Below are 144,179 nucleotides of genomic sequence, written 5' to 3'. Positions count from 1 at the left end.
GTCCTAGACCAGATTCTGACTTTTAGACAACACCAACCAAGGGTAACTGGAGTTTAATTGGTGACTTGTCTGAGTTGATTTGTCTTTTAGGGATGACAGTGAAGACTCAAAATCTTAGGATGATTCTGGGGTCTGATAGCAGGGATTTTAGTCTTCCCAAGAAGGGTTGTAAAGCCTGGAGAAAACATCAGAATTAGAACAGCCTTCTCTGACAAACATGTCATTGCCAGCACGGTTGTCATTAGCTTTATAGCAAGAATAGAAAGACACAGAACGTCAACTGGATTTGTACAAATGTGTTTTAAGTTTATACCTTCTAGTCCAGGTGCAGTGGCTCAAGCCTGTAGTCCTAACTACTCAGGAGGAGGAGATTGGGAGGATCAGGGTTCAAGGCCAGCCCAGGTGAAAGGTTCTCAAGATCCCATCTTGATAGATCAAAGCTGTGTGTGGTGGTGCATGCCTAACATCCCAGCTAGACAGGAAGCATAAATAGGAGGACCATGCACCAGGCCAGCCCAAGCATAAAGTGAGACCCTATCTCAAAAATAACCAAAGCAAAACATGACTAGGGATGTGCCTCAAGTGGTAGAACACCTGCCCAGCAAGGGCAAGGTTCTAAGTTCAACCCCCCAGTGCTGCCCCCACCCTCCCCAAAATTTATGTTGTCTAAAATGTAAAACCCTTTGTTAGCAAATTTTATAGATCAAAATTGATCATTCTGTGTGCTGACTCATGGGTAGTAGTATTTGGGAAACCCATAAATTTATCAGTCTGCATTAGTCAAGAATTTAGAGGTTTCTTTTTCTTGTAGCAAAATTTCTATTTTCAACAGGAGGTTTCAACTTGCCTAGGCTAGCCTTTGAAAATTGGGAGGAAAAAAAAAGGAATAAATAATTGGTTCAACACTTTCCCCTCCATCTAGTTCTTTTCTAAAATAGAAGTTTTACTGAGAAATAATTTACATATAATGAAATTCTCCTTTTAAAGATTACAACTCAGTGATGTTTAAAATATCCAGTGTGTTCTGCAACCATTAGCACTATTTAATTTCAGAACATTTTTGTTACCCAAAAAAAGAAACTTTACATCCATTAGTAGTCACTCCCTCCCTCTACCCCATGGTAATCATTAACTTACTTCCTGTCCTATGGATTTGCCCATTAGAGACATTTCATATAAATGGAATCATACAACGTGTGCCCTTTTGTTGCTGGCTTCTTTCATTTTGTAAAATATTTTTAAGACTTTTATTCATGGTGGGCTGAGGCTTGGTTCAAGTGGTAGAGTGCCTACCTAGCAAGCACAAGCCCTGACTTCAAAGTTCTGGGGTTTGAAGTCAGGACCTACACCCTGAGCCACCCCACTAGTCCTTTTTCGTGAAGGGTTTTTTTTGAGATACAGTCTCATGAACTATTTCCGCAGGCTGGCTTTGAACTATAATCTTCCTGATCTCTGCCTCCTGAGTAGCTAGGATTACAGGCGTGAGCCACCAAAAAAAAGAGTTTTAAGTTTAATTCATGTTGTAGCTTATATCAGTATTTCATTCCTTTTTATTGCTGAATAATATTACATTGTGTGGATCTACCATATTTCGTTTTCCAGTCACCAACTAAAGGACATTTGAGTTCTTTTCAATTTTGGGTTATTACGAGTCATGCAATGAACATGCATTTATACATTTTTGAATACATATATGCTCTCAATTCTTTAACAAAATAAACTATATCTGTACTGCTTGAGCCACACCTCCAGTCCTTCCACTTGGAAGTCTGAGGTAGGAGGATTGAGAGTTTGAGGCCACCTTGGGCTACACAAACAGACCTAGCTAAAAACAAAACAAAAATCAAATAACAAAAACAACAACAAAAATACAAAACAAACACAGGCCCAATACCAACCCTCATAGAGGGATCAATCCAAAAGAAGTCAGTGAGTAACTGAGGCCTGGGGGCATGGCCCAAGTGGGCAAGCACAAGGGCCTGAGTTCCAATCCCAGTACTGAATAAGCGAGAACAGAGGAACCATAACAATCCTGTGCCTTTGAGAATCACTGGTGGAAATTCAGAAGCAGCCTAGATAATGAAATCACATGTCTCGGACACGTGGATGACTGAAAAAAAGCGTGTTTCAGAACAGTGTGGTTCCACTTATGTGAGGCTGTGCCTGCTGACAAATGTGTGCATTTACATAGAGAAATATCTGGAAGATATCCATTCTTTATGGTGAAGGGATGCTAGCTATGTTTTTCACTTTCTTCAATTGTTCACCGTGAGCATGCACCATATTTTAAGAGCTGGCAAGATAGTTTTAGTATATTGACCCTATACGTGATTCTTTCCAGCGAGGCAGTGACCATGTCAAGGGCCTTTCTCCCCAAAAGATACTCAACCTAAAGAAAAACGGATGTGGTGGTTCATGCCTGTAATCTCAGCTACTAGGGAGGAATGGTGAGGCGAACCTGTAATCCCAGTCACACAGGAGGACTGGGGTCTAGGATTACCTGGACAAAAAATGCAAGATCCTATCTGAAAAATAATTAAAGGAAAAAAAGATCAAGGGTGTGGTTCAAGTGGCAGAGTGCCTGCCTAGCAAGCATGAGGCTTTGAGTTCAAACTCCAGCACCACCAAAAAGAAGTGTCAGTAAGCTCAGTGACTAAGGAACATTGGGAGGTACTTGGCACACTAGAAAGAAGGTGCTTTGATCAAAGCTAGATAATATCGTAGGCAAAACTGGCCCCCAAAGAGTTAACATATCCCTTTAAAATACTTCCCCACCAAAATAATCCATCTACACTCAAAGGTGACAGTGTTGAGAAATGGAAGTCTCTTGGCTTTGCACGTATTATGGTGAGATGTATATAAAAGGTAATATACCAAGGCTGGTGGAGTGGCTCAAGAGGTACAGCACCTGCATAGCAAAGTGTGAGGCCCTTAGTTGAAAAAAAAAACAAAAACAAAAGTAATAATGAGAAGGCAGGAGAAGTGTCATTGTAAAGCATTTGACTCCCATGAAGAAAACTTATTACTCTCAGAGATGAAAAAATACTATGATGGCAAGGCTGTTGCATATCCTTGCCACAAACACATTTCTGGCAAAGAAACAAAGATTGGTAATCGGACTATCAAACCTATTTCAAGAGGGAATGGATTTAGGACTAGATTTAGTTTCCTTTCCCTGATCCCAAGCCTTTCTTTTTTCTTTTTGGTGGGCACTGAAGTTTGAACTCAGGGCTTCACACTTGCCGGACAGATGCTCTACCACTTGAGCCACCACACCAGCCCTTGTTTGTGTTGGGTTTTTTTCAAAATAGGGTTTCTTGAACTATTTGCTTGATCTGGCCTTGAACCGTGATCCTCCTGATCTCTGCCTCCTGAATAACTAGGATTACAGGTGTGAGCCCCTGGCGATCCTAAACCTTTCTGCATGCCAGCAACTATCAGGCAGGAATTCCATGATATTGAAAGTAATGAATACATGCTTTGCATGTCTTACATATACTTACTTAGGAGTCCCTGTGTGTAGAGATGCCAGTGGGCATCTGCCGAAGGGAATTTTGTCTTAAATAAATTTCCCTGAAACTATATATATTCAGTTAAATTATATATTCTTCTAAAACATGATTGAGAATTTTTAGACCCTTCTTTAATTCTATTTCAAGCTGCAGCAGTGTTAAATTGTTTAGCTTGGATAAATCTCCATATTGCCAGATTTGATCAGCTCAATGAGAAAGAGAGAGAGAGAGAGAGAGAACATTGGCATACTCCACAGGGGGGCAATAAGAGTTAATATGATAATATTGATAATCCTTTTTTAGCAAAAAGGAAAAAATGCTATGCTGTGGATATGCTGATTGCATATTGATAACTAAAAGGCAAAATACAGTCCCACAAATAAAAAGCATGTGTAAACTTGAATATTTTCAACATTTCATATTTATAGATGGATCCTAGCTCTGTGCCTTGCCAAGGAAGGTAAAAGCAGAAAAGAAAAGCAAAACAACTTCAACTTTAGAAAGACCCAAGTCCCTAGTGTCAGAATAATGGTAACAGGGACAAGCTCTCTGTATTGCTCCAATTTGTTCAGCCTTAGCCATTAGTCAATCACTAACTTCTGGATCTCTCTCCTTTTTTTTTTTTTTTTCCAGGAATGTCCACAGGCCAATTCAGTATAAAAGCTACATTGCAGAAGCACATATTTTGGAAAGGAATTAAAGATGGAAAGCTTGTGGAGACAAGTCAAGCTGCTCTCTGCCTTCTCTTTTGCACAGAGATTCCTGTGGGCCACTAATTTTTATTAGTTGCAAAATCTAAAGTCATTATTTTAAGGTTCTAGTACCAGCTGTAGAATCTTTTAGAAATGTGAGCATTTTCTCCAGGGACCAGCTAAGTCCCTATTTATAACCCTAACTCGTGGTTGAATGTAATCTGGAATTTCTGCAATAATAATGGCTTACTCTTTAGAATTTCTTTTTCAGTTATGACAGATTTGCTATCCAAGCTCTAACAAGCAGTACAAATTGTCCAGTAAGTCTCAAAGCGATTTCTCAGAGTAGAAAGTCAAACCTGCTCCCCCTTGTATGCCTCACCACAGAATGGATGAAACTCTCTAGGAGTGTGTGACAGAAAAAGAATTTGATATTATAATTTTATATTTCAGAGGAAACATTTTATGTAATAAAACTGGAGAAAGTAAAGCCTTGGAAATAAGAGCAAAAAGATCTAGAAGCACTAGTATGTAAAGGAAGGGAGGGTTAAAAAGAGTTGGTCATTTAGCTGGGAGCTTAAGAAAATTTTCTTGGTTGAAAAGGTGACAGAGGAACGAGGAGGATCGTGCAGTACCCAGTGTTCCTTTCCAGTTTCCTCCCCCATCCCAGACCTGTCTAGTTCATGAGCAATCTGTGATTTTGGATAGCTTAGTCTGTGGCTTGATTAGCTTGATGAAAGGCCCGGCTAAGTTGAAATATTTGGCACTGCCTTTCAGAACCAAAAAAGATAAACATCATCCTTGCCAAGTGGCAACTCCAAAAGTTTTGTTTGATTGGGGGGAGAAAGAGAGAGAGAGAGAAAGAGAGAGAGAGAGAGAGAGGAGAGAGAGAGAGAGGAAGGAGGAGGAGGAGGAGGAGCAGGAGGAGGAGGAGGAGGAGGAAGAGGAGCAGGAAGAGGTGGAGGAGGAGGAGGAGGAGGAAGTGGAGGAGCAGGAAGAGGAGGAGGAGGAGGAGGGAGAAAGGAAGGGGAGTGAGCAAGCATTTTGAAGGAGAGTAAATTAAAAATAATTTCTTGACTTTTTAAAGTTTGTAAAGAAACAGGATCACAAGTGATAAATCATCATAAAGGCTGGAATTATCAAATGGTAATTAAGCACACACGTTTTTACATTCATAGTCATTTGCTTCACAAGAATTACACTGAACTCCTAGAGAATTACTCTGAAATGGAGAGCAAACAGGAACATTCCACCTGCATCCCACAGAGCAAAACTTATTTAAGACATAAGTAGAGCCACTTCTAGAAGGGACGCTACCCCTATCTTTTGGGTTTCTCTTTTTCAGGCAGTGGGGTGGAGCTGGGTCTCACAGTATGCTGCTAAGTTTGTCTGGGCTGACTTATCTAGGTCAAAATGCTCAAAGTCATTCTCCATTTGCTATCCTTCCTACAATGCTTCCTTAAAAGTCATCAGAAGGTGGGTAAAATTGCTTAACATGCTGAAAACTCTAATTCAGAATAATTATCAGAAAGACTCAAGTGAATTAGTTAGAGTCTGATTTATAAAGTTCTTTGAGATTTACAAGTTTGTACTTTCAAGTTCTCCTGGAATAAGAGCTGATTCTCACAAATTTCCAAAGAGAGTTCCTTTTGGACCTGTTTTAACAAACAGATAAAAATCATTTTTAATTAGCTCATCATCCATATGCAAATAAATGCTGTTAGAGAATTTCAAGAGTGCTTGAAAGAACTTCCTAAGGAAGGCTAATAGTTCCTTCTGGATTTTTTTGCATTAATAATTTATTTAGCAAACATGTTCTTCAGAAGAAGTACAAAGGTCATGATCTTGCCATGCTAGAATTATCCCAACTTCTTAGAGACTATGTTTATTTAGTGTAGATCTTCCTGATAGCTTCATTACTTTTATCACACAAGAAAGGTGATTATGCCATGTATTTAAACTTTCTGGAAAAAAGTCCAGACAGTGGTTCCTTATGGTTCAGTTTTAGCTATTTCTAGATATTTATTTTAACATTAAACAGGATTCTGGAGAGCGTGAGTTTGTGTTGATGTTCCTATAATGCATATTTATTTGTCTCTTTTTCCTCTTAATCATCATGTGGGGAGATGGTGTACACAAGGTAAGAATCCAAAACATTATTTGCAAATAATAACAAGAACAGGCTATAGCCTACTAATGGTGAAGGGTGAAGCAGGAATGTCCGGCAAAGTCCCAGACGGGCTCAGCAACCCAGAGAGCGCTAGTGTGAGGGATGTCATCAGCCACTCAGTGCAGCAGAATCATGACAATGGCTGACAAATACACTTATAGAAGCTGTGATGATCCCATTATTAACTTATAGAGGATGAATGGGGGGGGAAACAGAAAAGCAAAAAGGAAGTGACCTAAAGATGAAATGCGTGGGAAATACCTTGGTCAGGATTCCAAGAGGGAATATTCAACTGAGGTCTGCATTGCAGCCTAGAAGAGACAATGAGTCAGGGCAAGAGGGTGAGAACCTTCCAGAGCTTCAAGTCTTCATTTTCTAGAGGAAGATATTGGATCTCAGGGAGGTGGAATTACAAGTCACAGAGTAGCAGAAGTGGATCATTATATCCCCTGTCTCTCATCATCTCTGTTGTGGACATCCTGCTCATTCTTCAAGGTGTAAACCAAAAGTTCCCCTTCCTACCCCATCTTAGCTTTTCCTAACTAAAATTGATCTCTTTCACCTCTGATCTTCCACAGTGTCATATAACACTTTCTACTTATATTTTGTTGTTTATACATGTATATCTTGACTCTTACAGTCCTAACAGGGTGCTAGATAGGTGACCACAATAATCTTTTGTTTTGCGAATATATGAATGATTTCCAAGACCTTTTTAAATGGATATTTTCCTTATTAGCCCTGTCCAGATTTAAAAGAGAATCAGTTTTGTTTTGTTTTCCCTGGTTTAATACCTTCCCTGTCCCAGGAAACCTCTCAGCAAACACTTGCTTGAACTGGAACAGACAGGAAGTCACCCTGGAGGGAACCAGCAATCAGCAGGATGGCTGGAAGGAAGGGCAATCTGCATACTGCCCCCTGCTGGAGGGGGAAAAAGAAAATGTAAGATGTACCTTGGCCTCATCTTTTTTCTTCCTTTCAATAAAGGACATTCTTATGATTTTCTTCTACTTGTTTTATTTCTCTCTGTTCCTATGAATCCAGGAAGTAGATTATTTAAGATTTGCCCTCAGAGCTCCATGCTATGACTTAGATGAAAAAAAAATTCTAGGGCCCTTTGTTGAACCAGAGGTCAAATGACCTCAGCCTTTCTTTTTTTTTCTTCTCATTTGAGTGACTAGTCAGCTGGTCATGGGTGCAATTCAACTTGGTTACTGTGATGTTGCTAGTTGCCCCAGAACCAGACAAACTAGTCAGATGTTGTGTAGCTAATCCATCATTTCAAAGTAAGAAAGCATGAATTTAAAACTTTTGCTACTATTATTAATGCTAAAAGAGAAATTGTTATGAAATCATGTAAAAGAGAAAGGATGGTGTATTCCTAAAGAAGGAATTAACAGCTCAGAGCAAGATGTTTTCTCCTGTCAGTGAGCTCCTGTGAATTTAGAAACCCTGAGGAACGAGTCACTGATAACTTCCCAACTGATAACATATTGTTAATCTGTCCTGTCTTCTCCTGGCAAATCAGAGGAGAGGGACTGGAAGCAAAAAAATAATGTTCCCCACTCAGAATATCTGCAGAAATGAGAGGTAGAATTGTGAGGCAACTAAAGCCAAACCAAATGAATCTAATTGCAGGAAATAGGAACGTGTGTTTTAGTTGCTGCAAAGCCTTGGAATGCCAATGACCACATCCTGGAGGACAGGAACTGGATCTTATTGTCCAGGAGTTCTCTGTACTGCCAGCAGCATAGATAGGCACTTAGTAACGTTTGCTGCATTACACATCTGAGGCAAGCTTGGTATAGAAAATGCAACAGTGTGCCTATGTTATGTTTCTTAGTCAGCATTCTGAGTCTCTGCCAGTCTTTTCTGTTCTCTGCACTTCACAAGTTGGTGACAGGAAAGCAGATGCCCTCACTCTTTTGTACTATCTGTTCTAAGCCTTGGTTTCACAGGAACTTTTTTCCTTCTTTTTTTTTTTTTTTGATTGAAGAAGTGATGAGTTTTCTGGTAAATGGTACATTTCCCAACAGTCTGTAAATATGGTATATCAAAAGATCTTCATGGCCTTACTTCTCATACCTAGAGACTATTATTGGTTAGAATTTGATCCCACAGGTCAATGTTTGTGGTGGCATATGCCTGTAATCTCAGCACTTTGGAAGCTGAGGTCATGAGTTTCAGACCAGTGTGGGATACACAGTGATACCCTGTCTCAAATGAATGAGTAAAAAAATTAAAATAAAGTTTTCTTAACCAGAAAAGCAATATATTTTATCATAAAAAGGAAAAAAAATCTATAGTAGAGAACTGTATGTATGGAGTGAAGACAATAAGCTTGAACCCATTGCCATCCTGTTGTCAGTCCATTTACCGGATGTCACCATCTTGACCTTGAGAGATTCAGACAGATTATATCAATGCCAGTGTTTGAAAACAAAAAAAGTTCTTACTTTCAAAATAATTCTGTCTGCCTTCCAATATTTATTTTATAGTTTTAATAAAACAATGGTCAGTTACTATGAAAAATTTTAAAATTATTATGCCCTGCCCCGTCCTGTGTGTGGTACAGACTGCCAAACGTACACCTTGTATTATTCTTCATACATCCTGGATTCCTGGGAAGAGGGTGTATGGTGTGGGCGTATTTCGTGTGCTTGATATCTATAAATACACTCAGAGGCTGCTCAAAGCTGCTCGATGTTATTTCAGCACACTCACTATTCCCGGTTTCCACATACACCCGCATCCTTGCAAAAAAGGAGTAAAACCCAATTTTATTTCAGCTATGATGGCCACGATTCTAGGTAAATTGCTCCAAGTGTAGGTAACAATTTTCAGGAGCTCTTTGCCCCAAAGGTGCACTATTGCTTTGTAGCCTTTCAGCAGCCATGGGCAGGAAACTCCTCTGCATTCTCCTTACCTCCTTTCATGCTGACTTCTGAGATGCTGCTGACTGCTGCTTCTTGCAGTTTGAGTCAGGGTTTTCTCCCAGCCCATGACTCTAATTCCATTTTTTGCCTGAAGCTTTTCTCTCTTCTTTTTCCAGGAACCACACCCACAAGTCCTCCACCCATTGCTGCACAGAGGGCTCATAAAGCTTCAGCCCATGGAGACCTGCCCTTTCTCACCTCTCTGGTCTCACCTCTGGTTTTCCTCACGTACAACATGAGTTCTCCAGAGCCAGTTATGGAGTCACTTAATACCTTGTTAGGCTTCAGTTCCTCATCTAAACCATGGGGATTCTTCCCATTCCCCCCTTCGGTCCCCTCCCCACAACTATGTTTCTCAGGCTGGTCTTGAACTCCTGGGCTTATGTGATCCACCCACCTCATCTTCGCTAGTAGTTAGGATTACAGGTACACTATGCCTGACTAAGAGTACCTACATTGCAGAGATTCTTTTGCTTTTCTTTCTTTTTTCTTTTTTCTTTTTTGGTGGTACTAGGGTTTGAACTCAGGGCTTTGCACTTGGTAGGCAGTTGCTCTACCACTTGAGTCATACCTCCAGCCCTTTCTGTTCTGATTATTTTGGCAATTGGGTTTCACCTTTGCCCAGGCCAGCCTGGACCACCACCCTCCTATTTTACACTTTCCACCATTGCTTGGTTGACAGGTATGTGCCACCATGCTCAGCTTTTTTTTTTTTTCTGTTGAGATGGGGTCTTGCAAATTTTTTTGGCCCCAGCTGGTCTGGAACTATCAACCTCCTGATTCAGCCTCCCTCGTAGCTTGGGATGATAGGTGCACACTACTGTGCTCAGCTCATCACAGACTTTTAATAAAGAGTGCACTGGATTGCTGCAGTAACAACAAACTTTAAATCATGACTCTCAGCCTGAGCTCAGGCTCTTGTGACCTCCCTTTTCCTGTTGGTTTTGGGTTTGGACATCTGGTCTGCTTTGGACAGTGCCAAACTCAAGATTTGGAACCCAGCCTCCACCTGAAGAAGCCTGATTTATTTAGCCTGTTGCATTCTGAGGCACCTTTCCCAGGCATTTGGGACTAACCAGCCCAGGTGACTTGCCGAATGACTGCAAATACATGAATGATTCCAGGTACCACTATACGGAGCAGAGGTGAACTGTTCCAGCCCAAATTGTCATTAAATTGAGGGTTTGTTTGTTAACTGACAACAAAGACAAATATGTTTTTATATGGTACATGGGAAGTGTTTAGAAGTGTCCAGAACATGCCATGTCAGTGGTTGTTTATCATTATGCATTGTTAGTTTGAGCCATGCTGTCACCTGGAAACTCCTGAACAGGTTGAGTCTCCTTAGACTTCCCTGCCTTTGCACTGGGCTCAAATTTTCATATCTGCATTCACTGATGCCCTGTCCTCCAAAATACCTAAGTACGTCTGACGCATGGGCGCCAACCAATCAGGTGTATCCCCAAGTCTTTGAGCCATCCTCACCATCACAGGTGATTACAATACCTGATCAGAATTCCCTGCTTCCGCTCTTATGTGGCTCCTCCCCATCTATGGTTTATTCTCAACACAGTAGTCATTTTAAATGAAAAGAAAACATAAGTCAGGTTATATTGCCATGCAGAGAACCAAAACTCTGCAAAGGTTTTCCAGTTCCTTCAGAAAAGAAAGCAAAGCCCTTACAAAGGTCCACCAGTTCTATAAAGATTGAGCCCTCTAACTCTCTGCTGAATCTCTCCCCAGATCCCTGTTGTACCATATTGCCTTTTCCTCTTACTCCTTTAGCTCTGTAGTAGTCACCTTCACAGAAGCAGAACCAGAGGGACACACACACACACCCTTGTAAGGAACTGGTTTATGCAATTGTAGTTGCTGATTCGGCAAGGCGAAAATATACTGGGCAGACTAGCAGAATGGGGATCCTGGAATTTCAAGGCCCAAGTCAAAACTTCAGTCCATAGGCAGCTTCCTGTTCTTTAGGGAAGTCTCAACTTTTCTTTGGAGTCTTCTAACTGATTGAACTAAGGCTCACTCAGGTTGCCTAGAATAGCCTTCACAGCAACACTTACTTGTTTGTTTGAGACAGGTCTCACCATGTTGCCCAGGGAGGTCTTGAACTCCTGGCTTCAATCAATCCTTCTGTCTCAGCCTCCTGAGTAGCTGGGATTATAGATGTGTACTACCATGCCTAGCTACATTCATGTTTATTTGATCAAGGATTACATCCTAGCCAATTTGTATAGGAAATTGACCAGCACTCTTTCTAACATGCTGAATAATTTTTTTATAATTTATTATGTTTATTGTCTGTGTCCTTCACTAAAATATAAGTTTCATGAGCATCGGGGACCTTTATTTTGCTTGCTAGTGTATTTCACAGAAAACATTCAGTAGATGTTTGTTGAATGAAATAGAAGCCTCATATAGGAAGTCTTTCAGATACCCATTTCCCCTGAGTTAGGTGCCACTCTTCTCATTTACTTCTTACAAAATCTACTCACTCCAGTTGATCAGTCTAATCTCAACAGATTAGCAGAGCACCAACAACAAATGAGTGTCTCATGTGTTCCTTTCTTTTCTTTTTTTGGTGAGACTGGGGTTTGAACTCAGGGTTTCACACTTAAAAAGTAGGCACTCTACCACTTGAGTGACATTTCCAGTCCATTTTGCTCTGGTCATTTTGGAGATGGTCTCAATAATTATTTTCCTCGGTTGGCCTCGAACAGCAGTTTTCCCAATCTCAGCCTCTCAAGCAGCTAGAATTACAGGCATGAGCCACCTGAGCCTGGCCACGTTTTCATTTAACTCATCTCTGCTCACATTAGTCTTCTATTTTTTATCACTTCCTTTAGCTTTCTTTTACTTCTTTACTTTGACCCACTGGGAAAAATAAAAGGAAGGATATATTAAAATGTACAGATATAAAGAACTCTTACACAAGATTTAATGTTAAGTGTGTGACATTTTCCCCTCCAGAAAGTCTTTCAATTTGGCATCATGCATACTTTTTTTGCCAGTATTATTAAGCACCCAATATGTCCAACATTGGATAATGTCCTGAGACCACAGAAATGTTATATGTCTTTTATAGTCAAGGTCACTGCCTAAAAGTTGCTTATAGTCAAGTATAGAATTATGAAGTCTTTCCTGGGGAATTGAATGTTGCCTTTATTTGTTGTTGGTTTGACTCACACATTGTTGGTCTAGGTGGTGCTTGTATTTAAACCAATCATCAAGATTGGAGAATTAAGAGTTTCTTAATAAAAAAAAAAATCAGAATTTTTCAGGCTTCCCTGGAAGTATCAGAAGATGTACCACCTAGTCTGTAGTTCAACATGGTACTGGCAACTCAGAGCTGAGTAGCAGCTCTCTCTTGCGGGGCATGAACTCTGCACTTCCAGCTCATCTCCCTCACTACAATTGAGTTCTCTCCCTAAGGTCAAGGTCAGATGCCAGTTGCTATTTATCATCCTACAACTGATTTAATCACTTAGGTTACTTGCTTGGCTTCCTGCAGGCATTTGGTTGTTGGATCCCTAGTCCAGTGGGTTGTATTGATAATGTGTTACTAAAACTCTTCAATTCTGTGGGCTAATTCTGCTACTATGACATAATTCGATGTTCACAATAAGTTTAAGATGTAGGTAGGCCAAGTATTATTAGCTCCATTTTTCACACAAATTAATGAAAAATTAGAGTAGTTAATTTATGGATCCTAAGGGTAGAGGTGGTTCTCTAGAATTCAAATATCCTGAGTAACCATCTTAAGTGTGAAGAGCATTGCAGAAGGACCTCATCCCCTTCTCCACTATCACCAGTATAAGATTGCAGACTGAAGTAGGTCAGAAATTAGAGCGGGATGGGCTACTGGCATGGCTCAAGCAGTAGAGTGCCTGTTTAGCAAGCATGAGGCTCTGAGTTCTAAACCCCAGTGCTGTCAAAAAAAAAAAAAGAGAGAGGGAAATTAGAGAGGATTTCTTATTTATACAAGGTTACATTTGGAATTTTGAATATTACTTAAGGCTGACTTACGGCATTTTAATATTTTCTCTGCTTTCTGGGTTTTGTTTTATTGATACAAGGTCTACCTATTTGTAGCCAAGGCTGACCTCAAATTCTACATCCTTCTACCTGAGCCTTCTGAGTACTGGGATTACAGGCATGTATTACCATGCTCAGCTAGAACTGCAATTGGCCAGAGGCCTTTTTATTATCTGAGAGTCATAGGCTTATTCAACACTTCATCTTAGGATAGGAAAAGATCACACTAATAAACGCATGCATAAAAGAAAAACGGGAGACAAAAAAAATCACATTTTCTATGCAATCAAAAAGTCACATTTCTTCATCTTACCCATTTTACACAGAGATGCTCTCACACACAAACACACTTACACACTTTTCTTTTACATACATAGTCATAATACATATATATTTTATAATTTGATTTTCCCTTTAAACAATGTCCTTTTATAGACATTAAGTATTCTTTTATTTATGTGTTTTTTAAGGCTGGTCAAGTGAAGCAGTGGAGTGATATTAAGTGTCATTGTACTGTATCAATATAATGGTCCACAGGAGCCCACATACTGTACAGTGGCATTATATTTAACCCACCACCTATTGGTCAATTTGGGTTTCCAATTATTGTTATATAAATATGCTATATTAAAAATTCTGAGTCGGACGCCAGTAGCTCACACCTGTAATCCTAGCTATTCAGGAGGCAGAGATCAGGAGGATAGAGTTTCAAAGCCAACCTGGTCTGTGAGACCCTATCTGGAAAAACCCCTTCGTGAAAAAGGGCTGGTGGAATGGCTCAAGGTAAAGGTCTTGAGTTCAAACCGCAGTGCCAAAAAAACCAAAATTCTGGTAGTTCACTTGTGTACATCTATAATTACTTCTCTAGAATAAACTCCTAGAATTATTGTGTCACAGGCCATGTCTATTTTTTATAATGTTTGTTTAATAATTCCTCAATCAATGCCCCTCCTTCTAAAATCCTCTAAGTTGGTAGGGGTGAAGCTCAGTGGTTGAGCACTTGCCTATGATGTTTGAGGTCCTTGTTTGATACCCAGCACAATAATAACAATGATAATAACAACTAAAAAAATCTGAATACCAACTTGTTTAGTCCACTTGAGCTAGATCAATCTCACTAAAGTGATGCTTGAATGTGTTATTCCCTTATTTTAAACCTCAGTGGTTTCTAGATTAGTCAATTTCAAATGACCCAAACTTTGGGGAATGCCTGAGAAAATGTCCAGCCTTAGCTGTGCATCTTCACTTACTACCTTCAACACCAGATATGGCAGACTCATCTTTTCCACCAGGTTCACTGCTTGTTTTTTTTTTTCTTTCTCTACATAAGGATCTTGGTTCCTTTTCTTCTCCATGAATCTAAATTCTCTGTGTCTCCTGAAGTCCAGATCAAATTATATTTCTTCCAGAAAGTGTCGCTGAGATAATCCCACCCCCAAATTATCTTTTCACACATGAATCATAGTCCTCTATAATTTTAGATATATACCTAAAATTTCCCTGGGGTGGGCAAGCTGTTCCTGGCAGGTTATTTTATTTTTTTAAATCTGCCTCCTCAGCAAACACAGTGCTAACTACAGAATTTTGAAAAGGATTATAAAATTCAATGAGGTACTGGAGAAAGTTCTGAATCCAGAATATACTTTGGATGCCATTTAAAAAAAAGTCAAATTCCCATTTGAAATTAAGTGATTGAATTAGATGAGTCTGCAAGTGGCTTTAGCCATACTTTGCTTTTTTGTTTTTTGGCAGCACTGGATTTTGAACTCAGGGCCTCACACTTGTTAGGCAGGTGCCCTACAACTTGAACTACTCTGGTACATTCCCAGCTATACTTTTCTAAAAAGTAACTGGACGCTGGTGGCTCATGCCCATAATCCTAGCTATTCAGGAGGCAGAGATCAGGAGGATCTCTTGGGCAAATAGTTAGAGAGACCATTTCACAAAAATAGGGCTGGTGGAGTGGTTCCAGGTTAAGGCCCCGAGTTCAAGCCTCAGTACCACAAAAAGAAAAAAAAAGAATGTTATTATGATTAGTTATTAATGTGCAATGAAAGACACTTCCACTTAACTCTAAAAATATTTGGTATGAAATTCAGGATAAGAGAAAAATCTCTTAAAGATGATTTAATCACCACAATGACCAAAACAGTTAGTGGTAGTCATGTAACAAGGATTTAAAAAATCACATTAGTGGAGTTTCATTGTATGAAGACATTTTTTATTCATGGCTTATAAGACAGATCCAGTGAATTTTAAAATTATCCTTGACACTAAACATTAAAAAACTTAATTTAAAAATACATAAATTATTTTCATTCCACCCCCCCAAAATATGGTACTTCACTGTTCCAAAAATATTACATTCAAATAAACCATAATTATGAACACATATAACTTCCCACAGTTAGAACTTTAAAAATGGATTGTGCTAAATAAAATGCATGTTGCTACAATATTTAAACATACTTTAAAGTAAATCATTATTACAAATAGACACACAATTACTATGGCTCTCGGAAGGTTTAACCAGGAACTAAAATATTAAAAGAATGTAAATTTTTGCACCTTTTCAGCAACATGCCAGGAACAGATATCCACCATAACTCAGGTCTCCTAACCCCTCATTCAAATTTTCATAGAAAAGTAAGTGGAAAGAAAAGTCATGGAAAGAGGAGGGTAGGGCCAGAAGAAAAAGTATGAAAAAACCAGAGAATCTAGAAATAGTAAGGAAGATTTCTGATAATGTAAAATCCAATTTCAAAACTCCTAATTTTTACTGGGGAAATGGTGGCTTTGCATCTTGTTTCCTAAGATTTAGAACAAGAATAGGATTTCTAAAAGAGTGGGTGTGTTTTGGTGAGAGAGAAGGGGAAGCCATTTGTGGTACTGTATATGGTGGAGAATTCCTACTTCATAGTGCACTATTCAGCCTGATGCATTGCTCAACCGTCTGATGTTCACGATCCTTCCTGAAATTTGCATCGGTTTCAGTCCTGGATGTATTGGCAACTGGTAGTTGAGCTTCCCCTGCCTGGGTTCCCTGCAGCTACAGAAAATTGGCAGTGAGGCTTCCTCAGCATCTGCTAATGGCTGAAGGGACCATACAGCATGGTTCCATTTACCTGAAACTAATGCAGACCCACAGATCCTGACATACTGCCTACACATACCGCACACAGAGAAGTGTTTGAAAGGACATCCACAACGTGGTTAATATGCCTTACCTCTGGAGAGAAGATTGGGAAACAGGCTAATGGAATTCTCATGTCCTGGCTTGAATTTTTACTGAAAGAATGTAATCATGTACCATTTGCCTAATTTTTAAAATGAACAATTAACCAAGCAACACTGGGATGCCAACCTGTAGGGAAATATAAAGCACATACAGAAGGAGTAGTAAAGTAGCTCAGCACAGAATGTTGTGTGACCAGTTTCTTCAGGGGCCACTAGCTTTCTGAGAGTGATAACTTTGTGTCAGGAATCTCTGTCCTGGTTTATGCACATCTTCCTGTGGATATTTTACTGGAATTTCTGGCTACGACTGCAAAGCCTCCAGGCCTGAAACCACACACATCATCTATCTTGTGAGACTTTTTTTTTTTTTTTGGTGGGACTAGGGTTTGAACTCAAGGCTTCACACTTGCTAGGCAGGTGATTTACCCCTGAGTTACTCCACCAGCCCTTTTTTGTGTTGTCTATTTTCAAGATAGGGTCTTGCAAACTATTTGCCTGGGCTGGCTTTGAACCATGATCCTTCTGATCTCTGCCTCCTGAGTAGCTACGATTATAGGCGTCGGCCACCGGTGTCTGGTGATATTTGGCTACTTTATCTTCCTTGACCCGATATCAAGTTATTCATTAAGTCAGGCTTATTCCCACTTTGTTTGACCTTTCCTTTTCATTTATGCCACACTACTTCAAGTTTTTATTATCTCCCACATGAATACTTATAATAGCTTCCTAACTAACCTTCCTTCTAGTTTCTCTTATCTATCATTAATTTTGTACACTCATGTCAGATTAAAGTCTTACAAAAGTGTTTATTTATTCTGATACCTGGACAAACACAGGCATGTATGGGTAAGTACACAACACACACACACACACACACACACACAAGAGGGAGAGAGAAACTTTCCTCCAGTGATTATCTATCTCCTCCATATAAAATCTATTTAAATCTAAAATCTATTCAAGGATCCCTGGAATCAAACCTGAGCACTAACCTCTCAGCTTTATCTTTTAATATTTCATTCTTGGAATCATTTGTCTAAAGTTCCCCTTTACTATTCACTGAATGAATTTTCTTTTTCCACTAAGTACCTTTCTTTTTTTAGATACTCAAGCCATTGTTTATCATATTTGTGAAGACTTTGCTATATTGTATTGTTTCTACTAACTTTACTTGATATGCTGGACTCACTTTTTGTGTCTGCTGTTGAATATTACGTCTTAAAGCCAGAATCCTTTGCCTTAAGCTTATTCCTAAACCCCAACTCCATACCCCTTACTCATCTACTGTAGTGCATTCATCAAATCAGGCATTCAGTAAACACTGCCTGATTGACTGAAATAAGAGAAAAATTCTCTGTGTCTTCCTTATTTCAGTGCAGCATTTTTTTATAGGCTTCCAAAAGAAGAAAAACAAATAGAAGTTCACAGATAGATATAATTAAAATGCACATTGCGTAAGTTTGAGTGGGAATAAGTGTTACAGGAGATAGATGTTTTAGTTAGTGCCGGCTCATTTATTCAACATCATTGGCTGAGGCCTAATAATGTGCCAGGTACTTTTCGAAACCCTGAGGACATAACAGTGACCAAGCAAGACTATCCATACCTTCCTGGAACTTACGTTCCAAAGGAAAGGACAGGCAGTAAGTGAAATAAGTAAAGCATATAGTTTGTCAAGCTTAATAAACCAGAATAGGAGTTTAGAAAGATTAGGTGGTATGTTGCAGGATGGTAGTTACAATTTAAAATAGGGTGTCCAGTATTTTCCCTTCTGGCGTAGAAAAAAAGTCAATATATTGAAGTATAACATAATTAAAATTGGCTTGAATCACTTTGCCTCAGGAATTATGACTAGAAATATTTTTCTCATGATTTAATTTTAGTTGGCTTTTAACAAAGACTTCAAAATGGCAGCTCAGGTTCATACTTAGTTCAAAGAAGAATAGCTCTCATACATATGCAGCCTGGAGTCAATTCTACTTCTTGGATTGGATTATTACCAAGATCTTAACAAGGAAAATGAAGAACTATGGATGCCTGAGGAGTTGACTAACCACTTATTCCATGCATTAAACATGCTTCTCTGAATTCAGAAGCTCACTAGTACCAGATTAAGAACTAGAAAGGATTTCTTGACAAAGGATCCTTACTTGCAAGAATAATTCCAAGACTTGGGCTGAGCTCAAATTTGAGGATTTATGTGGAAAATTCAAGACTTATCTTTTTATATTACCATGTGAACAATTTGAACAAGTAATGTAAACTCCTGGAGGTTTGGTATCAAAAAGTCTAGAGTTTAAGAATATTTTCCATTCCCTACACTCAGCATTGTCCTTTAGCAAAATAAAGCATTCCTTTCAGTGTTGTACAATAGTAACATCCCCTATTAATGAAAGTAACATTTCAACGTCACAATTTCTCATCCACAATTTTGTGATGAAAACAAGAATGGACATTGGAATCATTGTAAGAGTAAAGAGACTAAGTACTTGGGTATGAAGATATTATTTCCCTAAAATAATACCAGTGTGAGGTGCCCCTATGTGCAAAAGCCATTTCGATTAAAGTGCAGTCTATTATCCATTCTTTTAACTGACATCAGAACATTTTTAAGTTTTAATAAGATGGAAGGAGGACATTGGAGATGATGAGGGTCAGAGGTCAGAGATGTATTAATACTCACGGGAGAAGAGAGAGGGGAAAGTGAGGCTGCCAAAGCAAACTTATTTTACACTCTCCTTAGGTCAGTCCCATGAGCAGTCTGCTGTGATAGACAGAAGCTGTGGGGAGAAGTTTTTGGATGTATGCATGCATATGCATAATTTGAGATGAATGGCAACAAGCTAACAATGCTTTGCATAATTTATCAAGAATTTTTCTTTGCTGTTCTCCCCCCAGCACTGCTGACTGTGTACAAAGATGTTTAGTCCTAGCTAATTCTATAACAAGGTTATTACATCACCAGACTACAGAAATAGATACCATATAACTACATACCACCAAAAATAGATTAAGTAAATTTCCTTTTCTTTTCTTAAAAAAGCAGAGAGAAACTGCTTACCTTATATATGTTAGTGTAAAACCTATTTGGGGGTACTTCCTATAGCAATTTAAACAGATTTTTTCAATTAAACTTCACAGCAAACAATTTTCTTTCATTTCTCTGAGAACTTGAGATACAGCATAATGGGCAGGTGCATTGAGCTAGAGGTAAAGCTGGTGGCTTAAGGACTGACAAATAAGGAGGCAAGTATAGGGCAAATTGAACTCAGGACTCCTTCAAATAGTCATTTTCTGTTGTTCCAGAGGAGAAGATTCATATAACCTCATTTGACACCTAAAAAGGTTGTAGCAAAAATCTTAAAGGAGTGACAAATCCACTTGCTAAATAGTAAAGTCTCACGAAAATATTTTGAAGTACTTCATAATATATTTTGTACAGTAAACTGCTTCCAAATCAAAAGTATGAAAGCAAAAATCCCAATTTAAAGTTAGGAAAGCAACTTAATGCCCATTAGGCTCGCTATAGGATAGAAAATATGACTTCTTGTTTTTTTTTAAGAAGGTCTCCATCTTCTTTAGGATGTTCCTTTCTCTTTTCTTTTCTCTCTTCTTTTCTTGACAGGGTCTCAAAATATTGCCCAGGCTGGTTTTGAACTTCTGGGCTCAGTTGATCCTCTTGCCTCAGCTTCCTGAGTCACTGGGAATAGAGGCACATACCACTAGAGCCAGTTTATCTTTCTTTTTTCTTTCTTCCCTCTGTCCCTTCCTTTTTTTTTTTTTTTCTTTTTTGTGAGACAGGGTCTCAAGGATGTAGCTCAGGATGGCCTTGAACTCAAGATGCTCTTGCTTCTTCCTCCTGTGTGCTGGGATTACAGGCATGTACCAACAATGCCCAGCTTTACTTTATATTCTTGAAGGATTGACTCTTTTTATATTTGCTATCTTTACACTGGAAGGAATTTCAAACACATGATCTAACAGTTTAATATTTGTTGGTGAAGTTAAGTCTTTCTTTGTGAGAGCAATTCTCAGGCCCCAGATTCTTGCCATGAGATGTTTGCACCTGCCATGTCTTGTCATTAATTCTATTGCAACATCTGATTTCAACTCAATCTACGTAATTTTTGCCTCTGCTTCCATCAAAGACTTGTTTATCAGTATGGTTTTGTGCTTTTTTTTTTTTTTTTTTGGACTGGGGTCTGAACTCAGAGCTTTGTGCTTACAAAGCAAGCGCTCTACCGCTTGAGCCACACCTCCAGTCCACTTAACTGTGGTTATTTTTTGGAGATAGAGTCGGTAAACTATTTGCCTGGGCTGGCCTCAAGCCATGATCCTGGGGATCTCAGCCTCCCAAGTAGATGGGATTATAGGCTTAAACTACCAGTGCCTGGCTTGGTTGCATTTTCTTTACAAGTGATACACTCTGGTTACTTAAATTAGTTTTAGACTGCGGTTACTAATATATCTAAAGAGTGGTTCTATGTCAACAGTGTAACAAATGGATGTACTTTTACAGTATACCTCTGTCAGGGGTGAAAGACTAATATTAAGAATGATCAAGGGCTTGTATCACAAGCCTGAAGTCTGTGCACGTGGGAGGCAGAGGAATGCAAGTTTGAGGCCAGTCTGGGTTATGGAGGGAGTACCAGGCCAGCCTGAGCTACATAGTGTGATTCTGTTTCAAAAAAAAAAAGCAAGGGCTGGGGATGTAGCTCAGTGGGAGTGCTTGTCTAGCATGTACAAAGCCCTGGGTTTGATTCCAGCCACCCTCCTCCCCCAAGGGCTGAGGGTCTTTAGCTCAGTAGTGGGGGACTGTAGCTCAGTGGTCAAGCACTTTGAGAGCACTTCCTAGTATGGTAGAAGTCCTGGGTAACATCCTCAGCATTATAATCAAAATAAAATAAAAAATAAAGGGAAACCAGCATTTCTTGGTGAACTTGAGTAGCTGATAATCAAAGAAATAACAAGTGGTTTCACTCCAGTGTTGCTGGATTTGTGCTCATCCTATCCAGCATTTTTTTATTTTCCTTGTGAATGCAGAGACAGGGTAAGTGTGGAGGCTGTGCAGTAACTTGGTCCACTTAAAGATGAAAATGTGAACTTTGGCCTCATATACCTTGCTACTGATTTTAGGCAAATCTGCTTTATGTCTAAAAGCTAAGGGTTCCCTCACTGTCTTTTTAGAAAACAACAAAAGCTCACGGTGGATTAATTGACATCCTCAAATTGTTTCAACATCCCTTAAATGAGATGCTAGGTCAAGTCCAAGCCTGATCTAGATTTCAGGGTCTAAGTTGTGGGTTCATTTCTTCCTCATCTGGAAGAACTGGGCTCTGAGGCAGAGATATGGACTAGGGATGTGTTCTGTCAGTGTTCAATGAGGTCTACTTGGTACTTGAGCCACTCTGCCAGCCCCAATTCCTCATTAAGTTAGATGTAACTGATGGTCACTGAAATATGTAGAAATAATAATAGCAACTAACATTTATTAAGTGCTTCCAGTATACACTTAGGTGCTATATGCTTTACATATATTATTTCATTTAACTTTTATAACAATTTTATAAAATAGAAAGTTTTCTTATGGCTCTGAACAAACCCATCACTAATACTAGGGAAATAACTCATACAGGGTATGAGTTTACCCATATATAGTAAATCAGTAATGTCACCAGGAACCTGGCATGGTGGAGTATGCCTGTACTACCAGAACTGGGGAGGCTAAAGTAGGAGGATCAAGAGTTTTGGGCTAGCTTGGGCTACACAGTGAGACCTTGTTTCAAAAAAAAAAAAATAATAATAATGATAACAATAACAATAAAACCACGACACAGAGAAGTTAGCTCATGGTAAGGCATACTAAAGCATTTTTTCTTTTCTGGAACAGCTCATTAGGCTACCATGATAACTTTCCTGCCCCTGTTCCTTTTCCATTTCCTTTGCTGAACCCTCCTCATCTTATTTTCCTCTTCCCTCCCTCCCTTCCTTCCTATCTTTCTGCGTGCCTGCCCTGCCTTTCTTTTTCACTCTACAGCCCAGATTGTTTTCAACCTTTCCATCCTCCTGTCTCAGCCTTCTGAATGCTGGGATTACAGGCCTGTACCTCTACTTCTGGCTTCATTTTAACCTCCAAATTTATGTTCACTACAGCCACACACCTAATTATCTATACCTATCTTCATTTGGATGTTTAACAGGTCTCAGATCTGCCATATCTAAGTCAGAGTTCAAATACGTTCCTCAATCTCAGCAAATGGCAGCTCCATTCTCCCTCAGGTTCAGGTGAAAACCTTCAGGACCATCTCTGACCCTACTTTCTCTGTTTTTGGCAGTACTGGGGTTGGAACTCACAGCCTCACACCTGCTAGGCAGGCGCTGTACTACTAAACTACTCCACCAGTCTGCTACTCCTTCTCTTAACCGAATCCATCAGAAATTCCTGAGTGCTTTATCCTCCAAATAGAATCTGATCACTTCTCTCAATCACTCCAACTCTAGACTAGGTCATCTTTATTTTCCATCTCAGCTAGGCTAATCTCACGTCCCAACTCTGGCCTTCACACTTGCTAGGCAGGCGCTCTACCACCCCAGCCAGTCTGCTGGGTATTTTCTTTCTTATGTTGGGTATTTTCAAAATAGGCTTTCTGCAACTATTTGCTGGGGCTGGCTTTGAACTGCAATTCTCTTGATCTCTGCCTCCTGAGGAGCTAGGATTACAGGTGTGAGCCACTGGTGCCCACTCAGCTTTGCTTGTTGTCATGCAATCTTAGGTATATGGCCCATAAGGCAGTCATTGTTTAAAAACTAACTTATGAACCTATAAATTACCCATAACTGTGAACTCATCACTTAGCCTCCAAAAGGAACATTTTGCCAATCTTTTATCCATGCATCTCCCTCCTTGCTTTCTGTCCTGTTTTAGTGGAGTACTTGAAAACAAATCCCAGCAAAACCATCCTCTTAATGACCACATCACATTGCTCACAACGTTCCAGTTGCTTCTGTTTTAGTAAAGGACAAATTTTCTATCACAACCTAAGGCCTATGTGATCCGTGACTATTCCATCTCCAGACCTAGTTGGTGTCCCTGTCTCAGCTACATTACAGCGCCTCCAATCTCAGTACCAGAACCATGTGGACGACTTGTTCAAACTCAGATCGCTGGCTTCCGGTTCCAGATGTAGTGGGTTTGGAGTAGGACTGTGAATTCCCATTTCTGACAAGTCCCCAGATGTCCCAGCTACCAGCCACACACACCGTTCTTCCCGTCCCTCCACAGAGCAGGCAGGATCCTGCTTAGGAGTCTGCACTGATCTTGTCTTGGCCCCGGGCATTTTCTGCATTACTCAAGGCTCATCTTACTCCATCTTTGTTTAACTGATAGCTTTTGAGGACTTCCCCGACCACTCCTAAAACAGCACCGCGTCTTCCTTACCCTGATTTTTTCTTTTTTTGCATCGTTTCTCTTACCGAGTCTAGATTGGCATTCCACAGGCGCAGGGCCCTGCCTTTCGCTCCCTCATCATGTTCCCAGCGCCCAAACCTGGCCTCACTTGTCCAGGAACGACGATGGAAGGACACCTAGCTTGTAGCTTGGGGCCCCGGACAGGCAAATTCATTTCTTCGCCATTTGGAAAGATCGGTTATGCTTAGCTACTCTCCCCACCTTCCGGGGGCAGAGACGCACATCAAAAGCGAATGCAGGGAACACGCCCGCGAATGCAGCAGTAAGGGCAACCCGAACGCCATTCCCGCGGGGGCCGCAGGGCGCCCTTTCCCTGCACCCCGCCCCGCCCCCTCCATTTCCTAGCTCCCGCGCCCGGGGGACCAGCAGGCGCGCTGCGGGCGGCTCCGGCCCGCGTCTGCGCCCGCCCGCCCCGCTCCGGCCCGCGCGCGCCCGCCCGCCGCCCGCCGCCCGCCGCCCGCCGCCCGCCTCCCGCCTCCACACGCAGCGCAGCGCCCGCCGCGGGACTCGGCCGCCGCGGCAGCAGGAGGAAGGGGAGGCGCCGAGGGAGGCGTCCTCGCCGCCGCGGGAGGCCGCATCGCCGTCCCGTCACGGCGTCGGCGCGGACCGGGGCCGAACCCGGAAGTGGCCGAGCCGCGCGCCCGCCCGCCCGCCAGTCAGTCCGTCGGTCCGTCCGTCCCACCACCACCGCCCCGCACTTGCGAGCGAGCGCGGGAGCCGCGCAGCACACGGAGCGCGCCCGGCCGAGCGGGCCATGGCTGCGGGGGCCGCAGCCGCCGCAGGTGGTGGCGCGCGGTGAGGCGAGCGCGGCGCCCTCTCCGGGGCGGATGGAACGCGGCTCGGCGGCGGGCGGGCAGTGCCGGCGTCCGCGGCTGGAATGGTGCTGGCGGCGGCGGTCGGTGCCTGCGTTCTGAAGCCCGAGAGGAGCCACAATGGAGACGCCGCCGCTGCCTCCCGCGTGAGTGAGCGGGCGGGCGGGAGGCTGTGCCGCGGCGAGGGGCGCGCGCTGCGGCGCGGGTCGCCGGCTGCCCGGTGTCCGTCGGCCGAGGACACCGGGGATGGCGGGAGATGTGGGGCGTGACGAGGCCAGCGCGGGCGGAACTCAGCCTCGCCCGGCGGGTTTCCCCGGCCAGGAGCTTCGGGATGGGGAGGCTCGCCCTGCGCCCAGCTCCCCTCCAAAATGCATGAGCTGCGGTGCCCGGCTCGCCCACCTTGGTTCTCCTAGGCGGACATGGCAGGCACAGGACTTGGCTGGAAAAAAAGGAACGGAAAAGTGCTAGACGCCCGGTGTCCAAAGGCATGGATCTTAGGCTACCGGATTTCTAACAAAATTGATATTTGAGGAGCTTTTACATCACTCTCAATGAGCTGCGGCCGTCCAGGGCATGTGACCTCTTACCTGGCACTGCAGACGATTTTAATCCAAAAATCAGAGCATCTTGTTGCCTTGGTACCTAGGGCAAATTAGTAGTGTATCGACCTGCCAGACACAGGTGTCTTCTTTTTCTTGGTGCCCCAGTACATTCAGGATCACCTGCAACAAAATTACTTTCTAGAAATAGTAACAGCTGAGAAATGGTGTGGAAGATATCATGGCGTTATTCAGTACAAGGTGTTTTTTTTTTTTTTTTTTTTGGAAATATTTTGCTGAGAGTGGATTGACTGTAAACCCCCAGGAGTTTTGAAAAATTCATTTTTGTTCTGCTTTTCTTAGTTTTAACCTTTATGAAGGAACAAGAGCCTTTCGAGTCCGACTTTTCAAACCGCAGATGCCTCATCCTCAACGTCGTTGAACCTTTTCTTTGGGGTTACTCATGGAGTCTTAGCGTTTTTCGGTTACATTTAGCCAACGTCTGTCTCAGCATGGCAGTTGTACCGCACCAGCCTCTTGTGGCTGTTTGGCAGAATTCCAACTAAAATATGGATATTTGGTTTAGGCTGATTTTTTTTTTTTTTAATGAGTCCTCTTAGGAGAACGAATGGGATTCTGGAACTACAATTTCTGAAAGTGCATTACAGAATTTTGAGCTTGAGTGGAACAGGTCATGGGGATCCGAGGAGTAGATGACAAAACTCTTGGGTGGCCCCTCCTGGGCTGACAGAAGCTGCCACTTGATTGCTGTGACTCCGAGGCTCTGTGATCTGGTCTCCAGCAGGCTGGAGAAGGCTCCCGAACCCCTACGAATATGATGGTGAATTGGTGTCTTCAGCAACACGTGATGTTTCTGTCCAGACATTGTGTCTGATAGATAATATGTAGTTATGTTATTTGCAGTAAAGTACCCCCTTTTCTATCAGTTCTCTGAGGTCCCTTTTTACTTTTGGAGCCTCTAGAGTGAACTAAAGGAAACCAGGGGATCTGAGAATGCAAGTAAAAAGAAGGGTGTGGGAAAGCAGGTTCTAGAAGGAGGGAGTACAGACAGAATGATTTCAGTTGAAAAATGAAATAGATGTGTGCATGCTAGTATTGATGAACTGAATCTAGGGCAGGTCAACTAAGTATGATTTTGATGTCCAGCACAATTCTTTGGTACCCAGACTCCCATCATTAGCTGTGGGACAATGAGAAGTTGGATACAAGGGGAAACCTGGAGTGTCAGCGTGGATGAAGGAATTGTTGAAAAGCCTTTCAGTCATGGGTGACCTAAGGGGCTAAGACTTTTTCGTTGTTTCCAATCTTTTAATTAAAAATACAAGTAGGTTTTTATTTTCATTTAGCTATTTCAGAATTAACCTTAATTCCAGAACTTGTTTTGGTGTTACCCTTCTGTAGGTCAGAAGTAGTTTTTCTCCTTCCCACACTCTGGCCTGTTTGCCTCTATTCTCATTAACTTCCTTTCACCCTGGATCAAGGATTCTCCATTTGAGAAATGCAGGTAGTGCCTTTGGGAAGGGTTCACTGTGCCTCACTGCCAGAGGTGGATGGGGATGGAGACTAGAAGGAGTTTCTGAGCGTGCTCAGAATTTGACAAGGTTAGATTTTCATACTGAGCTCTAAGGCAGAGAAAGATGTTTGACCTGGGCTTTAAAAGTGCCTTGGATGATGTGCTTAGAAGCAGGCTCAGAATTGTCTTTGTGCGAGTGTCTGTGTATTAATTCATTCAGTGCGCAAATATTTGAATGCCTGTTGTGCCTGGCACTGCGTGTGGTGCTTTTGTTTGCAGCTTTTTTTAACAGCCAAGTTCACATTGTCCTCTTGTCCTGCCCTGCTCCCCTTTGACCTGTTGGCACACTGTCTTGGGGGATATATATCAGTCATCTGTGTCCGGCTTTCTCTTTCCTTCAGGATGACCTCCTTGACCTCCTTTTGATCTCTTGTGCTTCATCTACTCCACGCCTCCCAAGTTCTACTCATCCCTTTATGGTTCTCATGTTGTCATCAGACTTTATATTTCTGCTTATTGTGATTTGCATCCTTGAGTATATGTGACATTTAGAGTCTGTTGCATTTTGGGGTCTGGGTGATAATAAGACTTTGTGACCTTTGCTTCTGGTCAAATCTGAAAAGTGTGCAACTAAAAATTAAGTGTCAATTAGTAAAGGAATTTCTAGTAAGTTGAGCTATGCAACAGGAAATTAAGCAGATCAGCCCTGACCTCAGGAATGTTTTACACAAAAATACAGCTTTTCTGGGATTTTCATAATTACTAAGTTGAAGGAGGACTGTGTGGTATAGGACTCAGTACATCCCTTTGACCTCCCCCTCACTGAACAGTTTTCTTAGTCCTTGTTTTCTTACTGGTTCTTTTTTCATAAATCAGTTTTTCTACAGGCTTTGCTTTTTTGCTTTTCTTTACACAAGCAAGTAAAACATGCCTCAGACAGCTTTGTCTCTTTTCAGTCAATGATTCCACATCACTGGCAACTCAGAGGTGTTCAAATAGACAACTCGTGGGCCATGCTTAAAGGGACTCAGGGCAGCAGGAAGTTGATTGGGTTAGAGCAGAGGTTTTTGGATTTCATTGATCTGTGTATTTAAAAAAAAGTAAAATCTAACATAGAAGTGTTAAGTTTTTTGTTTTGCCAAGTGAAAAAATTATTGATAAAACAAAAATTATTGAGCTGGGCGTGTTGGCACTTGGGAAGTTGAGGTAAGAGGTCTGGAGTTTAAGGCCAGCCTGGGCTACATAATTGAGACCCTGTCTCAAAAACAAAAAACAAAACAAAACCCCTAAAAATCAACCAATAATTACCAATTATTACCACTTTTTTTTTTAAATGAAAGAAAGGGGATTTTAATACCTCTTCTCAAATATAGGAAAGGACATAGTCCTGACTGAGGAATAGTCTTTAAGTTGAGTAAATTTAGTTCTATGAAAACTTGTTGCCTTAGCCTCATTTTGTCACTGAAACTAAAATTTTATTGAAGCTCTTTGTATTCCATTGGACCAGATGACTTTAATGTTCTGTGTAACATTGAACTGGTGCTGGTGCTGGTGGCTCATGCCTGTAATCCTAACTACCTGGAGGCTGAGATTGGAAGGATTTCAATTTGAGCCTCTGTTTTGTAAGTGTGAAGCCCTGAGGTTGAACCCCAGTCCCCCCTGCCCTCCAAATTACTCTAATATTCATTTGTTTTGTCTTTTATAAAGTACACTGGAGTGAATTCTTGTTTGTGTTTATTAGTTCCAAATGTAAGTTGAGCATTTCTCATATCAGAGGGGAATTTCCCCAGTGATAGGCAAAGGTGTTTAAAATATTTAGGAGCAGTAATGACCTACAGGTAATGGTGAAGGAGACATGAGTGAATGTGGTGAATGTGTGCTGAAGGAAGTGGTCTCTGTTGGGATGATTTGGAGGTGCATTTGGGAGCTTCAAGAATGGGTTCTGGAAATAGGTAGCATTTTTTGCAAGGGGGCAGTACTGGGGTTTAAACTTAGGGCTTTGAACTTGCTAGGTGGGTGCTGTACAGCTTGAGCCAAGCTTCCATTCCTGGAAATAGGTAGCATTTATGTATAATCTTAAAAATATTTGCTGCTGGGAAACCCATCCCTAACCCCCAAAAAGCCCAGACCTCTTGTTTTTGATTCGCATTCTGTGGTGTATGTGAGAGACATTCAAAAGATATTGGTAAGTATATTTTGTGAAAGTGATGATAAATTTACTCATGTGTGGTTATTGTTGATCTGCTAAAGCAGTGTTTATGAAAACCATTGAACTTTCTTATTTTTTTTTAGAATTTTCTTTTTATTAGTGTATATTGATTGTACACAGGAGTTTCATTGTGTATTTTAATCCATGCCGAAGTTCTTACGATTTTTCAAGGTGATGCAGAGAAGGAAAATTGCCTTTTTTTTTTTCCCCTCTGCTATACAGACTGGCCTGGAACTCACTGTGTAGCCCAGGCTGACCCTGACCACCCAATCTTCATGCCCCAGCTGAGACTACAGCTGTGTACCACCACCCACCGTGTCTGGCTCAGTGCTTTTTTATTTAGTCTACTAAGTACCAAATGTATTTACTGTTTATGATCTGGCAGTTCAGTTTTTTTTTTTTTTTTTTTTTTTTTAGATTCATATTTGCTGAGTGCCTGCTATGCCCAGGTTTGGGAGACACCTCCGAAAACAAAGACTTTTTTTTTTTTCTCATGATTGAAACTAATAGTAAACGAATATACCATACGGGAGGTGGTAGAAAGTAGTGAGGAGTGGAGAGCGACAGTCCTGATAGGATGAGAGTGTCTTTGAGGTGGCATTTGAGCAGAGACCAGAAAGGAGGAACAGGTCCAGGTAGAGGGGATAACAAGTGCAAAGGCACTCTTGCATTCTTTGCCCACTGAGACAATCGCTATAGACAGCGGGTCAGCATGCTTTCTGTGTGATATCCTCTACTGGCATTGGCTAAAATATTCCTTGACTGGTTCCTTTCACTGAGGCTGCTGCCTTGAAAAACAAGCCTTTGCTTTCCATGACACCATTTTTTCTTTGGTTCCTCCTTTAGTTTTTAGGTTGCTGAATTATTACTTTAATTCCCTTAATCTTCTTATCAATACTCTTGCATTGTATGTCTCTTATTATTACTGTTTTTCAGCTGAGGAAATAGAGGTTAATTACTTCCTCAAGTTTATAAGTATCAGAAAAACTGGGATTCAGTTTCTCTCTTTGTTTTCTGTGTGACATGTATTACCACTCACAAAGAGTAGCTGTTTCCCTCAGAAGTAGGTGCTAGCCAATTTTTCTTTTCAGTCAACTAATCTATACCATGGATCTGTCTGTATCTCTAAGTGTGCACTACCGTCTGTGCTTCAGTCTGGAATTGTGAGCAGAGTATCTACTCTTAGCTTAGACCTAAAGTCAGTGTCTGTAAAACGGAGCTCATCACCTTTGTTCTCAAGCTGACCTCTTCAGTTAACAATGGGATAACCATTCTATTCCCTGATATCCAAAACATTGAGAATAGTGTTCGACTTCTTTCTTCATCCTCCACATCCCACTGGTCCACAGAATCTGTAGTCATGGTTGCAAGTATCCATTCTGACTGCTACCATTCTCATGAATGCATTTCATCACCGAGTGGATACCGTATTGTTTTCCTGTGGTCTCTTCTTGAACTCCGTGTACTGTCGCCTTACCTATCAGTCCCCCTACTATTTTAACCTTCCAATGACTCAGAGTCATATGAAATGACCTATCAAAATCAATTACCTAATTAGGCAGTCACAGCCTAATTAGGTCATTATTTTGACCTTATGTTATATATTGAAGGTCATTATGTGCTTTAACCCCACTAGGCTAAATTCTGCCTTATTATAAGCCAGGGTTCTCCAGCTTTTTCCTTTTGTTACCATACTCCTGTCTGTAGTTAAAACAACTTAGAGTTCCTCCAAGACCCAGTTGGAGCTCCTTCACAAAAATCTTTCCTGTGTACTCTAATTCATTCCAGCCATTGTTGCATCACTATCCAGTTGATAGTATGTAGCCCTCAACCTTGGATCTGTGTACGGACTTGTGCCATTCCTTGGTGTTCCATTGTGTCTTCCAAGTTAGATAGAAAACTGGAGAAGATCCTGGGTGGGTCTCTCTTACGCCCCTCATCCTGCTTGGTATTAGGTATGCAATCGGCATCGAGGTAGCACTTTTTATTTTTCTGCTTGGAACCATGGTCCTCTTGATCTCTGCCTCCTGAGTAGCTAGGATTGCAGGCATGAGCCACTGGCACCTGGCCTAGGCAGCACTTATATATTGGATTTATTAACTGCTATGGTCATTTTGCATATTGCTAATAACTTCATATTGAAAATTGCATTAAAATCGAAGGCCAGTAAAATCAATAAAAATCTATCTCCATATTCAGTTTATCTCCTGACCTCAATATTTTCTTCTTTGTATTTGCATTCATGTGGTGTTTAATGCTTGTATAGCTTCCTGAGATGGGTAGGTGAGGGGCTAGTGTGTGTTTCACGTTACATTTCACATTAGGAATATTTGTGAAACAGTCTGAAGCCCAGCGCAGCAAGGCTAAGTGACCAGTCCAGGGTCACTTGCTTAGCATTTGGCTAAACGCAGGACTACAACTTAGGTCTTTCTCCTGATTCCAGTCATCTTCTAGTGCCTTTTCATTTCTTTTTTTTTTTGTGGTTTTGGGGTTTTAACTCAGGGCCTACACCTTGAGTTACTCCACCAACTCTTTTTTTGTAATTGGTTTTTTTCAAGGTAGGGTCTTGTGAACTATTTGCTTGGGCTAGCTTTGAACTGCGATCCTCCTGAGTAGCTAGGGTTACAGGCGTGAGCCACTGGTGCCTGGCTTCTAGTGCCTTTTTAATCATTTGCTTGAAAATAGAACCTGCCAGCTGAGTTGCTGGATCTTACTGCTATTCCTCCTCACCAACCAAGTGATGACAATACTAGAAGTGGCAAAAGAAAACTAAAAAGATATGAGTGTTTGAAATGGGTCATCAACCTCCTTGTCTTATTTCAGCAACCCACAGATATCCCACTCTGACAGTGCTTCATTAATTGTTTATAAAACAGTCTCTACAAGACTGATCTTGCATAAGATATGCTTTTACCCTAGTCCCTTTTCGGGTAATAGTCATTGTCAGGGACAAGAAGTGCCTGATTGTGCTCTGTTTGTCATGTAGGTGGGAGGGAAAGAGGGAGAGAGCTGAGCTGAACTGAAGCAGAGCTTTTACAGCTCTATTGTTCTACTGTCAGAGAGTAATTATATTTCAACTTCCATCAACCTCTCCACCTCAGATGCCCCAGCTACTTCCTCCTGCCAGTGCTTCTCCACACTCTTACCATAAAGCCATACAGTCAGTCCCCAGGGAGAAAAGCAAGCTAATACCTCCTCTCTGCCTTCCAGAGGCTCAGGGCTCTGGTTCCTTTTCTTTTTTTTTAATTGCTAATCCATTTTAATAAAATTGATCATTTCTAGTTTTTCTAGATTTCTTTCCTCCCCCCCCCCACCGAAATCAGAGATATACATTTAAAAAACATATATACTACAAGTAACGTATTCAGTGGCATTGTTACGTTATTACCTTGAGTGTTCTGTGACTTGACACAGGATGGGAAGTTCGTATCTCACATGATGCTTCCTGTTCAGTTCTTAGTGTCCGTGTATTGAAGATACAGTCCAAAGAGCTGGGAATCAAACTCAGGGCCTTACCATGCCAAGCACGTGCTCTGCGGCTGGGCTGCATCTCCAACCTAGTTCAAGTTCTCTGTATATGTGGCAGATGTTAACATTTTAAAAAATGCCATATTTGCTTGGTAATCACCATAAATTTGTAGATTACAGTTTTCTTCTGGCTCTGTGTCTAATAAAAGTTATAAATTTCATGTACTTGAAAAATTTCAGAGTGTGTCTTTTTGCTTTTAGGTAATTGCAAAAACTGAAACCACATGCCTACCACAAACCAAAATGTGTGTTCTTTGGGGGAAAACTCTCTACTTTCACAGCCTCTTAGCAGTATGGTGGTTATTTGCTTGGGGTGAAGGATGTGGGAGTGTTCTGTTGGGAAGTGGTTGGATGACATGACAAATACTAATTAAGATATTAGTTATGGTCACATCTCTACTTTGGATGTTCTGGACTTGTCTTTGGGAGCATTATTAATTATAGAACCAGTTTCCAAATGCAAATTGCTTTGGGAAGACAGTAGAGAAAATAGGAGAAATATTGTAAAGTGATGGGAAACTTCAAAGCAGTACAGCATGGATGGTGACTTTGAAAACAACAGCTGCTGACGTGAACTTGGCAGAAATTTGTGAGTAATGGTGGATGACTCATTGCAAGCAGGGAGTCTTGCAGCTTTTGAGGTGAACACAGGCAGAGGGGAGAGGAGAGACGGTAGCCACCGAGGGGCCAAGTATTTATGTGCTGAATTTGAAAATAGCTTTGGTCCCCTGTGAGATTTTGCCTCTGGATCTTCCATAAATTGTAGCATTGTTTCCACCAGAAAACACTAAAAACATAAACAACCCATATTTTCTAAAGTACTGTTCTCAATCTGGGATGATTGCCCCAGGGTGGGAGGTAAGTGGGTGGTGGGGCATATTACATCATCTGTTTTTGTTGTCTTAAATCGTGCATGGCTGCTTTCACCTCTCCCCTGGAGATGCCGTCATTCTGAGATACCTTGTTCTGCAAAAGGGCTGGTTTGACTTCATGTGAGGAGGGCATTGATACATAGCGTGAATTACTTGGGTTCTTCTGAGGGTTACTGTTCTAGAACAAATGAGAGATACCTACAAAAATGATTGCCTGGGTATGAAATCTTGACTGCTTGAGGGCAACAACTCTATTAAGGTGTTTATTTTCTTCCTCTGAGCATTTAGTTATTGTTACTAGTGTGTTCTTAGGCAGAGTGACATAGTCATTTTAGCTGAGAAAACAGCCTTGCCCACAGCCGGGAATTTGTGCAAGTCAGTCATTGAAGGAAGACGTTTTGATTATCTCTTATAAAGCTCAGTGTGCACTGGAATTCAAACCCTTGGAAACTTCAACTCTTTTTAGAGCGTGTTTGGCTGACTGTAGGCCATTGAGCTGCCTGTTATCAAGTAAGACCTTCGTGGAGTGTACAGATGGGGAAAGGCTTCCCTGGTGAACCAACCTTGAGAAAGTATCTCCCTTTGGTATTTTAAAGAAGGCACTTTTCAGAATTGGGAAAGGCTGTTTGCTTCAGAAGGGAAGGAGAGGAAGGGTGCAACTCTGGGCTTGCTGCTGTAACACAAAGGCTGAACTTGTATCTCTCACTGGCCTGCAAGTTCCTAGTACGTGCACACTCTTCCCACTGTAGTTTTAGACACGATTCGTCATTTCCGTTAGTCATTTCTGCGGCTGAATGAGAGACTGCCCAACACAAAACCACATAGGAAGTGGGAAATTAGGGGAAAAGGGCATTAGTGTTGAAAATACCCCTGAGCGGCAGGGGTGCTGTGTTTATAAGTGGCTCTCAGTACAAGGAACACTTAGGAAATTCAGTATTACTTCTTACTTATTCTTTTAAAAATCTTTGAATAAAGTCTTTTCTTTGCAGAGTTTGTGGAGTACATCAAAGAAGCAGAAGCTGAGAATGGCTTTAAGAGAGCACTGATGTGGGCATTGGCTGTTGCTCTGCAGCTGCCTGAGTTAATTCTGTGACGCCAGAATTTTAGCTCCTAACTTCTTAAGCAAATGTGGACTTAGGGACTCTTGAATAACAATATTCTTCTTAAGGCAGAGCTGCTTTTCCTTCTACGGTGAACCTTGAAAACTCTTCTGTGATAGTTTTGCTAGTTCTCAGTATATTATTCTCCCTCCGCTGCGATCTCTTAAGTTATTAAACTAGAGCAGATATAGGTAAATACTGCCTCATGTGTAGGCATTCAGTGATACGTGGCCCGAAAGTTTACCTAGGTTCCATAAACCTTTCCTTGGTTTCCTATTGTTTTCTTTACGAAGGGAATGAGCTGTCTTATGAAGTGTTTCCCTACTCCCCTCCTGCAGATGTGAATATTGTTTTGCTTTCTGACTTCCGGGTTCACCAGCGTCTTCCCTTCTGAAGACACACGGACAGGAAGGCCAGAGTGAGAGTGCACCTCCTGTCCCTCCCGCTTGGAGGCCGAGCCCTGTGCTCTCCATCTGTTAGGCTCTTTAAAAACCCCTCAAGAGGTGGTAAGGTAGAATTGATGTCTGCTTCTAATAGGCAAGTCCTAGAAGAATTGGGGCCTCAACTGGTGGTAATTCCGAGGGTAGAAACAAGCAAAGATAAAATTATTCTTCTTCTTGTTTTTTTTTTTTTGTTCTTGGGTTTTGAACTCAAGGCCTTGTCCTTGGTAGAAAAGCACTCTACAACTTGAAGCACACCTCCAGCCCTTCTTGCTTTAGTTTTTTTTTTTTTTTTTTTTTTTAATATCAGATGGGGTCTGTCTTGATCAATGTCTTCCTACCTATGCCTCTCTTGTACCTGGGATTACAGGTGTGAGCCACTGTGCCCAGCTTAGAGGTTACCTTAATGCTGAATGCCTCAATTTATTGACGTTAAATACCATCCCAGTGATTCACAAATTTTTATCTCCAGCTAGATTTTTCTCTTCAACCCTAGACTCCAGTATTTATCTGATGGTTCGATGTATTCACTTGAATGTCTGTTATCTTAAACCAACATATGTAAAAACTGAGCTCTGGATCTTCCTACACTCCTCAGTGGTTCTACCTGGAGCCTTCCCCGTTTCTGTTAATGGGACCTCAGTTCTTCTTCTTGCTCAGGCCAAAAAACATTAAAGTAATTCTGACTTTCTTTGACATACCACATTCATTCTGTCAACACATCTTGTTGCCTCTTTTTGATAATACCCAGAATTTAGCCACTCTTATCACCTAGTGCTACTTCCCTGCCCTGAGCCACTGTCAACTCACTGCATCACTTGCAGTACCCTACTAATAGTTTCTCCCTTTCATCTTTGACCCATATAGAGCGTCCTCAACCAGCAGCCAAAGTGATCCTTTGAAAAGGTAAGTTGGATTGTGTCACGCCTCTGCAGTGCCTCCTCCCTGTTCCATTCAAGTCCCCATTCCCTTCAAGGTAAAAGCCAACATCCTTTCAGTGTCCTACACAGACTGTACCACCTCTCTCCCTCAGCCCCAGCCCTCTGCGTGCACATGGGTCTCACAGTCCCTGGAACACAGGGACCCTTGCTTTAGCCATTCCTCCTGTGTAGATCTCAAGGCTCAGTTTTGTCTTCTTTGATCACCCCTGTTTAATGGTATGAATTATACCCTTCCAACACCATCATCCACACTTCTTACTCCTCACCCTACTTCTTTATCTCATACAATTTACATTTTCTTTTTGGCGGTACTGGGGTTTGAACTCAGGGCCTTGTGCTTGGTAGGCAGCTGCTCTACCACTTGAGCCATGTCCCTAACCCAGTTTGCTTTAGCTATTTAACTATTTTTCAAATAGGGTCTTGCATTTATGCGGGGGTGGGGAGGAGAAGGCTGGACATCTTATGCATCCCATGTAGCTGGGATAAAAGTCATATGCCTACACTCGGCTTATTGATTGAGATGGGATCTCACTAACTTTCTGCTTGGGCCGGCCTCAAACTGTGATCCTCATGATCTCTGCCTCCTCAGTAGCTGGGATTACAGGTGTGAACCACCACTAGAACTAATGTTTTCTAACTTGCCATTTACTTTACTGACTGCTCATACTTCTTGTCCTCCCCTCCAACTGGACTGCCTGGTGAGGATAGGGATCTTGGTTTTATTCATCTGTGTATTCCAAGTTGTTTAATAGTGCTTGGTATGTGGATGGCACTAACAAAAATTGCTGAACAAATTAATGACAATCCAGTATTTTTTAAAAAGGAATTATTCTGCTGAGCACCAGTGGCTTACACCTGAATCCTAGCTACTCAGGAGGCAGAGATCAGGAGGATTGTGGTTTGAGATAGCCCGAACAACAAAAATCTAGGCCCTATCTAAAAATACCCAATGCAGAAAAGGGTGGTGGAGTGTCTTAAGTAGCAAGTGCAAAGCTCTGAGTTCTAACTCCAGTCCTGCCAAAACAAACAAACAAAAACAACCCCAAAATTTCCCTTGTGTACATGATTTGCTGTTAATTCTCTGCCTTTGCCTCATATCTGAATTTTGTCAATTTTTTGCCCTCCCTTCCCCCACAGGTCTTATAACAATACTGGCATAGCCTTACACTCTTAAAAATTACAAATTAAATATGAAATTGAATGTCCTTTCGTTAATGTAGGAAATGGTATGGATATTACTGACATCAGATTGGGTGTGCTTTTACCCAGCTCCACCAATTACCAAGTTACCCCAATCTGGGGTTTTTTTTGGCCTCATTCTCATTGTCTGTTAAATGGGGCTAGTAATGGTAGTTAGCTTACAGAGTTGTTGTGAGAATTATAAATGATGAGAGCACATCATTATGCACAGTGGCTGCCATGTGTTAAATACTCAATAAACATTAGCTAACATGATTAATCTCTTACTACTGTAGATCTGAAATGCATGGGGTGAGTATCCTTTCAGGTAGAGAGCAAAATTTAAACTAGATTCTCTTAGCAGCTTTTGAAAAATACCCTGATCCTGTCTTGGTTTGTAAAAAGTGCGTGACTACAGGAGATTGTAAAAGCAAGTTTATTTCCAGCAGAGAAGATCATTTTCTGGCATTTTTATTTGGAGCTATCTGCTAAACCACTTCCACTGAATTTTCTGCATTCATCTTTGACAGAACTTTGACACCAGGGTGGTAATTACCCACTTTTTTGTTGAGACCGTAGTGACCATCAGAAAGTGTTCTGAATTGTGTCTTAATCTTACCTAGGGATAGCCTCTCCTTCAGACCTCCTCAAAATGAGCAGGGGAGGGAGATATTATCTCTTGTAGCTTGACAAGCCAGAACTAAATTATCTTTAATAAGATCTTTCTCTGTTTTTGTTCTTTTCTTTTATGTACAGATGCACAAAGCAGGGTCATCAGAAGCCTGTCGATTCAAAAGATGATAACATTGAAAAACACTGCCCAGTGACAGTGAATCCTTGGCACATGAAGAAAGCTTTTAAAGTCATGAACGAGTTAAGAAGGTATCATCACAGTAATGTATATATTCTTTCTCCTTCATTTTTCAGTTGTATGTAGAGAATATAACCACCCCCCAATGTTGCTTTGTTTGAAACAGGGAATATGAAAGTCTTTTTCTGCAAGTTGTTTGAAGGAAGAGAGTACATAATTTATTGAAGTATAGGTGGTATACTTGACTCCTGTGTCCAATATGGTGGCCCCTGGCCACATGTAGCTAGTTTGAATCGAGATATCCTATGATTCAGTGCAAAAAACAAGGAAATGTGTTTTATTAATAAGTCTTTAAAATATTGCTTTCATTTTAAAATGATAATATACTGGATATTTGATATTCAGTAGAATATGTTACTGAAGTTAATTTTGTCTCCTTACCACTTTAATATGATTACTAGAAAATTGCTACTTGCATTGTATTTCCATTGGATAGCAGTGGTAGCAGAATTTACTGTAACAGAGAACATGGAAAGCAACTTTTAGAGGAAAATGTAACTCTTTTTTGGTAGTGGTGGTAGTTGCTGTTCTTTTAGGAAATAGTGACTGGTTGTTGCTAAGGTAATTATATGTGGTGTGTGTGTATATATATATATGTGTGTATATATATATACACACACACCACATATACGATATATATCTATATATATGAGAAAGAGAGAAAGAACGCGTGTGCAAGAGAGCGAGCAAGCGAGCTAGCTATCACAGTGTGCTGGGCATGGTTGTGCATGCTTGTAATCATAGCACTGCTATTAAAAGCTGATTGGTTAATTAAAAGACTAGTATATTTACTAGCTGTCTGTTTTGTTTCCTTGGCACTTTATGAAAGGTTTATTTTTCCTCAACATTCCTGTTATGAAAGTACTATGCTGTGTGACTAAGTGTGACTAAGAAGGGAGTGGCTAAGACTTTTCCCTTTGCTTGTATTCTAGGTCTTCCTAAAAGCCTGCTCATTAGATCCGTGTGTTTCTAGTCAATGAGTAGTTACCTGCTAGGTACTGGAGGTACAGTGACAGGCAGAACCAGATATGATTGCCGCTCTTACAGGACTCATGGTTGACTGCAGGAAGCAGACATTAATCAGAATGACAGGAATAGTTACTGAAGCTTGTAGTGATAGTAAGGAAGGCTTCCTGATTCACAGAGGTGGGTCACAGTGGCCAGGGAAGGATTCCCGAGAAGACAGAAATAATTATGCTGAGATCTGAATTAAAATAAGGGTTAAGGGGATGGAGTCAGGATGGTAGAAGGGAGGCTAGCGTGTTCCAGACTTAGGGAATGGCAGAGCTCAAGTCTTCTGGTGGGAAAGAGTGGCGTCAGTGGAGGCATGAAGGGGTCACAAGAAACGTAGATGGCCAGGAGGTCAGGGTGAGAGTGGAGGGTGTGGGGATGGACTGGGGCAGCAGCCTCAGGGCCTGACATTTTAGTCTCTGATCTGGTGTGGCCTTGAGGAAAGCCATTGGAAAGTTTTAAGCAGGACAGTGCATGATCAGTTGAGTATTTGAAGAGACCACCCTGGTTGCAGGATGAGGAATGGATTGGAGATGGATAAGAGAAAGTTAAATTGAGTGCTGGATTGTTGGATTTGCTTCCTAGTAAGGCTCTGACAGCATTTTCAAAATGTGGGTTTTCATTTGCTCTTTGGGAGAATATGTATATCAGGTCTGCTGGTGCTGTTTCAGGCTTCTTTTTTTTCTTTTTTCTTTTTAAGCCAGGGTCTTACTACATGGCCCAGCCTGTTCTCTAACTCACCCTCCTCCTGCCTCCACCTCCTGAGTGCTGGGATTACAGATTGTAACACTATGTCCACCGTTTCAGTTTTTTAATTTTGTTGTGACAGTTACTAGAATGTAAAATGCAGTGTTTACTAAGTGGGACTGAAAGAAAAGTGAGACAAATAAGTCTGGTTATTTTAAGATTGGCATCTTTTTTTTTTTTTTTTTTTGATGGGGCTAGGATTTGAACTCAAGACTTCACTCTTGCTTGGCAGGCGCTCTCTTACTTGAACCACACCTCCAGTCCAGTATTGGCATATTTAATGCCCCCTTTTTCCCTATTCAAAAAGTCTACAAAGACTGATATTTAACATGATGACTTGCTTCCCCCACCCCTGCTTCTGTGGGATCCATATCCTTGACTTTCCCATCTCCTGTGGTCTCTTCTCGACCCTGACATGACTCACTAAACCACAGGACGCATTACCTACTGTTCCTTTCCCTGAGGCGAATGACCAGGTTTTGGGACAAACTTTCTGGCCTTGGACCAATTGCTTTACTTGGTTTTTTTTGTTGTTGTTGTTTGTTTTGTGGGATGGGGTTTGAACTTAGGACTTATTGCTTGCAAAGTAGTTGCTCTACCACTTGAGCCATACCTCAGTCCCTTTTGCTCTGGTTATTTTAGAGATGGGTATCTTATGAAGTATTTGCCTAGGCTGGCCTCAAATCACTGTTCTCCCAATCTCAGCCTCCCAAAGTAGCTAGGATTATAGACATGAGCCACAAGTGCCTGGCCAATTGCTTTACTTCTTTAAGCCCTGACTATAAAATGAGGAGAGGGGGAAAGGATGGTGCCTTAACATTCATTGCGCTCTGAATCTCAGTCTGTGAGATTTTTTTCCCCCTGTTTATTTGCAAGTCTTGGTGTGGAGATGGAGGTATCTTTGCTTCGTCCTAGGATTATTTTGCTCTGGCATTCATTTACCTATCTGTCCCATTTTGAGTGTGGACTAGGTGACTGTGAAATAGTATCTTTTTGTTTTTTGTGTTGCACCTTTTCAGGAGCTAATGTCACGAGACTAGCAGTTGATGTGCATTTTCAGAATAAAGAATGACTTGAGTTGGACAGTAGGCTGCTGGTCTGTAATTGGGGTTGTTGTGACTTCAGTAGCCAGTAGTGTCTTAAAAATGGACTGTCTTTGGGGTTCATCAGAACCTTTTTTTTGTTCAATGTCATTCTCTTCTCTTTTTATCCTTTGTAGCTAGTTTGTGTAATCCTTAACCCCCTCCCCCCAAAAAAGCAAAAAAAACTTTGAGAAGCCTATTCTTTGTACATCAGAAAGTCACTGATTATTTCCTGTCCTTACATCAACTTCCTGTTGCCAGGAAAGGGTAGTGGAGAGCGGTTTCCTGACTTGGGGGAAGGAAGAACTTTGCTTTTCTCCACAGTCTGCTCTGGGCTCTTAACTTTACAGTGGTGAAGTCACAGCTGTGCAGGAGAACCTTTTTTGTTTTTGTGAACTTTTGCTGAGGGAAGCAAAATTTGAGAAGTTAAAATCACTTGTAATTGTCATTGGTGTAAGGTGTGGTTGTGGAAATAGGGTTAGGACAGGAGTTTTGTAAAGTTGAGTTAAAATTCTTTTATAGAAAAGGAAGACAACATTTTATTGTTTTCTTAAACTAATCTTTTTAAAAGACAAGAAGCACTGGAACATACAAACTTGGGTCTATATTTCAGCCCAATACGAGCTGGAACAATTTAAGAAATACTTAGTTTAAAAATCCTGCAGTGGCCAGGTGCAGGTGACCCAGGTCTGTAATCCTAGCTACTTGGGAGGCTGAGACAGGGAAGATTGCAGTTTGAGGACAGCTGGGCAAATAGTTCATGAAACCCCATATTCAAAATAGCGAGAGGAAAATGGACTAGAGGTGTGGCTCAAATGGTGGAGCTCCTTGCTTTGCAAACTGGAAGCCCTGAGTTCAAACCCCACTCCCATCAAACAAACAAACAAACAAAACAACCTGCAATGACTTCTGAGTAATATGCTCACTAAGAATCTGAAAATCTGGGCCTCCTTGAAATCAGCTCACTTGCTTAAAAGTCTGTATAGGATCCAAAAACAGTATTAGACTTTCCTGGTGTCCTTGGACTTCTAGTGAGCTATGGAAAAATCAGAGAGGAAGTGGAGCAGGGATTATGTGCCAACTGTTGGTGCCAAAAGTGGGATCACAAGAGTGTTCACATGGCCCACCAAGGTGGAGCATTGGGGCTGGTGGGTGTGCATAGGACTCTCACAGGGCTCTGGAGTGGGAATACCTTTCTTTCCTGGTGTGACTGACGGCACAAGCTGGTTTGGGATCAGCCTAACCTGGCTGATAACATGAATTAAGTGTGCATGCTGGGGAGTATGTAGAAAAGGTTAGGAAGCAAGAGGCCACAGTATGGCAGGCAGAACTGTGTGGTAAATTTGGTCTTGAACTTGAAATCTTGTGGGCAGTGGGACCCTCGAAGGTTGTGAGAAAAGGTAGGAGCACAGTAAGACTAGGGACATGGAGGAGCTAGACGAGATCTTTAGTTCAGCAGCATCGCTGGCAGGAAATTTAGCTTTTCACTTTCCCAAGCATGGATGGAGAGCTTTTCAAAACACAGTGTTGTCAAAAATCAAACCAGGGTGTATGGGGCAGGGGGGTCAAAAAAGCAGGCCACATCCGTCTCATATATACAGATTTTATTGAGAAAATTAGATTACCAGGGTTGTTTTTTTTTTTGTTGTTTTTTTTTTTTTGATAGTACCGGGAGTTTGAACTCAGCACCTCGTGCTCGCAAGGCAGGTGCTCTACCACTTGAGCTATTCTGCCAGCTAGCACTTTTTGCTTTTAGTTGTTTTTCAGATAAATTTTTGTCTGGGTCAGCTTTGGGCCTTGATTCTGCTACCTCCACCTTTCAAACTCTGGGATTTTAGGCATGAACCCCCTTGCTGGGCTTGTGCGTTTTTTTTGTTTTTTTTTTTTCTTTTTGGCAGTGCTGAGGCTTGGACTCAAGGTCTCGTGCTTGTTAGGCAGGCGCTCTGCCACTTGAGCCACTCTGTTAGCTGGGCTTGTTATTTTAGATTGTGGTCTCACTAACATTTTTGCCCAAGCCTGAAACAGTGATCTCCTATTTCCACCTCCTAAGTAGTTGGGATTATAGATGTGAGCCACCAAACCCGGTCCTATATTACCAGCTTTTGAGATGACCAAAAGAGGAACTGTCAGAAAGTAGCATTTTTGCCTTTAAAATAAATTAGAAAAATAAAACTTTTCTAGGATATAAGACTGTGCTTGAGCTTTGAAGTTTTCCTTAGTGGGGAGGGGGGCAACCTATTAGTTTTATTTAGAAGGAATATAATTTTGGTTCACAAGTTATATTTAGGAGTTAAGAGTGTTGTCTAAGGTTAAATCATAATTCACCTTTATTCAAATGTTCACCTGTATGTCTAACATAATCCCTAAATATTTAGCTGTTCAGTTATAACAGTAGTTGTTACATTTCAGAAGATAGTTAAACGAGAACTTGAAGCTCTCTTAAAGAAATGATTATTGTTCTCCCCCTCTAGGATTTCATATATCATGAACTCAGCTCACTACTAGGATTAGATTATCTGATTGGTGGGGTTTTTTTTTTTCCTTTGTTTTCCCTGTCACACTAGGGTTTGAATTTAGGGCCTCATGCTTGCTAGGCAGGCACTCATACTTCTTGAGCTACTCTGCCAGCCCAGATTAGATTATCTGTTGTGCATCTGAAAATTTGAGTTGTGACTATTCTTTGGTTGTTGATACAGCCAAAGTGACATCAGGTTGTCGCTTAAATGGCGAACTTGTGGGAGTGTGCCATTTTCTCCATAGCTTTATATCACTGTTTTTAGAGGGGAATTAGATGGGGTGTGATTTTTAAATTGTTCTAATTTTTTATAGTAAAAGTAATAGTAAAGTTTATTAGAAAAGGAATACACTTTCAGTAGATTGAAAGCGGGTCACCTCTAGAGTGAGAACAACCTTTTTTTTAAATAGTAGAACATCAGGTTCTTTTGTTTTCATGTACCAAAATGGAACAGAAGACATTCCTTAAAGGACAGAGCAGATGGGAAAGAGCTCTCAAATCAAGCAGACTTATTTATTTAAGAGAGATTAAGAGACATTTTGATACCCGCGGTCTGAAATTAACCAGCAGCATTCTGTAGTGTCTTAAGCACTGGCATTTTTTTTTTAAGTGGTGTTTTTTTGAGTTGGTGAAAGAATGTACAGCCTTCTCTTCCTCCCTCTGTGCTAGAGCCCTACTAGCACTGAGTTACTGTGCTGTCTCAGGGTTTGCCTCCCGTATTCCGAGAGTCAGGAAATCTTACTCTGCCCTTTCCTTTTAGATTATTATAGTTGAGTGTCTACTCATGATTTATTTCACCAAGTTTTTGAAAACAAACGTGATGAGGAAGCTTCCTTTGTATAGAGTCTATACAGCCAGGCTCCCCCCCCAACACATTCAGAACTCACTTTCTGAAAGCCTCAGCTTCCTCGCTCTCTTCTGCCCTTTTTTCCCCCACCATATTTTTCTGGTCTCTGATGTTTTCTTTCACTGTATTTGTGAATGAGTTGTCTTTTCCGCCCAGATGTGACCAGGTGTTCTTGCACGTTTCTGGGTATAGAGATGATGTCAGTACCACATTTTCCTTCCCAGTGTCTTCTGGTGGCTCCACCTTGTTTTTTACTTCCATTCTACAGTCTTGATTCTGTGATAGAGTTCCTATTTTGGGACCCTTCATACTGTAAAACACTTTCTAAAGCATTGATTGTGGTAGATTTTCCAGTCACTTTCCAAGTTGACTGTCACCTCTTGAGCTTTGTGTTTCAAAATCTCAGCAGGTGTTAAGCTCCTGAGGTGGCTGTGCTGGTTTTCAAGACTCTTAGCGTGGAGGGGAGTCTTACTGAAATCAGCACCTCAGCTCTTCCCTGTGCTTACCTGCCTCAGGAATTCACAGATGCCACTCTCCATCATTATTTTAGGGAGAAAAACAAGGAAGATGGTGCTAACACGATTGATATTTTAGACAGAATGTATCTACCTCATCTGTTAAATGACATTGTCAGTTACAGGAAATTTGGTTAAATATGTCTTAATTTAAGTCAACAGTCAGGAAGTCTTTTGCCTTGAAACAGCTGTTCTCCTTACCTACCCCCTTTGGTGCCTCGTGGCTAACACTTGTGTGATCAAGGGGTCAGGTTATAAAAAGCAGCTCTACACCTGCCCCCTCTGCTTCCTGACCAGTTTTAAGTTCCTTGGCTTCTGGCCTGTGTCCTTGCATTTAATTCTGTGCTCTGGTTTCTTTGTTCTAACATCTGGTACTGTTCCTGTGTGTGGGGGTGGTGTTTCCCTGTGGGCTCTGACTGGCCACTCATCCCATCACCCTGGCACCTCAGCTGTCACTCTGCTTCTGCTCCGTGGGCCAGGGAGTGTCTCCAGATTTTCCCTAGCACCCAAGGAAGAAAGGGATAAAGATGCTGTGTAATTTCCCTGCCACCTCCACTTTCAGTCATAAGTAAATTCTTTTCATGTGACAAGTAATTATTTTTGATATCTCATTTGGTATATTTTACTTTAAGAAGTATGCCCTGTGTATTTTAGACACAGTGATAGGTTTTTCCATTCTTATGAATTCAGACATTTTATATCAGAGTCAAAAGGCAGCTTGTCATTTGCAGCCATGTTTCACTATTTCAAAGTGATTTTTTTCCTCAAGAAGGACCAATTTTCCAGAGATTGTTTCATTTAGGAGATGGAATACCTTTCTTCTTTTCTCTGTGCCATTAGAGTTTTACATAAACTCTGATTCCCATACTTCTCCTTTTAGATTTGAACGTCAAAGCCACATCCTTTCTGAAGCTTTCCCATAGTTTGGGCTCAGCTTTTCCCATGTGTTTCCTAAAACCCCACACTTTCCCAATGCTACAGTCATAGGTTCATTCTGTAATCCTGTTTCCTTGTGTGTTTCCCCACTCACCTGCAAACTCCTTGCTGTTTTTTGTGGTAAGCTGACTTAGTGCTTGGCTCCTAGTTGGTACTTCCTGGATTTTTGATGAATGAATAAGTGTAATTTTTGCTAAATAATAACTTCATTATTTTGAAGTCCTTTTCTTTCTATAGTCCATTCCTTCTTTAAATAATGGAAACATAAGCACATAGATTCACCATGGAAGACTCTGGGTATGGGCCACTAAAATTAGTTTATCTTATTATTTATTTGTGGTACTGGGGCTTGAACTCAGGGTCTTAGTTGCTAGGCAGGTGCTCTAACACTTGAGCCACTCTGCCAGCCTTTTTTGTGTTGGGTATTTTCGAGATGGTGGTCTCTTGCACTATTTGCCTGGGCTGGTCTTGAACCTTGATCCTTCTGATCTCGGCCTCCCAAGTAACTAAGATTACAAGTGTGAGCCATCAGCGCCTGGCTAGTTTAGACTTTAACTCCTAGCCCTCTGCTCTGTATCCCCAAATCATTCAGCTTCGTGTAAGAGTGCACATTTGGAAAGAGGCAAGGAGCAGACTCGTGTACAAACACTGATTATATTCAATGGTCCACTCAGTGACATATACTGACAAAACGATTAGTCAGGCCTCTTGTATTTGAAGGCCATTTTAAAATAATGTTATTACTGGAAACAGAGATAAAAAAATCAAACACTAAAACTGAGTATGCACTTGGTTTGTAACGTGGGCCTTAGACTCCCTATGACCTAACCCACGGTGTGCCTGCATGATATTTTGGCAATGTTTTAGCCTTATTAGTTCACTAACATCAACTAATAAGCCTGTAAGGCCAGGCTAATTATGTAATAGCCAGCAGGTGTTAGGCTAGACAGTTCAGATCAACAAGTAATTGTAATTGAAGCCGAATATAATTGTGTGATTCTTTTTTTTTAAGGTATTCAAGTATAATTCTACTTAAGATCAATCTGGAAACTAGAGCAGCAGGAAGGATGAAAGACATGAGGAAAATAGGCATAAAGATGCATTTGAATCATGTTTGAATTGTATCTAGATGTGTTGTTCACCCCAGGAAAACCTGCATGTCCTCATTTGAGAGGCTGTGACTGTGCCGACCCTTTCACTCTTCCTCTCCTTCACTCATACCCTTCTTTCTCCCCCCACCCTTGGCTTGGTCCTCAGTTCCCCATTGTACTTGGCTGCTTTTGGTTTCATGCAACACACATACAGTTCTTTCTGTTTAGGATATTCTCTCTCTGTCTTGTGTGATTTCTTTGTATCTCTCTGTCTTTTGCTTATAAATTATTTTTTCAGATAAGGTCTTAGGGTTTTGCCTGGGGCCTTCCACAAACCATGATCCTCCTGCCTATGACTCGCAGTAGCTGGGATGACAGGTGCATGCCACCAGTGTGCTCAAGTTATTGATTGAGATGGATTGTCACTAACTTTGTGCGTGGATTGTCCTCAAACTGCAATCCTAAAAATGTCCGTCTCCCAAGTAGCTGGGATTGCAGGTGTGAGCCACCATGCCCAGCCTCCCAAAGTATCTTTACTGTGGTGCTTCCTATTTAACTGGCATGGCCCGTTCTTTCTGCTAGTCCTCTTAGGGGCAGAATGGTCTTGAAGTGATTTGTTGGATGTGTGTATATTTGATTTTTATACTCTATAGGTATAGTACTAGAAGCCCACTAAAGTTGGGCATTTTAATCACCTACATATAGAATTTTTTAAAAAGTTTCTAGTATATAAAGAAATAAATCATGGTATTACTTGTTTTAAGCTTTAGCAGATCTTTAAACTACCTAGCTTTAGGTGGTTTTGTGTTGTGGTTAAAGGGTCTGGAGTTAGATGGTGTGGATTTGTATCTTGATATAGAAACCCATGGGGACTTTAGGCAGGTTGTTCTTTCCTCACCTCTCCTCCCTTCTCCTCTCCCCTTCTCTCCTCTCCTACCCCCCTCTCTCCTCTCCCCCTCTCTCCTCTCCCCCTCTCTCCTCTTCCCCTCTCTCCTCTCCCCCTCCCTCTCTCCTCTCCTTCCTCCCCTCCCTCCCCTCTCTCTTTCTTCATCTCCTCTCCTCTTTCTGTGCTGGGTCCAGAACCCAAGGCCTCACACATGATGGACAAATGCTCTTTAACCTTGGCTTCCTTATGTTGATTTTGGGAATCAGTATAATACTGACTGAGATGCCATGTGCAGGTAAAGGTCTCCCCTGAGCATTGCCAGTTCTTCTCATTCGGGTGACCCTGTGGAATTCATGGAATGCTGAGTGGTTTTTTATTCTCTGTGCTGATGGTAGACATCAGTTCTTCACCTGATCTGGAAGAGTTCGAAATCAGTGACATTGTGCCTTCTTTTATGGCTCTAATACAGGACATGCCGTAGGTCTCACCCAGCATTGTGATCCATTAGATCAGCACCACCCATGGGCCATACTTCAGTGTAAATGGCACAGCAAGCTGAACAGTAGTGAGGCTCTGGAGTGCAGTCATCTCCAAGGCTGGGGCATTCCTGTTTGTCCACATTTTTCTAGTCTAGAGGAACGAGAGATGCCAGTAGGCTTTCCAAAAAATTTCAGTGTGAACCCCACGGGAACAAGTTCGAAAGCAGTATGGCCAGTGGAAACCTCAAGGACTTGGTTAAGCTCATGCACAAAGGTTGCTTGTGAGCTGCTAGGAAATTAAAGAAGTAGTAGCCTATCCTTGTAGAACTATCCGAATACTTGAGGAGGGCTGAGTGTGGGCTATGTCCTTTGTACACAGACACATAAATTTAGCACTCAGTGTTTTGAGGTGTGGAAAGGATATTTTGAGTGTGCCACACCCGTTCTAGTCACTCGTGGTATGACTACAAGCAAGGCAGGTTTTGAGCTTTGGGACCTTTTAGCCTATTCTGGAATAAGTGTCAGCAATCTTTTTTTGTTAAAAAGACCTGTGACTTTCTTAATTGGCCAGAGAGACTAATCTAGCACTGTATATAGCATATGAAAAGTGCCCCCACATGTTTATAAGGGAATTTTAAAATTGTAGGTGTAATTATGATGACTGAATAATGGCTTGTTTGAAGGCAACAAAATGCTTTTTAATTTTGTCAGTGGTAACATATTTTGGCTTTAAGAAATAAGATATTTTGCATTGGTAAAACGCTCTAACCTCCGGATGCCCAGATGTCTTTAAGCAGCAGGTGTAATTGAATGTAATTTTACCTCACTTGATGACCCGGACTCATTTTGAGTATCTTTTTTATTTTTGAAGGGGATATTTGACTCACTTTAGTTTTTTTCTTTTTTTTTTTTTTTGTGCTTTATTTTTTCTTTAACTTAATGTTAGATTGCCATGTGCCACTGCTGCCAGCCCTGTTCCTGTTTAGGCTGCCTCTCCCTTTCTGGTCCGCTGATGGTTTCCTGCCTGGGACTTTCTTCAGGTGGAGAAACCAGTAACGAAAGATTTCTGTGTTAAACCGAGACAGGATTGTGAATAAGACCCAGGGCGTGCTGGGCCTTCATCACAACCGTTTTCTGAGTCCCTCATGCTGGGGGTTTGAAAGAATGTCAGGCTCTTAAGTTAGGCTCAGCTTCAGAAAGTGGGCTTTACGTAGGATGTTCCGTGCGTGTGTTATTGGAGCCATTCACATTTTCTTTGTTTTCTGAACAGTCAAAATTTGCTGTGTGATGTCACAATTGTGGCAGAAGACATGGAAATCTCTGCACACAGAGTGGTGCTGGCTGCCTGTAGTCCTTATTTTCACGCCATGTTTACAGGTATGAAATATGTTAATTCTGAGTATTTTGTAAATGTACGCAGATCTGAGCTTTTCTTTCCGTGTTTTCTTTTGTTACTAACATTTTACTCTTATGAAAAGACAAATCGTAATGGAAATGCCCGTGTTTTACTTCCATTTCCTACTTGTCTTCATTTTTCAGTAAATGTGCACATTTTTGTTTACATTTGTATTTACATATATTAATTCACTTTGCTTTCTTGCTATTTATAGTGACTTTGATACTTTATAATTTTGGCAAAAAAAAATGTTTTCTTTTTTCCAAATAATTTTTACATTTGCTTCATCCAGTGTTTACAGTGGACAAAAAGATGTTTATGTAATATCACTTATTTGGAAGTATGCAAAATAGGGTGGTTCTTGCATATGCTTAGATTTTACTTTGCAAGTATAGAAATCTATGTAGTATTCTTTTAATACTTTTGGAATGGGAAGACTTTATGCCTGTCACAGTTGATGAAGCCCTAACTTAATCTTTTTATATATATATATATCCTGCTTTATTGGTGGAGGATACTTTCCAAGACCCCTCAGTGGATGCCTGAGATTGTAGGTAGTACCAAAGCCTTGTTTTTCCCTATACATACATATATACCTATAAAGTTTGATTTCTAAATTATACACAGTAAGAGAGTGACAGCAGTAACTAATAGTAAAAATAGAGTAATAAAAACAACATGCTGTAATAAAATTGCCAGCATCATTAGTTTTGTGCCTTGGGGCCATTATTAAATAAAATAGGATTACCTGAACATAAGCTCTTCAGTGCCTTACTAGTCGATGTGATAATCCTGACAGGTACTAGTGATTGATGGGCAGCATACACAGAGTGGATATGCTGAATAAAGAGATGATTCACCTTCAGGTGGGACAGGCCAGCATGGCACGGGATTCCTTCATACTGCTCAGATCAGTGTTCAATTTATGAGTTGCTTATTTCTGGAACTTCTCATTTAATATTTTTAGACTGTGGTTGACTATGGATAACTAAAACTGCAAAAAGTACAGCCTCTGATAAGAGTTACTGTGCAAAGAAATGAAGTTATCTGTTCCATCAGTGAGTTTATAATCTTAGTGTATAGATAAACCAAATACAAAGACAGATATAGTTATATAAAAAACATACAAAGTTTTAGAGATTGTTAAGCATTTCCTATGCCTACCGTATTTCTTGATAGGTCAAGGAATATAAAAGCAACGTTAATGTGCCTCCTGCCCTGATCACTTAATGTGTATTTGTGGAGATGAGATGTGCATACTTCAAACAGATGATCTCAGTGATGTGGGTGGTGGGGCTGTGATGGGCAGCTTTGAGATAAGGGGTCTGACATTTCCTGATGGCTTAGAGAATTTACTCGATGAAGATGGGTGCAGAAGGCCATGTGGAGAGAGTGGACTTAGGAAAATTTCCTGCGTGACTTAGGAGTAGAGAAGAGACCGAGGCCTCACTTCTCAGCCTTTTGCAGGTTAGCTGTTCTTGAGCAGCATTAAATAGTCAGGAATGGTAGAAGGATAACAGAAGGGTGGTGAGCCAAATTGGGGAAGCAATTTAGGAGGGTGCGGTCAGCTGAGGCTAATCTGAACAGTCCATGAAGTGAAACTAGTCTGATTTTTATGTATTGGGTTCACTTCAGCCTTTGGTTTACATCTTATTTATCACCCTGGATACTTTGCTAGGGAGGCTTTGTAGGTGTGTAAGAAGATTCGATCTGGAATGTGTCAGCCTAAAAATGTTCTAGTCAAGTGCTGTCTCCACAGGTGAAGCAGCTACTGCCACTTTTTTGTCAGAGCTCTAGGATTTTGGGAAACTCACTTGAATATTCTGTGCTTTATTTTTCCCATCTGGAAAATAGGAATGACAGTGTCACCCAGAGTCTTTTGTAAAGTCTAAGTGAGATCACATGTGCACTTTTTAGCATTTTTTTTTTTGTGGTGTAGAGAAAATGCTCAATTAATGTTGTCATTATTGTCATGGCCATCATTGTTTGTGCTCCAAGTTCCCAGATTTCATTGTATTCTAAAGAAAAGGAGATTAGAAAACCTTAGGCTACACATCTAAAAATTATTTTTGTGTTGTCTTAAAAATGTGCAAAGTGAGGGGTTTCCTTGTGACAGCTTCATAAATGCATATTGTGTGGTTTGATCGGGGTCACTTCCCCATACTCTCTCATGCCCCTTCCTCTTATCCTCTCTGTCTTTTTTACTAGTCTTTTCTACTTTCTTAGACTCTGTTTTATTTTCCACAGTGCAACACGAATATAGTTTTTTTTTTTTTTTTTTTTTTTGGTACCAGGGCTTGAACTCAGGGCCTACACTTTGAGCCATGCCACCAGCCTTTTTTTGTTAAGGGCTTTTTTGAGATAGTGTCTCTAGAACTATTTGCCCAGGCTGGTTTTGAACCTCGAGCCTCCTGATCTCTGCCTCTTGAGTAGGTAGGATTACAGGCGTGTAACTTAGACCTACAAGCCAGCTGTAGTGCTGTGTGTCTATAGTTCTAGCTCCTTGGGAGGCTGAAACCTGTCTTGAAAACACTTTTTCAAAAAAGAAAAAAAAAAAAACAAAACTTAGATCTACAAGATCGAGGTTAGTCTCCTTTCCTCTCAAAAGACTTTGGGGGACATAGGAGTTTCAAACTCCCTGCCATCCAGAGAGATGGAATAGAAGAGGTTATTATGTCTTAGCCTTCTTTTCATTTGCTTTGTAATCTAAACTGCATTTCAGTTTCCCTCTTTATGATCTAATGGTTCTGTACTCTGTGTTTTGGTTGACATGGCCGTTTTGAGTACGTGAACTTGCCTGATGGAGGGAATGAAGCCTTGAAGGCATTTTGAGTTTATAAGTATTGTCAATTAGCTAGTAGTTCTTGCTGTTCACTGTGTTTCTGCCTGACAGCAAACCTTCTGTACTTGATCAGATTTTAGATTGCTGTGTGCTAAGATAAATGCAAAATAGGAACATTATGTTATTTTCTACCACATCTAAAATGTGAGTATGTATATTATTTAGATTAAACTTATGCTTCTTCAGCAATAGGTGCTGTTAACCTTTCTGACAATCTTTGTGCCCCTCCCTACTTTTGAATCTATTATTTAGTTAGGAATTTAGTAAAGATGAGGGAAAAACGATACAGATTTGTACTCATTTAATCAAGTCTGCTGAAATGTGAAAAAGTGAATCATGTAGCCCAGGCTGGCCTCAAACTCACTCTGTAGACCAGGCTAGTCTCAAACTTGTGATCCTTCTGACTCAGCTTCCCCAGTGCTGGGATTACAGTCATGCATCACTATACCTGCATATCCGTTATTTCTTTATCTGTTTTTCATAGTCTGGAACTTTGTGTTAGACTTTATTGTAAAAACAAAGCAAAACAGTAAAATCACCAAGGATACCCTTGGGTGATTCCATTCCTGTCTCTTGCTCAGTGACTGTTTTTTTCTGTGACAGCCTACTAGGAAATAGAGAATCTGCAGTTGTTCTTTTTTTCTTGTTTCCCCCTCCCCCCCCTTTTTTCTCAGACAGACCGGCTGCAAAATCTCAATTCCCCTGCCTCAGCCTCCTGACAGGTGTATGCTACTATTCCCTGCTTTGTCCTTTATTTTTAATCTTCCATAAACATGTAGGAGAATTTTTCATTCAAATTATATCACCTAAAAAAGAATTCCATTACTCATTGTAGTTCCAAGTACTTGTGTAGATGAAGGAGGTGAAAAGTAATTCCATGATGTAGTCACAGGTTTTGCTTTGTGAAAATATGGGCCTATTTAGAGCAAGGACAGGTGGATAACTGTTACTTGAGAAAGAACATATTGAATTGGTTTCTTGTGTTTTTAGATTACTTGTTACAAATGTGGTATTTATTTATTATTTTTTATGGTGCTGGGGATTGAACCCAAGGCTTGGAACATGCTAAGTAAGCGATCTGCCACTTGTTCTTTGCCCTCAGACCTTTTGTTTTTCAGAGGGTCTCACCACCTTGGCTTGGGCTGACCTTGAGCTTTCAGTCCTCCTTCCTCTGCCTCCTGAGTAGCTTGATTTTCAGGTATGCACTGTGAGATGCCCTGCACAAATGTACTTAAAAGGTTGTGTGTTTACCAGATATATTTAAGTTTATTTGATGCTATAGACTAAAATTATTGAAATCTAGTGAGACATACCAAATTTTTATTTCTGCTTTTTTTCTATTTGCTTTTCGGTGACTTCTTTTGTCATTTGAATATGATTCAGCAAGATAAACTAGACTAGGAAAAGATGGTTATGATTTGAATGATTATGAAGTACAGTTTTCAAAGTTGTATGCATAGTTATGTTTGTCTAAGATGCTCTCATTCATGAAGAAATATTTATGGGCATCTTACTGTTTGCTAGATGATGTCCTCCTAGGCTTTGAGGATTGTGAAGATGCACAAAATAGACAAGTCCTGTTCTTGTGAGTCTAGTTGGGAAGAGGAAGGAAGGCTAGAAAGTCAGTAAACTCATGCAGAAGAGAGAGCTCTGACATGGATGGCTGCTGTGAAGAGAATTACATAGGATGTTGTGCATAAAGAACATAAGTCAGAGTGCCTGAGGCTGCATGTCATAGAAAATGCCACTCAGACTGGTTTAAATTGTAAGAAAGGAGCTGGGCACCAGGCACAGTTGCCTCTGCAGCTTGAGGATTTCACCAGGAATCTGCTTCCTTCTGTTTCTCCCTTCCTCCTCTCGACAACCTCAATAAGAGTAGTATCCTCAAGCTGGTTCTCCTAGTAAATGCAAGGTGTCTACCAAGTGGATCCATGCTCTTGAGGAAGCAGGAAGACCCTTTTGCTCTCTCATTTAGGACACAGAAAACCTTTCCCAGAAGTCACCCAAATCAGATTAAAACTGGTGGGTGAGCACAGTTAGTCGTAGAACTACGGAGTTACGTGCTATGGCCACAACAGAGTGGATGGTGGGGGCTTCTGGGTCACCTTGAAGACTGAAATTGCCCGAGTGTCAGTAGCTTCTTCATAGCCCAAGACTAAGAACCGATGGGCAGTAAAGTTAGAGTAGAAGACCAGAAATTATTTATTAAATAATTTCTTACAGTCTCATTATAGTCAAACTTTCTGCATTATATAATGAATAATATATTCTGTATTATATTTTTATATTTTCATATTTTTTTACTAGCAAATAATAATGGAAATCAGAATCATAGAATAATTTTCATGCAATGGATCTTAGGGTTTTTCCTCTCAAGTCTTTTCATGTTTCACTTCTCCCATTCAGAATGGATAAATGAAGTTACTAGTTGGTGTAGGGCCTCAGGAGACTTGGTTAAAGGTCCTTGAGATGGAAATGTTTTTAGCCATATCTATGTCTTAAACTTTTATAATTGGGAGGACTTCATTTCTTTTCTTAAATAAGAGAGATGATACAATATTTGCTAATGGAAGTTAATGGATCAGCCTTGAATGTAGAATGGGTGTTCAGTAAATGTGGATCGAAATCCTTCATAACTAGAATACAAGACAAATGTGTTAGGTTAATGGCACTTGTTTGACTTTTTATTCATTGTAGCAATATTTATTGGGTTACTCTATTTTAAGCTGTGGGTTAGAGCTAAGAAAGACTTATTCTCACTCTCTAGAAGCTGAAGAACTTAGGTGCAGAGAACCAGGCAGAGCAGATTTACATGAGGAGCCTAACTGTGTCCAGTGTGGGCCACTGACAGACTTCCTGGAGAGGTTCAGGTAGAAGTTAGCCTTGGGAATGGGGTGGGGAGACCAAGAGGACAAAGTTCAGCAAGGGCGTCAAGGTAAGAAACTGTTTGGTCTGTGTGGAAAACTACAAACCATTTATTAATAGATTGTCAGTTTGGAAGTGGGAGGGAGGGAATAGATAATGAATCAGAGGCTGGGTCTGGAAGGGGCTGTATTCTTGGATTGGGAGCGGGGGGAGGATCTTGAGTACCATGGTCAGATTTGTGAAGTTAACACTGGAGGCAGGAAAAGAATTAGGGGTGACTATAATGGTATTGGCACAGTGACAGAGGGATGGAGAAGAGGAGGGAGGATTGATCAGAGGTCTATCCAGGGTTTGTTCATTCTGTAGGTTTTGGTGAACCATGGGACTGGTGGGTAAGGAAGAGGAGAGAGTCAAGGATGACTGTCACTCAGGTATTGAGCCTAGGTGTCTGGATATTCTAATATTGCTTCTGAGTTATTTTATATAGCTTCCAAGTTAAAAAGTGAAAGCATATAAACAAAAGACTGAACTGTTGAGAGACTTTCCTGTACAAATGGTGCAGTATCCTTAGGTAGCTTTTAAAAATGCATTATCAAGCAGAAACCTCACAAAGCTACACTGTTTGAAGATTTCCTCTAAATATAGCAGAGGGCAGTAACTAAGAGACTAGAGTTAGCTATAAATAGCTTTTACAATTCCTGTCAGTATGTGCTTTGATTTATTATAGTCATTAGAATTTATCTATTGATTTGATTGATCTCTTAAAGCAGTCAGTGGTAAGCTTTTAGTTTTTTGTTATTTTTGCAAATATGAAAAAAAGGAAAACATTTTAAAAGCAATATGTAATTGAGGTTGAATTTGTTGGAAGCAGATGAATTTCCTGGGGAAGCAATTAGTCTTAAAAATGACACATTAAGAAAATATGGGAATTAGCAAAGTGCATCTTGTGGCATTACCTTAAAAACCTTAACAGCGAAAACTGCTTGGTAGAGCCACCTATGTAACTTAAAGCTAAGTCATGCTTGGGTCTAAGAACTAGATACATGGCCTTGGCCTTGCAGGGTTTTCTACATCACAGTGTCCCTGAAGAGGAATTAGGTATGTGACCTTTGTCTAAAGTCCAAATGGGAATTACCAGACTGTCTTAACAAAAGAGCCCTCAGATTATGCAACCCATTGAGAAAGGGAAAGATAGAGGAAGGTGCCATATATCAAGATGAAATTTCTCCATACTCCTCCACTCTTTTTTTTTTTTTTTCCATTTGCTGTAACAACAGATCCAAAATCCAGTCCCCCTTTCTTCCTGTTAAATATTCACATTTACCTCCTTCTCATTCCTGCATCCATCCCTTGTAGTACAGATGGTTGTTCCCCCCTCGGAAGTAGCAGGGTAGCTTTGAGAAGAACAGCTTCTTTCTGAGATCTTGTCAGGTAATCTCTAGGGAAGCGTGCAGTTAAATGTACATCACTATTATTATTGCTTCCTCCCCAGAGTTTTTGTTTGCTAAAGAATTTTGTGTAATTACAGATTCCCATAGGCTTTTCTTATCATTTATGGTCACTGACAGTGCACTGTATCTGAAAAAGAAATGAGCTTTCAAGAAATCTTGAGACCATTGTGTTAGTTTTTGGCAAGAGATGCTGGAGTCAGGTGAAGGTGGTGGGCATCATTTTCATGCCTTTTATCTTTAAAACCTAGTGAATTTAGAACCAAGCCTCCTTCAGAGGGTGTTCTGTGGCACACAACATTATTCTTTGCTCTTTTAATTATTAGTTGAGGTTTTTACCTCCACCATGCAATAGCTTGTGTCTCCTTATATAGGTCATTTTATGTTGTCTGCACATAGGTACTCAAGCCTGCTTTCTGTTCTCCCCAAGACCCTTTAGTTTAGGGACCATCCATTCTGTTTTTTGCTTCTCTTTCTTCTTTCTCCTTAGAAGGAGGTCTTGTCTCACTTATCCAGCGACAATGCAAAATGGTGCCTGGTTTTAATAAGTACTGTTATGGAAATGACTTCAGGATGAAGTTACTGCAGACGACAAGCAGGAGCTGAACTTGGGCTCAATTTGCAATAAGCCTTTGCCATTGACTAACTTAAGCATCTTAGGCAACTTGCTTTCTCATTGTTTACTGCTTGAGGGTTGTGACCTCCTGCTGAGGGCCCAGCCTTTGAGTTTGGAGTAGGCCTTGCGGGCCTCTGGCAGGCATCTGTGTGCTTGTTGAATGAATGATGCTAACCAAGTGAGTCCTCCGCAGCAGGTGCTCATCGCCATTAGCCAAAGGTGATAACATCATTACTCTTCTAGGCATAAGTAGAAATCCATAAAGAAAACTCTGCTCAGACACATAGCTACTGATGCTACAGTATAGGTGTTATAGTTCACGCATCTGGACATGTGAACCGTTACTGCTCTGATGTGATCTTCAGGTACAAGTGGGTAATGAAAGTGCATTTTATGGTTTGCTCAGGTAAGCTTTTGGAAGAGGTGGGGGAATGTTTTAGGTCTGTAAAAAGTGGCTGATGATGTCTACCCAGTAGGGTGAGTGGCAAGAGGATGGCTCAGTCTGTTCTGATGTAGACCTAAATTGTATTTCTACAGCAGCGTTTTCCTACAATGTCACTTTACTCCTTTGTGTTTTAGGTGAGATGAGTGAGAGCCGAGCAAAGAGAGTCCGAATCAAAGAGGTGGACGGCTGGACGCTGAGGATGCTAATTGATTATGTTTACACTGCTGAAATTCAGGTTACAGAAGAAAACGTGCAGGTAAGAGCGAACACTTCACACCATCTAGTTCCCTCTTTATGCCCTGCAGGTTTTCAAATCCAAAAAGCGTGCCCACACAGTATACATTTTCTATGAAAATAATAGGATTCATTGTTGAAATTATGCTTGTAAGGGAAATTTGGAATGATTGCATCCTTTTGATAATGATTGTGACTTCAGTGTCTCTATTTCTTCAAGATCTGAGATACAGATTCTTTCCTTCTCACAACAGCACTGTCATGTTCATTTATAACCGCTCCTTGGTGCTGCCCACAAATTTTCTTTATTCTTTTGAAGGGTAAAGTCTATAAAGGATATTTTTTGACTGCCAACAGTCTTTACCTTTTGTGCTATTTTAGTATCCTCTTTAAGTAATTCTGAAGTTTAGCTAAAATTTGATATTGCATCTTGTCTTCTTGTCTATAAAGAACAAACGTTTTATATAAATTACATAAATGTTTAATACAGATGAATGTGGAATACAAAGTGAAAGTCCCTTCCTGAAACTGCCATTCTCTTTGAGTCTACTCCAGTTGCTCCCACACATGGACCTACTCTTCTTCCCCAGACGGTAGCTTCTGTTGTCTGTTTGGGATGATGCTTTCATCTCATTTCCAGTATGTTCATTTTCACACACATGAATGCACACAGACATGCACACACATGTACGTGTGCACAAACACACACTTTATATGGTAAGTAAGTTTATTCTATACCTGGTGTTTTACACTTTGCTGTTTTTCATTGAACAGAGTATCTTGGAGGTGTTTTCATATCAATATGCGTAAGTTTAGCTCATTCTTTTGTGTGATATCCCATATGGGAATTAGCATGTCTGATTTTTCACCTTTATAACAATGCTGCAATGAATGGATGTTTTAATATTTGCAACCCAGTACTTCACAGGGTAGGTTCCTCAAGATGAAATTGGTTGATCAAAGAATACACACATATTTTATTTTATCTTTTTTGGTACTGGGGTTTGAACTCAAGGCCTCATGCTTGCTAGGCAGGTTCTCTCTTGTTGAGCCACTCCACCAGCTCTTTAAATTTTTTGATAGTGATGTTAAATTGCCATGTAAATGCTTGTATTTATTACAGTCCTTTCAACGGGACTTGGGGTTGGGAATTTAGCTCAGTGGAAGTGTGCTTGCCTGGCAAGTGCAAGGCCCTGAGTTTAGTTCCCTGAAAAGAAAAGAAAAGAAAACAAGGCAATTCAACAGGGACACCGTTTTGAGGGCAAGAGAAAGGCTTAGAACTAAATTCTTAAGAAGTAATTTCTAAATTCAACTTTCAGAAATAGGACGTTATGGATTTAATCTTTTATGTCTTTTAACTAGTTGAAATATGCCACATAGTGTTTGAATGTAGAGACTGAAGTCTTTGTGTTTTAACTTTCAAAGACATGCCATCAATTGTTAAATACGAAATGTTGGCCAGAGTAGTAATGCCTCCTGGTGATCTTTTCCAGCTGGTCTCATTACACTTTACTTAAGAAGTCTTGTTTATGAGGTAGAACATTTGAAGAACCCTGTTGGTGTTGGAGTTGTATATAAAAGGGTATAGATCATATTCTAAATGTTATCTTTCGGTGTGGAAGAATGTGTTGTGTGTATGTCATTAAGTACCAGCATGTCATCTCATCTGTACTTTTCTGTACACTTAAACTAGTTGCAGGATTCTGGGGCATTGTTTTCCACAAAAATGTACCTTGTTTTCTTTTGTTTCTACTTTTTGTTAACTTTAGTGCATGGGCCTCATTGTCCTCTAGTATGTCTACCATTCTCAAATGAATTACTGATTTCCATTCACACAATGGGCCTCATGGGGAAATTGCTACAGATGATTTAGGCCTCAGAAACTACGCTGTGAGCTCAGCTTGACCGTTGTTTGTGGTAGTACTTAGAGTGGGAACAGAGGCCTATTAGGAATTCGAACACCTCTCATATTTCTTTTGAGAACTGTCACATTCTAGTTCTGAAATATTAGGCACAGCCTTTCAGAAAACTTCTTGCCATGACAAATTGCCTTTTTCTGTACATTGCCAGCTCCTACAGAAGTACATTCTAAGAGTTTCACTTGCAGATGTGTTAGATTCTTAACATTTGTTTAGGTTGCTTTTTTTTTTTTTTTTTTTTCTTGGACAGGAGGAATGCCTCTTCAGCATGAGGATATCCTGGTACATAAAGTCTTATTTTGTAGTTCATTGCAGTACTTGTTTTGGAAAAGGGAGTTTGGGGGAAAAAAAAAACTGATGAAAATAAGCTGCCCTTTTCTATAGCAAGTATTTTTCAGTGAACTATAAAATAAGATTTTACATATCAAACAACTGTTTCCTCTGTTTGGTGTATTTTTTGCGTGTCAGTTCTTTGTTAAGTATTTTTTTGTGCCATGATGTTCAATTTAAGAAAAGGAGCAGTGAGGTAGAGATGTCTAGTTTTCTTTCTAATGCTAAGCTCAAGTTTTAATGGCCACCATTGACATTGGCACGGTCCTGAGTATATAAGCCTTCGGAGTGCTAGCAGTGGGGACAGAACTTTCTGTACTCAAATGTTGTTGTTGGTTAGTTTTCTCATTAAACCTAGAAAACTGTTGCCAGGTGACCTCCCTTTGTAAGCTTCTGGTTTGGTTATGAGGGTCAGCATTGGCGTAGCAAGTGTCTTTGGGATTCTGAGCTTCCATGTAGACTAAGGCAGTTGACCCAATAGGACTGACCTGCTTCTCCTGCTCCCAGTGTGGGTTTCCTTCCACCATCCCACGCGATCCCTTTACTGCACAAACGTAAGCAGTGGAGTAGCTGCTTGAGGTGAAGGTTGTTAAGTTTGAGTCAGAATGAGGGAATGAATAATGGCCAATTAACTCCAAAGAAGGAGTGATTGTTACTGCATTGCAGAAGCAGTAGGGCTATTTCAGGTTTCCCTCATATTTGGGGAGAGGGAGGTGTTGCTATTGGGTTTTTGGTTAGATTTTTAAAAACTGTCTTTGAGTTTGGGTATTTGGTTTTATTTATGGCAAAGTTGGAGGATAATTTGAGCTCAAGGAGTTTACAGTGATTCTGTTTTTAAAGTCAGAGTAAAGGAAAGCATGTATTTTACCATGACCATGTTTTTATTTGTTTTGGTGGCACTGAGGTTTGAGCTCAGGGCCTCGTGCTTGCTAGGCAGGTGCTCTACCATTTGAGCCACGCCCCAGCCCTTTTTTGTTTTAGCTATTTTTCCGATACGGTCTTGTGTTTTTTGCCTGGGTCAGCCTCAGACTGACCTCCTACCTAGCTAGGGTTATAGGTATGCACCACCATCCTAGCTTATTTGTTGAGATGGGGGGGGGTCCTTTACTTTTTGCCCAAGTTGGCCTCTAACTGATCTTCATCTCCCGAGAACCTGGGATTGCAGGAATGTACCACCACATCCAGACCGTGACCATCCTTTTTTTTGTTTGTTTGCTGGCAGCACTGGGCTTTGAACTCAGGGCTTTGTGCTTGCTAGGCAGGTGCTCTACCACTTGAGCCACACCCCAGCCCTCATGATTGTGCTTTAGTTACTCGGCTTCTTTGTTTTGTTGTTGAGTAAATTAGAATTTAACTTGTGCCTAGAGTTTCCAAGAAAATCTTATAAATATTATAAATCTGGGGAATAGAGAAAATAAAGGTTGCTATAAAGTGGGCTTTTAGATTTCTGGGGTCATGGACACCTTTGAGAATCTGATGAAAAACTGTGGACCCTTGTTTGAGAAAAGAGACATGAGCGTATGTACGCTGAGTTTTGCATACCTTCAGAGAATTTGCATAGCTGTTGCAAGAATGCTTGCCAAAGCCAGGTGCCAGTGGCTCACACCTATAATCCTGTGCACTTGGGAGGCTGAGATAGGGAGGATCATGGTTCAGGGACAGCCTGGACAAATAGTTCCAAGACCCCATCCCCAAAATAGCCAGAGCAAAATGGACTAAAAAGGGCTTTCTTTATCAAATTATTTATTTATTTTTGTTTTTTTCAGACAATAGTCTCACTGTGTAGCCCAGGCTGGCCTCAAACTCATGATCCTCTTGCCTTAACCTACAGAGTGCTGGGATTGCAGGTATGCCCCACCATACTTGGTCAATACTTAGCTTTACAAAGCACAGTTGTTTTTGGGAGGTGGGGAGTAGTGAGGTTTGAACTTAGGGCCTTGTACTTGCTAGTCAGGTGGTCTGCCACTTGAGCCATAGCTAGCCCTAATACTTGGCTTTAGATATAAAAAAGCAAACATTTATATGTGTGTATGAATATGTGTTAAAACAGAATTTACAAATGAGTGTGTTTCCCATTATGTCCTAGCCTGAACAGGAAATTACATATATATTATATACACACACACACATATATACACACACACACACACTCACACACACACACACACAAACATGTATATCTATGGTTAAAGAATTTGTTTAATGTCATGCAGGAGGTATTAAGTTGTTAACTCGTAACACAAGGATATTTTATAAATTAAAAAAGCATCAGTACATTTATGATAGTAAAGTTTCATTATCCAAAAATTATTTAAGGTATGTGTTAAAATTTTTCAAGAATCTTGACAGAGCTAGGTGCTGGTGGCTCACACCTGTAATCCTGGCTATTTGTGAGGCAGAGATCAAGAGGATTGTGGTTTGAGGCCAGCCCAAGCAAATGGTTGAGAGGGCTGGTGGAGTGGCTCAAGTAGTGGAGTGCCTGCCTAGCAAGTACTGCCACCCTGCCCTGCACATAAAAAGAATCTGAAGCATCTTGAATTTTTTAAAGCATTTACTTCATTGCTTAGTTTGTAGTTTTGTTACACATATTTTGACTTCTCAGCTTTTGGGTATTTGTTTTGGCTTGCTAAAAGTGGGTAAGAGGTTTTCACTTGCTGTAAGTGTGAAAATAAAAGATATTAATAAACAGTGCCAATATAAGTAAATGCTCTAATCCCAGAATTAATATTAGTGTTCATTAGAAGGTTTTGTCTGTAGTGGAACTTTTATAATCTCAAAGGATTTAAGAAACATCTGATAATTTTGAGGGAATGAGTTTTAAACAGTTATGAAACACAAATTGCATAAATAGAAGTTATTTGAGATGAAAATATCTCTTTACAGATGAAACAGAATTTAAATGAAATTTTCAAGAGCTATTTAAAATCAATTATTGTTAATAAACACCCTGAATACTTAGCAGAATCTCAGTACAGAAGGAAATTGGACATGGTGACATAGTATGTCCATTTTATTGGTGTAGCGCAGTTTTTTTTTTTTTTTTGTGATACTCTGTTTTGGTGAACTCTGGGCCTCATGCTTGCTAGGCAGGTGCTCTCTACTACTTGAGCCACTTCACCAGCCCTGTTTTTGTGTTGCATATTTTCGAGATAGGGTCTCTCAAACTATTTTCCCAGGCTGACTTTGAACCACAGTCCTCCTGATCTCTGCCTCCCAAGTACCTAGGATTACAGGGTGAGCCACTGGCACCTGGCTAGTGCAGGTTGTTTTTGAAGTGCTGGAAGTACGTTGCTTGTGGTGCTGCTAAAAGGGGCATGGTGGGGCTTACATGGTGCTACTCTTGTCGGCTTCATGTTCAAAAAAGTTTGATTAAGTTGGGCTAACCAATAAAAGGCCATTAAAGTGGAGAGATCATCAAAAAGAATTCATGTATACCCTAGACACGTTAAATGCACAAGTGTGTATTGATGTTTTGTTCTAAAACTAAGTGTGGTCAGCTGATTGGAGACCTACATGTTCTTTCTTGCACAAGCCCCACTGTAATCATGCATCAACTTTAATTTTCTAGTTTGTTTTTAAGCGTAGCAAGAACTGAGACATTTTAAAAGAAATTCCAGTGCAAAGACTTCTTTGAATTGTACAATTTCTCTTTCATTCCTCCCACATCTAATTTGATAAATCTTTTTTTTTTTTTGCAGTTACATAGATCAAGTCACTCTAAACCAGTTAACAAATTTTTTTGGAAACCGTTCACATTCACATTTCATTGGGTTACATATATTTAGTTAAACTGTAATCTCTGTAACAAGTACAATTGTCGTAAATGTGGGAGCAAATCCAACATATATGAGCTCGAGGAGGAATGGGCAAGCATGCATCTGGGAGCACTTAGCTGAAGGAAGAGCTGGTTAATCAATGAGTAGACTAAGTGGAGGCTGCTAAGAGTGCTTCTCCTGTGTATATTTGTATATTTTGTACATAAGTATTGAACTGAAACTCCCATGAGATGGAGATTTGTTTTAAAAGTGGACATTGAAGGCACCCTGTTTACAGCTTTCATGTTGGAGTTTATTTGGGAAGACACTTGGTCAGGGCTAGGCAGAGTCAAGTGAGCTTGAGATTGTAGAAAAGTCCAGCAAGCCAGAGAGCTGGGGCTTGTTACAAGGAGCTTTGAGTTCACCTTGTGGCTTGGTAAGCATGACTCTGCTCGGGGGCAGGTTTAGGGCAGCAAGATTAATGCCAGACTGTAAACACTGATTAGGGGCCTAATAAACTTGGTAGTCTGATTCAGGATTTGTTTAGGACTGAATTGGACTGAACTAAAAGATCTGAGGTTTTTAAGATTTGTTCCTGGACCAGGCTAGGTCAAGTAAGGATTGATAACCTGTCACTGCTTTTTATCCATGGCTTGCCCTTTTCCTTTCCTACTTCTAAGATGTTGAGCTTGCCCATTTTCTTTTCACTGTCAGTATTGATCCTGATGAATTCCAGTTTTCAATTAATAGTTTGTTAAATATTTATAGGGCATCTGTTATATGCCCGGGAGTGTTGTAGCCATTGAGAATGCAATGTCAAGCAGGGAGGCAAGGTTCCTATCCTGAATGCCTTTATATTGTGGGGGAGGGATAGGGGAGAAGACAAATAATAAGCCCACAAATTAATAAGTAGGATAATTTCACATTCTTATCATTTTAGGGAAGGAGTCATTTGAGCATAGAACTGAGTGAAGAGAAGTAGGGAGTGATACAAGGAACACATCTAGCAGAAGAAGCATTAAGTACAGACAGGGACCTTAGATGGGAATAAGCTTGGCACATTTAAGGGCCTGAAAAAAAAAAAAAGATGTTCATTATTTGAGGAAAGTAGATTACTGGAGAAAGATGAGTCTGGGAAGTTAAATAGGTCAGATAAAGTGGGATCTGTAGACTGCTAAGGAGGTTGGGTTTTATTCCATTTGCAGGGCTTTAGCCGGGGGTCAGGTGGGTTGCTTCCTCTACCTACTGCTGTAGGAGGGTGTACTGAAAGGGTAGTAGTGGACATCAGGAGGCCATTTAGATACCTGGTGGTGTAAACTAAGTGAGAGAATGTAGTGGCTTGAGTTTTTGGCATGAGGTGAACAGATTCAGGAGATTTTTGGAGGTAGTATTACCAGTTTTTGTTCCTAAACTGGGCCCTTTTTCTCTTTTGGAATTGTGGAGTCAGTAACAAGACTGAGCACTAATTGAGAGTGAAGGAACCTTTTATACTTGCCCAAGAATAGGAGGAATGAGAAAGAAACTTGCACATCAACTTCTCAACCCTTTAGGTGCTGGGAAGGTATAGATAAGGAATAAAAGAAATGAGAGGGAGGGAGGTGCTAGTGAAGAGGAGGAATATTTATGACTCTTCTGGGAAGGGGCAGAGATTTTCTGAAATTCAGGCACAACCTTGTTTCCACTCCTTTGATGGTTCTTTGTAGTCTTTTTGGCAGTTGCCAACTGTCCTGGTGCTGGGAGAGTGTCATTTAGCAAGCAGATGGCATTACAGTGAATGAAGTTAGAGGCTGGCTGTGGTTCACTCTGGCAGTCATCTTAGATCCAGTCAGTTTGGGCTAGCCTAACTGAAGAGGAGTTTCTGGCCCAGAGATATCTTCTTCTCAAAGATAAACAGGATGTGTATATATGAGGAGAGGGTGTTAGAAAGGGTGTATAAATTGAACTATGTCACCTCGGCAGTCCTCAGGGTAACATCAGAGCCATTGAAATTTATTGATGGATTTTCATGAGAAGGTGGAGAATGAAAAACTATGAAGGATAACCCCCGAGTTTTTGGCCTGAGTAACTGGATGAATAATGGTGTTACTGTCCAAGATGGTGGAAATATGGGGGATTGGCGAGTACACAGTTTTTCAGGTTGTGGGTATTAGTACTCTATTTTGATCATCTTAACATTAACTTTGTAACTTTGTAAGTATACTTATTAGAGAAGCTGACTGGTATAGCTTCTCAGATGGAAAAGGCTAGAGAGGTAGATTTACCCTGTAGGTTATATTTAAAGTAACTGAACTGGATGTGTTCACTTTGAGAAGTAGTAGAAATAGAGAATGAAAGAAAACCAGAGGTAGTCGGGGGCATTCTGGATTTTGGATAAGCAGATGAGGGACACTGATGAGCTAGTGGCATTCAAGGAAAACCAAGTTTGAATGTTAATTTTGGAGGAGAAAGGAGTGGGGGTGGTTAGTTGTGTCCGGTGTTTCTGGTAGATCAAGAAGGTGACTGGAGAGTGAATTGACCATTGACTGGGGTAAGTGTCACTGTTGTGGGTTTTGTTACATACCAGTTCGTCTATTATCTGGTGTCTTGTCTGATTAGTGCTCATTTTACTCAGAAATATTCCAGTGCGGAGAGTGAATTATAGGGTCACACTAGTCAGATATGATGGTGAGAATAAGAACTGATTGGAGTGGACTGAGGGAAAGTAGTAGACTGAAGAGAGCACAGATAACTCTTTCAAGGTGTTTTCCTGTGAAGGTGGTGGGAAATATGCTGGTTGAAGGTTATGATGGACTTAGGGGAGGGATTTTTGTGTTAACATTTTAAAGTATACTTATAGATTAGTCAGAATGACCCACCAGAGAAGAGAAGATGATGAGACAAAGGGAGAGAGAATGAAAGAGTGTCATCGGGAAACCTTCATGTTTTGTGAAACTGAATACTAGAATGTATATGAAGAAATCTTACTGTGGAGTGTGGTTAAAAAAAAATTAAAAATTCTGCCATAAATTGTATGGGGTGTGGGAGGGAAAAGTTTCATAAGCAGTAGGTATGTGACAATGTGTACTATTGGTTATGTGAAATATGCAGAAATACATTGTTTTTATATTACTTGAGTGCATTTCTATTTCCTTTTTTAAATCTACACTCATTTCTAATATGGAAATGCCCAGTAGGAGACTCATAAATGTTGACTGCTTGACTACCAGGAAAACATACACACTCAGTCATAATACAGAGTGAGTGCTTTGTTTCCTACACTGGTTCATGGTGCAACTGCCAGAACAGTGCACAGAGCTGCAGATGGACCTGCTTGAGGTGGGGAGTACTGAAGTGCTGTGAGAGTGGTAGTGACCTTGAACACCCAGTCTGTTTCTTGACTCTGCAGGTTTAGAAACTTTCATTAGCTCCTTCAGAATTGACCAGACTCCTGGGAAGTAGCTCAGACTAGTCAGAATCAAAAGACTTAACTGCATTGGGTTGGCATACAGAAATAGCCATGTTGGTCTAGATTTTTTTCCATTTGTACAGGACGATGGGCTGTATTTATTAAGATCTTATCCATGTGGGTTTGATTACAGAAACTAATAAAGTATTCTCTAAATAATGGAAACAATCAAAAGATTGACCCGTGAATTTTGATGGTCTTAAGCTGATTTTTTAGTAGGGTAACACGTGTTCCAGTGATAATATATACATGTATATTATCTAATGTGCATTATTCCAGAATCTAGGTACCTAAGTAGTAGAATTTGTGATCAGACCATCATTTAATGAGCACAGAGTCACAGGGAAGGGGATTAGTTCTAAGGGATGAGGGGTCAGAGCCCTCCCGACTATCAGTTTGCATGACCTGAGTGTGTTTCATGTGATTAGAATATGGATTTTTGTACCATGAAATCTAGTGTCTCTCCACCTTTCATGGTACTTTACTGGAAAAACTGACAACTAGTTGCTTTTCAGATTACCAGTTTCTGAATTTTTTTCTTTTTTTAAATCTGATCTGCCAGCCTCAGTGGCTCGTTGAGGCAATGATTCTCAAGCAGTGAGCAGGGGCCCTAGAATTTTGAATTCTTCTGCATCTCCTTATGGGGATTTAATAATGTGGGCCATTTAAAATCTTATATTAAAAACAATTTCTTCTGAAAGAGGTTATAACCATATACTTGTTTTTGTGTTTCATTATACTGAGAACTGAATCCTTGGCCTCATTCATGTTAAACAAGTGCTGTACCACAGAGTGTATCCCCAATCTCTTGATTATGTTTTGAGTTTGTTAGTTATAGCCACATTCCAAATCTGCTCCTTCATTGTTTACCCTTCGGTTATCTTGATGGGATGACCATTCTTTACTTTTCAGCCACACATTTAGAAGTTGCCCAAGAACCAAAGGAGTTGAAGAAGGTTCAGTAGAAGACTCATCTTCAAGGTGAACAAAAATTTCTACTGAGCAGTTTTGTAAATGTTCTTAGTAGCTGCTTTTTTACTTATAAAATCATTTAAATTAAGTGCGTTATCTGCATGTTTAAATTACTGTTGAACAATTCAGAAAATAGTAGTAAGCACTTAGGATAGCTCTCTGTTAGAAAACGTCATAGGCCAGTGGACTCTGGCTAGCTGCCATATTAGAATTCAGAGCTCAGCTCGTGAATTTACCATTGACTTCAATAGCCTTGAGTAAGATGTTACTCTTTCTGTCTCTTTCTCAGCTATTTTGCCACGTCATAGAGATGCTGTAAAATATGCCAATTAAAGCTTCCAAAAATATTAAAAGGCCCTATAAATATTGAGCAGAAATAAGAAGTGGGTAGCAGTAAAAAGACTTGAGACCACGAGAAAGAACTCATTAAGATTGTTTGTAGTCACTGGTAGAAAATGTCTCATTTGACCTTTCTCTCTCACTCTGTATTCTGAATCAAGAAATATAAAACATTCTTAATTTGTCTTAGCATTCTTTTCACTCAGTGAGTCTTGTATATTTTAGTTAGTGTGAAGACATCACTGTGGTTAATTGTAGAACTGTGCTATATCTTTGATTTATAAAAGGCTGTTCCATTGGTTTGATGTGTTATGGCTGAAGGAAAAGTAATATTTCTCCCAGCAGAGTCTGTGGAGGGCTATTGCTTTTCCACCTGTGTTCTCTTTCAGTTATGAGATAGAGAGTAAATCCTTTGTGAACAAAAGCATTTTGCAGAAGGTGTGCTTAGAAAACACAGGCTAGAATTTAAAAAAAACACATAAAAATCCCTTTATTCAAACCTTCTGGATTAGTCGTTGTTTGTAATATATCAGTGGGAAAACCTGTCATTGGCATGAATTTATCTGATATTCTAATACTCAGAAATCATTTTATCTGGTATTCTATCACTTTGCTAGGATTGTGATAACATAAGTTTATTATTTTTCCAGAGGCAAAAAATTAAATTATTTCCAATTGAGATTTGATGGTAATATGTCTTTGTGTATGTAGTATTGGGGATTGAGTCCAGGGCCTCATGGTCACTAGGCAGTAGTGTCTTACTATATTTTAAGTCTGAATTTGGTAATCATAATTTTAATCTAAATATTTGACCAACTAGAACAGTCATTTCCCTGTCATTCCAGTCGAGTTACATTTTACTCCATATAAAAGAGTACAGAACAAATGAAAAAAAAAAAGGTTTGTATTTAAGACTTAGTGTGGAGAGGCCATAATGGTCAATTAGCTATAGAAAACATAGAAGCCATACCAAGACTGGGTGGTTATCAAACTATGAGTGTTTAAGTACTTGTTTGGGACAAAACTATATACTTCAGAAGCATTAATAAGGTTACTTGTGGCTTTTCTTTTTTTAATTTTTTGCAGTATAGGGGCTTGAACTCAGGGCCTGCAGCTCAAGCTGCTCCACCAGCCCCTTTTTGTGATGGGTATTTTGAGTTAGGGCCTCATGAAGTATTTGCCTGGGCTGGTTTCAAACCTCGATCCTCTTGATCTCTGCTGCCTTAATAGCTAGGATTTACAGGCATGAGCCACTGGCGCCCAGCTTCTTGTGGTTTTGTATCGTTAAAATATATATGTTTGAAGATGTCTGCACAGTTGAGTCATTTTGAGATTCATGTTTTAAGTAGCTTTACGTGATACATAAAGGTCATTTATCTTGATAAACTAAAAATGACTTCATCCTGATAATGACTTTGCATCTTATAACAGCTCTACTGATTTGAACAGGAATGATAAGATAGAAGTATTAGAAAAATAGAGATAGAGTAAAATAATAATAGACGTATGAGCAAAAGTTGAAGTGTTTTCTTCATCTTTGATGCTGGTTTCATGTCCTATAGGTATGAGGCCTGTGACTAGGATCGATAGCACATTTGTATCAGGCTGGTTGCCAGTGCTCAGGGTGCTCTCCAAACTAGCCTATCTGATTAGGGTCTAGAGTTAAAATGATCTCTGGCATGTTTGGTTTGACATCAGCCAAAAGTTTCATAAGCCCTAGCATTATTGACATACAATTTCTTGTGACCACATATTCACAACGTTAGCGGATAATGTTTTATTATTTAGTTTTTGGTCGGACTGGGGTTTGAACTCAGGGCTTTGCACTTGCAAAGCAGGCACTCTGCTGCTTGATCCACACCTTTAGTCCATTTCAGTCTGGTTAATTTGAAGATGAACTATTTGTTGGGCTGTCCTCAAACCTCGATTCCCCTGATCTCAGCCTCCCAAGTAGTTAGGACTACAGGTGTGAACCACCTGTGCCTGGCTGTGGATGCTGTTTTAAATTAAGTTGATGAATGCTAGTGTAGAAATTTGGTCATATAAATGTGTTTTATTATTACTATTTTTTTCTTTGTTGACACAGGCCTCACTGTGTAGCTCAGGCTTGCCTTGAACTTGTGATCCTCTTGCATCAAATCTCATAAATAGCCGTTATTACAGGCTGTACCACCAGGCTGGGCCTGATTTTTTTGTTTTTCATTTATTTCTTATTTTGGAGTCTATCAGATAGGATTGTTTTTCATATTAAAAAATCTGCTTTATGGTATCTTTATTTTTCAGGTAACATTTTAATGAGTTTTATATGGCATTTTTGTTTCATGGTTTATAAATGCCATCAGTTGATTTCTGTTTATTTCTCAGTGTGTGTTTTTTTTTCTTTGTTTTTTCATATAGGGTCTCATAATTTATCCCAGGTTGGCCTTTAACTCACTGTGTAGCCCAGATAAACCTTGAACTCAAGGTCCTCCTAACTCTGTCTCCCAAGTGCTGGGATTAATAGGTGTACACCACCACTGTGTACTAGTGTGTGTGTGTGTGTGTGTGTGTGTGTGTGTGTGTGTGTGTGTGTTGTTCTTGGGATTGAACTCAAGTACTCAGCATGCAAAGCAAGAACTTTACCATTGAACTACATTCTTAGCCTTAATGTGAGTTTTAAGTACTCATTTTTTCCTTAATGGGGTATAATTTACATACCATGTTAAGTGTTCAGTTTGCCAAGTTTTAACAAGTACGCACATCCACTAACACACAGTGAAATCAAGATATAGAAACCTCTCTCCCCTCTGTCCACACAATCACAGATAAGATTGTTATTAGAACAGATTTACCTGTCCTCAAACCTCATGTAAATAGAATCATCCAGAATGTACTTTTTGAGGCTGCCTTCCCACAATGTAATACCTGTGAGATTCATCTACATTGTTTTGTGTTTCAGTATTTCATCACTTCCTCTTTATTGCTGAGTCTTCCATTGTATGTGATAGGTGTTGATAGGCATGTGTGTTTAAAGTTTAGGTTGTTGTGAATAAGGCTTAAAGCACTTTGATGGGGGAACATTGAGAATAACAAGTATGCTGAATTAAGCTCTAGTTGGGGTCAGAGAGAGGCTATCAGTAAAATGAATGAAGCTATTTGATTACCTATTAAGTGTGATTTTTTTGCTTAACGTGTGCTTTGTTATGTGTTTTTCACTTTTTTTCTCTAGTCATAATTTGATCTTGTTTTATAATCTGTCTTTTTTATGTCATGCATTAGCTTTGAAACAGTTGGGAGATAGTGTATGACTTGGTAACAGTCAGGTATGAGAGAATGTAAAGCAATTTTCGGTGAAAATAACAAGCAACTGTCAGCTATTGTTCTAGGACTAAGATTGTGTCACAGTGATGCGCCTGTGTGTACACAAGTTTGTCTATATATCTGTGCTTTGATTTTGTGTTAGATTTAAGAAAACAGAAACATCCTTAAAAATTATTAACAGTATCTTCAGCCTTGAACAAAATTCCATTGGAATAACCTCTTTGTGATATAAATCACTTTTGAAGGAATATAGAAGGGCTAGAGTGTGGCTCAGTGGTAGAGCACTTCTCTGGTATGTGCCACGCCCTGGTTTGTTACCCAGCACTCCACAAAAATTTTGCTTAGGGAGCTGATATAGTTCACTTGGGAGAGCATGAAACTAAGGAAGATGAAAAAGGTGCAGGTATAGAAGAAAAGGCAAGAAGGAGGGGAAGAGGAGCAGGAAGAAAGAGAAGAGGAGGAGTGATGTACAGTAAAATAATATAGTGCCCCAGGGAGCTGTTTGGATTACTTCCCCTGATCTAGGGAATAACTGCCATGAAATGAAGCTTTGAAGATAAGTCATTTTGACAATTATACTTGACATTTAATTTGACCATTATTATCCACAGTCCTCATAAAGGTACCTGTACACCTCCTTGGAAAAGCAAGAGGTATCATTAGGCCCTGTGTTAAGAGACATATCTTACAACTGTGTTCTTTGATTAATTGGTAATTTTGGTCCTTAAATTTGCTTTCTTACGTTTAGATTTAAAAAAAAAAGATTTTTTGAGGACTACTGAAGGTACTTTTTATTCTCTATTTTCTTTTTTAGACAGTAGGTTGATGCCTCCTCAATTTGCCACACTGATTTAACTAGTTTAAATTCTGCTTTTGGAAGGTGGTTGTAAGGTTAGTGATAGCCTTGTTTAGTTATTCATGAAATTTTGAGGTTGTGTAAAGGAGGATCTAATGGAGAAACAGATCATTAAGAACAAGATAGCCGGTTGCCGGTGGCTCACACTAGTAATCCTTGCTAATCTGGAGGCAACGATCAGGAGGATTGAGGTTCAGAGCCAGTTGGGGCAAATAATTTATCTCAAACACTTCACAAAAAAGGGCTGGTGGAGTGGCTGAAAGTGTAGGCCCTGAGTTCAAACCCCATACTGCAAAAAAAAAAAAAAAAAAAAGGTTAGGTGCCAGTGGCTCATGCCTGTAATCTTAGCTACTCAGGAGGCAGAGATCAGGAAAATTGAGGTTCAAAGCCAGCCCTGGCAAATAGTTCCAGATACCCTATCTCGAAAAAACTCATCACAAAATAAGGGCCAGTGGAGTGACTCAAGGTGTAGGCCCTGAGTTCAAACTCCAGTACCGCCCAAAAAAAAAAAAGAGCAAGACACCCCTGGGTGGTGGTACATGCCTATTTTTGTACTGGGGAATTTGAGGCAGAAGGATCTGGAGTTTGAGGCCAATCCTGAGCTATTATAGCAAAACAAGATAAAACAGAAAGAGTAGACATGTGTCAGTTGACTAACTGGTAGTAATGTTTGTTGACTTACAGTGATTTTTAAGAAGATGGTAAAGTAAAGGAGCTTAAAGTGGATTAATTTGACAAATGGTAATAGAAATTTAAGAGGAAGGGCTGCCTACCTTCCATGTCTCAGTCTGCCAAGTACTGACTTTGTTTAGTTTTACAACATCCTGGACAGAGCAGTGTTTTTACAAATGAGAAAATTGTAGCTCAGAGGGGCTGAGTGGTTTTGCAGGATCACACAGCCCATAGTTTGAAGCTCAGAGTTCTCTGATTAAAGCTTATGTTCTCGTGTCCACTCTTTATTCTTCTTATGCTAATTCTGTTCTGCCCTGAGGCTGTATAAGAACTCAGGGACAGTCTGGGTTGATTCCCTGCCTCTGTCCTTCCCTGCCTGTGTGGGCTTTTGACTTTGGCATTCCAAGAGCACACTGGAGGGTAAGAGTTTTGGGATGATGGAAACCCATGCCCCTGCTAAATGGAAGCAGCTCTGACTTCCCGTTAGAGTCTTGAGTCCTAGGGTGGCTGGTATATTTGTCTAATTTTGTTTACTGCCATGTCTCTAAAACCTAAGCTTGAAATCAGTACACAGTTAGGTGTTCAATAAATATTTGTTAAATGAGTAACAAAAAAATGATCACTAGGATAAACAAGGCCCTGTGTGATGAGTGGAAGCCGAGCCAAGCAAGAGCTTCTGGCAGGAGTGAAACAGAAAGAGGAGTCTGAAAACAAGCACTCCACATGCTCTGAACAAGGACTGGGGCAGTATTTCAGCATCTGGGAGAAACTGCTGAGGGCACAGCAAGGTAGGGCCTAATGGGAGATGGATGCTAGTTAGAGGAAGCGAGGGCAGGGTGGGTTGGACCACGTCTGGGGAACAATGCATCGCAGTGCCCAAGGTCACGTTAGTGTTAGTGTAGAGTGGACTAGGCTGGGTCAGGCTGCTGAATTAAGCCCAGACGTTCTCTCTGACTAGAGACAGGATTGAACGCAGATCCAGTTCTGCCAGCTCCAGAACAGAAGGGTGCAATGGCAGGAGCCAAGCTGTCATTAGAAGAATCTGTACATCACTTTCTTTACTTAGAGAAAGTATATTGTGTGGAAAACGTTCATTTGCTTGTTTGATCTTGCATAACTTAGTGACCATGAAGCTTTTCTAACGTTGTATGTTAAAACTCTATGTCCATAATTTTATATTATGATTATGTGTTATGGCAAATATTTTAGAATTGTTATTTTATTTATGTTTTTACAGTACTGGGAATTGAACACAAGGCTTGGCACATGCTAGGCAAGGACTGTACCACTGACTATATCCCTGGCCCTTATTAGTCTTTTTTATTACTGATTATAACATTTTATCGTGTGGATTTTCCATCATTTATTCAGTTGTTGCCATATTGTCAGATCATTAGTTTGCTTTTTGGGGGGTGGTGAGGGAGGTCCTAGGGTTTGAACTCAGGACCTTGTGTTTGTTAGACAGGTCTCTACCTCTGGAGCCATGTCCCCAGCCATTATTCTTTGTTTTTTTTTTGGTGACACTGGGGTTTGAACTCAGGGCTTCATGCTTGCTAGGCAGGTACTCTTACTGCCGAGTATTCTTGGTAATTCTTGATAATGTGGCTTGTTTGCTTTTTAAGAGAGTTGATTAGTCTTTAGTGACTGCAAGATGTGCTAGGGGCTAAGGCTTGACTATATACCTTGGCTTGAATGTATGCTGTTTAAAAAAATAGGATCAGTAGTCATAAACTTCTCACTATTCTAATTTATATTATTTAATAGCTAGTGAAGAATCAAATACTTTTCTGTGTTTATTTTGTAAATTACCTCTGGTTATGTCTTTTATGTTTGGAATATTTGCTTAGGAAAGAAAGCCACCTTACTGTGAATGATCTGTAATCAAACACCATATTGTGAGGGAGGGGAGTAAGTCTTAATATTCCATCGTCATGGGATTGGGTATTTAATTCAACCCAAGAGAAAAACTGTGCATTTAGAGCTAATGTATTTAATGGCAAGGCACTATGTTAAATGGGTTGACCAATTACTTAACTTTTCAACAATTCTTTATTATTCATTTGAACCACTGTCAAATGAGCTAATTTTCCTTTTCGTTTATTTTCTTATTTTTTTTTTTTGTGGCAGTACTGGGGTTTGAACTCAGGGCTTGCTGCTTGCTTAGCAGGTGCTCTACCAGTTGAACCACAGCCCCATCCCTGAGCTGGAGTTTTTAAGATAAACCTTGGGTTAAAAATATGGAAATAGCAACTGTAAAAAGAGTAATATAGGAGATTTGATTGGGGGGGGAGTGTTTAGAAGAGAAGTTTAGCACTTAGAAGAGGCAGGTCTAGGTGGAGCATGGTAGCTGGTGCACAGAGCAGAAAAAAAAGTAAGATTTGAGAGAGAGAAGTGTGGTTAAGGAGATGGTAGGATGCCAAAGACAAACACTTCCTATTTCAAAACTGCATGGGTTCACCCTTACATTCCAGAAAGAGGAAGGAAACTTCCTCTTGTTGTGCACACACCTGCCTGAGGCCACAGTATGTTGGTAATCTTACTTTGTTCATTGATGTGACTTTCAACCATTTTCTTTCTGTGAGCAGTGAGTGTCGAGCAGCCAGCTGAGGAGATAACCTTGTGGAACCAGGCTTATTTATAAATTGGGGGACTGAGTGCTGAGTTTAGAAGATGCTTGCTCATGAAAGTGATTGATTATATTTTATAACGAGGCTTTAAAGTTCAATTGCGGATAGCTTCTTCAAGTGTGGTGTTAATGTCATCCCTCATCTCTGCCCTTTGGACAAGTGTTTCCTTGTTGATTTTCAGGTCATTTGTGGCACTTTAAATAAACAGGTACTTCTGATATAAAATGGCTGGCAAATAAGTAAAAATCTTTTTCACAGTGCACTTCTAGTGAAGTTAACAGTAACAGAACTGTGAGTTTCATGTTTGCATGTTTTCTTAGACATCGGCAAGTTTTATATGTGGAGCAGCCAGAACCCTTGGTAGTCTCTTTTTAATAAGAAAACTGGCTTAGGATTTAAAAGTCTTACTACATGAATTATTTCTCCCCATGGAGTAAGTGCCCAAGCTGAAAATAAACTACAGATCTTAATAGACAAGCAGAAGGAACGAACTTGTCTGAGCGAAACGTCTTCTATGTAATTTGGTTTGTCAAACAGTTTGAAGTAGGATGAAAGCATCTTACTTTCAAATGTGCAGCTGGGGTACGAGTGTCACACGGATGCTAATTGTTTGGCTCGGGCGTCTTCCATGTCGAGCGTTCTGCTTGTCTTTAGTAATCAGTGGTGTCTCTTCCCCGCCTTTGTTCATTACCGGAAGCATCTCCAGAGCATAACATGTACAGCCTTGAACTTGTCTCCATGTGTTGGAAATCAACACATCTAAAATTGAAAGAAGGTTTTTCTATTTTACAGAATGGTTGCATTTTAAGATAGGTTTATTTACTTACTTGTCATGTCCTTTTACTTTGTGTTTCTCCAAACATTTGTGATACTGTTATTTTTAAGAATGAGAGTAACGTGGATACTACTTAATGGTCTAGAACACTAGCTTATGATCAAAGGTCTTTGAGATTCCTGGTACTCAGAGAACAGGCCAAGACGATTCTGCTCTGGTAAGCGGGTCGCAGACACTGGGGAAGCATGTTGTACACACTGGGAGGTTCTGCTTATCCATCACTGTGTGGCTAGAATTCTAGACACAAGCATTATTTCACTTCTTTTTTTTGCGGTACTCGAGTTTGAACTCAGGGCCTGCACCTTGAGCCACTCCACCAGCTGTGTGTGAGTGAGTGTGTGTGTGCGAGTGTGTGCGTGAGAGATGGGGTTTTTCAAGATAGGGTCATGCATAACAATTTGCGTGGGCTGGCTTTCAACCCTCCTGATTTCTGTCTCTCAAGTAGCTAGGATTACAGGCGTAAGCCACCAGCACCAGGCTTACTTCACTTTTTTTAAAGTGACCATTTAAATGGTGTTACATCCCTTATAGGACAATAAGAATTTTACAAATAAATTTTAAAAACTACAGAAAATGTTCATATTATCACTACAGTTGTGCTATTTCCCTCTAGTACCATCTTTTTATTTGTGTATATGTGTGTTTACAGAATATATACTATATATTCTGTTTAGAAACTAGCTTTTTCTTTTTTTTTTTTTGGTGGACTAGGGTTTGAACTTGAGTCACACCCCCAATCCATTTTGCTGTGCTCATTTTGGAGATGGGGGTCTCACAAACATCTCCCTGGACTGGTTCAAACTGTGATCCTTCCAATCTCAGTCTCCCAAGTAGCTAGGATTACAGGCCTGAACCACTAGTGCTCGGTCTACAAACTAGCTTTTTGTGCTAAATACAGTTATATGTTGCTTAATGATGGGGTGGGGGGAGGGGGCAGGGGGTGGGTGAGTTTTTTACAGGATTTCATCATTATACAGACCGCATCGTATACTTACACAAACCTACTGTACATCTAGTTGTATGGTATAGTTGTCACATGTGTCTTATTGTTGACTTAAGTGTTATGTAGCACATGACTGTATTAGGGTCATTTTTTAAGTCATTAGATAATTTTCCACTATATCTTTTTTAGTAGTAGCAAATGTATTCTACATTGTTTTATTGACAATTTAGAATTTGCTTCATCTATCTCTTGCTATTGGATATTTAAGTTTTCATTTTTTTTTTCTTTCTTTTTTTTGAGACAGGCTCTCCCTTGGTAGCTCAGGCTAGCCTTGAACTTGAGATTTTCCTGCCTTAGCCTCCCAGGTGCTAGGATCTAGGAGTGTATCACTATACCTGGAGCAGTTTGATTATTTGGAAGGTGATTCCAGAGAGCACCAGTGAGTGAATGGGAAATTTGAATAGGAGTGGAAGGAGATATGAGTTCAAAGGTGTGGTAAGGATCTGTCTACAGCTAATGTGATGTGTTTATTCTCACCGGGACCTTTTGAGGACCGTATGGAATTTGTGTCTGAACTATCTGCTTGGGGACCGAAAGAGGAAGTGTTTGTCTTCCTTCAGACCATTCTTTACTAATTGAGGGTGGTCCCACATTATTCCCCATGCTTCTGGATGTGCAGGTGTGAGGGCCCGTGCATTACTGAACCTCTGGGTATGAAGCCAGACCGAGGAGTGGTGGAGGCTGGGGTGGTGCAATCTGTTACGTCTTTGCAGTGTCTGCTTAAACGTGGTCACTGCAGTAGTGACTGGAACAGGAGATATGGCCGAGAGGATTTGAGGTAGGATACAAAGAAGTGTCTCATACAGATGCATTCCTAGAAATAGAGTGTGAAATTCTGGCTAAAGACATCCAAAAATTGTATCTCTTTAAAAATATGACTATCCATGGGAGTTCCATTAATTTCCATTCAAATTGATTCATTTATTAGGCACCTAGGTGTACGTCTAGGATCTGAGGCTACAGCAGGGGATGAAACAGATGTGATCCTACTTTCACAGAACTTAGCAGGGAGACAGACAGTCAACATGGGAGCAAATACATGGCAGCAGTTCAGTTCCCACGGTGGCAGTGCTGTGAAGCAAATGAAATGAAGCAGTGAGATTAGTAGTGATTTGAAAGGGACAAGCCCGTGGTGAGAACTCCAGGGTGTGAGTGGAGAGGCTCGGGGTGCTGGAATAGACTTAAAGGAGAAAGCTGCAGCCTTCTCCTACCTTACACTTCTCCAAAGCTTCTCAAACCAAGAGAAAAGCTTTGACAATGTGGTCCTCCCTCCATGCTCTTTGGGATTTAATCACTTTTAAATTCTTACACTGTATCACTAATGTTCAAATACGTAGCAAACTTTAATTGCTCTTTCTTTTGATGTTTTAGAATGGAATATATTGCAGGATCTTAGAGTGCCTTAGGTTTAGTTCAGTAATCTCAGGGTTAATGCCAGTGAGCATAAATAAATGAGATTTTCCATTAAATAAAATGGCAGGTGGCTGGGAGTTTACTGTATCAATGTAATTCTACTTCATATGTGAAGTATCACTGGAATGGAGGATGCAGCTTAGTGATGCAGTGCTTGCCTAGTGTGCGTGAGGCCTCACCCCTCAAAAAACAAACCGAAATCCCCACTGTTCTTTGCTCCAAAAAGCTCCGAAAAATAAGTTTTAGAAACATCAGTGGATTTGCTGCATTTTTTAGTGACAGTGCCCAAGATAGTTTTGCATTCTGTAGCAAATTAGGAAATCACCTCTAATGGGGTTGGATGTGTGGCTCAAGTAGGAAAGCACTTAACATGTGCAAGGTTCTGGGTTCAATCCCTAGTACTGCCCCTCCCCCAAAAAAACCAGCAAAATCATTTCTTAACTGGCTATAGTGGTACACACCTGTAGTTCCAGCACTTGGGAGGCTGAGGCAGGAGGATATCAAGTTTAGGGCTAGCCTGGGTTACATACTGAGTTCTAGGCCAGTCTCAGCTATGTAGTGAGACCTTGCCTCAAAAAAACACCTAAGAAAAAAGCGTCTTTACATTGACCGGTGCTTTCTACTTTACCACCAGTGTACAGATTCTCCATTTCAGTAGAAAGTAAGGTGTGGAGTTATGATAGCCCCAGGTTATAGCCTGTTGTTCTTCATTGGTCCAGAAAGCCTCAGGAGTCAGAGTGACAGCAGATACTGAAAGCAGTACCTCACAAAGCTGCATTTTCCAAATTTCCATGGGTGTCATCCTCAGGATTTTGCTATATTCTGTACTGTGAATACTATTAAACGTTTAATGTTTTTCTCTACATTGACTCATTGTTTGCTTACATACATTTACTTATGAATGTTTATATTATTGAAATAAATGGAAGGTAATTTTAAGTTTATACTTTTAAGCATGAACACAGTGTCTGGACCATCTGAAGTAGTTATTCCCATTTTGGCTGACACTGCTCACACAGCAGGCTGGACATGCCGCCTGATCAGGTATGAGTTCAGACGATTTACCTTGCTTCTCCAAGCCTCTGCATCCATTTCTGTACAGTGGGGATAATGAGGTATCATGGACTGCCAAGTCCTAAGCTCTGTGCCTAACATGGTAATTAATAAGGGAAGCAACTATGAAAATGTCTTGTTGAAGTGGTTGTTGTTTTTATTAGTCTGATGTAAAGAATAATGGAGATTTAGAAATCATACAAGCAGTTCTACTCTGCACTTAGAGATGGTGCTGAAGGTATTAAATGGTAAACCAGAGTTGGTCAATTCTGGCTGTGTCCCCAGCTTCCCATGACTGGCTGTGACTTGGACAAGCCATTTAACTTCTGTAGAGTTTGGTTTATTCATCAGACAAATTAGGAGGCTTGATTTGATTTGACCCAAGGCAAATAGCTCACGGGCTGCCAGCTGTCTGAGTGTCTCAGATAATGGGATAATGGGACATGGCTCATCTCAAATCTGAACATCTTCTGTTGGTTTTGTTCTAACTGGCTATTTAGCAAATACACAAAATAAACTTCATAGTTGGGGTCAGCATGCGTGACTGATGGTCACCAGATAGCACATGAAGCTGGACCAATCGGTATTTGTTTTTGAAGCTGTGTATAATTAATTACATAAATATGAGATGTTACAGTTCAATCCTTGTAAAATTATATCACAAAAAGTGAGGCATTTCTGAAGCATTTATTGACAAAAGAAAAATACTAATAAACCCTCTTTACACATTTGACTCACTTAGTTTATTATGTTTGCCAAGCCTGGAAAGATTTGACTCATCACTGCTATCCATAAAAATCACGTAGGTGACTTTCCAGCCTTGTGGTGCACTGTTGACATAATTTTTTATATCTCTACTCTGGAGGACTTGTTATGCCCATTCCAGATCTGCGATTCTATAAAAAAGAAAAAAAAATGTTGGTGGTACTGGTATTTGAACTCAGGGCCTTGAGGGCTTGCTAAGCAAGTGCTGTATCATTTGAGCCATACCCTACCCCTTTTTGGTTTAGTTATTTTAGTTATTTTTTCAGATAGGGTTTTAGATTTTTGCCTAGGCCAACCTGGACTGTGATCTACCTCCTGAATAGCTAGGATTACAGGTATGAGCCACTGCGCCTGGCCAGATTCTAGAATTTTAATGAATTTCAGTCTCCTGATAAGGTAGATCTGGACTGTGTAGCAGTGTAGTTGAAATTGAGAAAGGAAAATAAAATTTAAAAGTTTGAGGCACTGAGTTCAGTTTCCAGTACTGAAAAATGAATAAGTGGATGGATGAATGGATGAATAAAATTTATAAAGCCTGCTCTAGTTGTTTCCTTAGATGGTTGTATATATGTGTAAGTGTATATATTTGTGTGTTAGCATAATACATACTATCACTAATTTTTCTCACTTAAGAGTATAGCTTAGAAACTCCCCCATTTGTGTGGTTTCTTCTTTTGACTATCACAGAGTATGCCATTGGATGATGACAGTTAGTAGCCCATCTCCTTATGATTCAAGCGTTTACTTCTGCTATCACTCAAAATAACCCTGCAATGAGAATCTTGCACATGTTAGCTTATCTGCAGGTTAAAGTTGCTGAGTCAGAGGATTTTGTAATTTGGATTGAAACAAGTTGTTCTTTGTTGAAGTTGACTCACAACCCATTGCCACCAACAATGTGTGAGCAAGCCTGTTTCCGTGCAACCACTTTTCCTCCCTGTGTTTCTGTATTCCCAGTTTAAACACTGCCGAACTGCACTGGTGTCGTCTCTGGGAAAATGCTGATTATTAGAGGGTGATCGTTACTACTTGTATAAATTTTAGAGTGAATATTACATTAAAGGCCACTTTAAACTATATATATTTGCTGAATTAAATGGCTGTCCCATTAAGCATCTCGGAATGGGCTTTACATTGCTTCAGAGCTCAATTAAACCGGCACAGGAAAACCTCCAATTTGAAAATTATCAACAAATTAAAGCCTTCCATGGAGGTACATTCTCATCACGTAATGAACCACAGTGTACATATTATGCAAAAGATTTGGCTGTAACCACATTATTTACTCTCTCTTGTTTTTACATTCAAAAGGAAAAGGCATATTTCTGAGTGCTGTTTCCCTTTTTTTTCAGAGAAAACTAATAGCTGATACAGTTGGGCTAAAACACAAAAAAGTCACCCTCTTATTAGTCTTTAATTCTGTTTACTGTGTGATTATGTACAACAGGTGCATACACACACAGTCTCTAGATTCCAGAGCGATTGCTTCTGTGCTTCATGTAAGGGTAGTTTGTGATATTGAAAAACAAGAGTGCTCTTTTCTTTTTAAAATTTACATCTTCTTAGATTTATGAAAATTGTAAAAGATACTCATAAACTACTGTGTTCTATAATTATTCTCTGCTGCAGTGTAATGTATATAAAGTAATTCCTAAAGGAACTCAGAAGATTGTTTTCTATGTTAAAAACAATTTTCTAAAATTGACTGTTTTTCTAATAGTTGATTTTTTGGCCCTTATAGGAATAGCAGAGATTCAGTAACTCTGTAAATGAAGATTTTGTCCCAGTTTTATTTTCAAATATGGTCCTTAATAAAATACATCCTAATTCACTTAAGGGAGACCTTACAAAGATGTATTGACCTATTTGAAAAGGAACTGAAGTGTTGGCTATAGTATTTATAGTGAAGATGATAGTTAAATCACACAGAATAACTTATAATTAATATAAAATTGCTCAGTTACTCAAATACAAATTTAAAAGTTATTAGGCAGTTACCTTTTATGCTTTCCTTTTTAGCACATATATTACATTCCAGAGAAAATGCTTATAGTTAGAGATTCATGTTGAATTTAAATTTTGTCTCCCCAAGGAGCGCAGTGTGTTGCTGTAGTCAGACAGTGAAAGAATGGGCCTTCCACAAAACGTGGCTTTGTTGTGGTGTGTATTTCTTTGGGTCCACCCCAGAAACACACCCCAAAACTCATCACTGTTTGCACTCAAGGAACAAAATCGTTTTCATTGAGCCATAGCACCCTCTAGCACCCTAGTTTGTGTTTTTAAAATTCAAGGAAACATACAGCTTACACCCACCAAACAAACCATTGATATAATATGATCGGCTATCTCTCATACCCATATGAATAGAAAGACCATGGAAATTGTGGCGACTGAGAAGAGGCATCAGCATCTTTTCAGAGTAGTTGGGTGTGACCATGAGCTGTGGCTTGACCTCTTGCACCCTGTGGAGAAGCAGTTTGTAGACAGTGTCCTCCCAGCCAGCTGTCTAAGCATGTTCACTTGTGTGTTGCAGGTACTTCTCCCAGCAGCTGGCCTGTTGCAGTTGCAGGATGTGAAGAAGACTTGCTGTGAATTTTTGGAGTCCCAGCTTCACCCTGTCAATTGCTTAGGAATCCGGGCTTTCGCTGATATGCACGCCTGCACAGACCTCCTGAATAAGGCCAACACCTACGCAGGCAAGTGGAATAGACCTGGGCTGAGCCTGAAGCTGGGGGAATCCTGAACTCTTGGGCTCCAGTCTGATTCTGCGGTGGTTTCTGGAAAGTCACATTATGTTTCTGGAGCCAGACTTCGACAAAATACACTTAAAATCTTATAATGGTAGCACTCATAAAAATCTGTCCTTAAAAGCAGCTATATTCGTGTTGAGCAAGCACAAGGGTCTGAGTTCAGCTCCCAGTACCACAAAAACAAACAAAAACCTAAAAGTTGCTATTGAGACTGAATTATAAAATAGTTTTGAATCTATGTACTTTTCTTTCAAATCATCAAGTGAGTAGGCAGATGAGAAAATGTACACATGTGAAATTTGTTTTGTCTTTTTTCTTTTTAAATACCTTTTTTACTTGCATCCATGGAAGCAGTTTTGTGGCTTAAAAATCTTTGAAATAGTGAGATGTAGCTGTTTCTCGGTGGAGTAGAAAGTAGGTTCCAAGAATGGGCAGCTATCTCCTTAGGCCTGGTTGCCAGGGTCGTCCAGCCTCCGCTCTGGGCAGAGGGAGCCAGCCCTGTGGCTGCTGTGCAGGTCCTCAGCCCCCACCTGCAGCTGGGCAGGAGAGGTGGGTATTGGTTCTTTGGATCAGCAAGAGTTCACAAAGGTGACCCTTAATTTGTTTTTCTTTGAGTTTATAAACATTTAAAAGTATATATTAGAAGTCATAACTAGGAACTTGCCAGTTTTGAAAATCATCTTTCTGGAAGACAAACCTGGTGGAAGTTACAATCCCCTATCGCTTGCCATACTGTTGGCCTGGGTGTGTGAGATTCAATAGTCAAAGATTGCCTAAGAGCCAGGGATTACACAGCGAGTTCCAGGACAGTCTCAACAAAATTTAAAAACAAGAGACTTTTGAAATTTTTTGTGTATGTGTGTGTGTGCGTAGTAGGGTTTGAACTCAGACCTTTAAACTTGCTAGGCAGACATTCTACCATGTTTTAAAAAAAAATTTAATTAATTAATATTTTTATTGTACTGGGTAGGAATACATTGTGGCATTTTCAAAAATTTTTACAATATGTCAAATATGTCATACTTGAATTTACCCCTCTATCATTCTCCCTTATACCCCCATCTCTGGCCCCCCAGTTCCTGGAATAGTTTTGACAGGTTTCGTTTTTCCATTTATATACACTTGTACACAGTGTTTCAATTCTATTCACCCTCCTACCCGATTTCTCTACCTCCTCCCTTTTTTTTTTTTTTGGACAGGGTCTCCCTGTGTAGTTCAAGCTGACTTCAGACTCATGATCGTCCTGCCTCAGCCTTCCAAGTGCTAGGATTGTCACCGAGCACTGGAATTAGATTCTAATTGTAAATCGAAACATGAATTTCATTTAGCCTTCCTTGTTGATAAGACTTGCCAGTGGTTGAATTTCAAGAGTTTCAAGCAAATTCAAGAGAAAAAAATAATTCTAGATTCTTAGTTACTCCTATACCTTCCATTTCCCATTCTGAAAATTTGAGAAACTACTTAATTCCAGTTCTGACTGGCCTTTGGGGAAATATGCAGTAGTGTTTTCAAGCCAGTGTTGGACCTAAAATTCTGGGTCTGGTAAGCGAGCACTCAGCATTCCTCAGTGATAGAACACCTGCAAAGAAGTCCTCGTCTCAGCCATGATGTGTTCCAGTTTGTTTCCCATCTGCTTCTTGCTCTTAACCATGTTACCTTGTACACATTCCTGGCCTCCAAGTTGGTAACTTATAGTTCCCCAGGCACCGTACTGTCCTGCTGTGTTCCCACTATGTCTATAAGACAGTCAGACTTTTTTAGGGACAGCTGTTTTCATGTGTGTTCTCTCTCCCTTTGTCTTAAGTGAAACTTTGCTTTCTCCCCACAAACTACATGTTGGGGCAGACGTCATTAAGGTGACTCCCTCCCTCCTGTAGGCGAGTAGAAGATTCACTTCCAGACTGTTCTCTGTCACTAACCTCAGCTCTGCTCTGGCTGGCTGTTGTTTGCCGTATACTCTCTGCAGCACTTTCTCTCTTGGCCTCCAGGCAATGTATTTCCACCTTTCCCCATCGCTTATTTCTCCTGCTATCAGCAGCTCGGAAATTCTATATTCTTCCCCTTTTGAGACCCCACTGCATCCTTCCTTGGGATTATCATCTGTCCTCTAAACTCATTTATCATCTCAGACCACAATTCCAGAGCATGTTGGACTTTGTTGGTATTTGAAACTCCTGGATCTCAGCTTTTGTGCTGACTGTATTCCTGCCTTCTCATCCTCTTGTTTTTCTTCATAATTCTGTGGCCTCTGATCCCATTTCTGCCAGACAACTCTTGGCTGTTCAGCTCAGACCCAATAATCAGTCCTTTCAAAGCTACCCTCTATGCTGTGCCTAGCATTGCTCAAATCTGCTATGGGTGATAGCTTTTACTCTTGCTTGTAAGTAGGTTGTAGTACAGTCATATGTATTATATGTCTTAATCTCTGTAAAAGTGATTCGTAAAAGATTTTCTTCTGTAAAAATATTCCTTCAATTATTTGTTCACCTTTTTATAATTTAGGCTAGCAATCACTGCTTAGGGTAAACATCTGTCAGAATGTCCCATGATTTGAATGCTGCCCTCTTGAAAGAAACTTGTGTTGAGTGGTTTTAATAATGGTATTACCAGCCTTGACTGTGTGATTTTGCATACTAGAGAATAGTTGCTGATTATTCAAGGGTCTATTGCAGTGTTAATTTATTGACACGGTTCTCTTCTTTGGAGAATAGTGAAAGCATGTGATGCACAGCACTTAACTGACTTGAATAACACTTTCTTCCCTTTTAAAATTAGTGTATTAATTGTACAGAAGGGTTCATTGTGGTATTTCTGTACATGCATATAATATACTTTGATTAAATTCTCCCCTCTATTGCTCTTTCTTATCCTTTCTGTCCCTTTCTTAGAATAATTTTTAATGGGTTTCATTCTGTTTTCATATATGTGTATAAAGTTCTTCAATCATATTCAACCCCCCTCACAGTCTTCTTTCACCCTCCTTGAATGACACTTCTTAAAAATGATAATTTTCATATTTTACATTCATTATGGTCTTTGTTTATGTCTTAGTAGTCTGCATGTAATACTTGCTGTGCTTTGTTGACAGATGAGTTAGCTGTTTTCAGGTTTCACCGAATTGTACTGATAGAACTGGTGGAGATATACATGTCAAATTTTCCCCTAGAGATTAATGGTATTGAGAATTTAAGAATCCTTAAAATTACGTACCATAACACTTAATTTTATTAATTAAAGAATATTACCCTAACACTTAATTTTATTAATTAAAGAATTTTATTAATTAAAAAATACAATATTTTCCCCAAAGCACTTTGTCTGTTAGGGGTAGAAAAAGGTTTGTAGATCTGAGATACTGTTTTGTTCCTTATGTATTTATCACTTTTCAGATGGGATTCTACATTAGGTAAAACACAGGAATTCCTTCTGGAATGTAGTTTTCCCGAAAAGGTGCCTGATATTTAGAGATCAAATACAGGTGGTACTCTTTACCTAATTGCATAGTACACAATAGAACAAGTAAGATTTTTGGGCTTACATTGCTGATTTCACTGCACTTATTTTGGATGAAAAACCTGACTTGATGAGCTTTGTTGGCATGGTGTGACAAATGCTAGGGATTGTCTTTCTTTTTTATTAGTTAGCCTATTTTATTTGCTGGAGAGAAGCAAACATAAAAGCTTAACTGTGTTAGTGAGTGAAGGTAAATCCTTACATGCATATACACGTATGATAGACTATGTATGCATATTGTACATATGCAGTGTGTATGTGTGATATATATATATGCACATATATAAAACATATTAATGGCATAGTCTACATGACTAGAAATTAATGCTTTCTTGCATTTATGTTATTTGCTCAGAGAAGGAATTGATCTATTAATAAATGCCAGTATAGATACTTAGGCTTTATTCAGTGGCCAATTATAAACTACTAAAGGCAAATTATCAATGTCACAATGAGGCTGTGTGTTGTAAACAGGGATTTGCTACTATGTGGGCAAACAGATTGGAAACAGCAGTTGAGATTGGTAACAAAGAGAACTAGAGGTGATAAGTGAAGCAAGTTTGTAGATATGGTAAATAAACCATGCATATGAGCAGAGGAAAGAGACTAAACTCTGAGGAAGCCTGCTCTTTAGCATTACATTTTTGGTGACTTCTTTGCAAGTATCTTACTGTGTGCATATATATTGCCATTGTGCAATAGCTGCCAGTTTTTACTGTACCCTACTAAGAAGCAGGAAGAATTTTGTGACAAGGATTAGGCTCACAGTGGTCAAGCTAATCCAGAGATGTTTGGGCTTTAGTTAATAGTTGACATTCAGCAAGAATCAGTAATTCATTGATGTCTAGGAAGAGGTAAAAGGATTGTCCCTGTGTGTCCTGCCCAGGTTAGACTGTAGCCATTGCATTTGTTAGTTGTTCATCTCTGTCATAGAACACCCTTTTGGCTCACAGTTTTAGAGCTTTCAGTCCATAGTCTTTTGGCATTGTTGTTTCTGTGCCAGTGCGTGGTGAGGTAGACAGCATGTTGAAAGAACATGGTGGGCGGAAAGCAGAGAGACAGAGGAAGACTCCATGGACAACATGTGCCTCAAAGGCACACTTCAGTGACCTACTTCCTCCATCCAGGCCCTGCCTCCTGTTAGTCCAATCAGCTATGAACTCACGAATAGATTATTTTGTTGTTATTTTTGGCAGTACTGGGGTTTGAACTGAGGGCCTCATGCTTGCTAGGTAGGCACTTTATCACTTGAGCCACTCCGCCAGCCCTTTTTGCTTTATTTTTGAATAGGGTCTTGCATTTTTTTTGCCTGGAGAGGCCTTGAGTCCAGACTTTATATTTAAGCCTTCCAATTAGCTGGAATGGCAGATGTGTACCACCACACCCAGGTCATTGGTTGAGATGAGGGTCTCTCTAACTTTTTGCCTAGGGTGAGCTCCTCCCAATCTCTGTCTCCAATTAGTTGGGATTACAGATGTGAGCCACTGTGCCTGGACTGTTGATGAGGCTGGCACCCTTATAACCCAGTCACTTCTCAATAGTGCCACCAGCTGAGGACAAAGCCTTTAACACATGAACTTTCAGGGGACACGTTTGTTTGTTTATTGCTGCACTGGGTTTGAACTTGTGCTTGCTAGGTAGATGCTCTTACCACTTGAGCCACTCCACCAGCCCTTTTTTATGAATTTTTTTTTTTAGATGGGTGGAGGGGGTCTCAGGAACTATTTGCCCAGGCTGGCTTTGAACTGGTATCATCCTGATCTCTGCCTCCTGAGTAGCTAGGATTACAGGTGTGTGCCATCAGGGCCCAGCAGGGGACATTTGTAGATTTAAAATACAACAGCTATGACATTGAGTTCATTTCAGATTCCCTGTTTGGAGTGAGGCTGCTAATTGACCAAATTCATAGCTAGGATACTAATAAAGACTGCAAACCATATTGCACAAGGGATTTCCAAAAGACTTAGCAGTATGTAGGCGTGGAAGGAATATTTAGGAAAATACGCTGTTTGTGAAATTTTGAAGGATCTTCGCAAGAAATTAATCTTGTTTTATTGACTATGATAGGCGGAAGTAGCATCAATGTTATAAAATAAAAGGGAGAAAGTGTAACATAAAACATGTCTAATACTAAGTGCTCAGGGATGATGTGACTGTCTTGCTTTCTGTTGATGTGTGCAAACTAGCCAGATAACCATTTATTATGGAGAATTTGTAGATGACTCATACATATTATAAAAGTTGTTTCAGGTGACCTTTTAGATTTCCTTACACCACTAAATTTTAGGATTTCTGTAGCATTATTGAGAAAAAGAATCAGTTCATTCCAAGGATTAAAGAGAAGGTGGATCATTTGCAAGATGATCCATTTCACAACTGTGTGCGTATACTTAATGCTACCAAATTTGAAAATGGTTAAGGTAAATTTTATGGGGTTTTGTCTTAATAAAAAAAGATAGGGAGGAACAATTATAACTGAGATTTCATTCATCCTTGGAAGCAGTGGACAGTAGAGTCACCAAGACACTGAGGAAACACATTTTAGTCTAGAGTAAGGCACTGAAACCGGGGTATAAGGCTTGGCCTTAGTCTTGATTGCTTGAGGGAGAAGCAGCAGTGAATTATAGTGTTTCTCATACTGAGAAAGATGTGTCGCAACAGCCAACAACAACTTGGCCAGAGGAAGAAGATTTATTTTGAGCAGAAATCCAAAAGTCACAGCCGGAGAGTTTTTTGTCAAGCATCAGTCCAAGAATGAAGCAAAGCCATCAGTGGGAAAATGCACAATGATGAAAAAAGTCAGACCACAGAGCTCAGAATAGGTCAGGGTCAGTGTTCGAAAGTGGTAAATAACACGAGGGTCCAGAAGACTACTTGTGTATGATGCTGGTTGCGTTGCACAGTGAGAGGGTGGATCTGTGTTTAAAGGAGCTGGGAGTGCAACCCAGACGGTATTATAGAATTCAACCAGGAGAGAGAGCATCAAACCCTGCAGAGGGATTGAGAAGAACTAATCTCAAGGAAAAGGCCTTTTACAACAATTTCAGGGAAAGTGTGAGCCAGAGGCTGTGTGATAACGGGTAAAAGATATGAGCATACATCACACTTTAGAGTTGAGATCTTCTTTGTACAAATTTGGTGTGAAGCCCAGCAAGGTTGGACAGTGGGGAGGGTAGTAAACCAAAGTGTGGGGAGGGTGAACCAAGTGGTCCTTGTCCACTGCTGTCCAGATAATAAAATGAACTGCAAATTTCCTTTCTCACTGGGGAAGGAAGCTAAGGGTGTGTGTGTGTGTAATTTTAATCACTAATGTATCCCATGATTAAAATCTTTTTGAAAAAATGTGATACTTACATAAAAAATTTGCCACTTTCAACTTTTAAGTTCAGTAGTGTCAAGTGTGTTGCACATTCACATTGCTGTGAAACACATATCCAGAACTCCATGCTCTTGGACAACTCCCTTTCACCCTCCCTCAGTCCCGGGCAAACGCGTTTCTATTTGTTTTTCTGTGAATTTGACTCCTTTAGACATCCCCTGTTAGTGCAGTCACACAGTATTTGTCTTTTTGTGACTAGTTCACTACACTTAGCAGGATGTCCTCAAACCCCATCCATGTTGCAGTATGTTACCAAGTTTCCTTTCCTTTTTTAAGGCTGACTGTATTCCATTGTGTGTATGTATCAGTTTCATTTATTCATTTATTCATTTATCCGCGGGCATTTGGGTTGCTTCTGCCTTTTGCCTGTTGTGAGTAGTGCTGCTGTTAGCATGGGTATGCACTGTTTCTCAAGACCCCACTTTAGTTCTTTAGGATGTATATCTGTAGTTTGGACTGCTGGATCATACGGGAGCTCTACTTTTGTGTTTGTTTTTGAGACAGGGTCTTGCTGTGTAGCCCAAGCTGATGCAGAACTCGCTATCCTCCTGTTTTAGCCTTCTGAGTGCTGGGATTACATAAGTGCACCTCTACTCCCAGCGTATTTTGAGGAACTGCCATACTGTTTTCCACAGTAGTTGTATCCTTTCCCATCTCCCCGGCTGTGCACAGAGGTTACACTTTCTCCACATCTTTGCCGAGACTTGTTATTTTCTGATTCATTTATTCCTGGTCTACGTGAAATGATACCTCATTGTGATTTTGATTTGCATTTCTCTCATAAGGGGTGTTACATGTCTTTTCATGTGTGTGTTGGCCATTTCTGAATCATCTTTGGAACAGTGTGTATTCACAAGTCCTTTGTTCGTTTTTTGAACTATTTGTGTTTTGTGTTGAAGAAATTTTTTATTTTCTAGATGTTAACTCCTTATCAAATATATGATTATAAATATTTTCTTCTGTTCCATGAAAATTGCTTTTCTCTTTCCTGTGTAGTGTCTCCCGGCTTACACAAGAAGTAGCTAATATCCTGTATACACTGGCTTCTGCTTTGTTTTTATCTACCTAACAATATTTCCTAAAGCTGTTTTTATTTCACGTGCTTCCTTGTTTGTTTTTAATAGATGCAGGATATCCCATCATAAAAGTACACGTTTTAAAAATGCCTACTGATGAGCTCTTTCTTGTAATTATTAAACACAGGGCCATTGGCGTAGGTTTTATTCCTAGTACCACCAACCCTCCCCAAAAAAAAATTGCTACTGTGGATAACTTAGAGTGCATTATTTCATAGTCACTTCATAAGTGGCCAACTATATTTGTAGCCTGGGATTTCAAAATGTCTCTCCGTAGTACATGTGCTAATTTATCCTCTTGCCAGCAGTATGAAATAGCCCACTTTTTTGTGGTAGAGTTCACTGGTTTTCAGTTTTGTAAAAAAGCTTTATTTATCTCCATGATTTTGTGGCTTGAAACTAGAGGAAAAATGTTCAGTCATATTATTTTTATCGGTGGTGGTAATACAAGACTTGCATTTAATGTCATGAACTAAGCACTAGGGACATAAATGGTGGTTTGATCAAGAACATAAAAAAGAACAGGTAAGCAGCAATAACCCTCAACTTTCTTCCCACAGAGTTCCTATGAACCATTTTCTATCCAGACATGTTTTCAGTTGCTTTTTGTACTTAGCAATTTAAATGTATATGTCTGGAAGTTGAGAATTGCTATTACTAGTCATGCCAAATTCATGTTACTTTCAAGGTTTTTGAAAACCAGACTCAAAACTTTACTCATTACTATTGGTAGGAAGTTATGCTTTAAAGACAGACAGACAGACACACATGGCTTCTGTTCAGTAGGTACTATGTATTTTCTTTTTGAATTTCTGAATTCCTATACATAAATACTTTAAAGTTTATATTTTATTTGTCAGATTTTCATTAGCATGAATTTATTCCTCAATATTTAAAAAAATTAGTACAAAAATTCATTATGTGTGTGTTTTGTTTTGTTGGGACAAGATCCCAGTCCTCCTGCTTCAGCCTCCCTAGTGCAGGGATGATGGGCTGAGATTACAGGTGTATGCCACCAAGCCTGGCATATTATGTTTTACTTATGTTCATCTTTCAATAAACTGCTTCAACTGTTGAAAAAATTTCCTTATTTTTTCCTTTTCAGATTTTTTTTTTGAGTATAATCTTCTAGTCAGGTCAGTAGATAGTAGGATGATATTTTTAGATGTGCAAGAAGTTGTAAGGTGGCCTAAAAAAATCTGTAATGCTATTAGAAGATAATTTCAAACTATGTTTTGAAGTACTGTCACACCATATATACTAGACATCTCTGTAAAGTAGATATGTAAGTATAATCCTTACTTTGTATTTTTTCAAATACTATTTGAATTTTTTTGTAGTTTGGCTTTTTATCAATTTCAGATTTAATCACAAATTCATCACAAAATCATGTTACATTATTAGTGCATCATTATCATCATAATAATTGTTATTATTATTGTTTTGGGATGGAACTCAAGGACTCATACTTGCTGTGCAGGTGTTCTACCACTTGAGCCATTCCACCAGCCCTAGTGCAATATTTTTAACTAGCAGGCTTTATTTTTAGAGTGGTTTAGGTTTACAGAAAAATTGAGGGAAAAGTCAGTTCCCATATACCTCTCAGTCTCCCTGCCCCACCGGTTTCCTGTTACTAGTGTCTTACATTAAGATGGCATATTTGTTGCAACTGATAGGCCATACCGACATATAATTGTTAACCAAGGTCTGTAGCTTATAGTAGGGTTCACTGTATTGTACGTTCTGTAGATTTCTCAAATGTGTAATGGTGTATATCCACCATAGTAGAATGGCTTTCGTGCTCTAAAACTTCTCTCTTCATCTCTCTCTCCTCCTATGGCAGACCCTGTTAACCACTGATCTTTTTATTGTTTCCATAGTTTTGCCTTTTCCAGAGCATCTTCTTGTTAGAACAATAGAATCTTTTCACATTGGCTTCTTTTAGTTAGCAGTATGGACTTAAGGTTCCTCCATAATTTTTATAGATGGAAAGCTCATTTCTTTCTATTGCTGAATAGTATTTCATTGTATGGTTTTACTGTACTTTGATTATCTATTCAGCTATTGAAGGACATCTTTATTGAAGGATATCTTCAAAGTTTTGGCAATTATAATTCCTTAAAAAACTAAAACTAGAACTGTCAAATGGATCCAATGATACCTTTCCTGGGCATATATCTGAAGGAATGTAAGTCCAGATACGATAGAGACAGTTGCACACTGATGTTCATTGCAGCACTATTCACAGTAGCCAAGCTATGGAAACAACCCAGATACCTTACTGATGAATGGATTAAGAAATTGTGGTGTGTATATATGCAATAGAATTTTATTCAGCCATAAGGAAGAATGGCACCACATGGTTTGAGGTTCATGGATGTAATTGGAGGACATCATGTTAAGTGAAGTAAGCCAGGATCAGACAGACAAAGGCCACATGTTTTCTGTTGTATGTGGAAGATAGATCCAAAAGATAAACATATACACAATAACAGACATGATCATACTCAAACTTACATGTAGAACATGTTTGTCACGGTGGAATTGCTCTGTGGAACTCGGGAGGAGGGAAGGGAAAGGAGAATGATAGTCAACAATATTGAAATACATAACATCTATGGGGAGAGGATATAACTATATGTACTGAAAGTTGCTGAATGATGGAGGTGGGAAGGAAGGAGTAAGGGAGAGTAACAGAAAGGGCTGAACTGACCAAAGCAAAGTATACTCACAGCAGAGATACATTGGGAAACTCCTTTGAACCTGGACTTAGGAAATAAAAATGAAAGACAGGACTGTGAAATAGGTACAGTGTGTTTGTGGGTACTTGTGGGGGGGGGTGAATGGAGGAGATGAAGGTGAGGGAATATGGTTGATAGACTTCATATACATATATGAAATAGAACAATGAAACCTCTTGCAAGTGATTTAAGTGGGATGGAGAAAGGATTGTAGGGGAGAGATGGTGGGGGTGATCTAACTAATGTACAGTGTAAGCCTATTCGAAATTGTCACAAGGAACCCCCCCCCCCCCGTGCAACGAATATATCCTAATAAAAATGAAAAAAATGGCAATTATAAATAAAGCTTTGTCATCATGAAAAACTATGTATGAGAGAGAAAGATGAAGCTCTAAGCGAAGAGTTTATTTGAGAATATATATAAAGAATAAAATTACAACTCAAAATATGCATATAGACTAGATGGTCTCTTGGTGTACCTGCAGAACACAGGAAAGAGGCTGGGTTGGTATTAGGAAAGAGAAATGTTGTATGAGTTGTTTTGATAGAAAGTTGATTAGGCACGCCAAGTGTGCTGGTGCATGTCTGTGATCTCAGCTACTGAGAGAAATAGGAGAATCTTGAATTCAAGACCAGCCCAGGCAAAGTTAGCCAAAACCCTGTCTCAAAAATACAAAAGGGCTGGGGAGTGTGGCTTATATGGTAGAGTCTTACCGATAGATCTCTATCATTGGGTGAGCATCTTACAGGAACTAGCAAGTGACTATGTTTGGTAGGTAAGACTTGTAATCTTAAAGTTATGGTTAGTCCCTTGTAATTTTTGGATGAGACTTGTGAGATAATTTTGGAATAGGTATATATGACCTGAAGGCCCCCCCAAGAGGGCCTGTTTGATACTGTTTTAGTTAGATATAACATAATAATTCTGTTTTGTGTAATTAATATTCATGGATGCTGTAAACACTTGTGTGCAGATTTTTTTTTTTTTTTGAGACACAGACTCACTGTGTAGCTCAGGTTGGACTGCACTTGTGATTTTCCTGCCCTAGCCTCCTGAGTGCTGGGATCACAGGTGTGTGTCACTGTGTCTGGCATCATGTACACATTTTTGTTTGGCCATAGGCATTCAGCTCTTTCAGATAAATGACAAGGAGTGCAATTTCTGGATCATACAGTAAGAGTGCGTTTGATTTTAGAAGAAACTGCCAAAACTTTACTTGCCAGCAATGAATGAGTTTTGGTTGCTGGATATCTTATCCAGTACTTGGTGTTGTCAGTGTTTTTGGTTTTTAGGAGTATTAATAGACATGCAAATTCTTTTTTTTAGATGTGTACACTTCTGTGATTGCAGAAAAGGTTTAGTATCTTTTTGTGTGCTTATTTTCCATCTTTTTATCCTCTTTGATGAAGTATCTATTCAGATCTTTGCCCATTTTCAAATTGGCTTATTTATCTTATTGTTCAATTTTAAGAGTTCTTTATATTTTTATAAGATATGTGCTTTGCAAAGATTTTTGTACCAGTCTGGCTTATCTTTTTGTCCCTTCTTCACCCACCCCCGCCTTTTTTTTTTTCTTGTGGCAGTCCTGGGGTTTGAATTCAGGGCCTCATACTTTCTAGGTAGATACTCTACCACTTGAGCCGCTCCACCAGCCCCGTTTTTTGTTTGTTTGTTTGTTTTGTTTTTGAGAAAGGATATTACTGTATAGCCGAGGCTGATCTTGAACTCACATCTCTCCTGCCTCAGCCTTCCACATGCTGGGCTTACACGTACCATCATGGCCAGCCTCAGTTTACTGTCTTTAAAGTGTCTTTTGGGGAGTAGTTTTTTAGTTATAATGATGTCCAGCTTACTAACTTTTTTTCTTTCATACTTTCAGTGTTACATAAGAAAAGATTTGAGTTCAAGCCTCAGTACCCCCCAAAAAAACCCAAAACCAAAACAACAACAAAAAAAGAAAAGTTATCACCAGATCCAAGCTCTGTTAGGTTTTTCTGTTGTGTTGTCTTCTAGGAGTTTTATAGTTTGTGTTTAACATGTAGATCTGTGATCCATTTTCAATGAACATTTTTGGAAAAATAAGGTCTCTGTCGAGATTATTTTGCATATAATGTGCAGTTTAAACATCATTTGTCAAAAAGACTCACCTTTCTCTATTGAGTTTATCTTACTTCTTGGGGGTTGTTGTTGTTGTCATTTGTTTGCTTGTCTTTTATGGTGGTACCAGGAATTGAACTCAGGGCTGAATGTATTCTAGGTGAGTATACTACCACTCAAGCCACACCCCCAGCCCTTTGCTTCTGTATCGAAGATCACTTGTGTGGGACTTTTACTGAGTTCTCTATTCTTCTGTTCCATTGCTGTTGTTGTTGTTGTTGTTAATTTTTTTATCTTCACTTTCACATTTGTTTTGGTTTAATACTTTGCTTACCCAATACTTTGAATTTCAAAAAAAGACTTTATATCTGTAAATCCAGTGATTTTACAATTACTCTAGAGCTGCTTATTGTTTTTAAGTCATCCTGTGTTCAACCTTTTATAAAGTGGATACTTACTAATGAGGGTTTTGAAAATTTGCACATTGGATTTTTTAAATGCTCTCAAGGGGAAACCAATTAATCCTTCTCATGGTATTTTGAAATACATTATTTGAAATGGATCTGTTATTTCACCTTAGAAAAATGTTTTAAATATATGCTATTAGAATATAGTTAATTGTGAATACCTAGAAAATAACCTAGCTTTTCTAGCAAATTTTTACTCTTAGAACTTAGAGATGACAATATTAAGCACTAAGTGAATGAGTCCTTATTCTCAACCAGACACAGTCCTGGGTGCTTTCTAAGCCATTAGGGTATTTCATCCTCATAGCATTCTTGTTAGGGAAGATATTATCATCCCTTAAAGATGTGAAAATCAGGGTTTAGAGAAATCACATAATTGCTAAGGTCATACAAGCTAGTACATGGCAGAGCAGGATTCAAACTTCCTATGTTAGACTGCAAAGCCCAAACCACCACAATCTCCTGGGCACTCAGACTTCATGAGTGAGAGATGGGTTTACAGGAAGGCTAGTTTGGCAAAGATTAGTCCTTTGTAAATTTTTAGATAATAAATTTTTAGATAATTATATAATAGAGCTTTTTCTCTTTGGGAAGAGTGAATATATTTGTGAAATCAAGAAAAGTTGTTTTTAAGTATTTTTTAAACTTCTGATCTTACTAGTTTCAGGGAGAGACTGGGATGCACAATTATTTTATGTCCAAATAAATTGCTTCTATAGAATTCAGAATTATCTACATGATAAACCATTTTTAAATGTCTGTCACATATTCAGATTGACCAGCATTTAAGTTTTTTTTTTTTAGTTTAGTGTGCTTTTCAGAGTTTTTTTTCCTTCATAGTGTCCTAGCATCTTGTGATGTTTTACATAATACATTCAAGTGCGTGGATTTAGAACACCATGTACTTTATGATTTATGTGATCAGAAGGTTTTACCAATTTTAATACCAATAGTGTCTTCACCATGTAAGGATGTTTAATTTTGAAATGTCATAAACAGGAGTGACTCAGCTGAGTGAGTGTCCATCATGACAGCCTTCCTATCTGTGCTGCTGCTGTGCTGGGGTAGAAGCAAAATACTCAGGATACTTTCTGGAGGATCTCTGAGTTTGTGGATGGTAGTCCTTGCTCAGAGGAAGTTTGTGTTTTCATTCTTAGGTTAGATTAAGTTAGGAAATGTTTCTGAAGCTGGGAGACATGGCTCAAGTCTATAATCCCTGGACTACATGAGTTTTAGGCCAGCCTACACTACATAGTAGGAACCTATCTTAAAAACAAACAACAACAACAAAAAATTCCAGAAAAACAAAAAGGAAAGAAAAGAAGCATTTCTTTTTAAGCAGTTTGAAACTGTAATACTGGGATGTTGGTAGAATGACTTTTCTTCTTAATTCCCAAACAGAGCAACACTTTGCAGATGTCGTACTTAGTGAAGAATTTCTCAACCTTGGCATTGAACAAGTGTGCAGCTTAATCTCAAGTGACAAACTTACCATTTCCTCTGAAGAGAAGGTATGTACATTTTTCTTTTCCCAGTAAACAGTGACAAAGTGTGTTTCTCTATTTCAGTTTATTTCATAAATCTGTCAGCCAATGTGAGTAGTGATAGCCAGTGATCTTTGATCTGGAAGATGAGAAACTCAGCTGGTTCACTTGTTGATTGTTTAAATTCACTTCTCTGTAGATTTCACAACCAGTACACGCTAGTTTTGTTCTTGACTTCCATAGCGATAACTTGCACACATGAAGCTATCAGAAACAAATACCTTTTGGGAAATGGATTTCTTTCTACAGCTATATACCTGTAAAAATTGTAATCCAAAATTATGAGTTGAAAGAAGTTTCCCAGAGTGGCAGGGTTTCATTCGTTCTAGACTGAATGTCCTTGGTTGTCTTCCTTCAGGTTGGTTTCCTGTGACATATAACCTCCATGTGTCCTCCATCTCTCCCTCCCTCCCTCCATCCGTGCAGCTGCTTCTTCTGGATGTAGCCCTTTGTCTCTTTACATTCCAGGTTTTCTTTATCATCCTTCAGAACCTTTCATATTGTTGGAGAAAGAAGCTTCTCTTGGTGGGCTGTTTTTTTTGTTTGTTTTTTCTTCTTTTAGCACAAGAGAATTGGGTCACAAAAGCCTGTGAAAACATTGTGCTTAAAGGAAATTAAACCTAAGTTTTTCTTTTGTGTAGTTTGCATTTCAAGTTATATAAACTTATCTCTCAGGACAGTCATCCCACCTGGATAAGAGGACATATTCACTCTAGATTTACAATTTAAGAAAATATGCAAAAACTATGAGATTGTAATCTTAGTACTTTAGAAGTATGGAGAATGATGTCTGTTTACATTTAATAGATATGTATTGAGTGCCTGCTGTGTACCAGAGACTGTTTGGGGGTCCTAGATATGAAATTTACAAAATAGCCTTTCCTTACGGACTGGTGGGGTAAACAGTGCCATGAATAAATGATTACAGAGCACAATCAAGGATATCGTAGGAGCATTTTGACTTTCCTGGGAGTACATGTGCGGAAGGCAGTTCAGCTTGGTTTGGGTGTGTGATCTGAGCTTTAAAAGTGAGTTTGAGTGGGTGATGTAGCTCTGTGGTAAAATGCTTGGCTAGCATACACAAGGTCCTGCCTTCAACTCCAGAACCACCAAAACAAACAAACAAACAAAAGTTTGAGTGTGCAGGAGAAGAAGGGTGAGTGGGAATGGGAAGAACACTCCTGAGAGAGGGAGAGAACAGAATATACAAAGAATATACAAAGAGGTGTCAGAGAATACTAGCATTCAAGTTGTTCAAGTGCAATAGGGGTTTAAAATGTGTTTGGGAGAGTGGTAGGAGATGAAATGAGAAGGTGGCATCATAAGTGTTTTAAGGAAGAGGATATGACTTGCATTGGAGGATCTGCAGTCAGAATCATATATAGGTGATTCAGCTTTGGAGACTAGCGTTCATGGTGGTGGTGAGCAGAAGGAGCCAAAAGTGGGGCTGTTGAAGTCATGTCATTGGGCAAAAGGATGTGATGCAGGATGGTAGAAGCAGGGTGGGGAGAAAACAGAACTGAGGAACACGAGAGAGAGTCAGCAGGATGCAGACGGTCTTGTTCACTTTCTTTATCTCTAACACCTGCCACATGAAAGTACTTAAGTACTTATTGACAGGATGAATTAAAGAAGGATGTTAATTATACTGTGCACTATTTTTAGTTTCTTGCTCTATTACTACATCAAAATAACCTATTTTTGCTTCCAGGAATCTATTTGCATACTGTCATACATTTTTTTTACAACCTTTTAAAGATTATCAGGTAATATATTCATCAGTCTGAGAGGAAATTATATAGAAGAACATTGCCTACATAGTGTTTATTAGCTTTTTCACGGAAATATATTGTAAGTAATAATGTTCTTGCTGCTTAGTAAAAAGTTTTAAAATGAGTTATTTATAAGGGTACATGATTTTCATTCCAGAATATAAGCTGGCTTTATTTCAGGTGTTTTGTTCAAAAGGGCCTTGAGACTCAAATCTATGTAAGTAGAATTACATTCAGGTTGGAAAGCTGATAGCAAAATAGATCACGTGTCATCACATCACCACAGCTACTTCTCTTGTTCAGTAAGACTAGATAAAGTATCTGGTAAAATGCTTAGTAAATACCAAATGAAAGTACCTACTAGATTCCATGTTTAAAAAAAAAAGAAAAGAAATAGATTGAATGGTTTTGTATGTTGCAAATCAGCATTTTGAAAAACTTTGAGCCATGGATTAAACTTGAATGTCTTAGCAGGAGTTGTGACTAGAATGTAGTCTTTACCTGTTTTATCCCGATGTCTTGGTGCATAATATAGTGCTTATTTTTCCTTTCCTCATGTTTTCTGCAAGGTATTTGAAGCAGTAATAGCTTGGGTGAACCATGACAAGGATGTGAGGCAGGAGTTTATGGCTCGGCTGATGGAACATGTCCGGTTACCTTTGCTTCCTCGAGAGTATTTAGTTCAGGTAATTGTATAAGCAAAACATGAACGTCTGGGCTGACAGTGATCAGAGCTGCAGTATACAGGTCCCCAATGTGCAGGGAAGAGGATGGTAAAGGTACCTGCCATCTTTGAAGCTGCTCCCTCTCATGCTGTTCCCCATTCTTAGAAATGTTTGGGTAAGCAAGAACTGGACCTTGTCTAGGGTAGTGTTGGTGGTCATTTATAGACCTGTGAATAATGTGCCTGTGGCTCGGTTTTCTACTTTACATCTTCTTTGCTTTTTCTTTGGATTCCCCAGCAGGAATAGAATTTTAAGAGATGTCCCAAATACTATTTAATTCTATTTCATAATTTCACAGTGACATGTATGTGGTTTTTTTATTTCTAAGCTGAAGGAAAACAGGTGATTTGGAATAAATAGGAGCAAATTATTCTTCCTAGTCCCTAAAGTATTTTAAATTTATTATTTTTTAAATTAATATCCATCTACCAATGTTTCAGCATTATTTTTTTATAAATGAAACCATCTAAAGAAACATTTATTTATTAAAAGATTGGATCTGAGCATTTTAGGACTTCTCGAAGTCTCATTATTTAATGTTTTAAAAAAAGAACAAAAATATCCTGTCTTGCATTTGAGGTCAGGGATAGCCAGGACAAAATTAGTTTATGATTTAGGAACATTGGTTTTAAGTATTTTGAGAGCTGGGGCATGGCTCAAATGGTAGAGTGCCTGCTTAGCAAGTACAAGGCTCTGAATTCAAACTCTAGTACTACGCCCCCCCCCCCCCCCTTATTTTTGATGCTAGGCAGTGGCTTTTACTTGTAATCCTAGGTACTTGGTAGGCGGACATTGGAAGGATTGCAGTTCAAAGCTAGCCTGGGCACAAAGTTAGTGAGACCCCCTTCTCAACAAAAAAAGCTTAGCATGTCCTTCATGTTATATAGTATGTGCCTGTCATCCCAGCTATGAGGAAGGCATAAATAGAAGGATCTCCATCCAGGCTGGCCAGGGCAAAAAACCTGAGACCCTACCTGAAAAATAACTAAAGCAAAAGGGTTGGAGACATGGCTCAAGTGGTAGAGCACCTACTTAGAAAGTGTGAGGGTCTTAGTTCAAACCCCAGTATCTCCAAAAAAGAACTAATAAGAAAATGAAAATGAAATATTTTGAATCTCTTTTTTCATATATTTTATTTGCCCTGTTAGGTTTAAAAAAGTATCGTTAATTTGTTAGTATTGCTGAACCCATTTGAAGAACTCATTATCTGAGTTTTTTTTTTAAAAAAAAAAAAACTATCTGACTTGCTGTGTAAAGATAAGAAACAGGTGAATATAGTGGTATTTTAAGAGTCCATCGTTTACTATAGGTGACACTGAGCTGTATAATTTTCATTACATATTTTCTCTTTGTTCTTGCATAATTTTTCTCTGTAGGCCAGACACTTGAGCAGAAGTAAACTGATCTAAAGAGACTAGTTACTGCTTTTTCCCCTCCTCTTCATTTTTGTTTTTTGGCAGTTTTATCATGAAATAGCTCATGGGATGTGTCTGCTTTCATCCTACAGAGGGTTGAGGAGGAAGTGTTGGTGAAGAACAGCAGTGCTTGCAAAGATTACCTTATCGAAGCTATGAAGTATCACTTGCTTCCGACAGAGCAGCGGATCTTAATGAAGAGCGTTCGAACCCGTCTGAGGACACCCATGAACCTTCCCAAAGTAGGCTCGTTGTTTGTACTTGTTACTGCCTCGTCTGCAGGCCTTAGTGAGCTGCTGATAATTTTGATCATCTGGATTTCCACGCTTTATTATTTCAGTTTCCCTGCAAGAAAAAATGTGGCTAAGAATGCATCCTAGAGTCCATGATTTAATCACTCGATTTTACATGTTAAGTGTGGGATTGTTTGGCTCATTTAATGTTTATAAATTATATGATGTCACTTTTTCTGGCATGGAAGACAACTGACTTTTGTCCCTTCTGAGTTTTACTCACTACACTTATAGTAGAAAGTGCTAGCTGTCGTCAGCGAGGGAAAGAAGGCTAGGCAGAAAGATTGTTTGTAAATGAGGTGGCTACATAACCAAAAAGCTGGTAGTGTTGCAGGATTACCTACCACATCTAAGGATGGTAAAGCAGTGTCTGCAGTTCCTCCACATTCTGTTCCTTGTTGTGCACTATTTGATGGTTCCTCACACTTCATAGGTAGCCATTTCAACTTAGATTTCCCATGTATCTTCCCAAATCTCCAGTGTGTACATTTTCCTGTGCAAAAGTTCATTACAGCTCCATCTTTTTAGTTGTGGCCATTTGTGTTTTACCAATTGATTTTCATTCCATAATAGCCCCTCATTTCTGTCTGTCTGTTTGCAATTCTTTCTATTCTGTTTGCAGCTTTACAGTACTAAAAAACCAACACTTGAAACACTGTTTTGTATATAGTTTGACCAGAATTATCCATAGTATTATGCTTTTATTTATGTATTTATTTGTAACTCATGTGTTTAGAGCAGTGCTAGAGTAAGAAACAAGAATCTTTTATCATTTATCATCTTTAGTTGTTGTTCTTTCCCTTCCACTGAATTATGTCTTGTAAATCCATTCACTTTAATGCTCTTATTTACTGTTTTATTTTTGGAGTCCACATTTTTAATTGCTTCATATTTAAATTGATGTTGTTTTGCCCATTGTTGATGTCAGTTCCCAATTTAGAGCTAACTGCAGGTTTTTCCATTGTGTTATTTACTTTTCTAGATCATTAGTAAATATTTTAATTTAAAATTGATCACGAGGGTAAGGGGGAAAAATTAAATAGATCACAAGATGGGTACAGTGGTACACACCTGTAATTCCCAAGCACTTGAAGGCTAGAGCAAGAGGATCTCGAGTCCCTCACCAGCCTGGGTTACAGAGCAAGACCCTGTCACAAACAAACAAAAACCCTAAATAAAATGGATCTCATCACTCTCCCTGGTGATACCTTATTAGAAATATCTACCTGATGACGTAATCCATTTGTAGAAAGTTTTAATCTGTATGATTATGTTTATTATCTAATCCAAAAACAAGTAATTTGGCATAATATTTGATGAGATTAAATGGATTCAAATTTGGCATGACTTTTTTGTCCTTCTCTGTGTTACTCCTCATTTTATAGGTCCCTAGAAATTCTGATAATATTTCCAGAATATTCTGAATTTTTACTGAGAATTTTTATCACTTAACAAAAGGTGTTTACAAGGCATTCACTTTCTATCCTGTTTTGAAAATTAGTATTTGCCTTTTTTAAATTTTCTGATCTCTCCTCAGTTCTCCAAGATTTTTCAAACATAATTGTAAGTGGCTCAGTAAGTACACTAGCTACACTCGCTAGTTCCCTAACACCTTAGTGTGCATGCCTTCTGGGTCTGCTGATTTTGAGTGTTCACATTTTCCAAATACCCCTTTACCTGCTTTTTTTTTTTTAATAAGTAGTCATTTTTATAAACCTTCATTATTTCATATTCATTCATATTATTTGGTATCAGTTTTTGTTCTTACAAAAAAAAATCAGTTTAGAGAAAGTGTTCGAGTCTTGGCCATACATCTAGAGCTACCTTTTATGTCATGCCAGTCTTTCAAGCTTCCTTCTACTTTATTTCTTCTCTTCTCAACTTGTATACTCCCTCTTTTGGCATCTTTTCTTTCTTTCTCAGCAGTACTGGTGTTTGAACTCAGGACTTCACACTTGCTAGGCATTGAGCCACTCCACCAGTTCCTCTTTGGACATCCTTAGCTATGTGGCAGAGAGACATTTAGAGTGAAAATGAATTCACTTCTGATGTCCAAAATAAGCATGTCACTTGCAAACCTGAAGAGCTCTTGATAAAAGTCTATCAAGTATTTCATTTTCTCTTTTGTTAAGTTGTGGCCACCCGTTAGTTACATTGTTCTGGTTTCTTTGCTGTGACTTTGCCCTTCCACTGTGCTGCACTTGTGTGAAGCTCCACGGAGCTTCTCTTTTATTCTGCTCTCTCAAACTGGCTCAGGAGGAGATGCAGCAGGTATAGTGGACATCAGTGAGCAATACTGAGTGTGACTTTGCCTGTTCTACTTGTAACATCCCTTCCTCAATGTTTATAAATCCACACTTACACATTGTAGGGTTTTTTGTTTTTAGGTTTTGGTTTGGTTTGGTTTTTTTTTTTTTTGTGATACTGGGGTATGAACTTAGGGCTTCACACTTCCTAGTCAGGCACTCTACCACTTGAAGCACACCTTCTTAAAAGGTGCTTGTGTTGGAAGCTTCTCAATAGCACCATTTTATCATTTTAGAGTGGCTGTACACAGGATTAATTCTAAGCAAATAAGAATGAAGCAGAGATTAATTTTTTGTGCATGTATATTTCATAGCAATGATGCATCTTATTGTAATCATGATAAATCAAACAAAGTGCAATAGTAGTGCTGAGAAAATTACCATAAAGCTCTGATATTTCTAACACAACAGTGACTTTGTCCTTTTAATGTTACATTCTCATTTTGTGAACTTACCCTAATTGAATGTATGATTGCTTTACAACTCAAACATTAGTTTTGCATTCATTCAGTAAGCATTATTAGGATTGTGTATGGCATTTGGACATCATAATGAACAAATGCATATGTTTTGCTGCTGTACATCCTTTTTTCTCTTTGGAATTTATAGTTTTTGCAATGGTGTCTTGTTTCTGGAGATATATATAAAATTTGCATTTTCCCCAATGTGTCTGTTGAAATTTCCAGTTAAAAGATTATGAAACTTGATTTTTTTTTCCAGGAGACATTTTAAATTAATGTTGACTAGGTGAAGAAAATAAAAAGAACAAAGTTTAATTGGCATACATTTCAGAAGGGTTACTTGAATTCACCTGACTCTATGCCTTGCATTCTTCCAGTGTTACATTTATTTTCCCTACATAAAGATCTTCCCTTTTTCTTTTTCCTTTTTTATGCTTTTAAGCGTAGGCAGTGTGGAGTTTCTCAAGTGAGATCGGGTGCCTCACAGATAAGTGGGTGTCAGCATTTAGCAACTCCTTGCTGATTGCAACACTAGTTGTTAGCAATTTCTTCATCTTTGACCCTGCTCTCCTGCCCTCCCATTGTACATCTCATTGCTGGAGTCCCCAGTCCCATACACCCTGCTTTTCTTGGTTTAGTAAAGAACAACTGTTACTGTTCTGTAGTAACCATATTTTCTCTTCCTTCTTCCTTTTGATGTGCAGACTGTTGCCTGGAAATCATGAGATGCAGAATTTCAGATTATCATAAAATCTGTAAATCAGTATTGTCTCTCAAGGATTCAAAAAAATGTATTCTTTTCTGCAAGTTTTAAAAATTGATCTTTGTCAGATACAGTATTTAAGACTTTTGATATAGTGTAACTTCAAGTTACACTAAGTTTTGAACTTAGATCTGTAAATGTAAGATCTAACTTAGATCTAATGTTAGATCTAAGTTTTGAACTTAGATCTGTAAATGTAAGACTGATCTTGATGTGAATTCTAGTTCTGTGGTTTAAACAACCTTGCTCCTCCTGTGTTTTTCTTTTGGTGATAGAAGGTGAAGTTATTATTGTGGATTTTCTTTATTAATTCTTCCTTTTATTTATTTGAATTTAGCAGTAGAAAAATGACATACCTGAAATAAATTGTATGTTTGGTCTGTTCAGTTTTCTTTTGGACCTTTAAGATTTCTTTCTGCTCTGTAGTTACTAAATAATTAACATAGGTATCTTTGTGGAGGCTTGGGATTTTCTCTGATTCAGCAGTGATATTTTCTGTGTTTCTGTCTTTTTGTAATCTAACTACAGATAGGTCATTGCTCAGTGAAGATTGCAAACCCTATTTGTGTTTATGAGTTACTCCATATTCTGTTTGTTTTAATTTTCTTTTTAAATATCTTGTCGTTCCTATCATCTTTTTTTTGCAAAGCAGACGCTCTATGGCTTGAGCCACACCTGCAGTCTATTTTTCTATGGTTATTTTGGAGGCAGGGTCTTGCAAACTATTTGCCTGGACTGGCCTTGAACGTGATCCTCTTGATCTCAGCCTCCCAAGTAATGAGGATTACAGGCATGAGTCACCAGCACCTGGCATCATCTCATCTTTTCTCCTTGCTGTTCTTTACAGTTTTCCATGGAAGACACAATCATGATGCTTTTTCTGATTTGACAGCTGTATACTCAGAAGAAGACAAACACACTGGCTTCTAAATTCCATCCAAGTCTCAAGGCCCTGTAGTTCCACCCCCTGTAGAAATTTTCACTGAATTATAGCAGCTTTTCATTTTCTGATCAGCGGTAGCAATTAATGTTATATTAATCATATATAATTGTTTATTCTTTAATTACTTCATGGGACTTGTTTTCTTAGTGAGATCTATAAACTCTTGGTGGGTAGAGACCATGTTAATTTCTTGTGTATAATAACTAGCTAGCATAGTTACTGGACTGAATTAAGGAAACGTGTAGACCTGATTTATTTTCAGGAGTGCATTTGTTCATTACGTTTTCTAGAATCTCCATTATTTGTCCTTTTGGTTGTTTTATTTGAAGGGCATGGCGGGGGCATCTCTGTCCTCGAGATCTAGGAATCTGTGCTGTCAACTCCAGTTCAGTTGTTCCCCCTTTTATGATACCCCTGCTTTCCATGTTTCCTTTAATACCTTACTATCCTTTTCACCTCACCTACCTAATAACATAAATTTAATTTCTGCCTATTCTAGACTGTGAAGATCTAATCCCTGGTCATTCATTGCAAAGCCAGAATCTGGTTTTTAGCAAGCCTGACACACTGCAGCCTTGCCAGTGCTGACTGCCTGCTGTTTTTGGCTTAAATACAGCTTTTGCTTAAAGGATCAGAAACTTTATAGTTTCTGAAATCCTTATTTTTGACTAAATGTGCTAGATTATAGAATCGTACTTCTATAACGTGTCATTACCCCTCCCCTTGTTGATGTTTATTACATTTTGTTTAGGTGATTGTTTCCCCCATCCTACCCTACATCTTCATCCTAAGACTCCCCACACCAATGTCTTTGTAGGACATTATAAATCTCTGAATAGATTTTTCGCTCCAGCACTTACATTTCTGCCCTTCCAGTTGATGGTGGTGGTTGGGGGCCAGGCACCAAAGGCCATCCGAAGTGTGGAATGCTATGACTTTAAAGAAGAACGGTGGCACCAAGTGGCAGAATTGCCTTCCAGGAGGTGCAGGGCAGGTAAGCATGATGCATCATGGCCAGTTCTCTACTGCTGGATCTTTGAGAGTGTCTCTTTCTGGTCTTAGTTTATTTGAAAGTGTCTTATTAGAAAAGCTTCCACTGAAATAGCTGTGTTTAAAGTGATTCAGAGAGGCCTCATACAGCTCACATTAAGACATTAATAGGAACAGCTGCTGTGTCTTCCCCTATATGTCCTGATCCTCTAGTGTAAGCAGGAGTTGGCAATCTGCTGAACATTTTCTTGGGTACCTTGATGAAGTGTTGAGAGGGGCATTGTTTAGCTTGGGACCCTTTCGTTCTAGGAGATGTCTGACTCAACTATAAGACCACATTGTCCTCATCCAGGCATCTGTTTCACAGACATTTGTTGGAATAGATCTTATTTAGGCAAAACAGCATCAGAAGAAGCCACTGTAAATGTTGAGAATCCTTCCTGGGACTTAAACGTGGTTCCATAATTTCTGTCTCCCATAGTGAAATGAATTCTAAACATAACAGAACATTTGTACAATGGTAGCACGTCCACAGTAAACATCTTGGAGATTGTTTCAGGTCAGCATACCTAGAGTTACTTCATTCTTGAAGAGTTGTGTAGGGCTCAGGGTTTAATTCAATGAGGGAATGCTTGCCTAGCATGTGTGAGGCCCTGGATTCAACCCCTCCCCCCGCAGCCCACACACAGCGTTGGCTAGTATCTTATTTGGGTTTAGATGTAGTATAATTTTACTCATTTTTGCTTTTGAGTTGTAGGACCTTACACCTGCTGGCTGGGCACTCTTCCACTAAGCTACACCCCCAGGTCATGAGGTTTTTTTGTTTTTGTTTTTGACAGAGATATTGGGGTTTGAACTCAGGGCTTCTAGCCTGTGAGGCAGATGCTCTCTACCTCTTGCACCACACCTCAGCCCTACTAGTTTTTTGTTTTGTTTTGTTTTATTATTCATATGTGCATACAAGGCTTGGGTCATTTCTTCCCCCTGCCCCCACCCCCTCCCTTACCACCCACTCCACCCCCTCCCTCTCCCCACCACCCCCTCAATACCCAGCATAAACTATTTTGCCCTTATCTCTAATTTTGTTGAAGAGAGAGTATAAGCAATAATAGGAAGGGACAAGGGTTTTTGCTGGTTGAGATAAGGATAGCTATACAGAGAGTTGACTCACATTAATTTCCTGTGTGTGTGTGTTACCTTCTAGGTTAATTCTTTTTGATCTAACCTTTTCTCTAGTTTCTGGTCCCCTTTTCCTATTGGCTTCAGTTGCTTTTAAGGTATCTGCTTTAGTTTCTCTGTGTTAAGGGCAACAAATTTTTAATTAAACATTAAAACTATTTTTAATCTTATGTTACTATAAACAGTGCCTCAGTGAACTTACACACACATCATTGTGCGCTTTTTTTTCTTTTTTTTGTCAGCACTGGTCTTTGAACTTAGGGCCTCATGCTTACTAGGCCAGCACTCTACCACTTTGGCCACTCCATTGTTCACTTGTGATTAGATATCCTTGCAAATGAACAGCGGTTTGAGGACCTATTCAGCTAGGACTCTCCTAAGAGTTACATGGTCTTTAACAGCTACAGACTTATGGGAAAGCAGTCTTCAGTTGTGGTAGTAGTCAGGTTGTATAGTTGTCATCAAAAGCTGCATTTTTTTTTTCCAGGGATGGTGTATATGGCTGGACTTGTTTTTGCTGTTGGTGGCTTTAATGGCTCATTAAGAGTTCGCACGGTCGATTCTTACGACCCTGTGAAAGACCAGTGGAGCAGCGTTGCTAACATGCGAGACCGGAGAAGCACTTTGGGGGCTGCTGTGCTAAATGGACTGTTGTATGCAGTAGGGGGCTTTGATGGCAGCACAGGTAGTTTGCTTCTTATCCTTTCTACATTGCTGTTACAATATAGTAACCACGTGTTTGGACATAGCATGGCAAAATTAGGGCACATTTGAGTGCCTTAACAGGTATTTTAAAGGTGTTTTAAAATTGCATGAAGAAGTTCTTGAAATGATCTACATATAAATTTTGTTTCTTATGTATCATTGTGTCACCTTACCAAGTTGAAATATCATGTAAGTGACAGGAGTTTGGGTGGGAGCCTCTGGAACAGAAACTGCTCCTATTTATCCTGTAATTAACGTGCTTGTATTCCACCATTTCCTTTGAATTTTAGCCCACTGTAAAATACCTGAGAGATTTTTCCTTAATGGTGTTTATATAAAAGAACAATGGGCTTTTGTAGAGGAGGAAATGAAGGGCATTGTGCTTTTTTGCAGGCTTATCGTCTGTGGAAGCATATAACATCAAGTCTAATGAGTGGTTTCATGTTGCTCCCATGAACACGAGGAGGAGCAGTGTTGGCGTGGGTGTTGTGGGAGGTAGGTACCCCAGTATTCTCCAGGTACACTGGCTGCTTGACGAGGAGACTAGTTCTTCAGTAATCTAAATGCTTACTTAATGGGCAAGCAAATCATCATTTACAAAGGAAAAATAAGAATTACTATAAATTCTTAATTACCTTCTTGTCTCTATAAATTAATAACCTGTATAAGGCCCTTTTTTCTCTCTGTGTCCTCTTCCTTCTCCCTCTCTGTGCATGTATCTGCTATCTAAGATTATCAAGTGATTTTTTTTTTTTTTTTTGGTTCTGGGGATTGAACCTAGGGCTTCATGCGTGCTGGACAAGTCTTCCCTGTCAGCTGCTCTTAATGTAGTTGTTGGGGAAACCCAATCAGGTGACATACAGGCAAAATTTTGCATCCAGAGAAGGACTGTTTAACATTTAAGAAAAGGATTGCTATAGTTATTTATTTTACTTTGTTCCCTAACAGGTTTTTTTGTTTTGTTTTGTTTTGTTTTTGTTTTTTTTGCTACCACTTGAGCCATGCCTTTGGCCTGTTTTGCTCTGGTTATTTTGGAGCTAGAGTCTCACTTTTTTACCCAGGCTGGCTTGGGTACAATAGGATCCTCCTATTTTATGCCACCATGCCCAACCTTTTTTCCATTGAGATGGAGTGTCACAAATTTTTTCTTGCCTGGGCTGGCCTTCAACCTTGATCCTCCTGATCTCAGCCTCCCAAGTAGCTAGTAGTATAGGTGTGAGCCACAGGTACCTGGCTAGTATTGTTCTTTGGTGTATTTTATTTTTTGTCTTTTGTTTTTAATACTGGCTTATGCAAATTGGTAGGTTCCATTCTTTCCTCACTGAGTATAATTCTTTGTATTTGAAAACACAAAACAGCTTTATTGAGGATATACTCAAATGCCATATAATTCACCCATTTAAGTCATATAATTCTGTGTACATTTTATCACAATTCATTTTAGAGCATTATTATTACACCCCAAAAAGCTGTTTCCCCTATTCTCTCCTGCCCTCAACAACCACTAATTTACTTTCTGTCACTGTACAGATTTCTCTCTCTGGACACTTCATATAAATGGAATCACACAGTATGTGATACTTGTGACTGTTTCTCTCAGTATAACATTTTCATTGTCATCCATGATGTAGCTTTATTGCTTTTTGTGCTAGATAATATTTCATTCTACTACATTCTGATAATTTTTTTTCACTTTTGGTTGTGCTGGGGTTTGAACTCAGGGCTTTGCGCTTGCCAGGCAGATGCTCTGCCACTTGAGTCATGCCCCCAGACCTCTGATACTAACTTTCAATTTAGCTTTTTCCCTCCGGTTTACTTAAGATAACTTGGATATTTGTTTTTTACGCTGTTATTCACGTATGAATTAGTGTTATCTAAAGAAATAGTGAGTATACTTCTTGTACCCTGCCAGATTTCTGATGAAAATGTAAAATTAGCATCATCGTATATACCCTTCAGGTCTTCATGTGATCTGACCAGTCCACCCGTCACCATTAGGCAAGAACTTAATGTATTTTATAAAAAGTCAGTAACACTTTAAGGGGAAACTCTGCTATTGTGGAGGAAGTACAGTTTTGAAAAGACTATATAGACTAAAAAAATAGGCTTTTAAAAAATTTGGCTTTTTTTGTGATTCCATGTTTAGGCTTGCTTTATGCTGTGGGGGGCTATGACGGAGCTTCACGGCAGTGTCTTAGCACGGTAGAATGCTATAATGCTACAGCAAACGAGTGGACCTACATAGCAGAAATGAGCACCAGGCGGAGTGGAGCAGGTAAACGTGAACCCCAGTTAGCAGTTGAAGCCTGAAAATGATGGAAAATCATTAAACAGGTGAAATGATTCATCAGCATCTGTAAGTTATCTGAGAATATATGCTGGCAGTAGTGTCACTACTAAATGTCATTTAATTGTGCAAGTAGTGGTAGGTGGCACTTCTGTGCACTACTACAAAGCAAAAGTTAATTTCTAAGTGTTATAGTAAAAGGCCTGTTTCAGTTATACAGTGTTGTTTTCATTTCTTTTAGTTTTTTGTTTTTAATGCTTCTTTGGGAACTCGTTTAATAATTAAGACTTTACATCCATGTCCTATAAATTGTATGTTCTGTGGTACTGATTTCTTATGGAAGCTGTTTTCAAAAGGATTATATTAAATAACTTTCACCCTCTTTTCTCCTACATATTGTTTTTATTCTGCCTGACTTGCCTTTTTTTAGAATAATAGTTCTTAACTGAGATTCTTGTGAGTTCATTTCCATTTATTAAATTGTATGCTTTAATGTTGATTACTTTTATTATAATTTTCTAAATTTTAGTTACATTTGAGTAACCCCTAGTGTGTTACAAATGTGTTGTCCCTTTTGCACTACTGTAGTTTGGTTGGTTGTGTTTTATAGGTGTTGGTGTGTTAAACAACTTATTATATGCTGTAGGAGGTCATGACGGCCCTTTAGTACGGAAAAGCGTTGAAGTTTATGATCCCACCTCCAACACATGGAGACAGGTTGCAGATATGAACATGTGCAGAAGAAATGCAGGTATCTGTCCAGCCTAAGATTGTAAAACTTACATGGATTTTTTTTTTTTTTGCAGTACTGAGATTTGAACTCAGGGCCTTGTGCTCGTTAGGCAGGTGCTCTACCACTTGAGCCATGCCCCAAGCCCTGTATTGAATTTTTAAAGATGTTTTACTATTTCCATTGTTCTTTTGTTCATCTGGGCTCCCTGACTTTGAGGTCTTTGAAGTAGAAACTTGTATAAGAAATCTATCAAGTAAATGCCTAGGGCTGGGGATGTAGTTCAGTGATAGAGTGCTTGCATGCCATGAATAAGGCTCTGAGTTTGATCGGTAGCATCAATCAATCAGTCAGACAAACAAAAACAAACTGAATGCCTAACATACTATATGGAATGTAAGTATGTTGCAGAATATTTTAGTTAACTTACAATTTCTACTAATAGCCACTTTTTGGTGATGAGCATAGAGATGAGTTGACCAGGGTACCACCCTCCTTATTTGATGATTGAATTTTTACTACAAATTTTTTTTTGGCAGTAACAGAATTGAACTCAGGGCTTTGCACTCCAGTGCTCTACTACTTGAACCACACCCCTTATTCTTTTGCTTTTATTTTGTTTTCTCAAAGTAAGTTTTGTGCTTTTGCCTGAGTTGGCCTCCGACCTTGATCTTCTTACCTGTGCTGCCTAAGTAGCTGGATTATATGTGTGCTCCAGCATGCCTGCCTGTTTTTGACATAAGATCTCAGTACCTTTGCCCAGGTTGACCTTAAACCATGATCCTTCAGTCTTCCCCTCCTGATTTGCTGGGATTACTGATGTACTCCACTGTCCACAAACATTTTTGAGTACCTACCACACATTACATACTAGAGTTCAGTTCTCAGGGAATTTGTTTAGTTGAGTAAATATTTACACCAAGTTAAAAGGCTCGTTGATGATCTGAATCTGGAGGGGAAGCCTGAAGAGGTAACTCAGTTTAATGCTGTTCAAGATTTCCACAAAATGGAAATGTTGACCAACTACAACAACAAATTTTAAGAACATGGATGTGTTCAAGATTAGAGAACCAGTCATGTGTCTAAATTAACGACAGGGACATGTTTTGATAGTTCATCACCAGGTAATTTTTGTCATTGTGAAACATCACAGAGTGTACTTGCACAAACCTGAAATGTTACAAGTCCTTCATTCCAGGTAGCCTGTTGACGCAATAAAGAACACAGTAAACACAAGAGCCTGCAGAACATGACACAAGGTTTTACAGTAAGCTTTTCTTCTATCAGTAGAAGGGGTACACCTACGTTGTAAAGTAACTGTACAAAGTATAGTACAAAAAGTATATAAAGCAGTAACATTGTTTAATGTCAAGGATTCTGTAGTGTACATAATTGTGCTGTATTTTTACACAACTGGTAGTATAATATGTTTATGTACCATAGACACATTAATAGTGAGTTGAGCTATGATGTTAGGTTGGCTGCTGGAATTTTTCAGTTCCATTATAGTCTTATGAAATAACTACTATATGTGTGGTCCATGGTTGACCAAAACATAGGTGTGTGGCATATTGCCATACTTAAGGATCCACGGAAAATAGAGTTAGGGTAGCTTGATGACACTTTGGGAAATGCTAGTCTTCAAAACACCATTATCTTCATGCCACTTTCTGTAGTCTAAAATAAGTTCCTGATGATTCTGAAACTCACCGTACACCAATGGGTTATGTTGCAAGATGAACCCTCCCCTCCTCAAATGCCCTTATTTTTTATTTATAGATGTCACTACTCAGGAACACTAACTACCTGGGACTGCAAGGACTATGAACAGAAGAGCAGAATTTATCATTAACTATTTGACCTTGTATTTTAGCAGTCAGTTGTATTTGATGAGTTGCCAAAAGCTCTCAGCAAGAGATGATCTAGAACCCTAGTAAGACCCACTAATCTGGGCATTAGTGGAATAAGTGCTTGACTCAGTATATACTGAATTAGAAAAACCACAGCAAGGGCCTGGGGATGTAGCTCAGTGCTAGAGCATTTGAGTAATATGTAAGGTCTTAGGTTCAGTCTCCAACATCACACACACAAAAAAAAAAAACCCATAGTGATATGTGCGTATGACTCATAATTAGGAAACTTACTGACAACTTGAGCTCTCATTATTTTCCTAAAGATTGGAATAGTCTTATGTTTTCTATGTTTGTTGTTTTCAAATCAAAGTAGCATATTTGTTTTAACAAGAAGAATGAGAAGACAATTAGTATACCGAGAACTACCAGTAACCTGCTTTTTGAAAAATTTTGTGGGGTAGTGTAGCATTTAGGAAAAACACTTGTCCTAAGTCTGTTGAAAGTTGTTTCCATACTTTGATTTGGGCAAATTAATTGAACTTTATTTCTTTGTAATCATCAGGAATAAAGGGAAATGTGAAAGCTTAGTCTTTAGTTTTTCCTTTTCATGTATATTTTTATTTATTTATTTTTATTTTGTTTCTCTGGTGGCACTGAGGTTTGAAGTCATGCCTCAAGCTTGCTAGGTTGGCACCGTACCACTACAGCCACTCCACCAGCCCTTATTTTGTATTGAGTATTTTCAAGATAGGGTCTTGTGAGTTACTTGCCTGGGCTGACTTTGAACCTCAGTCCTCCTGATCTATGCCTCCTGAGTAGCTGGATTATGGGTGGAACCACTGATGCCCAGCAAGTACATTTATTTTTTATGCAAATAACAGAATTGATATAATCTATAAGATACAATATAATCTGACTGAATGTTCTTTAATTTTTATATAAGCTCAATATATAATATTTCTTACAGTGTGAAACAAACTTCTCATATTTGTCCAGCCCTTCCTTGGATAAAGACTTCATCTAAGCATCTAGATTTGGAAGCAAGGACTCAGCTGGCAAGGACATGTGTTCAATCATAAATAGGGAGAGCTGAGAACATCATATAAATTAGAATTTGCAACTTATAAGTCAGATTTCAAAGTTTTCAGATTTCAAATAGTAACTTATGACATCAAGAGTAGAGGAAAGAAGCTGGTGGTGGCACACACCTATAATCCCAATACTCAGAAATCTGAGCCAGGAGGATCATGAGACACAGGGTCTTGCTGTATAGCTCAGACTGGCCTCAAACTCAAGATCCTCCTGCTTCAGCCTCCTGAGTGTTGGGATTACAGACATGTACCACCACATTCAACTAGGTGTTTACCTTTTGATGTAGCAATTTTCTTTCAAAAAATTTATATTAAATAATTGCTCAGGTACTCAAAAAAGTATTCATAGGGATCCTTGTTTTATTGCACCATCACTGATGAGTGGCAAAAACCTTAAATAACTAAATATCCATTAGTTAAAAGAGAAATAAGTGAATTGTAGTGTATAAATGGTATACTGTGCAGCCATTAAAATTGTATAGATATTTATTAGCATGGGGAAGTGTCCCAACTTTCTTGGGTGGAGTCCAAAACATGGGTTGGAGAAAAAACAGCCTCTTCAATAAATGGTGCTGGAAAAACTGGATATCTACCCGTAGAAGACTGAAACTAAATCCCAGTCTCTTACTTTATCAATTCAAAGTGGATCAAGGATCTTTTTTTTTTTTTTTTGGAGGTACTCAGGGCCTCACACTCACTAGGCAGCTGCTCTACCACTTGAGCCACTGCTTCAGCTCTTGTTTATGTTGGGGTTTTTAAGATAGGGTCTTGGGAACTATTTGCCAGGGCTGGCTTTGAACCGAGATCCTCCTGATCTCTGCCTGTTAAGTAGCTAGGATGACAGAGGTGAGCCACCAGTGCCCAGCAGGGTCAAGGATCTTAATGTAAGGTCTGAAACTGCACCTACTGTAGGAAATACTAGGGAAAACACTAGAACATATAGGCATAGGTAATGACTTCCTGACTAGAACTCCAGTAGCCAGGCATTAAGGGAAAGGACTGGTAATGGGACTGCATCAAACTAAAAAGCTTCTTGATAGCAGAGGACACAGTCAACAGAGTCAAGAGACAGCTACAGAATGGGAGAAATTCTTTGCCAGCTATATATCTGACAAGGGATTAATTACCAAAATACACAGTGAGCCTGCCCTCCCCCCGCCCAAAAAACCCTACAAAAACCAACCACCTATTGAATGGGCTCATGAACTGAACAGACAGTTCTCAAAAGAAGTACAAATGGCCAAAAAATACTTGAAGAAATGCTCAACATTCTTTGCTGTAAAGGAAATAGAAATCAACACAACATTGAGATCCACCTCACTCCTGTTATAATGTTAGAATGACTATCATCAACACAAACAGCATATGGTGGTGAGGATGTGGGGTGGGGGAGAGGAACACTTCTGTGCTGTTGGTGGGAATGTCAGTTACTGTAACCTTATTCAAAGCAGTATGGAGGTCCCCCCAAAAACTAAAAATAGAACTGCCATGTGATCCAAAGACACCGCTCCTGGGCATCTGTCTAACTGAAGGAATGTAAGTCAGGATATAATAGCCACTTGTACATCCATGTTTATTGCAGTATTATTTACAATAGCCAAGCTTTAGAAACAACCCAGATGCCCCACAAACTGACGACTGGGTTAAAAAAACTGTAGTATATAATACAAAATGAAGTATTATTCAGCTATAAAGAAGAATGAAGTCGTTTACAGGTAAATGGATGGAACAGGAGATCATCATGTTAAGTGAAATCAGGCTCAGAAAGACAAGGGTCACATGTTTTTCCTCATGTGTAAGCTAGACCTATAAGTTAAATGTACACACAAATACATACATGATCTTATATATATCTACACACAGAACATGACTGCAGTAGTTCTGTCTGAGGGGACAACAGGGAGGTGGGATAGGAAAAGAGAATAATAGAGAGTTTGAAACACATTGCATCTGTGTATGAGGATAGGATAGTGTAATGCACTGTGGGGAACAGGGCGATAGAAGTGATAGAGGGGTTGATCTAATTAGAGCATGATGCATCCATGTCTGAAATACCAAGGTGGACCCCCTCTAAACAATCAGTATACACTTAAAATAAGGACAGAAGGGAAAACAGGTTCTGTCTGAGGGTGGTTAGGTGGAATGGGGGAGGGTTAACAGGTAAATATGGTGGATGTATTTTGCATTAGTGTATGAAGATAGAGCAGTGAAACTTACTGAGATGCTTCTAAGAACGGGGGTGGGAGGATAAGAAAGAACAATGGAGGGAGTGAATCCAATTAAGATATATTGTAAGCACATACATAAATGTCACAAAGTATTCCCTCCTGTACAACTGTTATATGCAAATTAAAAAAGTAGCGATAATAATTTTAATAGTTATTGATTTTTGCAAAAACAAATGAGTTATTCTAGTGAACAGATAAGGAATACTGTTCTTTTAAAGGAAATTAAGTAGCCAACTATTCAGTATAAAATCAAAAAGAATAATCTTTACCTTCTATTGGTATATATTTTCCTCTTAAGATTCCCTTAGAAGCTGACTTTGGGAGAGTTAGCAGTATTTTGTCCTTGAACTTTCTATTTTTTAATTAAAATGAAGATGAGCCTATAAAGTAAGACTAAATGAAATAATGCATACGTAAAATGACTACTGAACAAGAGGCATGCAGTAAGGGCTTAGAAGTGGAATTAGACTCTAACATGCAAAAGGAACTCTCTGAATCTTTGTCATCTTCTCTCCCTGCCGCCTTTCAAAGAAAGAAATCTCTCTGCATCACCTCACCAAACATGTGCAGTGTTGTTCATGTTCATCCAAAGGTTTTAAATAGTTGTTTTCTCTCTGTGTGATCTTTTTAAAGGAGTTTGTGCAGTTAATGGCCTGTTATATGTTGTTGGAGGGGATGACGGCTCCTGTAACTTGGCATCAGTAGAATATTATAACCCAACGACAGATAAGTGGACAGTTGTGTCATCTTGTATGAGCACAGGGAGAAGTTATGCAGGTAATAATTGTCTCAATTTTTAGTCGGCTATTGTAATACAAAAAACACATCATTATGATTTACAAGTTTTCCTGTTTTAAGAAGAAAGTCTTTTTCTCAAAGTAAATTTTATTTTATTCTTAAAATAATTTACAGTTACTACACATGTCCTGAAATAAGCAGGTTGGACTAGAGGTGTGGCTCAAGCAATAGTATGCCTACTTTGCAAGCGTGATGCCTTGAGTTCAAACCCCAGTATTATTTGCCATTCTGCATTTGTTTATGGTAACAAGCCCAAGTTTTTGCAGTACAGAATTACATAATAAATTTTAATCTGACTGAAATTTGTATGGAGAGGAATTCACTATATGGCAAGGCTTTAATTCCCCAGGTGGCCAAGAAGTGTGACCTCACAACTTTTCCCATGGCCAGGCTCCGTGAGATAGTGTCCTAGTAAAACTGTGGAGTGATATTTCTTTAAGTATCCCATTGGTTAAATTATGTAATTTTTGGTCCACTCTATTAGTGAGAGAAATGATAATAGCTTTTAATGTATATAATGGTGAGTCTTTAAAACTATATATTGTATACTAGTTATTCTGATATTTTTAAATATTAGAATGTTTCTGTAACACAGTTGATTCAATAGCACAGAAAAAGTTTATTCTACTAACCATCCTTGTTATATGTCCTCCTAAACAACACTTCATAAAGAACTACATACAGTAGGACTCTACAACATGACTCAACATGAAGTGAACTTTTCACATGAAGTTCATTTAGGCATAACTGACATAGAGTGAATAATGTGTATTTTAAAGTGTACAGTTTTGTTACTTTTGACATATGTATCCTCCTGAAGCCATCGCTCAAATCAGGATGGTGCACATATCCATGATGCTCCAACGTTCTTTCTGCTTCATTGAGTATTGAGTGGATCTTAGTATATTCTGAGTAAAGTTACTTCCCTCAAATAGTAAGTACATAGATCAAAAGACTATTTCTGGATTAAATAATGTGATGCAGACTTGGTTCAGAAGTAAACAGTTCACTGTCATTTAGATTTAAATGGTGGTACTACTGTACTACTATAAGGAAGAGATTCTGAAACAGTGTGGTTCAGTCCCTGTGGGTTTAATAATACTGAATTCAGTATTTTCTCAGCGATGCAGAATGCTGCCTGTGATGTCTGTTGTATTTCACTTCTTTGCTCAGGGGTCACAGTTATTGATAAACCATTATGAGCCTGAAGGACATTTTCGGCATATTTATACCTGAGAAACAGGCTTCAAGCATTTCCGAAGTGACTGAGAATCTAGCACTTCTGCACTTGCAGCTGCACTTTAAGTCTCAGCAGAAGATAAGATCGTCTGCCTTTAGAGGCCTCGGATACTGAAGATTATTTTTGGTAGAAGCACCGTGTAGGCTTTCTCTGCAATGAGCAGCAGCTGACTGACTTAATAAGAAACCTGGACTGCAGTACTGACTCTGTAGTCCTTAGCCAACAGTTGCTTTCATAAAGACTAGTTCTTATCAGCCTTGAATGACTGTGGATTACTTCGTGGAGGAGGATGAAGTTAATGTGTGTTCTTGTAATTAAGTTTCATCTTTATTCCTTCTCCTGAAAATCTGTATACCCAGGAACTGAAAATCTTTGAACAGATTAAAATCTATGTAAGTATACAAAGTAGTCAAGGGATAAAACTGTTTGCTTTTATAAGTATCTTTGATTACATGGATATAATAAATTGTGTGCATATAAATGTGTGTCTATATGCTTTCCTTTAAAGATGTTTGAAACTTGATTATACTATTTATAATTGGCACAGTACTTTGAATTATGCCAGTCCTACATTGTAAAACAGAGTTGTATTTTTTGATATTTAACAATGCTTAACACTTTAAAATGCCACTTCTGAGGAATGAACATGGTGTAACACACTTGAACATGTGTGATGCCAAACTTTTTTAAATAAAGTATAAATTATGCTTATTTATTATTTTCTTTAGTTTAATCTTGGTCATGTTTTGGTGTGTGTTCTTAATTTTTCTCTTAAGTAACACTTTGGCATGAACATAACTGCAGGTTTTTGATGAATATAATGAATATATGGAATTCAACTGAATTTGCATGGTCTTAAGAATTTTTTCTGCGTGTATAAATTTACCTGCTATAAACAGAAGAGAGAGCTTTCTGTGAGTAGCCATGTGTGTTGATCAGATACAGTTTTTCTGAGATCTTCAATTAATCTTACTTTAACGATGACCAAAACATGTCTTTCTTGAATTATCTTTGAATAAAAGTTTGTATATTATTTGTTTCATAATGTTCTTCATTTTTTATCTATTTAGTTTGATATTAAGAAAGTTGCTTACTGAGTCTTTCTGTTCTTGTATAAAATTTACACTCCCTAATTTCACAAATCCGTATTTTTGATTTCTTGCTAAAATAAATTGTAAGTCTATTAAGTCAATAACTATAAGTCTATTAAATCAATCACTGAAGTAACTAAAAATTGCTTTTCAAGAAAAACTTCGGCCATCAAGGAAAAAGTCATAAGGATTGGCAAAATTTAAACTTTCTATTACTCTTGTCTCCTGTAATGTGCAAAATACAAGATAAAGATAAGACAAGTAGCACTAGACAAAAAGTTAAAGGAAAAAGTAGCTTCTCTAAAGCAATTAAGAAATTATGTTTTCAATATTAAATAAAAAGAATTGAAGCAATGGGAGTTGGGGGGTTGGGTAGACAGCTGAGGTGCTGGATGCAGTAGGGAAGGGAAGGCATGCAAAGGAGGTGTGAGGCATTGCAGCTACTCCTCAGAAGAAGAGTTTAAATGGCTAGCATGAGCTGTTGGCAAAACTGTTGATAATCATGATGAAAAATTCCTATGATAACATTTCTATGTAGACCACTCAAATTTAAATGGAACCACATCACTTAGTTGAACTTGCCATTATAAACAAAACCAGAAAGCATTTAATCAGAAAAGTCCTGTGTCCTCATTAGTGTGCCTTCCAACACATTGGCAGCAAACATGTTGGGGGTCGAATGAACTTGGAGCTGTTAGCTGTTTGACTCACTTCCTGTAAAAGCAGGGGGAAAACCTCAGTTTCTCTTATACTGTCATAAAAGAACATTTGTGATTAGATGTGTGTGGAATCCCAAGCAGTTCTCCAGTGGACACCAACTGAGTAGCCTATAATTCAGTTTTGGCACTGTCTGTCTGGAGACCTACCTGGAAATACTGTCAGCTCCCACAGGATGAAGGCTCAGCCTCACAAAGCTGCCTCCACATCAGATGTCATTCTCAGCACTTTGCCACAGTGTGTGTGTGTGTGTGTGTGTGTCTGTGTGTGTCTGTGTTGTGTGTGTGTTGCTAGCATTGAAGATACTGCCTACTGACCAACAGACTCCGACCCAGAGGTCCATGACCCTTTGTGAGTTGAATTAATTTCCTAGGACGGCTCAGAACTTAGGGAAGGACATTTACGGGTTTATTTGAGAATATTTAATCAAGGACACGGGAACAGACAGGGTGAGGTATGGGAGGCAGGGTGGAGCTTTCATACCCTCTCGCCACCTCTACGTGTTCATAGTCCAGAAGCTCATCTCTTCTTGTTTTCATAGTTTGCTTTGTAGTCTCCTTCCCCTTCTAGAGGTTGGCGGGTGGGGATGAAAGTTCTAAACCTCTGATACTCTAATCACTTGGTCTTTCGGGCCGGGGTGCCATTCTCAGGGCATAGAAAGGCCCTACTCTGTCATCTTACTAGCATAAACTTGGTTGTGATCAAAAGGGACCCACTGAGTAACAAGACACTCCAGTCACTCAACAAATTCCACGGGTTTTAGCAGTGCTGTGACAGGAATAAGACAAAACCCGAGCATATTTCATATGATGCCACACTTCTAAATTATCAAAGATCTGTCTAAAAAAATGTAAGCTATTAAAGTATCTAAGTCTGTTAAGAGGTCTGAACTACTTAGCATGTCAAGCATCTCTTTACCTTGACTTTCTTTTTGAAGTTTTAATACTAACACCATGAAGTAGTTTGCTAGGATTTGTCAGTAGCTGGACTCAATAAATTATGTAATCTCTCTGATGTACCTCCCTCCCCGATGCCAACTTTTGTCTTTACAGCTTGAAACATCCTGTGGTTTATGTTTTCCCCTAACATACAAAAGCATTCCCAGCAGCTTGTTCTCTTACTGTACAAAAAAAAAAAAAAAAAAAAAAGAGATGAGAAGTTGAGGTAAAGAGGTATTTAGAAATTTTAAAAAGAAAGCAGCCCCAGGTTTGAGCAGAGTTCAAGGCTAGATCCTTATACCTGCCTCCTTTGCTTGAACCTGTACCTTGTTTGCTGGAAGCAGTAATGGCTAGAGTTAAGGTAGATGAGAGGTATGCTGCCAGAAGACTCAGTTCTTTCCCTGTTCCATAAAGGATCTAGTATATGTCTCCTAGTATTTGTCATCTTATTGTCCGTCATTACTTGAGGACCTTGACATTTGTAATCTCAGCTGCTGAGCTGGTTATATAGGACATCATAATATTACATAGCAATGTATTAAGGCTGCTTTACTTAAGTTTGATCTTAAGCAAATTGCCTCCTACTAACTTTATATGGCTGCCAGTACTTCATTTTGGAGAGGATGGTAACCAGGAGAATGGACCTATGCTTTACAGTCCAGATTTTGGGATTCTAACCCTAAGCTTTAACATTTTCAAAGGGAAAACAGTATAGTGTACTGGAAAGGCCACAGGCAAAGAAAGCAGAGGGCTCTGGGTTTGCATCCCCTTGGACCAATTATTAGCTGTGACTATCAATACATTACTTAACCTTTTACCCTTGTGACAACCGTAGTTATATCACACGGTTATCCTGGGATTTGAAAGAAATGCATGCTTTTAGGCTGGAAATACAGAGGGCCCTCAAAGTTATTATATCTGTGCTATTCTCTGAGCCTACCCTTTCTTCAATTCCATGAAACAATGAACTCAACTGCCATATCTGTATTTCTGTTCAGCTCTGAATCTCCAAGGTTTAAAATAATAACTGGACGCCTCCTCATAGATACATCTGCTCTAAATCAGAATTTCTTATGTGGTAGGATTCTAAGTGGGAAATAATAACATTTACTGGGCACGTGTGTGTGTGTGTGTGTGTGGTGCTGGGGCTAGAACCCAGGGCCTCATTCATGCTAGGTAAGCACTCTACCACTGAGTTAACACCCATCACTTTACTGAGTACTTGTATGCGATTCTGAACACTTTCTATATGTCAGATACTGTACAGTATCTAAGAGCACATAACTAAAGTCAAGTCTGGTAAATCTGCCCCATAGCAGGTGTTCTTACTGGTCTTAGCAGGACAGCAAGTTTGCCAAGAGAGAAAAGTTGGGCAGTCATACATACTCTCAGCCAGTAGGAGGCAGGATGGAACTGGGATGGCCAAGCAAAGTCCTAGATTGGGGCGAATGGTTGGGCTTTCGTACCCCTGCATCAACCAGTCACTTAGACTCAGGCTGCCCACTGGGCAAGATGTGTGTCCTAGGAAGAAATGGCTGTCTGGCAGTACTCAGCAGCTGGAGTACCTGCCTAAGTGCTGAGCAGGAGTCTGGTTGTGTACCACAGGGTCCTCTACAGGACTGGGTTCACCTTGCATGGACACCCTAAAGACCAGACTGCCCTTGACCATCAAAGGGACGCGTCCCATTTCTCTTCATTTGGTATGACCTGTCTGCCATGGTACTTTACCAAGAATGTATGTGCCAAACACGTGTAGTAGTTACAGCATGTTAGTGCAGGCCGTCTTGGAAGCAGCTCGCTAGCAGACTTCCTCAGGGAGATGGCACCTGAGGTGACATGGAGGGGAAGGGATGGCTGATTGTGCCAGACCTAAGAGCCAGTCTAAGTGGAGGCTTGGAGGACAGGAACAAGGACAGGATGTCTTCAGACACTACGGGAAGGGTCTTCACACAATTTACACATATAATAAAACATACTACACACTGTGGATAGTTATAAATTTTGTGTATCAATTATACCCTAATAAAGATGGGATAATGTGAAAATGGGCCCTCACTGGCCCAAATGGTGCCCTTGGGAGAAAGTTTAGGTTCACCCAGTATCGCATCATCTGTACACAGGGTGATCATACCCGATGACACAATTAAAGAGATGGAACGATAGGAACCTAGCGCTGTAGGCTAAGTGTGTCCAGTGTCTATGTCACAGGTCACCTTTCGGAGCTTCATAGGGGTAATGGCAACGACTCCTTTGGGTTGTTGCAGGATTTACATTGCATTCAAATTCTCCATCTTGGACGTTCGGGGACTTAATTAGTAGACACTCGGGTCAGAAAAACAAGGTAGAAGAAAGATCTAGATCTAGGGTAGGGCAGAGGAAGACGAACCTGCGAACACCGTGCATTCAAAACATTTAGAAACTGCTTCGTACTACTTTCCCGCAGGTTTCCGCGATGTGGCTGTCCCACCTGGTGCTCCCGCTTCGCAGGGCAGGTACGGGCTGGGAGTCCGCGCGGTCCCAGTTGCCACGGCTACGCCCAGCGGCGCACGCGGCGCTGTGTGTCCCGCCCCCTCACGCTGTCACGCGCTCCCGCGCAGCCCAGCCTCCAGGCGCGCTGCGGCGTCAACCACTGGCTAAACGCCTGAGTCTCACTATCATCACTCCATCCTCGTAGCCAATGGCTGGGATTGCCAGGGACTCGTTGACGTGAGTCACACACTGCCGGCAATAGCACTGACCAATCACCGCGCCGAGGAGGCGGGGCGGGAGCTCTTGCAGGCCAATTACGGAAGGAGGCACCAGCCGTGCCCTCTAGGCTCCACCCCGAGCGGGGAGAGCTAGGTTCTGAGGCCGCAGCACCTGGCCGAGTTGGTTGACAGTGGACCTTAGGCATCTCGCGACGGTCCAGGTGAGGGGACCGGCAAGGCGGCCGGTGCGCGAGGAACGGGGAGCGGACGGGCGGGCTCTGATTCGGGGATCCTTGGGATCAAGGCGAGCGGGTCGGGTGTGAGTGCGCGCGCAGCGCGGGGAGAAGCCGGGTACCACCGGAGCGATTGCTATGGAGTCGCCGTGACCGACGCTCGAGTACCGGCGGGGGAGGGGACGTGCTGCTGCTAGGCGGAGGGGAAATGGGTGGAAAGTGAAATTCTTAGGTGATGGAGCTGGGCCTTTGAAGAGCTTCCCGTCGCCGGGAGGTGGCACTGAAGCGTAAAGAAACGAGCAGAGCTGGGCGCTGAGCTGTGTTGCGCTGTGCGGGGGCGGGGGCGTGGGTCGGGAGCGGCCTCGGAGGTGACCGCGGGATGGATGGGGGTCGGTGAGGAGGAGGGCATTGCCAGCCAGCCAGGGCGGCTTCTGTGCGCCGGGAGGATGACGTGCGGGAAGTGTGGGGACGAAGAGTGGACCGGGGCTGGCCCGGCCTTTCTGCATGCCTGCGGGAGGCGCCGTTTTACCTTGAGTGTTTGAACTGACGTTTGCGCACATCGGCATGTGTCTTAGAGTTTAAGAAGCCTACCATGCCCCACGTCCCTCCTTGTTTGTGCGGAAGAACTGTAGGAGAGGGTTGGTAGAGCGCCTGCCTAGCAAGCATGAGACCCTGAGTTCAACCCTCAGGACCGCCAAAGAGAAGTTCAGAGTGGACCTCAGGAATGTTGACCGAATCCTGCCGTTCTCACCCGAGACTTGGAAGACTTGAGTGAGTTGAGTCTGAGACGAGTAATTTAGCAGGTGATGGTTAAGCTCGCAGCTTAGGCAGAGAAGTAAGAGGCGTCAGGAGGAGGCACTGCTGAACTTCTGGACACCTGTCGAGTTGGCCGTGCCTGTGCGACGTGCGTCTGAGCGAAGTGTGGGCGGCCAGTATTACATAACCAGAACCTAGAGGCTTGGGGAGAGCGTGGACATTGTATTGTTAACACGGGAAATAGCTGTGATCACCCAAGGTAATGTAGAACAGTTAGGAAGAGGTTAGGGAGGTATCACTGGGAGTCTTTCCAACTTCATTTCTGGTCTTCCATCCTCAAAAGGTTCTCCACAGACAGGCTAAGTCGGAAGGTGCAAGTCTTTGTTGAATCTGATCACCTGCCCTTCTTGTTCCTGACTCAATGTAGATAGCACCTTTCTCTAGAAACTACCTTGCTCCTGTGTCCTAGAGCTCTCTGTTCTCCCATTTGGTTCTTATCACACCATTTTAGGATGGATTGGTTACTTCTTTGGATTCCTCACAAGATTTTATGTTTTGGGAAGTCAGGGGTGAGGGTAGCAGCTAGCACAGTGAAAGTGCAAGTTCAGTATTTGTTACTAGGAATACAAGTGAATTCCAAGAATCATGGAAGAATTTCAGGGACAGAAATTATCAACTTTTCCAGATTGGACAAGTAAAGTCCAAAGAATGTTGAATTTGGCAGCTAGGAGATCCTTAGTGATTTTATAAGGGTAAGTTCAGTGCCGTGATGAGAATAGAAAGTAGGTTGCAGTTGCTAGAAAGTAAATGGAAAATGAGAAAATGATGACAGGTCACATAGAATTAATCTACTTCATGAAGGCGCGATAAGGATTCAGGTAAAAGTGCAGAATGCACATAGCACTCGTAGAGCATAGGTACCCCACATAGCAAGTGCTCGATTATTGTTGACGTCTTGCAGGTACTGTATGCCAGCTTCCATGTCTAGGACTTTAAACTCATTGGAAGAATTGTGCAGATAATAGAAATGCAGTTCAGGTTATGTAACTTGCTCAAGGGTACAGAACTAGTGTTTGTTTAACTCAAATTTGGTAATGACCTCGAGAAAAATAGAGATTGGAATGATTAACTTATTTTGCAACTTTGAAGATCATTGACAACATCTTGGTGTGGGTGGGAAGCCCAGTGCTAGGCATCCAATGGGTGTGGGGTAGTGGTTGGCACTTTATGTAGAGTTCTCCTTTGATAAGGAAGTAGGTGGGTTCAAAGATAAAGAAATGCCACAGTGGACTTAGTCCAGGCTGACCTTGAACTCATGATCCTCCTGTTTCAGCCTCTAGTACTGAGATGTAGGAAAGCTTTTCTCTAGGAAGGAAAACTTGAATGGGTTTTTAGACTTGAGTGATGGACCCTGTAAAGAGGGAAGGATAGAAAATGAGAAGGGACAAGAAAGGAAAGGACAAGTTCTTGATGAGGCAAGATGAGAACACAGGAAACCTGTTCCCATCTTAATGAATGAACAAAGAGAAAGTACTAGGTAAGGTAGTACAGGATGCATCACTACAGTCTCTGGTGTAGCTCATTTGAGAATTAGCAGGACAGAAGAATAGAGACTGAAAGTGAATTCAAAGACCTGAAGAAATTAGCTAGGCTTCTTAATATCCTATGTGGAATGGAATGAGAAGACAGTTTTAGAGGCAGGAAAGCATTTTAATTTATTGTATGTGTGTTGGGTGGGGGTTGGGGGGGAGGTTTGAGATAGGGTCTCACTATGTAACCTAGGTTGGCCTTGAATTATATCACATGTTTAGAGTCTGAGAAATTGGAACTTGTTTAGTAATTGTCAGTCTTATTTACTTATTTTTGGTAGTACTGGGGTTTGAACTCAGAACTTCATGCTTGCTAGGCAGATGCTGTACCACTTGAGCCACTCTGGCAGCTGTCGTTCTTAAGGCTGTCAGAAGATGTACTTTCCAGCTGTTCTTTAGAATTTCACGGTTTAGTTTATCTGTTTCCTTTTTTTACAGAACTATCAGGCTGCCCTCAGAGATTTGAAAAATGGCAACAAATGAAAGCGTGGGCGTCCTCAGCTCAGCTTCCCTGGCTGTGGAGTTCGTGGACTCCTTGTTACCAGAGAATCCTCTACAAGGACCATTCAAAGCTGCTTGGAACTATATGCTGAGTAACTACACCAAGTTCCAGATTGCGACATGGGGGTCCCTCATAGTCCATGAAATCTTGTATTTCTCCTTCTGTATACCTGGATTCTTATTCCAGTTTATACCCTACATGAAAAAGTACAAAATTCAAAAGGTGAGTGTGACAAGCTCGAAATAGAATATTATCATTAGTGTTGTTGAATGTTCTAAAAGACAATATAGCTTTGTTTGGAGAGATTCTAAATTAGTGCTATCCAATAGAAATAGAGCAAAGCCATGATACGTTTCAAATTTTTCTAGAATACATAAAGAGTAAAAACTAGAGGATTTTCATAATACATTTTATTTACTTCAGTAAATCTCAGCTATTGTTTCACCATGTAATCAAAATAAAAATATGCTTAATGAGATATTTTATATTATTTTCCTAAGTCTTTTAAATTAAGCATATTTTACAACATCTAGATTTAAAGTGTTCAGTAAGCGTGGGTTGTTAGTTGGTGCTAACCCAGGCTTAGATCATTATTGATAATGTTTCAGGAATTATTTGTTAAATTAGACTTTAAGAAGATGTGATGTTTATCTAATTTGAGTTTATGATTTTTAATTTAATCTGAGCACCAGTGGCACACCTATAAATTCTAGCTACCCAGGAGGCAGAGATCAGGAGGAACGTGGTTCGAAGCTAGCCCAAGGCAAATAATTCAGGGGACCCTATTTCAAAAAACTCATTACAAAACAGGGCTGGTGGAGTGGCTCAGGGTGTAGGCCCTGAGTTCAAGCCCCAGTACCACAAAAATAAATAAACAAATAATAAAATAATTTATAAACTAGCTAGACAACGAAGGGTGTAGCTTAGAAGTAGACTGTGTACTTAGCTTGCATGACACCCTGGGCTCAATCTTCAGTGTGTGCACTCATGCACATACAGACCACAAAAAAATAAAGTTGGAAGTGAAAGGTGTGGGGATTTTGTGGATATTATTTTGTTTTTTACCCCACCCCTGATGTTCCAACAAATCTCATGAGTATTAATAAACAAAGACATTGACCAGAGCTATTAAATGTTTATCTCCTCTCTCCCCACCCCCCTCCCCCGGCAGCATTCATGCCATCTCAAATAAGGTGGTACACCTACTTGCTAGGTATTCACTTTGGTGCTCTAAGTGTTTCTTGAGAGCCCACTATAAACATGGCAAGGTGGTGTCTCTTAAACCAAGGAATAGAGAGAACATAGGCTGTGACCTTGACATGGATCTAGGAAGAACTAGCATCTAGACAGAGAAAGGACTTATCAGCACTTGGTAAACCAGTGATAATTTTAGTTTTTTGTTCTCTCAGGGTTCTTGGGTTTCAAACCCAAGGCTTGCACATGCTAAGCAAGTATTCTACCACTAAGCTACGTTCCCAGCTAGTTTTTAATGGCACTGTTTATATTGTTCTAAAAGTTATGCCTGACTAAAACTCAAGGATGCAGTCTTGGTATAAAGTAGAAATTGAGAGTGTCCACTACAGAGAGTGATCTGTCCTCACTGTGCATATGCATACTGTCACATCGATCTGTTTGCTTCAGAGCCTTTCCCTGTGAGTCACTTTAATTAATACTAACATTGCCCTTCCCTGGTGGTAATGCAGGGAGTCAGGCCACTATGGACTCCATGCCAAAGGAGGAAATAAAAATGGGTGTGCCCAAGGGAGAATGTACTGTCATTTTCAGTTGAAGTCACAGAAGTTCCAAGGTGCTTTTTATTGAAGTGCCTACGAAGTAGAATTCAGTTTGGATGTCTTGAGTACTAACAAGTCTTGGGTGGCTCTGGCTGCTGTGTTTCACCACTGATTTATTTATAAGGTTGGCTTATAGTAAGACTGGCCAGGTCAGAGCATCCTTTTCCTTCTTCACTGCCTTCTGCAGTTGACTCATTGGTCACACATAGTGGCACCCATTCCACAGAGGAGAGCTCTGGCCCTGTGGGTGGCATTGAGATGAAGCGTGGCAGGAGAAAGAACAACAATGTAGTTGATTACAAGTGGTCATGTGTAATCAGAGATTGCAAGTCTGCGCTCAGCATGTCTTCCTGAAGTTGTCCATCAAGGTCCATGCTTTGAGCTTTTTTAGTACTGAAATAGTGATGTTCAATCGGTACAAGTTTTCACTATATAAAGGTTTCAAAAGAAAACAAGGGCTGAGACTATAGCTCAGTGTTAGAGCATTTTCCTGGGTTCTCTTCCCGCAGTGCACACTCAATGCCAAGAATTACGTATTTTGAAGGTGGTTGTTCTGGTTAATGCTGATGGTACAGGAAGATGCGAGTATTGTCAAGTGCTTCAGAAATTCTAAGATAAAATATTTGAGAATTAAAGTTTAACACATAGACTAAACTTTTTATCTTTAAAATCCGCCCCCCCCACACACACACCCATAGCAGCTGGTGATGAAATAGTACTAAATCAGGCTTTCTGCTTTCAAATGGAATAGACAGTGACTGCACTTGCTTGCTAGCTAGAGGAAATTTTATGGGAATGAAAAAGTAGAAATTGCAGGATCCATTTCTTTTCTCTCTCTCTTTTTTTTTTAAAGGTGTACATTTTAATAATTCTCTAAAAAATTTCCTCCAAGATACATACTAAAAGCATTTCTGAATTCAATGGTCCTATTGAAAGTATTCTTTAATATTAGGGTGCAGTTATGAGTATCATAGTAATATATAATGAACTTTTTCTTGTGTGTGTGTCGGGTGGTGAGGTACTGGGGATTGAACCCAGGGCCTGCATCACGCCCTCAGCCTTTTTGTTTTTATTTTGCTTTTGAGATAGAGTCTTGTTAACTTTGCCTGGCTGTCCTCAAACTCGAGATCCTCCTGCTTCCATCTCTTGGTAATTGGGATCACAGCCATGCACCACTTCTGCTGGCTAGAATATGTCAACTTTTATGTTGCACTAGGCACAAATTCCTTGTTAACTATCCTTTTAACCAATTTATGTATGTATTAACAGTATAGTGATACTGGGGCTCAAATTCAGGGCATGCACTTTACCATTTGAGTCACACCCCCAGCCCATTTTGCTTTTAGTTATTTTTTCAAATGGGTCTCATGTTTTTCCCTGGGGAGCCTCAGACCACAATTCTGCTACCTCTGCCTTCCGCATGGCTGGGATTACAGACATGTATCCCAATACTCAGTTTATTTGTTGAGGTGGGATCTCTAACTTTTTGCCCAGACTAGCCCTGAATCGCAGTCCTTCTGATTTCCTTCCAAGTATTGTTTTGTTTTTTTGAGTCAGGATCTCACTATATAGCCAGGCTGTTTTTGAACTCCCAATTCTCCTGCTTCAGCCTCCCCAGTGCTGGGATTACAGTCATGCATCACCTTGCCTGGCTCTGGCTTTGTTTTTTGCTTTTATTTGAGCTGCTAGGGATGAAACTCAGGGCCCCATACATTAGTGTTTTACCACTATATCCCTATCGCCCTCACCTTTGTAGTTATCTGGGTATCAAGATTCTAACCAGGAAGTTAGAAGTGTCACTGCCAACCCATGCCTGAATCTTCAGTTTGTTTTGTCCACAGTCACAGAACAGAGCTTTGGAGGAGTGGGGTCAAATAACACTCAGAGCAAAACTACAAAGACAGCTGTGAATTTTCCTGTCCAGTCCCCTTACCTCATTGTTGTGGGAACTGAGTAGTGAGCGACACAGCTGGTTAGTGCGAGTCAGTGTTAGAGACCAGGTCTCTGGATTGGTCTTACTTCGAGACTTGTCCTGTGTTCATCAGGATACTGAGAGACCTAGAGTCAGTTCAGGTTCTCCAAATACCTGCTTGTGTGGTCCTTGAGCCTCTGCTGAAGAGCAGAGATTACCACCTTTTGGGTACAGGGTTCAGTGGAAAGACTTTCATTGGCATATCCCAGAATGTTTAAGTATGGATACATAAAACAAAACAATGGCTAATATTTATTATCACCATCTTTTTGTAAATTAAAAGTACCTTTTCTTACCTAGGTACAGCACTTTAAAATGAATAATTTAGTGTTTTTGATAAGGCTCTGCTTCTTTGGTTTGTTTTGGATCATGCCTGGCTTTTTCAGTCAACAATTTATTCACCCATTTAAAGAAGCAAAAATAATTATTAAGAATTTAGAAGAAAGTGACTCCAAGCTTCGCTTCCTAAAACAAAATCAATATAACTAGAATTAAGATCCATTATAAACATTGGAGAAAAAATTAGCTATTCACCTCTAGTTGTCAAGATAAACTACTGATGACAGAGACTAATACTAACTGTTGTGATTTTTTTTATAGGATAAACCAGAAACATGGGAAGGCCAATGGAAATGCTTTAAAGTACTTCTATTTAATCACTTTTGTATCCAGCTGCCTTTGATTTGTGGAACCTATTATTTTACGGAGTTTTTCAGCATTCCTTATGATTGGGAAAGAATGCCAAGATGGTAGGTTGATAAAAATTTGGCTTTTACACTCAACCATGGTTTTTACCCTATTAAATTATTTTGTTTAATCTTTTTCTTTCTTCATTTGGCTAATGTTCCAAATTTTAGAAGCAACTAGGGAGTAGAAACATAAGCCATAGTAGAAACTTAAAATGGTCCCTTTTTTTTTTTTTTCTGAATTTTCATGTTATAATTTATTGGGAGATAAGTTTCTAGTATCAAAACTTTCTATAATAACCTTTATAATTGAGTTTGGACATGTGTGATTATGCTAAGGAAAAGCATTACATTTCAAGTTTAAATGATTGAAAACTATGAAATAATAGTTTGTGAGGCTTATAAGACTGTGTCCCTATGTAAGTGAATATAGATGTCACTATATACATACACAGTTGCCCTTCTATAACCATGGATTCTGCACCGCTGTATTCAACCAACTACAGTTGGAAGGGTTTTTAAAAAGCAAAAATTCCAGGAGGGCACAATGAAATGGTTTACACCTCTAATCCTAGCTACTCGGGAGGATTGAAGTTCCAGGCCAGCCCAGGAAAAAAGTCCGTGACACCCTGTCTCAACCAGTAAAAGCTGGGAGTGGTGACACGTGTCTATCATCCAGCTGTGGCAGGAAACATAATTAGGATCATCCTCTAGACCGGCCCACAAAAAAGCAAGACCCAATCTCAAAAATAACCAGAAAAGAAAGGACTGGAGGTATGGCTCAAGCAGTAGAGCACCTGTCTAGTAAGCACAAAGCCCTAAGTTCAAAGCTTAGTACTACTCCCTTCCTCCCCGCCCCCAAAAAAAATTGCATTTAACTGAACACGTATATATTTTTCTTTGTCATTATTCACAAAAAATGCAGTATATATTGTAAATAACAATTATTTACATAGCAGTATATTAGGTATTTAAGTAATCTAGAGATGATTTAAAATATGCAAGAGAGCTGGGTGCTGGTGACTCATGTCTGTAATCCTAACTACTCAGGAGGCAGAGATCAGGAGGATCATGGTTCAAGGAGGATCATGGTACAAAGCCAGCCCTGGGCAAATACTTCCTGAGACCCTATCTTGAAAAAAACCCCTTACAAAAAAGGGGTGGTGGAGTGGCTCAAGCGATTAAGAGTACTTGTCCTGAGTTCAAACCTCAGTGCCACCAAAAAAAAAAAATGTATACATGAAGATGTACATCAGCCACATACAAATACTGCACTATTTTATATGGGACTTAAACATCTATGGATTTTGGTATCTGAGATGCAGGAAGTCCTGGACCTAGTCATCCCCCACCACAGACAGGTACTGAGCAGTGACTGTATACTTTTTCTACATAGTGGATATTCATCATATAAAAGAATCTGTTTGTGCATTTGTACATAAATTATTTTGTCATTTCATTTACATTAGGTCCTTCAGTGGTACAAAAATGATGGCTGTATGTTTGTTAATTTTAGTTCAAGTTCTCCATCAATACTATTTGCTTGGAGTTTTGAGATTTTTCTTAACTGGTTTTACCCCCGTGGAGTTTGGGCTAAATAAAATAGAATGGAAATAATCTTTCAGATTATATCATGTAGCCTTATCTAGCAGTTTTAAGAATTTGTTGATTAATATATCTAGCTAGGTCAAGTTGGTACCTGGGTATTTGGTTATGTAATATCTCAAGCCATGATCCCAAATATATGTCTGGATTATTTAAGTACAAGTTACTTCATAGTCATTAGCATACTTTCGTCTTACAGGTGTATGATTTTGGCGAGGTGCTTTGGCTGTGCGGTCATTGAAGACACCTGGCACTATTTCCTGCATAGACTCCTGCACCACAAACGGATATATAAATATATTCATAAAATCCATCATGAATTTCAGGTGTGTCAGAATCATTTCATTGTTCTTCTAAAGGCAAAATGTTTTGTTTGTATTGGGGTTTTTTTACACTACTGAGCTTTGAATTAAGGTCCTGGTACTTAACTAGGCCAGCGCTCTACTACTGGAGCCATACCTCCAGCTCAAACGTCTTTTTTTAGGTACAGTTTGGAGAGGGGAACTTTTGGGAGGGTGGTGGATGGAGGAGATGAAGGTGAGGGAATATGGTTGACGGACTTCATATACCTATATGAAATAGAACAATATAACCTCTTGCAGTTACTTTAAGAGGGATGGGGTGGGGTCAAGGCGGGGAGGTGGTTGGGGTAGTCTAACCAACAGACAATATAAAGCCTGTTTGGAATTGTCACAGTGAATTCCCTGATCCTCTACCCCCCCCCCCAAAAAAAATGTCTGTTTTTATTGCCTGGACATTTAAAAAAATTATTGATATTTTTATTTCCTTTTCTTTTGGCATGATCATTAAGAATATAACATACACATATCCACACAACCAGTTCTAAAAATTTTCTTCAGTATTTAAGTTTGAAGGTAAATTGAGGTCCCAGATTCAGATAGCACATGAAATAGTTCACTCTCATCCATCCTGTGGCCAGAATGCTGTAGTGACCCTGCTAGATAACTGGCAATTTGTTAGTGATGTAGTAGTCTTAGAGTCATTTTAACAAAACTCCCCAAATAATAAACCTTTAATAATTAAGTTTTTAAAACAGTATTCTCTTGGCTTTAACACACTTTTATCAGATTTGACTCCCACAGAAACATACATTTTTTTATTTTAAATGTTTTAAAACTCAGAACTGCTTTGTCAGACTGGCTCTGTCAGTGTGCTGTGCATTGATCTTTTTTTTTTTTTCTTTTATTATGCATATGTGCATACAAGGCTTGGTTCATTTCTCCCCACTGCCCCCACCCCCTCCCTTACCACCCACTCCACCCCCTCCCTCTGCCCCCCACCCCCTCAATACCCAGCAGAAACTATTTTGCCCTTACTTCTAATTTTGTTGTAGAGAGAGTATAAGCAATAACAGGAAGGGACAAGGGTTTTTGCTGGTTGAGATAAGGATAACTATACAGGGTATTGACTCACATTGATTTCCTGTGCGTGAGTGTTACCTTCTAGGTTAATTCTTTTTGATCTAACCTTTTCTCTAGTACCTGTTCCCCTTTTCCTATTGGCCTCAGTTGCATTTAAGGTATCTGCTTTAGTTTCTCTGCGTTAAGGGCAACAAATGCTAGCTAATTCTTTAGGTGTCTTACCTATCCTCACCCCTCCCTTGTGTGCTCTCGCTTTTATCATGTGCTCATAGTCTAATCCCATTGTTGTGTTTGCCCTTGATCTAATGTCCACATATGAGGGAGAACATACGATTTTTGGTCTTTTGGGCCAGGCTAACCTTACTCAGAATGATGTTCTCCAATTCCATCCATTTACCAGCGAATGATAACATTTCGTTCTTCTTCATGGCTGCATAAAATTCCATTGTGTATAGATACCACATTTTCTTAATCCATTCGTCAGTGGTGGGGCATCTTGGCTGTTTCCATAACTTGGCTATTGTGAATAGTTGTGCATTGATCTTGATAGCCACAGTCTCACCTGTCCACAGGAGATAGGTTCCAAGAGCCCCAAGGACACCTGAAACCACGGCTAGGATGCCATATTAATAACTGAGACATCTACTAAAGAACTAACAGCCAGGTAGTATACCAGATTGATTGGCTGATTGATTCACACCCTGGGAAGGGCAGGATGGATACTTTATTATATTACTCAGAGAAGTACACAATTTGAAACTTTCGAATTATTTCCAGAACTTTCCACTTAAATTTTTGGACTGTGGTTGACCTTGGGCTAACTCTAACCTCAGAAAATAAAACTGTGGATAAGGAGGGACTACTGTACTAAACCAAGGACCCTTTTCTTGGCATAGCAAACACAAATGTGTAAATAAGAAGTATGGACTCAAGCCAGTTTAATGCCTTTACCTTATAAACCACTAAAGATTTTATATCCCTAGACCTTCTGGTTAATAGAGAAAGATACTTTTATTGGAAACGACTATTATTTATATATGTATGACTAGATATCACAGATGCACGCAGTGTAATTTTATGAAACTGTGTAAATGCAGTAAATGAGTTAGGGTTCTCCAGGGAAACAAAATGAGTAGCATATATCTCCATAGAGAGACAGGTTAATTTTAATGGATTGCTGATGAGATTGGTGGGCCTGGCAGATCTAAAATTGTAAAGCAGGGTGCAGGCTGAAATTTAGGTAAGAATTGGTATGAGCTTGGATTCAAATTAAACTATGCAGTAAAGTTGGAAACTCAGTCAAGGTTTCTGTGTTGCCATCTTTTTTTTTTTTTTAATTCATTTATTCACATGTGCATACATCGGTCGGGTCATTTCTCCACCCTGCCCTCCTCCCCTCAGGGGGGAAGGCAGGTCCTGTTCTGCCCTTATCACTAATTTTGTTGAAGAAAAGACAGAAGCATAAAGCATTTTTGCTAGTTGATTAAGGATAGCTATACAGAGAGATTCCTAACATTGCTTTCGTGTACCCAGGTTGATTCATCTCTAACTGATCTTTACACTGGTTCCTGATCCCCTTCTCATGATAACCTCTGTTGCTTTAAGGTTTCTATATTAGTTCCTCTGGAGTGGGGACATCAAATGCTTTCATGTTTAGGTTTTTCTACCTATTCCTGTATCTCCCGTATGTGCTCTCCCCTTGTCATGTGATCCAAGTCCAACCACATTGCTGTATTTGCCCTAGATCTAAAGTCTGCATTTGAGGGAGAACATACGATTTTTGGTCTTCTGAGCCTGGCTGACCACACTCAGAATGATGTTCTCCAGTTCCATCCATTTACCTGCAAATGATAAGATTTCATTCTTCTTCGTGGCTGAGTAAAATTCCATTGTGTATAAATACCACATTTTCTTGATCCATTTGTCAGTAGTGGGGCATCTTGGCTGTTTCTATAACTTGGCTGTTATGAATAGCGCTGCAATATACATGGGTGTGCAGGTGCCTCTGGAGTAACCTGTGTTGTATTTCTTTGGGTATATCCCCAGGAGTGGGATTGCTGGATCATATGTTAGGTCTATGTTTAGATTTTTAAGAAGTCTCCAAATTTTTTTCCAGAGTGGTTGCACCAGCTTGCATTCCAACCAGCAGTGTACGAGGGTTTCTTTTTCCCCACATCCTCGCCACTGTGTTGCCATCTTGAATTCTTTACTCCTCAGGAAACCTCAGTCTTTGCTCTTAACACCTTCAGCTATCTAGAGGATGCCTACCCTCCTGGAGAGTAATCTTTACTCAGTCTACTGATTTAGGTATTAACCACATCTAAAAAACACTTTTGCAGTAACATCTAAACTGGTGTTTCACCACACAGTCAGGCACTCTAGCTTAGCAAGTTGACCCATAAATTCACCATGTAGTCTGTTAAGGAATTCTTACTCTGCTTGTTTAGGCTCCATTTGGAATGGAAGCTGAATATGCCCATCCTTTGGAAACGCTCATTCTTGGAACTGGGTTTTTCATTGGAATCGTGCTTTTGTGCGACCATGTGATTCTTCTTTGGGCGTGGGTGGCCATCCGCTTGATAGAGACTATTGATGTCCATAGGTGAGTGATGGTTTCTGTCTAGCTGTGAGGTTCTATTAAATGCCTTTATTTTCACGGTCATAAGATAATTTGTATTTCTAAGTAGACTAATAGAAAAAGTTAATCTTTTTCATGTTACTGTTTTTAGGAAAATAGGAGATCATAATCATTAGATAAAAGTTCAAATATTACCATTTTTAGAGTGATACTGTGTTATTGGGTAAATTAATGTTCAAGGTTAGCAATTTCTTTCTCCCTAACCCTAAGTCTCGAAACCTTCAGTTTGCACAAATTAAGCCATTTCAGTCTCTATTGTTCAGCACTAATGAAAGCACTTACCTGATGACGATCCTCCTTATAATATGGACGTATTTAAGATAATTCCTTTCTGTTATTTTAAAATTATGTATTCACTGCATTCTGATTTGGACTGATAACTGTACTCAGGAATACAGAATATGAAATTCTAATAGTTGTGTCTAGCTTTAGATAATGGATATAGAAGTGGAGGAAGATACTCAGAATGGGACTCTTTTAATCATTTGTATTCTCCCAACTATATAAAGGCATGATAGCACTTTAAGTAATCGTGGTACGTTTAGGTCCAAGTGGCATTGCCTTGAAAAGTAAAAGCAGCTGCTGAGCAGTGATTCTTAAGCTTAAACTTTTTATTTTAATACCTGATGTTAATTCCATATTTTTCCTAAAAAATATAAGTAGTATTTTGGACTTTATTTACATCTGTTCTAGATTGTGATGGAAAAGATCCTCTAAAACAATTTTTAAAATTTTTTTGTGGGGTTTGAACTCAGGGCTTCACGCTTGCAAAGCAGGCATTTTACCATACCTGTAGTCCATTCGCTCTAGTTATTTTGGAGATGGGAGTCTCAAGAACTATTTGTTCAACCTTGCCTCGAATCTCAGTCCTCCCTACTTCAGCTCCCAAGTTGCTAGGATTACAGGCATGATCCACTAGTGCCCAGCTCAAGAAAAATATTTCATGATAATTCGTCTCTAAAAATTCATTTTTACAGCCCCTGTCTTTCACTTCCTGATGTATAATGTTTAGTTCATTTTTAAAATGAAAACATCAGTTATTTGAGATGTATTTGTTTCTCTAATAATCTTCATCATTTTTATTTCAGTGGTTATTACATTCCTCTCAACCCTTTGAACTTAATCCCTTTCTATGCTGGGGCTCGGCATCATGACTTCCACCACATGAACTTCATCGGGAATTATGCATCAACGTTTACCTGGTGGGATTGGCTTTTTGGCACAGACTCTCAGTTTCATGCTTATAATGAAAAGATGAAGTCAAAGAAGTCTGAGAAAAAGACTGAATAAGTATTTCTCATAAACCTTCCTGGAGATACACATTTCCCTGAATTGAAACTAGTAGGTAACATTGCTTCTGGGGAGCAAAAATAAACATGTCTTGGCTGCTCAGTGATAAGAAGAACATTAACAACTTTCAATTTTCTTCTAATGGGACCTTTTCTACTTTCTACAGGTTCTGTGTATGTAGGAATACATAGATATATATTTAAGTACAGTTTTTATGAGGAAGTTTTAAAGGCCATGTTGCCAACCTTACCAAGAGGTTTTAAATAGTGGAAGAAGTATTAGTCTAAGTTCTTTTTCCCCCAGTATATCAGAGGCCTGAAGTTGACATTGGCCTTTAAATCTTTTAGATATGTACTGGTCATTTCACAAAATTCATAGTAGTATTGTTGGCCTTGCATTGACTTTAAACATTTTTAGAATTTGCCTAAAATCAAAATATCATGAATTAAACTACATCGGCTGATGCCTGATTCTGTCAAATCAGGACTAACTTACAGCAAAAACTTCACTCTCTCCTGAAGCTCACCAGTTCAGGGCAATTCTCTATCTGAGAGTTGTTTTCAATTGTAGTGCACTATTGGCATCTGTCAGAGAAAGCATTCTGGCGCGATGTGAGTGGAATGCTTTAGTCAAAGTTTTTCAAATACTTGAATTTTTAAAAATTGAGGAGCTTTATTTCTGCTGTTTGCCCTTTCATTTGTATGTCAAGTTTTAATTATACTTAAAGCTGTACCTTGAGCCTTTGTGAACTGACTTACTGTATTTGCACTTTGAGCTATTGAAATAAATGTGATTTTTTGTCTGACTGTTTGATTTCCAGCTTTGAACGTTAGCTGTCACCTTTTATTCTTCTAAGAAAGTACAGAAATCATTAAATTTTTAAGTTTTATAATAAAATTAATAGTTCTCTTTTTAAGTGCTTTACCTGCTGAACTTGTTACAATCTCAACATCCATTTATTAGGCTTATCCTTTTGTTTTGAGACTGGATCATACCACATAGGTCAGAAGAAAATTTTTTAGGGCTGCTATAATCAACATTTTAGACTCTCAAGTACCAAGAGTTGATAATTCCTAAACTGGTATTTTTTAACTTTACTTAAGCCCTCTACCCCTGTTTGTATAAATTTGTTTTTAATTCCCAAACATCAATTCTGGAGCTGCAGAATGCTGCTGCTCTTTACTTATAAGGTACCTGTAAGAATTATTTCATCTTTTACCTTTCACTTCCTAAGACACATGGGGTACACAAACATGGATTAGCATTGACAGCCCCCTTTCAGCATTTGGGGAGACAGTGACCCCTGCTGTTAGAAATGGTGCAAACATCTTTAAGCAACTGGTTACATTCACTTTTTCCTTTCCCTGATTGTGGGGGTCAAGCCCAACATTCTACCATGGAGCTGTCCCATGAGACCACCCTTCATACTAGTTAACCTTTACTTACCGAGTACTTCCTGTATCCTGGTTTTTTTGTTTTGTTTTGTTTTGTTTTGGTGGGATTGGGGTTGGAACTCAGGGCTTCATGCTTGGAAAGCAGGCACTCTACTGCTTGAGCCACTCTACCAGCCCACTTCTAGTATCCTGAATGGTGATGTGGGCTTTTTATTTGGCAGCAATGGGGTTTGAACTCGACCTCACACTTGCTAGGCAGGTACTCTCAACCACTTGAGCCATTCTCACTAGCCCTTTTTTAAAATTTTTGTTTTCAAAATAGGGTCTCCTGAACTATTTGCCTGGGCTGGCTTTGAACCACAGTCCTCCTCATCTCTGCTTCCTGAGGAGCTAAGATTACAGGCGTGAGCCAGCAGCACCTGGCTTGATGTGGGCTTTCAATGCATGCACTCACTTAATCTTTATGGCAGATGCCATTCTCTCCGTTGAAAGAACTGTGTGGGAGACTTAAGATGACAGGGCTGGTCTTCACACTTTAGAAACTGCATATGACTACCTTCATTATGGAGAAGTACATTGTCCATAAAAATCTCAGAATTCCAATTTTTAAGGTACTTGAAAAAGAAAAGTTCTAAACTTGTCATCTAAGAACTCATTCCCAGGAGGATCCAAGATGGCAACTAGAGTGCAGAAGCAGACAGCGTGAGCTTTGTAAATCAAAAATCTTGCTGAGACACTGGAGCCACACTTCGCAGAAAAAAAGCACCAAGAAGAGTCAAAATTTTGACACCCTGAACCCCAGTCTGTGCAAAGCTTCTCCATGCCACATTACACTGAGAAAACAGGAGGGCTCCTGCGTCACCAGACACTGGCTCCAATCCTGCTTGGGAGACATCCTGCAGACCAACAGGTGAGCAACAAGTGTCATGCGGTATTGCCACAGCCACCCGCTGATAAACCAGTATAGCCCCATGGACAGACTGACCTCCCGCCCCGAAAAAAAAAAAAAATAAATAAATAAACAAGGAACTGAAAAGGAACACGCAGCAGAGGGGGTGGGGTGCTGTAAGCACACCAGAGAAGGGAGGAAAAGAAAGGAGTTGATCTTCACGGGAACTTTCAGTAAACAAAGGCTGGAAAGGCAAAAGGGCCAACAGTGGGCAGGTGATAAACTGCTGCCTGAAATAAGGCAGATAGCAGTCCACAAAGCTCATCTGAGCCAGTGAGCGACATCCAAAGTCAAACAATGCTGCAAAATTGAAAAACAATCAGCAAACCAGCATAACACACTGGCAGCAGGGGGCTGGCTGGTGGATCACTGACCTTGCCCCAGAGAAAGGGGGTGAGGCAAAGAAACAAACCCCCAATAAACCAACACAGGGAAAATCCAACTCCAAAGCAGGACAGCTGGTGGGCCACAGAGCTGATCTCTGGAACCTGAGGACAAGCCACACCTCACTGAGGGAGGAGCTGACTAAGCAGCTGCCACTGAAAGGGAAAAAAATTGGTGAGACTCCCTAACCGCCTGGCAAGACTAAGACAGAGCCTCTGCTTAAATACCAACACCAGGACTGGATGCTGAAGGAGTAACACCAGAACTACTAAGACTGAAATTCTGTTGTTCCTGAACCTGGAATTTTTTTGTGTGTTTGTTTGTTTGTTTTGCTTCCTGTTTGTCTCTGTGTGTTTGTCCATCTCTCCCTGTTGATTTCTTTGGTTTTCTTTCTTTTTTGTTTTTGTTTTGTTAGTCTTATTATTGTGAGTTAGCTAATACTAAATTACACACAGACCAGGGACAGAAATAGCATACATGTACTAACCTAAAACCCAACACACCCACAAAACAATTAAACCAAGGGAAAGAAAACAGGTGACTGAAATCACCAATAGCCTATCAAGAACATAGTTACACAGTACCAAGTGGAGTGATGGGAAGACAATAAAAGGATGGAAACCATTCTCCCCCCAAAAATAATTTAATACAGGATTCAGAGGGAAATGAAGAAAATGGATACTCAGTTCCAGACTCAAAAAAAACAAAGATAAATGATGCCAATTAATCCAATGAAGCCCACAAGAACACCCTGAAAGGAGCAATCTGGCAAGTAATCACTGAGAACTTCATGGAGATGTTACTAGACATGGTCAACCAAAACTTACAAGAGTCACTCAAGAAATTCCAAGACACCAAAAATAAAGAATATGAGAAGACACAGAAACAAATGAACTCATAGGAACC

The 144,179-nt window shown here is 39.8% G+C and overlaps 2 protein-coding genes across 7 annotated transcripts; both read left to right on the top strand.

Moving 5' to 3' along the window:
- Positions 1 to 24,854: 24,854 nt before the first annotated feature.
- Positions 24,855 to 121,700, top strand: Klhl2 (kelch like family member 2). Of its 4 annotated transcripts, none has more exons than XM_074055041.1 (16): positions 24,855 to 25,014; positions 35,958 to 35,996; positions 37,967 to 38,092; positions 49,461 to 49,567; positions 57,937 to 58,058; positions 83,854 to 84,016; positions 98,746 to 98,855; positions 101,230 to 101,346; positions 102,893 to 103,042; positions 108,443 to 108,560; positions 110,223 to 110,420; positions 110,834 to 110,935; positions 112,587 to 112,715; positions 113,374 to 113,478; positions 119,263 to 119,406; positions 120,601 to 121,700. In XM_074055041.1, exons 1-16 carry the CDS (start codon positions 24,989 to 24,991, stop codon positions 120,627 to 120,629), a joined length of 1,785 nt encoding a protein of 594 aa, XP_073911142.1. In that variant the 5' UTR covers positions 24,855 to 24,988; the 3' UTR covers positions 120,630 to 121,700. The 4 variants fall into 4 exon arrangements, with proteins under 4 accessions (XP_073911142.1, XP_073911141.1, XP_073911143.1 ...); XM_074055040.1 differs by having other exon boundaries at positions 113,338 to 113,478; XM_074055042.1 differs by lacking the exon at positions 35,958 to 35,996 and having other exon boundaries at positions 113,338 to 113,478.
- A 4,463-nt stretch (positions 121,701 to 126,163) lies between these two features.
- Msmo1 (methylsterol monooxygenase 1) lies at positions 126,164 to 141,352 on the top strand. Of its 3 annotated transcripts, none has more exons than XM_020166027.2 (6): positions 126,164 to 126,321; positions 129,117 to 129,402; positions 133,546 to 133,694; positions 135,436 to 135,562; positions 139,066 to 139,220; positions 140,345 to 141,352. In XM_020166027.2, exons 2-6 carry the CDS (start codon positions 129,148 to 129,150, stop codon positions 140,544 to 140,546), a joined length of 888 nt encoding a protein of 295 aa, XP_020021616.1. In that variant the 5' UTR covers positions 126,164 to 126,321; positions 129,117 to 129,147; the 3' UTR covers positions 140,547 to 141,352. The 3 variants fall into 3 exon arrangements, with proteins under 3 accessions (XP_020021616.1, XP_073911139.1, XP_073911140.1); XM_074055038.1 differs by lacking the exon at positions 126,164 to 126,321 and adding an exon at positions 126,931 to 127,104; XM_074055039.1 differs by lacking the exon at positions 126,164 to 126,321 and adding an exon at positions 128,441 to 128,626.
- Positions 141,353 to 144,179: the final 2,827 nt, after the last annotated feature.

This window comes from Castor canadensis, chromosome 14 (assembly GCF_047511655.1).
Source record: "Castor canadensis chromosome 14, mCasCan1.hap1v2, whole genome shotgun sequence".
Lineage (NCBI taxonomy): Eukaryota > Metazoa > Chordata > Mammalia > Rodentia > Castoridae > Castor > Castor canadensis.
The sequence above is the reverse complement of the archived record's forward strand: the minus strand, read 5'-3'. Positions and strand labels throughout refer to the sequence as shown.

Bases quoted from the DNA above. Each gene is read 5' to 3' on its own strand.
- Klhl2 (XM_074055040.1), top strand. From the start codon at position 24,989: ATGGAGACGCCGCCGCTGCCTCCCGC. The intron at 49,568-57,936 runs GTATGAAATATG...TTTGTGTTTTAG, and splicing joins TTTTCACGCCATGTTTACAG to GTGAGATGAGTGAGAGCCGA. The intron at 84,017-98,745 runs GCAAGTGGAATA...ATTCCCAAACAG, and splicing joins TAAGGCCAACACCTACGCAG to AGCAACACTTTGCAGATGTC.
- Msmo1 (XM_020166027.2), top strand. From the start codon at position 129,148: ATGGCAACAAATGAAAGCGTGGGCGTCCTCAGCTCAGCTTCCCTGGCT. The intron at 129,403-133,545 runs GTGAGTGTGACA...TTTTTTTTATAG, and splicing joins AAAAGTACAAAATTCAAAAG to GATAAACCAGAAACATGGGA. The intron at 133,695-135,435 runs GTAGGTTGATAA...TTCGTCTTACAG, and splicing joins TGGGAAAGAATGCCAAGATG to GTGTATGATTTTGGCGAGGT.